Here is a 144,179-nt window from a genome sequence, read left to right as displayed (position 1 = left end):
TGTAGCCAGTACTCACGGCTGATGGGAGATGTAGTTTATTTTTCCACTGAAGGTAAAAGTGTGTTTCCCAGTGAAATACAAAGACAGCACTGTTTCGTAATTCTTGATCCAGAAAATAGCAGAATATATTTAAATTTAAAGGAAGGAATTTTTTCAATGAGTGACATGAATGTCGCAAGGAGTACTACACAAGTGTAGTATATACATATGGGCATTTCGCAATTGTAAAATAGTTGATGTTTTAACGAAGTCTAGTATTTTTATTATTACATGAATCTCGAAGTATATGTATGGTGACAATGGGACCCAAGCTCCTAATAGGGGGGATGGTAACATATGGAAGATTCTCATAAGATTATAGATCACCCCTTTAAAATACAACAGTACTCACGACGAGGGATGTGCTACATCTATTTGTTCAATTGGTTCCAGGGTATACAATCATTGAGACCCTTCTCATGGGTCTTTAAACGATAGACCCATCGTTGTTCACGTTCTAGAAGTTTTTGCTGCAAGTTGTTCCCCATAGTTGTGACCTTTTCTAGTACTGTCCACTTCAGCTCTGTGTCCTTATGTTTTTTCTCCTGGTAATGGGCAGTAAGCCTAGTTGCTGTGACTGATCTACGTATAGTGCTTCTATGTTCGCTGATGCGGACTTTGATCTTCCGACTCGTCATACCAATATACATCAATCCACAGGGGCATTTTATCATATAGATCACGGATTCGGAGTTACAATTTGTGTGTGACCTCTGTTCCCATGGAAAATTTAGACCCAAATCCAATGTTTTGGTGTGTTCTGTAAAGGGGCAGGCCACACATGACCCACACGGGTAATGTCCTACAACCAGTAATAAACCCCATAATGTCTGCTGATCAGTTGATTTAGGAGTAAAGGAGTTGGTATGTACCAGGGCATTTCTCAAATTAGAATTTTTTCTAAAAGAGAACATGGGTTTCTCAAAGGATAACCTGTTTGATGTCAATATTGACCATTTTTTATTTATTATTTTTTTCAGGTCATTGGATGAAGAGTTATATGTTGTCACACATATAAGTTGGTCTGGTTGCTCTCTTGTGTATGTTTCTAACAGTGCTTCCCTTGGTGTGTTGCGAGCTCTTTTGTTAGCCCTTTGTATGATCTTATTAGGGTACATCTTCTGTTGGAGTTTGTCACTAAGAATAGCTGCCTCTTTTTTGTATGTTTGGATGCTGGAACAGTTTCTACGAATCCTCAAGAATTGGCCTACTGGCAAATTCTCTCTTAAGGATCGTGGGTGGGCAGTATCAAATCTCAATAAACTGTTCCTGTCCGTGGGCTTTTTATACAGCGAGCTTTCAAGAGTGCCATCTTTAGCTGTGAAGGTGACATCCAGAAATGAGATGCTTTCTTTATTCACATTCATAGTGAAATGAAGGTGTGGGTTCAGTGAATTGATCCATGTTTTAAAATTCTCAAGACTAGTTAGATCACCTCTCCAGATCATCAGGACATCATCTATGTACCTGTACCATTTGCAGATATGCATACTGAAAGGATTTTGAGTCCATATGTGTAGGTCCTCAAAATGACTGACGTACAGGCAGGCCAGACTTGGGGCGAATGTACTCCCCATCGATGTCCCATGTATTTGTAGGTATAATTGATCTTCAAAGGTGAAAAAGTTTTCTGTCAGTGCCAGATGTATGAGGGTGATCACCCACTCAACAGGTGCTGCCCACAACCAATCTTCCTTTTTGAGGATCTCTTGGATTACTCTGATACTTTCCGCCTGAGGTATGTTTGTGTACAAAGCTTCTACGTCCATATGATTTAATCTTCTTGACCAAGGGGCGTAAGAACCAGTCGGTATATTTTGACAATGGTTCCAGAATAGAAAAGTTTTTAATCGTATTTTACGAAAGAATTCGCCTAACTCACATCGGAGGCGGAATTTGTCCAAATAGGTCGTAGGGACGAATCCCAAACCTTTATCCAAAATTGTTTGTTCGTCTGTGGTGAGGATGACATCTGTGAGGTTTACAATTAATCCCTCGTGTTGCTTGTGCTCGGTTGTTGTTCCCTGTGTGTGAGGGTACTTAAATCAAAAGGAATAACAACAGATGCCCTGACAAAAGAATGGATTACGAAGAAAGAACATGAATTTCTGAATCAGGAGAACCCCAGAATTCCTTTGTTCTATACCATCCCTAAAATACACAAAGGGAAGACCCCTCCCCCTGGGAGACCCATTGTCTCAGGGATTGGTTCTATTCTGGAACCATTGTCAAAATATACCGACTGGTTCTTACGCCCCTTGGTCAAGAAGATTAAATCATATGTTCAAGATACCAAACACCTTTTCAATCTTCTGACACAAGTTGAATACAATCCAGCAGATAATCTTTTGGTATGTTTGGACGTAGAAGCTTTGTACACAAACATACCTCAGGCGGAAAGTATCAGAATAATCCAAGAGATCCTCAAAAAGGAAGATTGGTTGTGGGCAGCACCTGTTGAGTGGGTGATCACCCTCATACATCTGGCACTGACAGAAAACTTTTTCACCTTTGAAGATCAATTATACCTACAAATACATGGGACATCGATGGGGAGTACATTCGCCCCAAGTCTGGCCTGCCTGTACGTCAGTCATTTTGAGGACCTACACATATGGACTCAAAATCCTTTCAGTATGCATATCTGCAAATGGTACAGGTACATAGATGATGTCCTGATGATCTGGAGAGGTGATCTAACTAGTCTTGAGAATTTTAAAACATGGATCAATTCACTGAACCCACACCTTCATTTCACTATGAATGTGAATAAAGAAAGCATCTCATTTCTGGATGTCACCTTCACAGCTAAAGATGGCACTCTTGAAAGCTCGCTGTATACAAAGCCCACGGACAGGAACAGTTTATTGAGATTTGATAGTGCCCACCCACGATCCTTAAGAGAGAATTTGCCAGTAGGCCAATTCTTGAGGATTCGTAGAAACTGTTCCAGCATCCAAACATACAAAAAAGAGGCAGCTATTCTTAGTGACAAACTCCAACAGAAGATGTACCCTAATAAGATCATACAAAGGGCTAACAAAAGAGCTCGCAACACACCAAGGGAAGCACTGTTAGAAACATACACAAGAGAGCAACCAGACCAACTTATATGTGTGACAACATATAACTCTTCATCCAATGACCTGAAAAAAATAATAAATAAAAAATGGTCAATATTGACATCAAACAGGTTATCCTTTGAGAAACCCATGTTCTCTTTTAGAAAAAATTCTAATTTGAGAAATGCCCTGGTACATACCAACTCCTTTACTCCTAAATCAACTGATCAGCAGACATTATGGGGTTTATTACCGGTTGTAGGACATTACCCGTGTGGGTCATGTGTGGCCTGCCCCTTTACAGAACACACCAAAACATTGGATTTGGGTCTAAATTTTCCATGGGAACAGAGGTCACACACAAATTGTAACTCCGAATCCGTGATCTATATGATAAAATGCCCCTGTGGATTGATGTATATTGGTATGACGAGTCGGAAGATCAAAGTCCGCATCAGCGAACATAGAAGCACTATACGTAGATCAGTCACAGCAACTAGGCTTACTGCCCATTACCAGGAGAAAAAACATAAGGACACAGAGCTGAAGTGGACAGTACTAGAAAAGGTCACAACTATGGGGAACAACTTGCAGCAAAAACTTCTAGAACGTGAACAACGATGGGTCTATCGTTTAAAGACCCATGAGAAGGGTCTCAATGATTGTATACCCTGGAACCAATTGAACAAATAGATGTAGCACATCCCTCGTCGTGAGTACTGTTGTATTTTAAAGGGGTGATCTATAATCTTATGAGAATCTTCCATATGTTACCATCCCCCCTATTAGGAGCTTGGGTCCCATTGTCACCATACATATACTTCGAGATTCATGTAATAATAAAAATACTAGACTTCGTTAAAACATCAACTATTTTACAATTGCGAAATGCCCATATGTATATACTACACTTGTGTAGTACTCCTTGCGACATTCATGTCACTCATTGAAAAAATTCCTTCCTTTAAATTTAAATATATTCTGCTATTTTCTGGATCAAGAATTACGAAACAGTGCTGTCTTTGTATTTCACTGGGAAACACACTTTTACCTTCAGTGGAAAAATAAACTACATCTCCCATCAGCCGTGAGTACTGGCTACAATGATCGCCGTTGAATCTGCACGGATAAAGCATACACACCTTGAAATCCCATATCCGTCAGTATTTGAGTACTAATTTAAAATACGAGCCCCCAACAATAAAATTTCATGAGTTTAATTGAATGAGGACGCTAATATGAATAAACGGATTAATAATCAACATCTGTTTATTTCGGCGTTCTTCGGTCTAACCACTTCCCCATTGGCTGACAGCTTGGGTCACAGGTCGCGTCTGACCAATCCCGTGCGTGGAACATCTCCGATCACATGCTTGCGCAGACCAATCTAATTGTCCGCTCCAAACAATACGGAAGTATAAACTTCCCGATCACCGTAACACGGCGCGAAATGCCGGGGATCGGGTCCAAATAGGTGGTGAAGCGGAGCAGGACTCTTGACGAAGTAAGTCTGTAACTCTAGGACGATTATCTTAGCATTGGGTCCCCCACCAGAGAAGGAATCATCGTCAATTACTTTTGATCCTGGATGCCCGATCTTGACGTTTTTCAAACCATTCCTTTTCATATTTCCCCTGGGGCTAACGTTAGGGTTTGACTACAGAGCTACTCCATTAGCCCTTCCATCCCCTGAGAAACGACTACCATTCGAAGCCCGGGTAAGCAAGTATGCAGGAGTGAGAGATACATGCACAATTACCCATAGGTTTTAAGAGTCACGCATGGTTTTTAATACTGTGTTGAATCACAGATTTGGTGTGAATGAGATGTGTGTGGGATGATTTTATGAGAGTCTCTTTTCATTGATAGCATCCACGTTTTGTCGACTGGTTCCAGATAGAATGCGAGCATAATCGCCACCGCACAATATATCTGACACGCCGATTAACTGTACACAGATACAATTCTTGAATGACACACATGTGGATATAGCTGCACACTATTATGCCTTTATGACCACCTGGCACATATAGGTGTGGCTCTGGATTCCAAACACAAGTTTGAAACACGTCACTATGGAAACACCATGATGCAAACCGATTTGTATAAGTTGGATATGTGTTTCTTTGTGTTTTTTCTTACAGATGGATTTACAACGCAAGACAGATTAATTAATCAGTCTTTCACACAAGGAGTAGCTACTCTACCCTTGTCCATAATTAAACAGAATAGGGAATTCCCCCTTCTGTATCCCAGGGTGGCCTTGTTTGCCCTGAAGAAAGTCCTGGACCTTTATGGCCACTGTGGACTGAAACATGTTGGCACTAGGGTCATATGACCATAATACTCCTATATATACCCCTACTCTTATTTTTAATCAACCCAGACAGACCCAATAATAAAGGGAAACTGGGGATCTGCCTGAGGTTTTTTTATCTTATAGCCTCCCTGGTCTGCAATTTCTTCAAAGCGCTCCCAACACTGTGGTTGAGCCCACCCCGACTTTTAGGCGTCGGGGTGACCCGATGATGAAGCATGACACCACTAGGGTGTGTGAGGGTACTTAAATCAAAAGGAATTGCTTCCTTGCTCACCTAGTGGTGAAGTTATAAGTTCCCCTGTTCGTCATATCATTCCATCTACATGTACTAATAATGACCACTGTATGGTCAGTTGAGGATACCAACTCCCCCTGTGAACTTTGGATTCTACACTCCTGCCAAGCACCTCTTGTCATCCCCCCCAAACACGTGCCCCACCACAAATAAAAATCTTCACAATCACCAGATGATGCCGTCATTTAGCATTATTCCACTACATGTGTGTGTTGTAAAGTCAAACCATGCCTGATTCCAGTAGTAACTCCAAACATCCATACCCTGGGGTCTGAGTCTGGCACAGGACACACATGGGTCACAATGTATCATCCAAGACAGACATGGAGCACCATACTCACCCGTGATGGGCCCAACCAGCAACAGTCATGCGCAGAGGTCAGGGATCATGTGGAGTGTCCTGGGGTGGGAGTCCCAGGTATGTGTAGACACGTGGCAGAACCATGTCCTGCCTGCTTGAGTCAGGTGGATGTGGAGAATGGTGGGCCGGCCAAGGTTGGATGCATGGAGATGGCACAATTGGGTGTTGGATAACAGTGCCACAAGGTTGTGTTGTGGTTGTGGGCTGCATCCTGAGTGTGTGCGTGGATTGAGAAGGTCATCCTGCAGCTGGCAGTGATCCACTCCCCCCATCTCTGTTGGACGTTGATGTGGCCTGGTCGCCGGATGTAGTAGCATAGCTGTGCAGATGCACCCTGGATGTGGACAAGTATCATGGGATTTCTAACGCACATGTCCGTAGAGTGCAGGGTAGGATTAGACACGGATGTCGTAGTTGACCTGGGGGATGGTCTCCCTCTTGCCTTGAGGTTGATGGAAATGGGGATCTTGTGCATAATGCAGAGTGTGCTGCCGCATGAGGCACAGATGCTGCTGATCAGCATAGCACATGTCAGCAAGCAATCCATGATGGACACCAGCTCGTTTGCGTGGACACTGGGTGCCCTTGCTGCAGGGCCTGCAGCAGCATGCGCCATGTCAAGAAAACAATGCCACAAGTAGCACACAAAGACAAGGATCTCAGGAAGGAACTATGCAAAAGGTGTATGTCAAGGAAGGAATGTCTGGTTCAACATGGCACACACACACAATGGATTCACATGCAGCACAGTGGCCGTCGTGGAGACTGACATGCCACAATACCTACACAGTCATGGACATCATGCACAATACAGAATCTCATCCCTGACGAACAGCTTGCATCTTGCTACTCTACACATAGACTCATATGCACCATCTCCAAGAACAATGCCAGACATGCCGCATGCACAGTGGCAACAGACCACCATTGACAGAGATGAGGCACCTTGGAGGCAGAGGGACACCTTTATTAGTCATGTGTGTCGGAATGCTAATGCAACTGTCAACACAAACACAGGTCATGTGGATGAACACGTGGGACCAACACTGGCACCCCCTTTGCACCACAGATGCTGGAAATCCATAGCACTGGCACACAAGTGACGGGTTACAGCTAAACACCCCCTGCCGCTCACGGAGAGGCTGCTATACACCATTGAGCCCCCAATGGGGAATTCACACACCATGTCAACCCAGTGCAACCCGTATGTTTCCGAGGGCAGTGTTACACACATTGATGGCTCCATCACAATCCACAATCCCATTACAGATGACTGTCACCAAGTCTGAGCATCAATTCAGGTGAATTCAGCTCCGTGTCATGTGCCCCATGGTGATTCAACATGTATGTAAAGTATCCAAACATGAACAGGAGCAGTGCACAAACATTCAAAACAAATACCACTCCCAAAAAGCCGTGCTGCATCCCTTACCCGAAGGAGATTTTCGAACTTGTCCGTGCATGTAACGCTGATTCAGCACATGTTGCTGTGTTCATGAGGAATAGCAGGAGCACAACAATGCCACCAGCAGACAGCATGCACAAGTACCTGTGGATGGGAGACACACCAGAAGTCCGCCAAAAGAAGCACATCCGCATGCATGTGCATGTACTCGACACGTATTAGGTTGTCAACATGCTAGGTGACAATGATGACTCTGGAAAAACATTCTTCTATTGCACCATCACTCGAGTGACACATCCAAACACACCTCTGACTCACTTGGCAGACATGCAGATGGACACACACATTGCAACACTTGCCACACACAGCCCAATGCGTGCACACTCAGACACTGGAACTCACCACTAAGCAAAGAAGTTGCGTATGAGCCGACTCCGCATGTCCTCTACCGCCTCCTCCTCCTCCACATCACTTGCCTCGTGACCAAGCCCTTCATCCTCCACGGGTGGATGGTCCTGCTCATCTGGATCCAGGATGAGTGGCACAGCTTTCTCCACTGCCATGTTGTGCAGCATGCAGCACACGAGGAATATCTTGCAGACCTTCACCGGTGCATATGGGAGTGCGCCACCGGTCTTGTGGAGGCAACGGAATCGGCTCTTCAGGAGGCCAAACGTCCTCTCTATCACTCGCCTGGTCCGCCCATGGGCGTTGTTGTAGCGGTGATCGGCAGCCGTGCTGGGGTTGCGGAGAGGCGTGATCAGCCATGGCATGTTGGGATAGCCAGCGTCCCCTACATGGAAACATCATGGACAAGAGTGGGTCAGGAGAAGCAGTAAGACAGGAAGATGACGTTAAATACAGGGCTGCCAGAGTATACCCACCAACAATACATGCTCGTTCGTTACGCAGCTGCAGCATCATTTCAGGCACCCTGCTACGCCTCATGATGTAGGCATAGTGTGCTGATCCTGGAAAACGAGCACAGACATGTGAAATCACCATGTTGGCAAGACACACCACAAGGGCATTAATGGAGTGATAATGCTTGCGGTTCCTATACGCTACCTCCTGTGCCTCTGGTGGTACCAAAATTTAGAAGAAATTGGTAAGGAGGAAACAATAGAGAATTATTTTAAACAAGGATACCTTTAATTATCCTGTCTTATGTGTATATATTCACATTTTCTTATTTAGCCATTTTATAATTGAGCATATAAAAGGAACATATATTTACAAATGACATCTCTAAAACAAAGACAAACTAAGGCTACTGTCCACCATGAATTATTTCCTATTGTGGAGCCACCTTTAAATAGTGTGGACTACCCAGAAGGTTCATACATTGCGTATAGGAACATCACTTTCCAAATAATTCAAAAGAAGCAATGTGAGACTATTACAGCCACAAATAATTCAATTAAATTGCAGTCCTTCTGTAAAATACTGTCGACGCGGTCGCGTTTCAGCTGGTATATTTCTTATGGCCTCTTCAGGACAAAAACAACAGCAGCATTCTTAGCTATTGTCCTATACTTCGGACATCCTGCATGAAATAAACTTGCTAGTAGGCGTTGGTGTGTGGAGGGGTTTATTTGGTTCTGCCCCTAGCCCAATTATAACTGGCCTGGAGGTGATATTACTAAGTTATCGTCGAGTCCACTATGGGGTAATACATCCACCGTCGTGTGCGCGCTAAAGGCTCTTCTCTTTTTCTCTTTACGGTCTACGTGACATCTCTCCAAATTCGCTGTTCTACTCCGAGTCTACTACGTGTACGCCATAGTAGTTCGGACCGTACACACGCGTGTAGGGTCCGAACTACTATGCTGTACACATACACGAGCACCCCCATAGTGATAGGGACCGTACACACGCGTGTAGGGTCCGAACTACTATGGCGTACACGTACGCGAGCACCCCCATAGTGATAGGGACCGTACACACGCGTGTGGGGTCCGAACTACTATGGCGTACACGTACGTGAGCACCCCATAGTGATAGGGACCGTACACACGCGTGTACGGTCCGTTGCAATGCATTTGGGGTGCCCTAGGGCTGTGGAACGCACCGTACCTGTGTTGTAACATACGATTGACATAGGGGACACATGAGGGACAAGTATACGGGCCTAAATGCATGCTGGTTGTCATGGAGACCGAGTTTCATGTTTGAATTTTGCATCATGTGGCCAGCAGAAGTCGGTTGGAGACAATATACTTTGTTGCAATGTGGTTGTTGGCATTACATCATGCTCAATTTTAAAACCATGCAAAGCCTGTCACTGGGGTAGTTTTAAAGTGATTGGACGGCACGTAGGATGCAAATGTGACTGAGCCAATCACTCTGTACTCCTGTAAATGAAACAGGCCAGCAAGGAAGATATAAGGCAGCCAGGTCCCTTGAGAGAGCACTTGCCTGCACAGCCTTTCATTCCACAACACTGCTGCTGCTTGTGATTCCTCTGGCGCCATATCCAGGTCTGTGGAGAGGGCCCAGCCATTCACCATGGAGGAGAATATGGCGTTGGTGGATGTGATCCTCCCACAGTACACCATGCTGTATGGTCGACCAGGGGAGCAGGTGAGTGCAGACTCAACTAGCTTTAACTGTGCCCCTTTTTGTGGCTGTGACTTCTGGCATTGTGTCCAGGTGTGACAGACATGCAGGGTTCTTCATAGTGGTTCCCAGGGGGGGAAGGGCTCATGTCTCCCACGCAGAGCATGCTGTAGTTCCTGTGTGCACAACGCACTTGCATAGTGCTTACTGTGACGATCACTGCATGGTGCATGCCGCTTTCGGACTGCCTAATCCTCCTGGAAATGTTGTTTCTACAGTCCTGATGTGAGTCTGTGCTCCCCCCAGGGTGACAGGTGCCAGTACCCACAGATGTGTGTCTGTTCAGTGTACCTGTGGTGAGAGTTTCCAAATGATGTGGTCGTCCCCTGGACATTTGGTGTGTGTGTGTGAGTCCCCTGTCATGTGGGTGTGTGCATATGTGGAGTGTTGCACCCCAGCTGCATGTGGGATGGATATACCCTGCCCATCTGATGTGAGCAGGGAGCTGTGGTGGATGTCTGCCGTGCTGAGACAGCCCCACATCTGTGACACCCCCAGTATAGTGGCACATGTGCAGAGTGAGGTTTGTAGCGGCAGTTGCCAATGCCAGGTGATTGTTCAGTGCCTGTGTGTGTCTGTGTACTCTGCTGAGGTAGCGTAAGTGGGCTGGGGCATGTGACTGCTTAGGGGTACTGTTCAGATTCCTGGTGTAGCTTGGGATGCACAGTGTGAGCCTGCATCATTGATTGTGTTGCACCCCTTATGCCACCTGTGTACTTTCAATGGCACCTACTGCATTTGCCCATTCCCAGGACGATGATGTCACTATGACAAAGGTGCAATGAGTTGGCTGCATACTATGGCCAGTTCAAACATGCATAATTTGTAATATGTGTGTCTCTGTATCATTGATAAGGGGATTGATGTATTGTCACTTTTGTATCCTCACAGGTAGGCGTCTGTGCCAAGGGGGAGATCTGGAAGCACGCCGTCAGTGCCGTGAGGAGGACGGAGGGTCGGAAGCGGCGCCTAGCCCAGGAGAGGAAACGCTGGCAGGATATCCGGTGCTGGACGCGGAGGATCGCACGGGTCCTGCTGGGGGACTCACCTGAGAGCCACAAAAACCGTGGGCGCCGGCGTCTGACCCACATCCAGAGGCGTGTGCTGGCGGTGGTCTTCCTCGACTTGGACAGGCGCTTACTGGAGAAGCAGCAGCAGGAAGGGGGTAGGTACATGTGTGTTTGTTGTGTGTGACCAGCTTTTGGAAGTGCGCAGTTGCATGGATACACTGCCAGGGTTTAAATGTGCAGTGCATATCCTGTTCCCCAAAGTAAAGCGGTGCTGTTCTTCCTCCCTTCCCCTCCTTGCCATGTGTTCCCTGGTCTGTGTGTAGTTACTCTTGCACAAGGTCATCTAGGCTGACAGTTAATCCAAGTGCCCAATGCTTGCAGCATCATGTGTGGGGGTGGTGTGTAACAGGTTTTTAGACGTTGCCTGTGCCCTGGCCAGTTCTGTCATTGTGGGGTCCATGTTAGTTGGCACTGATGCTGAGTCCCGACATGGGAGTGTGTGTTTCATGTGTACTGCCTTACTGCCTGCATGTCGAATGTTGTGCCCTCTGACATGATGTGCTTGAGTGTGAGATATGCATTGTGCAGGGATGTTGGCTTGTGTTCCAGTCATATCCATCCAGGGCCATGGAGTAGTGTGGCCACTACAGGCCCCTGGGGCACCTTTTCCTAGGTATCATGTGTGTCATCAGACAATGTGGACATTCTCTGTGTCTTCAGCATAGTTTGGGCCCTGTATCATAGTACCCTGGCCTCATTTGTATTCATGTATACTGTGCTACATGTGTCCACTGTACAGGGTGACCTAATTTAGCTGGTGCATACTCACAGAGGCCATGATGATGGTTGTTTGTCAGTGATATATGTGGACAGGCGCACCAGGGGTAGTTTGTGTACGATCAGGATTTATTGCAGGCCATGTGTTTTCATCCCAGACTAAGAGGTGTAAGTACTTCCTCTGTCTCAATCACATTGTCTCAGGTAGGGGGTGGGGGGGTTGGTGCGGGCAAGGCCTACATGTCCAAACCTGAAGTCTTCTTGCTCGGTCTGGCCAGTGTGTGATGTTTGTGTGGACAAACACTCAAGGTGCAGTGACCCAGTCATGTTGGCCATGGTTTTCAGTATTACCTTTGCAGCATGTCCCAAGAGTTGATAGACATGGTTCCTGCTCATACCTTTCTTGGCTACGCTGTGTGTCGCAGATGCTATGCTAGATTGTCCCCAGAGCCTGGCTCCTCTGTACAATTTGATATAAAGTTATTTGCTATTGTGTCATGCTCTCCATATTTTTACAGTGGCATGGTGGGTCAACAAACTGTGTGTTGCAGGGACTACATATGTACCTTGTATTGTAGATGTTACTCTTGTTGCATTTCAGGCTATGCACTGCGACCTATGTAGAGTTGACTCATGTGACATATGTATACAGGTGTCTGATTTCTCCTGTCTCTTCACCTTGCCCACAGCATCGTCGGGGGACTACGAGGGAGACACTGGCACGGACCGTAAGGAGGGAGCGAGCACCAGTGCCAGCAGTGCTGAGTTGGCTGGTAGATCGAGTGGCACGGAGGCCGACGGGAGTGAGGCAGAGGACCTGTCCAGTAACACCACCGACTATGACGCTGACGGGTCCGAGGCTGATCTCCCAGAGGGGGCGGAGGCTGCTCCCACAGCTGACAGCAGCACTCCATCTCTACCCGCCCCCTCGATTCCCATCACCAGCCTCCCACTTGCTCGTGTCCCTTCCCGCCGTGCTAGGTCACCACGTGTCTCCTTCTTGCCAGGCACCGCACCCCCTGCCCCTGTCTCCACTGCTGCCACCATTGCCGAGTCTGTGGACATCCTGCGGCAGTTGCAGGTTGGTCAGACTGCGATGCTTAATGTCCTCCATGGCCACAGCCGAGTGCTCAACCAGATGGAGGCATACATGGAGGGCATTTCAGCTGCGCAGTCTGAACAACGCAACTTGCTGTGGTCCATAGACTCGACACTGACTGCAGCAGTGGGTCTCCTGCAGCGCTACGTCCCCCCCTACCCCTGAACCATCCACACTTCCCACTCCCATGCCTGTCCAAAGCACACCCAGACGTCCCCATGCACGCACCCCACCAGACACAGGCACCACACCACCAGGGAAGGCAAAGCGCACACCTCCTGGCACGCACACACAGGGTGAAGTAGGCACACCCACTGGGTCGGGGGGGAAACGGAAGACACGCAGCCAGAGTGGGAGTCCACATTCCTCACGACCACCACCCTCCAAATCCACTCCCCTCAGCTCTCCTGGCCAGGATTCCACCAAAGACTCCTTCATGGCCGCTCTGTCCCTGAGCCCCAAAGTGACACCACCCCGCAAGCGGTCAAAGGAGTCCCCGGTCAGGGTGGTTGTGTCCCCCCCCTGTCCACACCCTCCCCCAGTAGCGCTGCGACCCATCCCTCCAACCCCCCCCTCCTTGGGGCCTGTGGTTCCTTCGGGTGCAGGGGAGACGCTGGGCGACCTGGCAGTAGTGTGCAGCGCCGTGCTCGAATCCACCTTTGGCAATGCCCCACCCCCTGTGTTGGAGTCGTCCGTCCCTGCACCCACAACACCTACCCTTGCCCCTCCTGTCCCTGCGGTGCCTGGTCCTTCCCCCCCACATGATGCCCCCCCCCCCGTGGATGACAAGGTAGTCTGAATTGTGCAGGCAAGCTAGGGGACACGCATCCCAATGTGTCCCCCACCTGGATTGGAACTATGGACTGCCCTATGGGCCTTGTGCATATGGAACTTTTCATACAATACATTTTAGAACATTGCTGAATAAAGCTATTTTATTTTCCTTGGCACACGAATGCTTTTCTGCCATTGCTGTTGGTGGTGCTGCTCCATGATTTGGGGTGGTGATAATGTGTTAGGTGTCTGGGATATGTTGTAGTGTGCCGGTCGTGGGTTGGATCCTGTTATCTGTGTGCCATCACACGGTATTTGCTATCAAACTTTGCTCATGTAAGCTGTTACTGCATGGTGACATTGTCCCAAGGTGTGTACCTTCCTCTGTGGACCCTGACATCTTCCCTGCAGGGTGATGTGAAGACATTTGTGCAGTGCTGTGTCAACATTTGCTGGGTGTGTGACGGACCCCTTCAACTTTGGCCATGCATGCTGGGCAAGGTCTCCACCTGCATCATTTGTGGCTTCCTTGGGGGTCACTGTACTTGTGACTGGAGTATATTGACATGACTTCATGTGTACATGTTACCTTTTCCGCACTATGCATGTGTGTACTCCCAGCCTCGCACACGTCTTTCGTGTTCTGCTGGGTCTTTGAGCACCTGACTGACAATTGTGGGCATTGTATCTGTCGGTACTCCACCCCTTTCTTTCCATTGGCACAGCTGGGAGGACTCTGCACCCACCCCTCCTGTGTCTGGGCACTGCTGGGAGTGATAGGCACCCACCCCTCCTATGTCAGGGCACTGCTGGGAGTGATAGGCACCCACCCCTCCTATGTCTGGGCACTGCTGGGGGGACTCTGCACCCACCCCTCCTGTGTCTGGGCAATGCTGGGGGGACTCTCACCCACCCCCCCTGTGTCTGGGCACTGCTGGGAGTGATAGGCAGCCACCCCTCCTATGTCTGGGCACTGCTGGGGGGACTCTGCACCCACCCCTCCTATGTCTGGGCACTGCTGGGGGGACTCTCACCCACCCCTCCTGTGTCTGGGCACTGCTGGCAGGACTCTGCTCCCACCCCTCCTATGTCTGGGCACTGCTGGGGGGACTCTCACCCACCCCTCCTGTGTCTGGGCACTGCTGGGAGGACTCTCACCCACCCCTCCTGTGTCTGGGCACTGCTGGGAGTGATAGGCACCCACCCCTCCTATGTCTGGGCACTTCTGGGAGTGAAAGGCACCCACCCCTCCTATGTCTGGGCACTGCTGGGGGGACTCTGCACCCACCCCTCCTGTGTCTGGGCACTGCTGGGGGGACTCTCACCCACCCCTCCTGTGTCTGGGCACTGCTGGGAGTGATAGGCACCCACCCCTCCTATGTCTGGGCACTGCTGGGGGGACTCTCACCCACCCCTCCTGTGTCTGGGCACTGCTGGGAGGACTCTGCTCCCACCCCTCCTATGTCTGGGCACTGCTGGGGGACTCTCACCCACCCCTCCTGTGTCTGGGCACTGCTGGGAGGACTCTCACCCACCCCTCCTGTGTCTGGGCACTGCTGGGAGTGATAGGCACCCACCCCTCCTATGTCTGGGCACTGCTGGGTGGACTCTGCACCCACCCCTCCTATGTCTGGGCACTGCTGGGAGGACTCTCACCCACCCCTCCTATGTCTGGGCACTGCTGGGAGTGATAGGCACCCACCCCTCCTATGTCTGGGCACTGCTGGGGGGACTCTGCACCCACCCCACCTATGTCTGGGCACTGCTGGGGGGACTCTCACCCACCCCTCCTGTGTCTGGGCACTGCTGGGAGGACTCTCACCCACCCCTCCTGTGTCTGGGCACTGCTGGGAGGACTCTGCTCCCACCCCTTCTATGTCTGGGCACTGCTGGGGGGACTCTCACCCACCCCTCTTGTGTCTGGGCACTGCTGGGGGACTCTGCACCCACCCCTCCTATGTCTGGGCACTGCTGGGGGGACTCTCACCCACCCCTCCTGTGTCTGGGCACTGCTGGGAGGACTCTCACCCACCCCTCCTGTGTCTGGGCACTGCTGGGAGTGATAGGCACCCACCCCTCCTATGTCTGGGCACTGCTGGGGGGACTCTGCACCCACCCCTCCTGTGTCTGGGCACTGCTGGGAGGACTCTGCACCCACCCCTCCTATGTCTGGCCATTTACGCTCCATGCATACACGGGTGGGGGTACGCTCCATACATACACGGGTGGGGGTACGCTCCGGACATACACTGGTGGGGTGGCAGTACGCTCCATTCATACACGTGTGGGGGTACGCTTCGTGCATACCCGTACCCACGCTCTGCGGGCCTGGGTACGGACCGTACCCATGCCTTTGGAACATGGGTACGGTGCGGACCCCCAATGTTGGCGTGCCGTAGGGGTCCGCGCCGTACCCAGCACTTCAGAGCGTGGGTACGGGCCGTACCACGCACACATCTACGTCACCCCAACAATGGCGGTACGACCGGAAAATATAATCCATGCGGGGTGACGTTGGTGCGGATCGTACTTCCTGGTTCATGAAACGCAGCCTGAGGGCGTCCCGACGTCACGTCGGAGCATTCCCGGATCACATTTGTATGTATATTTTCGGCGGTTGTTGTTTTGTACGATTCGTACGGAAATGGTGTTTCCATGCGAATCGTACTTGCATTTTTGTAATGTTTTTTCACCGGGTACGAGTCGGACAGAGAAAATGCTCCGTCCGACGGTTCGTACCCGGTTTCTCCAGGACCCGAATCGGCCCCTAAGTTTTTTACCAATTAATTATTAATAATTAAGAACTAATTAATAACTAATTAATAAAAACATGTAACACAATCAACAATGTAAAATATTAATTACACAAATATTAATTAATAAAATTATTACTTAATTAATTTACAATAATTTACTTCCCACCATATTCCCCTATAAAACCACAACCCACTACGGAACTAAAACGCAATATTTATGTTTTTTTAAATTAATAACGTCTAAAAAATATTATTTAATATATTAAAATTAAATTACTTCCCACCCTATTCCCGTATAGACCCACAACCCAACATAGATTACAAAAATAAGCTATACTTTTAACACATATTCCAACATACAAAACACACACAAAAAATCGATCTTGTTAACAACGATATTTTGACTGACGATATCAATAACATCGATATTAATTAAATCAATATTTCTTACCTGCATTTCGATATTTTGTTCGATGATATTCTTGATGGTGGATATTCTGTCATATCTATATCTAAAAATCAATATAAGGGTATATCGATATTTAAACATCGATATTATGTTTGCATATCCCGTAGAAGAACAATAGGAGTCTGTCAGCGAGGCTCAGAAGGACGCCGGGAAAAATTTGCCTATCCTCTTGTTTCCTTGTCACCAACCCCATTGCATTGCATTCCCCCCCCCGATCACCATTTATCTTTTTGGTCGCCCAATCTTTGAGGAGGAACAGCCTTTTGCAGCACCACGTTCAGAGAGGGATGGGGTTGGCTGGTCCAATTGGTCAAAAGGGGGTAAAATGATTTTTATAATGATTGTCCTGATTTCCCTCATAGCAATACTTGTCTTTTCTAGAAGAGAAATATCCTGTCCACTCTTTGATTGGTACACCTGCTCCCCCTGAACATATGTTTGTCACACTGGCTCCTCACAAAGGTGAACACAGAAAGACATATGTAGATAAAGTGTTCCTCCAAATGATGCATCAGGCCCATTTGTAACATCCAGGTGCCGATTCCGATCCTGTAAAACACGGGTACGAATGGTCGTACGGAGCGTATTCTCCGTACGACTCGTACCCAGGAAATGCACCTTACAAACCAGCAAGTACGATTCGTACAGAAATCCCATTTCCGTACGAATCATACAAAACTACGTGCGACGAAAAAATACCCACAATTCCGATCTGGGACATCGCGTACTTGACGTCCGGACGGAGTCAGGCAGCGTTCTACGGACCAGCAAGTACGATTCGTGCCTACGTCACTCTGCACGGATCATTTTTTACGGCAGCCAAAAACTCCCGGGAAATTGAGGACGACGCGAAGAAGGAGCAGCGGTACGCGACGGACAGCCATGGACCCCATCCTACGTGTCATCCCGGCCCTCCTAGCGTACGACCTGGTGCACCAAAACCGCGGCGCACGCCGCAGAAGGTCAGCACAACACCCTGGGGCAAAGGGGGCGCGAGGGGCAGGAAACATAACCTCTAGCTAATTTAAAATATACCATATACTGGCCATACATCACCTCCAGGGTCTGGTCACTTCGGTGGGCGTGTCCCCCAATCCCCGCGTACGCATACACGTCACCACTACAATGGTGGTACGGCCCGTAACCACGCCCTCAGAGCGTAGGTGTACGGCCCGTACCACCATTGGAGTGATGATGTAGGGGTACGCGCCGTACCCACGCCCTCAGAGCGTGGGTACGGGCTGTACCACCATTGGAGTGGTGATGTAGGGGTACGCGCCGTACCCACGCCCTCAGAGCGTGGGTACGGCCCGTACCACGCATACCCCTACATCACCACTCCAATGGTGGTACGGCTCGTACCCACGCTCTGAGGGCGTGGGTACGGCGCGTATCCCTACATCACCACTCCAATGGTGGTACGGCCCGTAACCACGCCCTCAGAGCGTGGGTACGGCCCGTACCACCATTGGAGTGGTGATGTAGGGGTACGCGTGGTACGGGCCGTACCCACGCCCTGAGGGCGTGGTTAAGGGCCGTACCACCATTGGAGTGGTGATGTAGGGGTATGCGCCCCTCTTTGTATGTACTATAAGTGGGCTTCGAGTCACAATTTGATCTTCTGGTGCTTTGTACTGATATTTATTTTAGGTGCTCCACTTTCCACTGCAAACTGTGTATTAAATATTGTATCTTTTTTGAAGAAAGAGATTTCGCTAATGAACGGCTATTTTTTTAAGAAGAAAGAGATATGACCTGACAATTGGTTTATATAACAGAATTGCATGACTTCAAACCCTCTAGTTCATAGACCCAGAAAATCGGGTGGTGATTCGTAGGGAGGTGGTGCCTCACAGAATTACACAAGAAATGTGTTTGTCCCTATGAAATTAAGGAAATGCGGTGCTCAAGGGGTACGGAGGCACCACCCCACTCCCTAAAATGTGGTCAGAGACAATATAACTTTATACAGTTTATCCTGTAGCACACGCTGACACATATTAACAATAAAACTTACGAAATTTACAGTTGTCTTCTTCTTTGTTTATTATTTTTTTATGTCTTTTTCTTGTTCGATTGTTGTAATCACAAGCCAACACGTGTTTCGTCATTTACAGGGAAAGATCCCGCGACTTTCTCAGGGCTACACTCTTCTTCCAAATCTCCTTATAAGCGGTTTTAATTCTGTCACGCTTTTTTAGTACCATAAATAAATATCACTCTTTGACATAGACTCCGTATAATGTAAAATAAAACATTTTATTACGTGAATCAATCAGTTTGCTCCATATACAAGGTAAGCCTTTCAGGTATATGACCCTTCCCGGTACTGTATCTCACTAAAAGAGCGGAATGGAATTAAAACCTCTTATAAGGAGCTGTTAATTTCTAAAGTTTTATTGTTAATATGTGTCAGCGTGTGCTTGAGGATAAACTGTATATTATTATGTTGCCTCTAGTTCATACCCTCTAATTCCCCATGGGGTAAGTCAAGACCTTTCGCCCTGCTAAACATAGAAAGATGTGTATAACAGGAATAATTTGGTTATCTAACTGGAATACAATACTTTCTGAAGTCCTTGGACACCAGTGCTGAAAAGCAGTACCCACATTGTAACATTGACTGCTCCAAGACCCTAGGGCAGTGACTCACAGCTAATCAGACAGATTCTCTTCACATAGTTTCTATCATATCGCCTGGTATGATCTCATTACTTACAATTTTACCAGAGTTGTTATCATAGGGTTGAAATTGTATCCTACAGTACACATGGCAATTCAGCTCAGCAAATACATTTTCTGATGTTTGTTGCATTTTGTGGCAGAGTGAAAAAGTCTCTCTGCATTGTTTTGTACACTAATATGCAGTTTACAAATGCATGTGTTATTCTATGGCAAACACTGACCAGTGTAAAATCACATTTACACTGACCGATCCTTTGAAGAAAAACATTGGCGCCAACTAATAATGACATTTTAAACTGGTTAGTCCCTGCAAATGATGGTGGAAAACGGTGTAGTCACCATTGGAAAAATGTGTAGTCACCGGGGCAAAATACACAAACAAGCCCACTTGTCTCAATTCATGGGCTTTCGTTTACAAATCACTGTTATCAAGTGCAGTAGTACAATTGTTTCAATTGCAGCAAATGAAGACTACGGGGTATATTATCAAGAAACGGCGTTAAATTTATCGCCGCTTTAGCGGCAGAAAACTGCCACTAAAGCGGCGATAATGGGCTTGATAATATGCCCTTGAGAGTTCCCATAGAAGCCCATGTTCTGGTGTCAACATGGGCTTCTATTGGAATTCTCAAGGGCATATTATCAAGCCCATTATCGCCGCTTTAGCTGCAGTTTTCTGCCACTAAAGCGGCGATAATTTTAACGCTGTGCTTGATAATATGCCCCTACAACTCCAATAAGACCGTCATCTCTTAAGTGAAGTACTATGGGACATATTGTTTTTAGAGCAGTTTTTCACCTCAGCTTGTTATAAAGTAATCCTGAGGTCACTGTCCTACTGGAGTCCTTCAACACTGCCCTAACTGCACCGTTGGATGCAACAGTTCCCTATAGAACTTCTATCCCACTAAGCGCCGACCTTCGGCCTCCTGGTTTTCTTCCGAGCTAAAACTAGAAAAATCAAAGTGCAGGAAGCTAGAGAGGCACTGGCGTAGAAGCAAAGAGCCTCAAGATAAGGATCTGTACAAACAAGCCCTGTCCTGCTACCATCATAATATCAAAACTGCCAGGAGTAGCTTTATTATCAATCAAATTGAGCTGTCTGGCAACTCCCCGGAAGCTCTTTTTGACATAGTCCATGAACTTACCACCCCTTAGGCATGTACTCAGTTTCTCTCTGAAACCCAGATACTCTGTCATTCACAGGCCAATATTTTTCAGGAGAACATCTCACACATCTACGCAAAATTTAACATCCTCCCCTCTCCTGGGGCAGAGACTACTACTTCCGATGCAGATCAGCTAAAGGATATTCACCACACCTTAGATAGCTTTGGGCCCTTTACAATGGAGGAAATCCGTAGCTCCTTGGCGTTCACTAAGTCAGAGTCACCGTTGGACATCTGCCCTCCCAAACCAATGTCCTTGCTGGCCAGCTATTGTGCCCCGGCGATCCTAGAGATTTTTAACTGCTCGGTCAAAACAAGCACCATCCCGCCTCACTGGAAGGCGGCATGTGTACGGCCTATTTCAAAGAAACCTACCCTGGACCAAATATCTCTGGCTAATTACCGCCCTATATCATTGCTACCTTTCCTGGGCAAACAGCTCAAAAGTCTAATCAATAAACAACTATTTACCTATCTCGAATCCAACCAAATTCTGGGTTCCTCTCAATCTGGCTTTCGCCCGGGTCATAGCACAGAAACGGCACTCCTGGCCGTGACAGACTCCCTGTGCCTAGTGTGGTAAATATTTCTCCTTTACCGGGACTGAATTTGATACAGGAACATAGTAAAATAGCTCAATAAAATGAGAGGCAGAATCCGTGGTATTAGAGGTTCGGAATGGGCTTTATTCCATTAATTCGATTATAATCGGTTGCTCCCAATGTTCCGTCACCACGAAGGTTCAGGAAGTGAAGCACACACTTTATTGACAAGAAATGACTTTTATAGTACATACATGACAATGAAGTAAATGCAGTAGGCGTAACAATTGATAAGGAAAATGACGAGTTGTTCTGCGTAACCAGAAATGGGTGTAATAAGGCGAAAAAAGGAACATAATTGGTTGTGATGTCATGTATAGGTGGATCTATAAGATAATACTTGGCATGGATGCGCGCGCAGCAGTCTGACGTGTAATTGACGTGTAACTAGGGGGTGAAGGGGACTTGACATTTAGCTCTACATGTGGAGACAAGAAGTCTGGGGGGTCAAGTCAACCTAATCCCAAATCATATCTAACATCCTATGTTTGAAGAACTATGTTATCCATAAAAGAAGGACTCTCGGACAGAATCTATTCTATACTGACTGTGCGTGCATGTACGAGCGTCTAAGTGTCTACACTAAATGCGAGGGGGTAGGAATATTCCATGGTAACAAGGCTATGAATTACTTGCATGAGGACAGAGAAGCCGGCCTTTTGCTCGGTAACTGGAAGAATGTTTACTTAAGCTACTAGGCAGGAATGCATCGGCTGAGGGGGAAGCAGATAATTCGAAGGTGAAATATAGTTCTTGGCAGAGAATAGGCTGATGTCAGGCTTCGTGAGCCGCGCAGAGAATGAGACAAAGTTCATGGTCACAGATGCAGGCTCAGACTGGAGCTTTCAGAGGCAGAAGGCAAGAAGAGTTTGATGACAGAATCAGGGCCTACTTGCCTGGACTGAAAAATGGCATAAGTGAACCATATAAAGCCGGTGGCTTTTCATACTTAGGAATGGAATTTCCGGCCTATTCATGGCGGATCTGACAGAGGACATGTTGACGGTGGACGCACATGTGTTTGCGTCTTTATAACTGGAACTGGAGGGAACACACAGGTACTTGTGACATGCACATAGAACTGTTGGGGTCCAAGATAGGGGACATAACTGACCAGAAAAATCCATATTTCCACATTCCCTCCTTGTCCCCTACTTGCCCGTTAAGAGATATCAATCTTCATTAATCCATTGATCTGTTCATATAGCATCATTTGTTCTTCTTTCTTCTTCCGTGACGAATGAAATCTTGGTGGTGGAATACACGATGTGGCACACAGACCACAGATCGCTGGTCCACATTGTAGACATAGACAGCAACTGAATAATAGGAGAAGGCCAATACCTAGGAAGGATAGAACTCTCCATCCCCAGGCTGATATCACATTCCAAAACCAACTGGACCAAGTCCAAGTGCCTGGGTTCTGGTGTATCTGGCTTACAATCTTGTGAAGGCGAGTTATAGCTTTATATACAGATGGCGAATTTTCTGGTATGAATACGCAGCAGCTTGATCCGATGACCCTACAAGCTCCGCCTCTATCAGCCAGGATGACGTCAAGGACAAGACGATTTTGAAGCACAACAATCCGCATAGCAGACTGCTCTTCTGTTAAATTGCCTAAGGCGGAAATAGTTTCATTCACTACTGCTTCAAGGGTTCTAGTTAATCTACGTATCAGCTTACTATTGGTAACTGTACCTATATAGGGAAAGATGCCTTTATTGAAATCTACATACTTGTCCCATGCCGTCTCAGTATAATCGACAATTGGGAGATCTCTCCGCTCTCTATTGTGTACTAAATGAATATTTCTATAATAATCAGGAGGAGCTAGGAAAACAGGTGGCAAAAGGAATGCTATGTAGCAGGTACCATGCCAATCTAGAGGTAGACGCATATATGCAGTCTGACCACATATAAAGTAGGAGTGGCGATAAGCTCTGAATGAAGATTTGCTTTGATCACTGAATTCTACTGTAGTAGTGCATTGACTATGGCCCATATGTATGGAACCAACCTTTCTTACACACAATTCACCTTTTGCTGGGAATACTGACATGGTGGGTAAGACTAGCTCAACTTCGGATACGACATTTAGAATCATGAGATTAGGTGTAAAATTACCTAATCCATACACTTCATTTTCTAGATCAGTTCCTGTTCATTTGGGGCGACCCTCCTTGTCAGGGTAGCAGACTTTGAGTAAAACTAGGTTCAGGTTTCCCCATATCCAATGATCTTGGTAAACTGCTGTGTCTGAGTCTATGGAATTGATTAAACTGAACCATGCTCCACAGGAGCCATTGTGTGTAAATGGGTGTGGAAAGAATGGCAGGACTCCTTCATAATTCTGATAGGGAGGGAGTCGGCCACACACCCAACAATTAGTAGCATTACTAGTCTGATGGGAATGATGTAACATACTAATGAAAGTGTTATTGCGCAGCGCAAGTCTATAGGACAATTCATGCGGGGGTAAGTCACTAAAAGAATGTTCTGCAATAACATTGTGAACATTTCTGGCAATAGGGTAATATATGTGCAACAACATACTGGTAATAATTATTAAAAGACTTAAGGAAAACAAAATTAATAATGTCCCTATACAATGGCTACGCAGTGATTTACAATACGCCTGTCGTTTCATCATTTTTCGCGACTGTTCATGATTCAGGTCTAGAGGATACATGTCAGAGACAGATTCAACCGCTTCACCTAGGAGAGGACTTAAACAATCAAACCGTCTGACGTCCTAGGCCTTAACTTAACTTTGTAAAGTTCGCTTTCAGTTTTTTCCACCAAAGGAAGTTTTGAATCAGTCTGTGAGGGAGTGCAGGGCACAATGTCTATATCCGAGGATTGTCCATGAAATTTTTTGATATGGCTTGAATGAATCCAGCCCTTGCGGCCCTCGATCTTCACGGCTGTTCTTGTGGTCAGCAGAACCAACTTGGGTGTCTTCCACCTGGGCTCCAGCTGAGTCTTTCGGTCGAAATTCCTCACAAAGACGAGATCCCCCGGAACTACGTCATGGGGTTTCACCTCAGTGTTGTCAGGAAAGGCTGCAGCTACCTGTGAACGACAAGATTGTAGTGCAGACATCAAGGAAGCCAAGTAATCTGTCAGCATATTACAGTCAATATCAGTTATTTTGCGTGGTATAGGCGTCCCCCACATATTTGGTGGTCTACCGAAGATCACCTCATACGGGGATAGCCCTGTTCGTGAATGTGCTACCATTCTCATGTAAAAGAGTGCAACGGGTAACGCTACTACCCAGTCGATACCTTTTTCTCTGCATATTTTGGACATTCTGATTTTCAGTATCTGGTTATGTCTTTCTACGAGACCTGCTGCTTCGGGGTGTCGGACACAGTGGAATTTCCACTGATAACCTAACAGAAGTGAAACGTGTTTCATTAATTCGGATGAGAACGGCTGGCCGTTATCTGAGTGAACAACACGTGGTAAACCGTATCGTGGGAAGAATTCTCGAACCAACTGTTTGGCAGTAGTCGGGGCAGTGTAATCTGAAACCGGGTACGCCTCTGTCCAACGGGACAGAGCGCAGACAACTACGAGAACATATTTGAATCCTCGACATCGTTCCATCTGGATATAATCCATCTGTAGGACTTCAAAAGGGTGATCAGGAGGATGAAATCCACCCTGTTCTACGGGAACACTTTTTCCTGGGTTGAACTGGCAACAGATCATACAGGTACGGACCTTTTGTTTGGCTGCTGCTCGTAAATGTTTATTAAACCAAATGTGTTGAATGCTGTCTAGCATAGCTTTTTCTCCTAGATGTGCCGGACTATGTATAGTGTTAATTATAACTTGGACCATTGAATCAGGAAGGAACCATACAGACTTTTCCTTCATCATCCATCCTTGGTCCGTTTGGATCCCTCCTAATTCAGTCCATTTCTTTATTTCGTCTGGTGTAGCATGTGTCTGTATGTCAATTACGTCAAGAGTAGGATCTTTAACTGTCATACAATGTGTCGGCATCGGGACTATTGTCTTTGTCATGTCGGGAGTTTGAGTTTGAGCAGTCTGTTTAGCCGTTCTGTCGGCTAGATCATTGCCTTGGGAAATGATATCAGTAACTTTCGTATGAGCTTTACATTTCATAATTGATATTGCAGTAGGTAGATGTATTGCATCTAATAAGGCATGAATGAGGGGTCCGTGCTGAATGTGGGCACCGTGGGAAGTTAAATAACCTCTCTCTCGCCACAGCACGCCGAAGTCATGTACAACTCCGAATGCATAACGTGAATCAGTGTATATGTTGACTTTTTTATTCGTGGCTTGAATACAGGCTTGTGTCAGAGCGATGAGCTCTGCGGCTTGAGCTGACAAAGTATTTATACGATTAGTTTCAATGACTTCAGTATCTGTTGTGACTGCATAAGCGGCCACTAATTCTCCTGTACTTGTTCTCATACATGAACCATCTACATAAAATGTCAAGTCTGGATCTGACAATGGAACATCGGTCAAGTCTTGTCTGGGTTTTGTCGTTACAGTAATAACTTCAATACAGTCATGGGCTAGTGGGTCTGTTCCGGTTACTGGCAAAAGTGTGGCAGGATTCAATGTGTTACAGCGTCTTATTTCTATATGTGGCTGAAACAATGTAAGTTCATACCCTGTAAGTCGTGCTATGGTCAAGTGTTGTGTTTGTGTTCTATTTATAAGAACCTCTACTGCGTGTGGTACTTGAACTGTCAATGGATGTCCTAACACTATGGCATCGCTTTGTCTGATTGCTAAAGCTGTCGCTGCCACTGATTTCAGACACGCAGGCAGAGCCTGAGCTACGTGATCTAATGTACTAGAAAAATAAGCACATGGTTTGTGTGCTCCTGCTTGTTCCTGTGTGAGTACTGACAAAGCAGTACCTTCGCGTTCTGTAACAAAGAGTGTAAACTGTTTTCTGTAACATGGTGTTGCTAAAACAGGTGCTTGACATAAAGTTTTCTTTAGGCTTTCAAAAGCTTGTGTATGTTCTTGAGTCCAAGGGAGAACAGTCGGTGTGGCTGCCTCCTGGGTTGTCAACTGAATGAGTGGTTTTGCTAGAAATGCATATTGCGGGATCCACTGTCTACAGTATGAAGTGAGGCCTATGAAAGCCCGCACCTCCTTTTGTGTCTTGGGTATTGGCATGTTAGCTATTAACTGAATGCGGTCTGGTGTAAGCTGCCTTCCCTCCTTGGACAGCGAGTGTCCAAGATAAATAACTCGCTGGACACAGAATTGCAGCTTAGAAGGGGACACCTTGTGCCCTTTTTCGGCTAGAAATTGTAAAACTGTCAGTGATGCTTTTTCACATTCAGGTTCGCTTCGGGCGGTGATCAGCAGATCATCGACGTATTGAAGCAGAGCAGTGTTAACTGGCATGTGGATACTGTCAAGTTCTCGTTTCAGTGCTTGGCTATAGATGCTGGGGCTTTCTGTAAATCCTTGAGGTGCGCGTGAGAATTTAAAGCTACGTCCATTTAAACTAAATCCGAACAAATATTGGCTTTCCGGATCTATTGGGACGCTGAAAAAGGCATTCTTGAGATCGATTACAGTGAAGAATGTCGCTTCGGAATCAATAGCTGTCAGTAATGACGAGATATCTGGGACCACAGGGAATTGTGGCACAATGCATTTGTTTAACTCGCGCAGATCAATAACCAATCGATATACTGGCGGGGCCTTCGGATCTGTTCGTTTAAGAATCGGTATTATCGGTGAATTACATATATTGGAGTCTGTTTCCACAACTACTCCTTGGGCAATGAGCTCGTCAATGATTTGTAGTAAAGCCACTACAGCATCTGGTGGTAACTTGTATTGTCGCATTCGTGGTAGCACCACTCCTGCCTTTAATGTGACTCGATATGGTGTAATATTCATGCATCCAACATCAGTAGGGCCTTGTGCCCATAGACGTGTAGGTAAAATCTGTAATCGGGGATCCATGTCTCTAGACACATAGTGACCTTTAAAATCACGTAAAAACAATCTTACTCCTTCCGGAGAACAACATATTATAGCTCCTAGAGCTTTTAACGTTTTTATTCCTAATAGATTTTCTGGACATGATTTAGTAAGCAATAAATCTGTAGTTCGGGTCAAAGGTCCTATCGTAAGTGGCAGAGGTTGTGACACTTCATTAACAATAGGTTTTCCTGAAAAACCAAGGGAAATATTCTGTGAGCCTGAGAGGGGTGCCCCTGGAACTTCACTACGTTTTATGGTCGTTCGACTTGCCCCTGTATCGAGTAGAAATTTTCTATCTTGGCCTAATAATTCACTATGTACATAAGGTCCTTCTTGGTCTACTGGGATTTCAATAAGGGGTAAGTCAACTTCCCTCTCTAGGCTTGTTCATGCGTAACGCTGATACTCGGGATATTCATACTGTGCGGTCTGATACATTTGTCGTGTTGTTGTTTGTGTGGCAGCAACAGGCAATGGGGGTGCAGCTGGCACAAACTGTATTGGCTGTTGTGCGGCTGGCATGGCCTGGGCATGCTGCATAGCTCCTTGTTCATTCTGATCTTGTCTGAGTGGCCGTGATCTTTCTTGTGTTTTACCTATGGCGATATTATGTTTTAAAACTGGACAATCGTGTACGTAATGGCCTGGCTTTTTACAATAATTGCATGTCCCTTTTACAGGTCCTGCTGAATCGGAATGTGTCATACCCCTTTTATGCCCTTCAGCTGGAACTGTCTGGGAAACTAACATTTTCATTTTCGTGTCTTTCATGCGTCTGTGTTCATGTTCTTGTTCCTCTCTAATTCTATTGTGATGGTACTGTAACATTTGTAACATTTGTGATGGAGTGTTACCTTGCCAGGTACTCTCGAATTTTAATACTCTATTCTTTACTGGGGGCAGAGCATTTTCTACTAATTTTGTTACAAACAGATGTGGGTATGATTCGCTACTTGCTTTTATGCCACTATTTATACCAAAACATTTTTCAAATCGGGCATAGTAATCACTAGTGTCTTCATCTTGCTTCTGCTTACAGGCTGAAATTGTACCCCAATCTTCCTTTTTCGTAGTTAATAAACGCGGCAGTACCTGTACTAGTAATCCTGGTAATGCCTTAGTTTTGTCCCCAAGCCCTGCTCCTGCAGTTCGGGCCTTTTCTTCAGCTTCTAACACTGACCATTCTATCTTTTGGTCTCCTACCTCCCACTCTTTTTCCTTGAGTTTTTCATAAATGCCAGCAGGCATCAATACCTTTAATATTGTCATAATGTCGGGGTAGGTATACTCTCCCATGAGTAACATGTCTTTAATTTCTCGGTGAAAACCCGCTGGGTCTTTGTCATGACTGGGTACCACTTTCTTCATTTGTAACAATTCTATTTTCGATATGGGCGTATATACAAATACGCGTTTAAACTGATTGTCCTCACCCTTTATTGGGTGCACTTCTCGTAAGGGATTCTGTCTATCTATGTGATACGTAGTTCTTTCCTTGACGGACAATGGAACATGTTCTGAACATACAAAAAGAATATACTGCTTTCTTGATTCTAGAATTTCTTTAATTAATTCAGTACCTGGACCTCTCCATTTATTCATAAGTAATTCAGTCAGTATGTCAGGCAAGGGACCAGGGTCCGAATGCTGACTCCGATATAGTATAATGAGTTGTTGAATCATATAAATCCCAGCTAACCTTTGTTCATCTGGGGTAAGATTCAAAAATGTGCGTACTACTGTATCATCACTATATTTTCCGGGACTGTCCACCCAATGGACAGCTGCCCTGGCTAAATCTTGTTCATCCATAGAATCGAGGAAATGATAACCCCTTCGTTCTCGGAGTAGTTTGTCGGCGGTTTGGAACGAATGCTCGTTAGACCTTATATTAATTATAGGTATTTGAAAATTCCTGTTATTATCTGGACATATCGGATGTATTGAGTCAGTATGATATCTAGTCTGATTCCTATTACAAGATCTTCCTCTACCTACATAGGCTATGGTGTCTGACTGTCCTGTGGGCAGTCCTGACCCTTCTTCCTCGTTTTGTTCGAACTCGTCTACCTCTAATCGCTCTTCGTGTAGGCGTTCTATTTCTTTACGGATCTTTCGGCACATGGCTATTATACAATTTTGTTTATCATGTCTCCCTTCTGATATGTTCTGGCTCCATCTTGTAAGAATTTTCATTGCTTCCGGGTCTACCCCCGGTCGGTCTTGATTTCTGATCACACAGTTTATGAGGAAACGTAACAGTTCCCCCTGTATCTCTACTTTCTGGTATTCCATAGCTCTGTAAATACATTCTGGATCTCGCCCTGTTTGGACAAAATGATATATATTATCTAGATGCGCAGTCATTCCTGGTAACTTCGCTAAATACACTGCGGCTCGTCTGATACGCAATGATGCTAGGGTCATTTCGTCCTCCTTTCCAGGCACCGGGTCATATCTACAATCTATAAGAAGTTCCTTAAGCGCACGGGCACTAAGGAGTTTGGGTGTACGTGAATGCGCTGACTCTTGAAAAGTAAGTTTATTTATTCTGGGTGGCGTAGAAAAGATATTGGTAGCTCCTCCCGCGGCCCCATCTGGGGCGTCGGGTGTAAAAGGATTCGTCGAACGTGACACAGCAACTACAGGTGTGGACACAGCCATAGAAGTAGCTGTAGGAGCGGATACAGAAACAGATGTGCTTGCCGGAACTTGTGACTCGATTTGTTGCTGTAGGGATACGGGCACTGGATCTTGGCGTTGAACCTCCCTGGTATGCGGTCTATGTGGGGCGGAATTAGCATACTCGGGAGCTGCGTCATCTAAATATGAGGAAAGAAAAACATCTTCTGCGGTTCTAGGATGCCCCTTAGGATGTACCTTTATTGGGAACAATGGGGTTGGCAAGTCTTTTGGTGTTTCTGGAGTAGCCTTAGGTAATCCTTCGGCCAGAAGGGGATACATACCATTCATAAGGGCATTTCTTTGTCTGTCTACTTGTTCTGATTTCACTCGGATACCTTCCTCAATTAATAGATTCTCTCGAACTTTATTGGAATTCTCTTTACTCTTCTCTTCCTGTCTACGTGCTTTTTCTGTTCGTCTATGTGATTCTTTACGCCATAATTCAACGGCGTCTTTCTGTGACTGTCTGACTTTCCTTTTCCATAACTCTTCCTCGACTTTCATGATGCACTCTGCATCCCAGGTCCCCGCTGTGGGCCACCTCTGACTTTCTGGTAATCCCTTGGTATAGTCTACCCATAAATCAAGAAATAATATAGCGTCTAAGCCATGTTTGTGATACATAAAGTGCCCTGGAGTGTCCCTAGGAGGAATAGGGACGGCTTCTTCGAGAACCCCTTTTCTGGTAGTGATCTGTCTTAATTTCGAAAAGAGCGGCATATTGAGAACTGACCTTATACTTGATTTTGACCTGATACTTGAATTTGAACAGACTTAATACAATAAACACGATAATGGACAGTCATTCATACCACGATATACAGAACATACTTAAACACTTTAAACATTAAACATTAAACCTTTAACTGAAACAACAATGATGATCGTCTGCATAACTAATCACCAAGCTTAATTCTCGACAATAACTAGACAATAACTAGACACTTCGGAATACTTCGGAATACTTGATATACTGCTAAACAGTACAGATACACTGCTAAAACAGTGCAGACCGGATTTGTGTACCCAAACCCGTCTTGACCGGCACAACCTATGTGCACGTCAGAAATGCCTCCCCAGCAATGGTACTCACCGGGTAGCTTCGGAAACGGAAGGCCTCAGTAACTTGAACTTGAACCGGACTGGACTCGACTCGACTCGACTCGTCGGACACTGGGCTTAACTTCGGACTGGTGGGTCTCTGTATACCTCGGATCTTGCTCTCTCAGCTAGGCTCTGGTCGGGATACTTCGCACTTCTCACCGCCTCGTCTGGGTGTTGATCGCAGTCTCAGTCGCCCCCGCTTGACCGGAGGGAGATACAGGAAATCCTGCTGGTACGCGTTATTGTCCGTCCAGCTGTGGCAGGAGACCGGGCCTGCAACGCACCGCCGGCGCGTGAGATGAGAAAGTGTCCCTATTCGGGCGCCATCATGTGGTAAATATTTCTCCTTTACCGGGACTGAATTTGATACAGGAACATAGTAAAATAGCTCAATAAAATGAGAGGCAGAATCCGTGGTATTAGAGGTACGGAATGGGCTTTATTCCATTAATTCGATTATAATCGGTTGCTCCCAATGTTCCGTCACCACGAAGGTTCAGGAAGTGAAGCACACACTTTATTGACAAGAAATGACTTTTATAGTACATACATGACAATGAAGTAAATGCAGTAGGCGTAACAATTGATAAGGAAAATGACGAGTTGTTCTGCGTAACCAGAAATGGGTGTAATAAGGCGAAAAAAGGAACATAATTGGTTGTGATGTCATGTATAGGTGGATCTATAAGATAATACTTGGCATGGATGCGCGCGCAGCAGTCTGACGTGTAATTGACGTGTAACTAGGGGGTGAAGGGGACTTGACATTTAGCTCTACATGTGGAGACAAGAAGTCTGGGGGGTCAAGTCAACCTAATCCCAAATCATATCTAACATCCTATGTTTAAAGAACTATGTTATCCATAAAAGAAGGACTCTCGGACAGAATCTATTCTATACTGACTGTGCGTGCATGTACGAGCGTCTAAGTGTCTACACTAAATGCGAGGGGGTAGGAATATTCCATGGTAACAAGGCTATGAATTACTTGCATGAGGACAGAGAAGCCGGCCTTTTGCTCGGTAACTGGAAGAATGTTTACTTAAGCTACTAGGCAGGAATGCATCGGCTGAGGGGGAAGCAGATAATTCGAAGGTGAAATATAGTTCTTGGCAGAGAATAGGCTGATGTCAGGCTTCGTGAGCCGCGCAGAGAATGAGACAAAGTTCATGGTCACAGATGCAGGCTCAGACTGGAGCTTTCAGAGGCAGAAGGCAAGAAGAGTTTGATGACAGAATCAGGGCCTACTTGCCTGGACTGAAAAATGGCATAAGTGAACCATATAAAGCCGGTGGCTTTTCATACTTAGGAATGGAATATCCGGCCTATTCATGGCGGATCTGACAGAGGACATGTTGACGGTGGACGCACATGTGTTTGCGTCTTTATAACTGGAACTGGAGGGAACACACAGGTACTTGTGACATGCACATAGAACTGTTGGGGTCCAAGATAGGGGACATAACTGACCAGAAAAATCCATATTTCCACACTAGGCTTGGATGCAGACAACTCAATCCTGCTTGTGCTATTAGAGCCTGTGATAAAATCTCTCACACGAGGATGCTGAAAAGGCTGCAAGAGATCGGTATACAAGGCCCTGCACTCAAATGGCTCCACCATTTTTCTGACAGATAGACATCAAATAGTCCTCCTGGGCCCTTACTCCTCCTGCAAGACAATCCTAGACAAGGGTGTTGCTCAGGGCTCGTGCTTGAGCCCCACCTTGTTTAATATTTACATGGCTCCCCTGGCCAGGATTGTAGAGCGCTTTGGTTTTGAAATAATCTCATACGCAGATGACACACAGTTGATGTTTACTTTCGGCCATGATCTGACAGCGACTAAAAAGCGTTTGGCTCTCTGCATGTTAGCCGTCTCCGATTAGACGAATAAGAACTATCTCCAATGGAACGCAGATAAGACGGACATCATGCTGTTTGGAAAAGGCCCCTCTATTTGGACCGACGATTGGTGGCCTCACCAACTGGGTTCCACTCCCGTGCCCAAACAAGCTGTAAAGAATCTTGGCCTGAAAATAGATCAATCCTTAACGATTAAAGAGCACATCTTGGCTACCACTGGAATATCCTACCACAACATGCGCCTTCTGCGCAGAATATTCCCCTACCTTCCAACCTCTGCCCGAAGAACTCTTGTCCAAGCGTTAGTAATAAGGAGGCTAGATTATGGCAACCCTCTTTTGGCAGATGCTAATAAGACTTTGGTTGCCAAACTCCAGGTTGTTCAAAATACTGCAGCCAGGCTCGTTCTCAAGTGCCCTTCTGGTACTCTTTCGGCCCCTCTGCTGAAGGAATTACACTGGCTGCCAGTGAAGAAACGCTCCTGTTTTAAGATCTGCTACCTTACATATGATTGCCAAAAAGGGAAAGGCCCATTATATCTCCCAATAAAAATGAAAGCATACAAAGCCAGCCATTATCTAAGATCTGGCGATAAAGCCTTACTGTGCATCCGTCGCATGCACCTGACCCGCAACGGGGAAAACGCCTTCTCTTACCTCGCTCCCTTTCACTGGAACAAGCTTCCGCTCCACGTTCGCGCTTGTGCAAACTACGGCAAATTCAGAAAGCTACTCAAAGCTCATCTATTCTGAACCCTTTCCCCTCCCTCTGTACTAGTCTCCATCATGACAGCGGCGAGATGCCCCCGGGTGATTTGTGCGCTATATTAAATATTAACAACATAACATAACATTGCACAATTTTCATCAGAGTAGAAACATTTTGCACCGTGCTTTGCAGTGACCGGACAGTCCAAGAATATTTACACTGCCTGAGATTTATATTTTAAGCAAGTTAGCCTCTGCAAATATTGCTGGTCATTGCATGGCTGGCGGCAAATTACTTTCCAGAGGAACATGCTCTTGTGAACTTTTTGTGTTTTTTTTGGTGTAGCTAAACATTATTTTTCAAACTGTGATCTAAACAATTCTTCCCTCGGTTTGCACTAGAGCATGGAATTACTTTGGCCGTAACTTATCACATAGTTACATTCTCCAGAGTGTCGTCTGACTCTGAGTTGTGACTTAGGGCCAGATGTAGTAAACACTGGTTGTGAAATACTTGTCACAATTTGAAAAAAGTATTTTTGTGACCGGTGTTATTTTGTGAACCAACTTATGTACTAATAGGTCGGTTAAAAAAATACTGATTCGTAGTGGGTCGTAATTCGACCTATCTCATGAATATTAATGAGGTATTTTGGAAATTGTGACCTACCACTATTCGCTGCCATCAAATTGCATGTTGGCTCGCTGGGGTCAGAAGACCACCATTTCTGTAATTGCTATTTAAATAAAGATTTTTCTTTATTGCAGCCTGTTTTCCCTAAAGGAAAATGGGATGTGTTTAATAAAAATGAAAAGTTTAACAAAATGTTTTTAAGGCTAGTCAGTGGCCCTTAGGACCACTGGACAACTGCCTACCCTCTTAAAATGTTTTTTGTCAACATAAACAAAGGGGACAGGGTCCCATGGGGACCCCTACACGTTTGGGAAATGGATTCGCACTACTTTTTTGTATTATGTATTGAGACTCCACTTCGGTTGCACAACATTAATACATCCTATTCAGAATCACTTTTTGTAAGGGAATCCCTAAACACGCCAGTGGTGTAACAATAGCCCCCGCACCTCCCGCGGTGCAGGGGGCCCGAGCCCCAGGGGACCCCTTTGGCACTGTGCAAGGGTGGGCCTTAGAGCTCCTGAGTGGGCCTCGAGCATGTGGCGGCCCTCCATGCACTTTGCAAGGGGGTCCCCTCTGGTTTCGTCACAGCACTGAAACACGCCCATTCCAAATACTGATTCGGCATGTAGTCCAACACCTAATTTGCAATTGTTTAACATGAGACCCAATAGAATTTGTGTTTGGTGCATATCAAAATGCCATTTTGCATCAGGCCCTTTGCAATCACAAAAAGCCTTAGTACATCTAGCCCTTGGCTCTTTTGAAATGGCAAGATCAGCACAGTTAACAAGCATTTGTTGGGTCACACATTACTGTCCTCTCTAACTGTGATTGTGTATGTTTTGTTATTGAGCAAGTCAATCATCCCCGCCCACCCCACCAGCCAAGTCTACTTCCCAGAGACAGGCTGTCAGAAGCCCAGTCATGATAGAGCTGAATCAGGGATTTACTGCACTGTCTGCAGCCTGGACCGCAGCACCTTCCACACTTCAGAAAACCCAGGCAGATGTGTCTGCCTGCATCCATCTTAGGAGAGGAAATGTTGTCTGCATCAGAGGAATGTAGACTTCACTTCCACACAGTGAGGGGTTTTTCAGCAATGCCCACTCCTCTGCATTTACAATACTCACTACTCAACTAGTAACTTGTTACTTCGAGTGCCTTAAACAATTCTGCAGAACAAAGATGAAAAATAAAGAGTGGACATTGTGCACAGGCCCATGTTAGAACTGTCCCTGTGCTTGAGCTTGCAGGGTGAGTGTTTGGTGTGAGAAAGGAGTGCTGGGGAAAGTCTGATGCACAACAGGCATGGGGTGAGTGTCATCATCCCGTGGCGTGCACCAATCACGAGGTAGTGGGACATGTCGTGCATGCAAAGCCACGGTCTGTGGTACCCAGAGTGTACGGGCTGTGTACCTGGGGTGGGGGAGCATTCAGGGGTGGTGTGAAACATTGTGAGATGTGTGTGCGGTGTGAGTGAAGAATGCAGGTGCTGCTTATGAGCCATGTGGAGAAAGGGCCTAGAGCAAACAGCAAAGAGAAAGTCGGGAATGTAGGAGGCGCAAAGTAGGGGTGTGTGGGTCTGAAACATTTTGAAGGTAAACTAACTGTCCAGGGCCCAATTTTTCAAGGGACCCCTCTGAAATTAGTTTGTTCTCTATCTGGATTCTTGTTTGTTATCTCACCCTTTGACATAGAATTCAGTTCTGTTTGGTTTCATGGTTCTTGAATTGCCAGAAGATGGGTAATGAAATTCAAATTTGTCATGAACAGGTGCCTCAAAGAATGTATTGCCCTGGGCCCCTAAAATCCTTAAAATGACACTAGGGTGGGTGACACTCTGCGTCTTGGACTCACAAGATGCATAAGTTAAATGTGTGTGCCTCAGACTATAATTACATTTGTAAAATTCAAATGTACATTGTAGTATTGAATAGTTTCCCAAGTTCATGTCCCTTTTCTGCTCCACTCAACCTAGTCTTCTCAGTAACCCGGCCTCTTCTAGCCTCACCCACCATATCTTCTATATACTGGAGGTCACGCTCAAGATGTTTCCGCTAAAATAAAAAATAATTCTGTAAAGACCTGCAATCAGTTCCCCACCTTATCAAGCACCAGAAATAATGCAAACAAAGACAAATAATATTAATAAATAGGCATATGAGGTGTACTTATCAATTTCCGGAAGTAAGTGAGGCATGCCGGATCTGGTCAGAAGCTTCTGAGGTGTCCCTCAGGTAAACAAGGCATGTGGGGTAAATGTCTGAGATTCTTGAAGTGTACTGGCAGGCCTCAGGTGCACATGAGGCACGCAGTGAGAAGGTGTGAGGGTTTTCTGTGTGTGGGCGGACTGCCTATGACGTGTGGGGCACGCATGATGAAGATCTGGGTCAGACAGTGCCCCAGGCGAGCAAGGTAATTGAAGGATTAGCATGTGGGGTGATTGTTTGGGGCACATGAGGCACACAAGGATGAGCATTGGGGTACATGATGAGTGAGTGAGATATGGAGAGCGAGTGTCTGGGGTATGCGCGGCACATGAACTGAATGTGGGTAGTCAAACATTTGTGGAGGGATGGGAGTGTGGAAGCATGTGGTATGAATGGCCGGTGCCTAAATATGCATGGTACCAGTGTAATTGTCTCAGGTGCATGTGGGGTGCATGTCTAGTACGCAAAAAGGGCACAGACTGACTGCAGGTGCGCTCAGACCATATGAGTTGAATAGTGAGTGAGGTTTAGGAGAAGGGTTTCATGGATCCATAAAGGGATAGACTCAGGCTTATGGAGGAATGTGTCATGAATGTCTGAAGTATGCAAAACGTGGGGCATATTTAGCAGGGCATTGCACCACCGGAGCATCACTTTTTGCTCCAGTGGCGCAATTCCCTTGTCCATGTTTACCGGGTGGTGCTAAGCCACTTTGTGTGGCTTAGCAACGCTTTTGTAAATATGGTACCCTTTGATGCAGGTCTCTGCCTGAAAGGGGCGTGCAATGGGTGTTGTTGTGGACGTACCCAAGCAACACCCATTTCTTTTTGATGCTGCTTCAGATTTACAATAAATGGTAAATCTGAGGCAGCGCTAAAAAGTAATGCCATTGAAAGGGTGGGGTTAGAATGGCGCAACGAGGAAAAATACTTTTATTTCTCCTCGTTTTTTGCTCTTTCTATGTGTGCTGCATGCTACAGCACACATCGAAGAGGCAAATCACCATTAAAGATGGTGTCCCTTCCTGCACATAAACAATCATCCCTGCAACGCTGGCACCCTTGCACCATGGTGCACGGGTGCCTGTGCTGCCGCTAGGCAGCTTTTCCAGTGCCGGTGCAAGGGAAAACACAGGTGTGTGCTGAGTTTTTGTAAATATGTTGTATCCCTGCTTTTTTAAAATGATGCCGCGCAGCACAGCTGAATTGCTTGCAGTGCCATGCTGCGTCATTTCTTTGTACATATGCCCCCATGTGTCTCTTAGGCTTGCAAAGCTTGTTGGGTAGTGGTTGAGGTACGCGAGGAGCAAGAGGTTAGCTGGGCACGAGTCACAGTGTGAATGAAGGCAGTGTGATCGTTGAGGGTCCAATGCATGAGAGACACACAAAAAATACAAAACACAGTAAAATACAAGACACAGTAAAATACACGACACAGTAAAATAAGCCCAGACAAGAAGCTAGTGAAGATACAGCTTTTGTTAGGAAAGTAAACAAAGATATTCTGCTAATATGTATGACACATGGTGATACAAATATTTCACATTATGGAGACATTGTTTTTCCTAGTGGTTTCCTGTGAGGTAAGTCACTGCCTGGAGATGTTGTGTTGCCAAATAATGCAGCTGCCGTCCTATTACACTAAATTATTATTGATTGTATGATTACCTTAAATTTGCAGTAAATAACAATGAGAAGATCAATTCTAAACACAATGAGAAGGAGTGTCTTACATCATCCATTTGTGAAAATTCTGGGGAGTAAAATATTGGAATTGATTAATATTGTCCCTGTAGAGTAGACAAATTGATCACCAGGATGTCCTCTCTAGATCTCTTGGAAACTTGGAAAGGCACCACAGATGGACTTCTTCCCTGCAGATGGACTCCGTCACTTCACAATGCATCTGTGGTGGGCGCTGGAAAGGGTAAGGGGAAGCATGACAACGTTTCCCCTATCAATCCGATAATTTCATCCTGCAATTACCAGGGATCTGAAAATTGAAAGCATTTTCCTGTCTTCTAACCAGCAGCGTAGCATGTATTTTTTTTTTGATAAACAATTTTATTGGTTTTTAAACAGAAAATACCAGCAATAGTCAAATAGAATGTCTCACAGTATTCGTCTGACATTATCGTTTTACATATACGGAGGAGATGAATTTGCAGTACATGGTCCCCCAGATCCCACACAGTGCTCAAAGTTTCAGTAGGAAATACGTTTACTCAATCTACCCCAGCCATTTGCCCCAAACCGTATGATATTTAGCTGGGCACCCTCTGGCTTCGAACAACGGTTTCTCTTGTGCAGCGCACCAGTCCACACCCCTGCACCATTAAGTTGTGCCAGGGGATTTTGGATTAATCCAGTTGGATGCAATGTCTCGCTTGGCCACCATTATGGCAGTAGTAAGAAATTGCTTGTCCACCCTGGAGCCATCTAGCCTGTCCGTAATTCCCAGGAGTATGTTTAAGGGGTTATGCCAAGGGTCTTCAAACTGTGAGGCGTGACCCCCAGGGGGGGCGTGGAGCGATGCAAAGGGGGTCGCCCATTCCCAAGCACACTTCTGCCGAGGCCCAAGGGATTCAGCCCCCCTCTTCCTCCATCCTGTGTCTCAGCCCGGGCTGCTGCAGTGCAACTCGAGCTGCTGGAGGCTCAGCTGGGCAGTGTCTGGAGTCTTATCTCCGGCACGACCGTTGGAGTTTTTCACAGGTCTTTAAAGACCATTTGCATATTTGCATGCCTTTGTGAACCGGTTACAAAGGCTTAGTGTCCCCCCCCCTTTCCAGTACCCCCTGGGTCCTCTCTCTGCCTATTCCTTACATTTGTATTTTAGATTTACTGCTGTAGTGTGAGAATGCATTTAATAAAAAGGAATATAAAGTAGGGTTGCCAAAAGAAAAACGGCCACGTGTTATTTAAAGAGCCTACCAAGACCTTCTCTTGACACCAAATAGACTTATAAATAAAAAAGTATGTATTCATTCGTTATGTTACTTTTCTGTCTTTGTTCTCTTTAATTATCAGTCATGGATCATTGCCAGTCATGGATCATTGCGACAGCCCTAGAACACAATTAAAAGTGCTTTCTATTTATATTTGCTGTTCAAAGTATGCACAGATACGTGCTTAAAATACTGTTTTAGGTGATTGCTTATTTTTGCACCAACTGGGCCATCAAAATAATCTGCTGGCTACCCTAACCATAGGACTGGAAATTTGTTGCAGGATCAGCACATTATTTATTTCCTCCACTCTCAATCCCAGATTGATGCCATAATAGCAATAGTTTAACTTAGATCTTAAACCCTACGCTGCCTCCAATAACATGCTGAGTTACTTCAAGTGCCTGGGAATGCACCCTGCATTCAGACAACTCACTCATCATTCTCGCCCTTCTCTTTCACGCTCACCCTGCACTCACAGCGTTCACAATGCACTCACACTGATTACCATGCACTCACACCATTCACCTGCTCACCCTGCACTCACAGTGATCACTTTGCACTCACAATGCACTTGCGCTGTTCACCCTATACCTCACCCTACAGTCACACAAGCACACTACTCACCCTGCACTCATGTGACACTTCACTCACCTGTCCCCCTCACTGCTCAATATGCAACTCACTCAAACAAGCCCATCAGTAATCATACATTAATTCGTCCCATTCTGAACTTGCATCCACACTCAAATTCGTACGGCCACCTCACTCACCCTGCAGTCACTCCTCTCACCCTACTCTCACACTGTTGCATCTCTCACCATGCACTCACATGGGCACTCTTGTCACCCACACAGTGCAGAAGGTTAATGTGCCTGCTACAAAGAATATGTACCATGCCGATCAAAGAAATGAGTGTGACTAAAGTATGAGTAGCGCTATAAAAAATGAAATGTTTGTCAGAAAGCTGCTATAGAGAGATGAAGTGCATTGTTGGTGAGTGGTAGTGAGGGAATTCACGGAGAAGAAGGAAACGGGGTGGGGCACCAAAAAAGACTGTTGCACAGTGTGTAACCAGTGTTAGGGCCAGCCGTGGCTAGGATGGTTAGCCCCCACCCCCCGAAGTTCTGGTCTAGTGGCTCCCCTGCTTCTCCCTATTATTATTATTTACATTTGTAGTGCGCTACTGTTACCAAAAGATGTCCCGGCTAATAACCATCTGCTGCCGGAAGGACAATGAGAAACACACAGAAGGAGAAAGAGAACCAGCCAAATGGGGTGACCTACAGAGCATAGAGCCAGGTTTTTATATCTTCCTGAAGGATAATAGATTCTTGGTGGAGCGAAGCAAAGGAGGGTGCAAGTTCCATAACTGCGCGGCCTGCACCAAAACAGCGCGACAGACAACTCATGCCTTCTTGAATTAGGGAACAAAAAGCAGATTGGCACAGGCCGAGAGGAGAATACGGGCCCGACCCGTATGCTTGGTGAGGAGCGATGAGAGAGGACAGCAAGGGAGTGAGCGAGTTAGATTGAAGAGGTCAGGGATGAGGAGAAATGTGAAGTGCCGAAGAGAAGTGTGGACACGCAAAAAGTGAGTGTGAGCCAAAGGTGAGTGCTTCTGTTAGAACAAAGGGTAGATGTGAAAGATGAATGGGGGGACTGGAGAGGTGTAAGATACAAATAGACAAAAATTTGAATGGAGAGACGAGGTGAATGAGAAGTGCTGAGGGGCACAGGAGGTGACGGGACCAGAGAGGCCATGAGATAAATGCGAGAGACTGTTCGAGATGAGGGCAGTGAAAAGACAGAATGGCAAGAGGCGATTAAAGGTGAAGTGAGAGGTTGAATGGGGAGAATTCAGAAGTTGTAAAAAGGGGTGAAAGAAAATGGCCTGCAAAGTGAGAGAGGGATCCGGGTTTGGGAGAGGAGAGAGGGATGGAAGGGAGGGGATGAGAGGAAAGCTGCATGGATAAACTGCCTAACTCTGCACAAAACCGCCACGGTTTTAAGGGACCCCTGCTTCTCCCGGCCCGGGCCAGGTGAGCTTCTAATGTGGCAGCGCGTATTCCTGCGGAGTGGAAGCCCCTTCACAAAGGTTGACTAGAAATCTTTCTGATGTTAATTGCTGTATTTTGGTTATAAACAGGTACTGATGGGGTGGAATCTTTCCTCTGTGTTACTGTGTGCAAAAAATTAATTTCATAATAATGAAGCAATGCTATCCCAAAATACGCTGCATCACATAACCTCATTTACATTTTCTTCCCACACAATTTAGTCAAGCCTGTCGCGTAATTTGGTCCTCACCTGCCTCATAATTCCAGTAGCCCTGCCTACAGGTTTAGACATTTTTGTCAGGAGGGGGTCCTTACACCTCAAAATGTTGACAAGGGGGTCTCTGCAGCCAAAAGTTTGAAGACCTCTGGGTTATGCGGACCTCCCAGCCCAGGACCTCTGTGAGTTATTTTTCTATGGAGTCCCAGTAGCGTGTAATGACAGGGCAGGTCCATATCATGTGAAAGAAGTCTGCTGAGTCTTGGGCACATCTCGCACAAGATGCGTTTGACTTCATACCTGCGCTAAAGAGGCGTTTGGGTGTTAGGTAGGAGGCATGTAACTAGAACAGTTGGGTCAGACGGAGCCTGGAGGAGGTGGTAAATGTCTGTGGTGCCATCAGAGCATCTCTCCAGTCTTCCTCCTCAAGAGGTCCCACCCATTGCCTCCATAGGTTTCGTAGCCGGTCCAGTGTATTCGGAGTGCTGTTGGTGAGGGAGCGGTAGATGTGAGAGACCCCCCCCTTTCCCAGGTTACCTGTCATAATCTGCGCCTCAGGGAGACTATACTCTGGGAGGGATGTGTCCTGAGGTACGTGTATGAAGAAAGCGTGACGCAGCTGCAGATATCTATAAAACTGCGAGGAGTGCAGGGAATAACGTATTTGCAGATCTTGGAAAGTACACATATGGTCACTCATCCATACGTTTCCATGCTGAGAGACACAAATAAGGTCCCATGGTTGGAATCCCTCCAGGTCGCTAAACTCCCGAAGCCAGGTCCACTGCCAAAGTGGTGTGTATTGGGTCAGTTTGCTCATCCATTGTGCATGGCGCAGGGAGGCACGCCAGGCTAGGAGGACCGCCTGTGTCACCGTTGGCATCGTACATCATCGCCTGGATCTTGGGTAAGCCCAGCTCACTCAGCTCCAGTCTAAATGCTGGGTCCAACCAGCCACCATTGGACCAGTCATGCAGCGTGAGCAAGCGGGTTGCCAAATAGTATAGATATAGGTTGGTCATGCCCATGCCACCATCAAAGGGCGGGATCCGGCACTGGGATAGGGCTAAGCGAAGTCTCCACCCACCCCAGAGGAATTTGGTAGTCAAGCTCTTTGAAGAAAGTTTGCGATAATTGAAGAGGGGTGTTTTGGATCATGTAGCGTAGCGTGTATTTTACCTTCAAGTCCTTGCTCTATGGCAGGCTGCCTGACAGCTATAGATGCCCGTCTCTCTGGTGAATGCTGGCCCCCTGCTGTTGCACTGCATTTTTAGGTTTTGCGTGTACAGCTCAGTACTTGAGAAATATATTGTTTTTAATATACACTTAAAAGGGAGAGACTTCCTCTCTTTCCTGGCTTCTCATTGGCTCCTGTGTGTGCCACTTACCTTTCCTCCATTTCTATTGGCTGTAGCATATTTGCCTGAATTTACCTATGCTTGTTCCTCATCTGCTTCTCTTATCAGTTTCCCGCCGCAAAAATACTGTTAACATCCGCTTTGGTGGAACTATATTTTCATGACGTTTTGCCTTGTATTCTTGCAACTATTTATATAACAACCAGGAGAGAATTACAGGATGTAGTGCGGTGCTGCCGAGACTCGAACCGGGACCCCCAGTTCTTGAGTCAGCAGCTCTGGCCACTGCACCACATCCTCTCCAATCCTCTGTTATCTGTCATGGAGCTCTTTCCTTCTCGTGCATGATTGATGAAAACAGCTCTTTATTCGTTACATAGACGAAACCGATGCATTACCAATGCTTATTGAGGTTATCCCAACTGAAGCAGCAGTAGGAGAGCCGCGCGCAAGCACAAGAAGGCCTGTCCTGGAGAAGTTCTGGAGCACTAGCCAAAAGTTCACGGATGAGACCGTATCCAGTTGGAAGGCCTGTGTTCTGTTTGACATAGATGATTCTAATCATAGGAGTGTCTTGGCCAAGAAATTAAACTGTTTTCTTCAACACAATGGAATGCAATGATCTATAGTATTGAAAGCCATGGAGAGGTCCAGGAGAAAATTGACCATTGAGTCTTCCATGTGAGTGGTCATTCTAAAAACATTTTTAGCCAGAGAGAAGCCAGGTCTAAATCCTGAGAGGGTTAGTAAAAGACCTTTATTGGTGTCTACCACAGATCGAAGCTGCTTTGCGACTGCAGTTTCCAAGAGCTTGGCCAGGTAAAGCTGTAAAGAAAATAGGTCTGAAAGTGGCAGTGTCGGTGGGGTTTAAATTAAACATTTGTTAAGATATGGATAATAATGGCCTTTGTTAATGTGTCAGGCACAAATCCAGTTTTAAATGAGGAATGAGATGGGGGTCCAAATACATATGCGCACTTATGGAGGAAGTGTACATAGCACTCCTCCTCCCCATGCCCCGCCCCTCCTTACGCAAGCAGGCTCAGAGCTGGCAAACAAAAAATAAAACAAAGACATAATTTATATTTCATTTGCTGGCTCTGAGCCAGGCAGTGGGGCGATGCTCCTCCAGCATTGGGAAGCTAGAGGGTTTACTGCTTAAATTAAGTTGAAACAGTCCGTCTCTGATAGAGGGGAAAATTCTGATAGGGGAGGAAAATTAAAAGTACTTACCTTGTCTTATTCTGGGGGGACAGATCAGGCTGCGAGAACTTTTCATGGGACTTCCACATTTTTATCTATCAAATAGTAGGATGAGGAGTCTATTAAGTCTTGAGTGGGTTTGACCCTCTCTCTAAATACTGGGGGATTGAGAAAAGGCTCAAGATTCTATAAAACCTTTGTGGATTTCTTTGTGCCTGCATCATTTTTTGAGAATAAATGTTTTACAGACAACATGATCACACATTTGTCTTTTATAGATGGCTCTGCCATCAGGATCACCATTTTTCCCCCAGCCTCTTTCAAGGTTCTTTAAAGGGTTTTCCCCATTTTGAAGTTGCCTGTGAACCATGGGTTTTAAAAAAATAAATAGTTTTAAGCCTTATTACCTCGATAGGTATGCGTTGGTCCATGACTCAGAGAAGGCCTTGTTCAGACACTTTATTAATATGTTGCCACAATTGGCCGTGTTGTCAAGAGGGGGAAAGGCGAGGTTTTTCCTGGAGCACTCTGCCCAGGCCATCACTAGAAACGGTGCTCCAATTTTGTTTAGCTGATGCTTGAGTATGTTAATGGGAAATCATTTTCTTGTGATTAAAGGAAGTGATTGAATGGTGAGTAGAAAGCAACTGACTTTTGATACTCAACACACTGCAGATGGAATCCGTTTTTCCATCAATGAAAACAATGTACTCCGTCTCCCTTGTGGGCGATAAGACAGATTCATAACCAGATAACGGTTCTGCCTTTCTGAATGACCCTTGTGTCTAAGCACTGACTCGTTTTCGGGCTGCTTGCAAGAAAGTGCAATTTGATATATGCTTTTAATATTATTTGCCACTCAAAGTGTAGTGTGTCAAAAAGACATGTTACTTATCAAAATATCGTCTGGCATAAATATATTGTGCCAAATATCATTCACAAAACATCTACACATTAAAGTTAATTATAGAGAATATACTCCCACACGGATATTTTTCTATTAGGTTTTATTGATAATTGTTAAATGGAGAAAACAGATAAACAGCACCGCCAGGCATTCTACATTCAATGCAGTCGGTGATGTAAATTATAGAGGTATCAGGTGAATGCAGCAAAGGTTATTGTGGTACAGCTTGTACAGGCCATCAGTTCATTTTATGGTTAAGGGAGTGGCACCTTTCTAGACTTTTCCCTCCTCTACCCCTCCTTACATCATCTCATACCTCTTTTACTATTAGCAAGCACTATATAAATGCAAACCCTTCCCTCTTCTATCCCTCTACTATCCTTTTTCAATCCAAATAACAAACTCACATGTCCACCGTTCAAATTAATTTATTTTTCACCCTATACTAATTCACCACTAATTATTTTTGGGTTCCGGAGTAGCGTGCTACTCACTGAAAATATGCTTCAACGCATCGTCAGGAGTAGTAAGAGCTATATAAATGCAATTACAATACATTACATAATATGTAACATGGTGCTTCACTCTGAGTTACAGGGACTGTTGCAGGGCTCGCAGGCCCCTCACTTCCCTGAGGGGCTCCTTGTGTATGTTTGCACTTTGTCCAACATTAGGAGGTAGGATTGCTAGGTGTCCCATATGTCTTTGGGTCTGAATACGTGTTTAAGTTTTTCACTGTATGTTAGATCTGTCAGTCTTAGGGTGGGCTTCCCCCCAACTTTTTCCTTACTACTTCTGTTTTTTCTGAATTTGTTTTGTTGCTAACCAGTGCTAAAGTGCTTGTGCTCTCTCCTTAAACGTGGTAAAAGTGACTTATACCCAATTGGCATAGTTAATTTACTTGTAAGCCCCTAGTATAGTGGTAATACAAATACCTAGGGACTGTAATTTAAATGCTACATGTGGGACTGCAACATTGATTTTGCAACCCACTTAAGTAGCACTGTGAGCCTGTCTTAGGCAAGACATTGCAGCCTGCATCTGCAGTTTTTATCATCCATATCCATCTGGCAAATTAAACCTTTTCCCAGGTCTAACTCTTCCTTTTTAATATTTTAGAAATTGAGTTTCTGGTTGGTAGAGGCATCCTCCCTGTCGAAGCAGGAGCCGCCGCAATCCTAGTCAAGGTAAGTCAGATACACACCCTAAATCAACCTGTGCTCACTCTCTTGTAGCATGGCACAGAGCAGTCAGGCTTAACTTAAGAGGCAATGCATAAAGTATTTGTGCAACTCTTCAAACAATAAAACTGAGATAACACCACAAAAAGACTCCACACCAGTTTCGAAAAATAGCCTATATTTTTAGGAACAACACAAGACCAAAATGACTAAAATCCAATAACTGTAACCAGAGTTATGAATTTTTTAAGAATAAACTGAATTGTATTGCTTAAAAGCATAAAGCGCCAACTTGGGCTATCTGGTGGTGCTAGACGGAGTCAAATTTGAAAGTTCAGGCCAACCGCGATGGATCCCGGGTCAGACACAGGTACCAGCCTTGGCCCGCTGAAAAAGTACCTTACATGCATTGACATCGAAGACAATGCGGGGAGCAGTGGAGGTGAAGCATTGTCATCGATTCTTATGATGGAAGCGATGTGTCCTTTCCTAGCTGCAAAAAGGCGAGGATGTGTTGGGAATGGAGGCGATGCACTGAGCAGCTGGCAAAGCAATGTACTCCATCCTTGCAGCCATGGCGATGCGTCGTCGTTGACGGGGATGCACTGGTTCTGAGCCACACAAAGTCAGAGACGCATCGAGCAGTCGACAAAGTACTCGATCCATGCAGCTGCAGCGATGCATCGGCATCGAATGAAATGCGTGGGTTCCAACTGTTGCAACAGTGCTGATGTGTTGTTTCTTGCTGGAGCAGAACTTTATACTCACTTAATTTAATTTACAGGCCCTGTGTACATGTAGTGCACTCTACTAGGGACTCATAGGTAAATTAAATATGCCAATTGTGGATAAGCGAATCAAACCACGTTTAGGGGAGAGAGCACATGCAATTTAGCACTTGTTGGCAGTGACAAAGTGCTGAGTCCTAAGACCAACAAACAAAAGTTCAGCAAAATTGAAGACAAGCAGGCAAAACATTTGGTGAAGATTACCCTAAAGCTGATGCGTCGAACACCCCCAGTGTAGGGACTTCACAATAGCCTATTGTGCTCCCAGACAGACTGGGACCATGACAGGGAGGTAGAAATTATAGACACCTCTGTAGGTGGAAAACTCCAGAAGCTTCTCGGACTTTAACGTTCGTACAGGTATAATTTTTGGACCCTCAGAGTGAACTCTTCAGATCACTTCTGGACCTGTGGAAGACTCAGAAGAAGTACTGCCCTGTTATGTGCTGCAAGAAGGACTGTCCAGCTGCTCTGCTATCCTGCTGCCCTGCCTGCAAGAGGGACTGCCCTGCTGCCCTCCTACCTGAGAAAGAAGAATTGGACCTGCACCCTGAACTCAGGACCACCAAAGTGAATCCATCGCTAGTTGGCTGGCCTCCTGATCTGAGCTACAGGGACACAACACGGTTAACACCCTTGATCCCTGCACCTCAACTCTACCTGCTGTGAGCCCTAACCAACTAAGTGGTGCCCACCCAGTCCTGGACACTTGGAAGTGGAGATAAATTTTCTCTGCCAGCCAGCTGTGTTCCCAATCAGAACCGATGCAGCACAATGGAACTCAACACAGCCCTTGCTGCTCCTCACTGGAACTGACGCAGCACGATGCAACTTGACACAGACCTTGCCTTGCAACTACTCATCTGAACGGGCTCAGCGTGATGCAACTCAATGCGAATCACGACTCGCAGCACTTGCAACTCTTCATATGAACAGACGCACTCGACGAAACTCGACATGGACCTCACAGTTCTCGTAGCATCTCATCGTAACCAATGCAGATTGACAGCACTCAATGCAGGCTCCCTAATCGGTCATCAAACTGAAGCTGCGTGATGCATTGTGACTCAGGACCCTGCATCGCTCTGCAGAACCACCACTGTGCAGCGCAACACCCAGCATCAAGGACATGAGGTACAATTTTCAGCTGGTCCAATGTGGTCCCTGCATCCAGCCCGTGCTCCATCGCTGTTGGTATGAACTTGTGATTTTGTTCCGGTATTTTTACCGAAACCTTTAAAATTGCACATCTTTGGCTCTACTAATCAGATTTTGCCATTTTGGTGTCAAATAATTTATTAGATTTTAGTTTATATTTCTAAATTGGTGTGAGATTTTTCTTGTGTTGTGTTTTTACTTTGTTAATGTTTAAGTGCTACACTGCGTTGCTGGGTCTAGTGGCTCAGTGGACTAATGCATCCACTGCAGGGACCTGTGTTTGACCTCATGGTCACTGGTTCAAATCCTGGTGGGTCCACTCAGCCTTTCATCCATCTAGGTCAATAAAATGAGTGTCACTGAGAATGGTAACAACAAACATCTGTTATTCAGCGCCAAGATGCCTTTGGGTGAACATGTTCTGTTAAATGCTACACACATTGGCTCTAAGTTAAGTCTGACTGCTTTTGGGCCAGGCTACCAGAGGGTTAAACACAGGTTCATTTAGTGACCTTTTGTGGTTCCCCCAGACAAGGATTGTAGCTGTTGCTTGAGTAGGGTTTCACCTTCAACCAAAAACCCAATTTCAATCTCTGTATGTTTCCACTTGTTCATTGTGGGTGCCTTTCAGCCAGTCACTCATTGTGATAGAGGAATGCCAGCACCAGTGTATTACCACTCATTGTGCTGTTAATTTTTCTAACTCCCATAGAGGGGGTCTTTGACATTTCCCAACTGGGCTATTTTGGGCAATGCTGGTAAAGGCTATGCTGCTATGTTTAAAATTACTGTAAGTCTTTTCTGCTAGTAGGTGGCTACCTGTGACCACATCCAGTTGAGGTGTAAGAATTATGTGGTTATTGCATGGCATCTTGCACATATGGAGTTCTCCTCAAGTCATATCAGTGTAAGCTCTCAGGGGTGTGGTTTATCCTGTGTATACATTTGAAATGTATTAATCCGAGTCTGCAGTTAGGGGAGCCTGTGCCAGTATGAGTACAACAATAATCCCATTCAGCATCTGTAATTTGGCAGTGAGTTCGAACACCAATTATTTCTGGCACACGGGCCGAAGATCTGTACCTCCTTATGCGTGAAGACATATACCCGGGACACTATACACTGGCGCAAGGTGAATTTTAAAAGAAGAGTCAGGGTTTCAAAGTGATGGAGTGCATGGTGAAATGGGTAAATGGTGAAAGGGAATTACCAGTTTCTGAGTTTATATTATAGAAATATGTAAAGTGGTGTGCAGTTTGGTGTTTCTTTTAATGCTGTGATCTGAAGATAGCGGTCCCAAAGGGAGATGCCACCCAGACTGACAGGGAGGAGGGTCCACAGCTGTGTAGCCACCTTTTCCCCTAATATTACTGGCCTATGGGGGTCATACAGGAGTGTAAGGTCAGGGGGAGACATTTTGTTCAGCGATATCCTGCTGTGGAGCCTATCCCAGGCGCGTATCGTGCAAGCTACAGTGTTGATCTTCCCTCAAAGGGATGGAAAGGGACATGCTGAATCTGTTTTGACTGCTAAGTGAGGCTGATATGGTGTCATGTGATGCCAGTACTGTGAATAATGGGCTTGTGCACATAGATACAAAAATTTGAACTTTGGTGCCATGAAACCTCACCAGTTGTAGGGGAGACTTCATGAGGACATCCTACTATAATCTTGGCTTTTTGTCTTTTCACTAAAGTTTGGCCATCAATATCCTCAGGAGACCACAGAAGTGATTGCATAGGGGGATAGAAATATTGATGAGCATGTGCAAGAGTTTAGAGTGGACCATTTTTTTCAAGAGCACAATCCACCCTACAAATGTGAATCGAAGGCCAATCCAGAGGTTTATCTGCTCCTCAATTGTTACCATGGTGGAGCCATAGTTCTTGTCTATTACCAAATCTATGTCTATACTCATTCGGATGCCATTGTACTTTGTATGGGAATTGCACCACACCAATAGGGAATCAAATTTGCACTTTGGAGTATTTGGTATCAGTGGGAGAATCTCTTACCCCATTTAATGGTCGTTCCAGAACAAAAGTGGTATTTGAGGTATCCCTGTATAATTGTGGAAGTGGTCCTATTAGGGGATGCTGACATTGTGTTTGGACGCTGGGCTTGATCGGGGGCACTTTCAGCAACACCCTGGTGGGACCGAAGTCCCAGGGAGTACCGCCTGACGCTGCCCGCACTCCTGTTAACCCGCACCACACCCTGGGGGACCACAAGTCCCAGGGTGCAACTGATTCCTTCTCGTGCCGCTGCTAACGAGGGGGAGGAGCTACCATCGTGCTCAAAGCGCTGCTTCTCTTCCCACGGCGCGGGACGCTGACATTGTGTTTGGATGCTGGGCTTGATCGGGGGCACTTTCAGCAAAACCCTGGTGGGACCGAAGTCCCAGGAAGTACCGCCTGACGCTGCCCGCACTCTTGATGACCCGCACCACACCCTGGGGGACCACAAGTTCCATGGTGCAACGGATTCCTTCTCCCGCGCCCGCTAAGGAGGGAGAGGAGCTACCATTGCACTCAAAGCACTTCTTCTCCCCCCGCGGCACGGGACTCTGACATTGTGTTTGGACGCTGGGCTTGATCAGGGGCACTTTCAGCAACACCCTGGTGGGACCGAAGTCCCAGGGAGTACCGCCTGACGCTGCCCGCACTCCTGTTAACACGCACCACACCCTGGGGGACCACAAGTCCCAGGGTGCAACGGAATCCTTCTCCCTCTGCCGCTAACGAGGGGGAGGGGCTACCATCTCGCACAAAGAGCTGCTTCTCTCCCCGCGGCGCGGGACGCTGACATTGTGTTTGGACAGTGGGCTTGATCGTGGGCACTTTCCGCAACACCCTGGTGGGACCGAAGTCCCAGGGAGTACCGCCTGACGCTGCCCGCACTCCTGTTAACCCGCACCACACCCTGGGGGACCACAAGTCCCAGGGTGCAACGTATTCCTTCTTCCGCCGCCACTAATGAGGGGGAGGAGCTAACATCACGCTCAGAGCGCTGCTTCTCTACACCGAGGCGCGGGACGTGCCCGGGCCCGGGACGGGCCTGTCCTTGCCCGTCAGAGGCCGGAGGAGGCAGGGCAGGGCCACTCCCCTTGGCCTTTGAATCTTCGCTCCAGAGACTCTGGTAAGACTGCTTTTGGGACTCTTAATCCAGTTGTTGTTACCCGGCACACTGAACTCATCTGGCAGTCACGTTGGCCCATTCTTTGCATCCTCTAGTTGGACCTAGTGGTGGATCTAGGGCACCTATAATCCAGTGCCCCACATGTACAACCAGCGGGACAGCTCCACATTAAGTTGCTAACAATTTTGATTTGTTTTGCTTGCATATTTTGATACCAATCATTTTTAGTTTGCAACTCTAGTGTCTCTGTACTGGCATTTAGCCCGTGTAGTAAGAATCTCTTGTCTTAAATCACAATCTTGGTTCTGTGCCTCAGGTGGCCTAACGCCTTATAGACTTGTACTAGGGGTGATTTTTTCTTTTTTTTAATCGAATATGGGAAGGCGCATATGTGCAGCAAAAAAAGGACCCCAGGCCCTCATTTCGGCTCCTTTGCCCCAAATCTCAATATACAGGATGCTTCAGAGGGCTATCAGGGTGGTCTCAACTGAAATAGAACTAACAGAGAGGCACCTGTCTTTAACTCCAGACTTATTCAGACCAGGGCCTGAATCACTATTTTTCCAAACAAACACCCCTGGTTCCCCACAGAGACAAACAGAATCCTTGTCTAGAACACTAGAGTCATCTTCACCATCACCCCAACAACTCCCAGAGAAGCCAACAACACGCAAAGGTGCCACCACCACCTCCTCTCTGAAGACTACTAAACGCAAGACTGGAAATGGGGCAGGAACTAAGAGAAGGAAAAACCTAGCTCTAATAAATAGCGTAGCTGAAACAGCTAGCAGAGCAAGAATGACCGTGCCCCCGACCAACCCCCTAACAGGCTCTAATTGTCCTCTGTGGGCGAGGAACTTGATAGTGGAGCTGGAGAACCAGATGAGAGCTATTGTAAAGGAAGAGCTTGCTCTCATATTCAGCAGAGGCCGAGGAACCAGGACTAGCACTATTGATGACTCCGGCTATAAATCTACCCCCTGCCTCACTTCCTTATGTCATCATACTAACAGGGGTCCCTGAGATCAACAATGGGCAGAAATAATTGCAGCTAGAACTAGGAATAAGTGTCTTTATTGGTTAACTAGGCACAAGCAGTTCCCCTATGACAGGGCTGGGGAAATTTTAATGGTGCGAAGAGTGGGAGGGGTGGGCAACAATCCAAAAACAACTCAAGGAGATTGTATAGTCATCAATTTTAGTAACCCACTGACTGTACAAAATATAGCAGGCCAGTTTGTTAGCACTAATGTACCGCGCACCGAGGTCCGAGCTCATACACTGGCATTTTTTTACCCAGGCAATCACATCCTGCCTTGGACACCAGCACTCAGGGTCCCAACAAACAGATTCCAACCTTATCAAACTGCAGTCCAACCTCTTAGACCTCTTTTTAACATTCCAGTGGCAAATAGATATGGGCTTCTCGAGGAGGTGGATTGACTTGGGTTGCAAGGGGGTCTCAACCCCAACATTGGGACTGGGGGGCCCAAAAGGGCAGCAGGGGCGAATACTAGTGGGCCACCAACACAGTATACCCCCAGTAGTGAAGAAGATGAAACAGGGGCTCAACAACCCTTACCTCCCAGGGGAGCCCGTGAACATCATGGGATAGGACCAGTCATGCACAATAATTCATCTTTAACTCTTATGGATCATGTAATCCCCAGTCCAGTCCCCACAACGGAGCAAGCTAAAGATATCCCTATGGCGCGGCCAGTTGTCATCCGTAGACCTAATAACAACTGCCATGACGCACATGGCGGCAAGCTTCCCGCCGGCTATAAGTTAAGTATTTTATCCTGGAACATCACTGTAATAAAAAATAAACTCCTTAGCCTAGATTGGGGACAGTTTGTGGGCACCCATGATGTGTGTATGTTTCAGGAGACATGGGCAAGAGAGGATATAGAGAGGGGAGGCTTTGCAACCTTCAATGTGAAGGCTGCCTCAGGGGGGAGGGGCAAACCCTCAGGGGGCTTATGCACCTGGGTTGCTACCTACCTGGACTGTACTGCAGTTCAGCTGAATACTGCATCCAACGATCTGCAGTGTATTCTACTCACATTCCCCTCCAGCCTAAAGCTTGCTCTTACCAACATCTATTCCCATCCTGTAAACATCACCCAGAAATCCCCGACCATAGACCTTCTCCACAACTTCATTGACATAGTACCCCCGAATGCTAGATTGATTATTGGTGGGGACTTTAACTGCCAATTCGAACCCCTTACTGTCCCCACGGATGCCCCTCCTAGCGAAGAGGACAGTCTCTGGCTAATTCCTGACCCTCAAATTCCACCGGTAAAGGCCTGGACTTCTCTGGTACTCCAGATAAATGCAGTAACCCTAACCCACTCCTTGAGGGCCTGTAATGGCGGCACCAAGTCTGACCAGCTAGGGAAGCCAACCTTCAGCAGAGCAGGACAAACCTCCCTGTTGGATTATATTTTAGTGGAGACAAGCATGTGGCAGTGGGTGGTCAATCTCGCTGTCATGCCAAGAATTTACAGTGATCATAACGCCCTGACTTTGGAAATCGAGCCACCAGAAATTCATAATCCCACGTCTTTTGGCACCCCTGCATGTACCAACCTAATACTCGCTAATAATAGAAGGAACATCAGGTGGGGAAAATTTAAGCAGTCGCCAGACAAGGAGGCCGCATTATATTCTCTAATCATCTCGCCCTTAATGGAAATGGGGTTGGCTGCTGCAACACTCAATACTCCACTTACCATCAGTAGACTAGAGACACTGCATGAAGAACTGTCAACAAGTCTGACCAACATCTTTAACCCTATGATACATTCTAAACCCAACAAGGGTGTTAAGTAAACCTGGTTTAACAACTCTTGCCACAAGGCAAAGGGCGCCCTCATAGAGGCTATCAAGCTAAAGGATAGATTCATAATTAAATCAAGCAGGGCCCAGTATAGAGATTGCATTAAGTTGGCTAAGAAGAGCTGGGAGTTTGAAAGGTGGGAAAATATTAAGGCAGCACTTTATAAAAGGGACATGAAGAAGTTCTGGTCTTTAGTGAGCGCAGACGGCAGTGTAGAGAACTCAGCGATAGAGCCAAACATCGCTGCAGCCGCTTGGAAACGGCATTTCCAAGCTCAACTGAGAAACCCATAGACCCCAAAGATGCAACGGTTTTAGCAATCCCAGGGAATCCTAACGAGGACCCCGGGATTGTAAAAGAAGTCTCAAACGCAATTAGGAAGCTCCCCCTAGGAAAGGCCCCCGGTTTAGACAAGATCCCTGGGGACCTATTCAGGGAGGAACCCAATATTTGGGGACCCTATCTTTGGGCAATATTTAACGCTATCTTGCTAGGCATGAAGATCCCGGACATGTGGCTAGGGGCCAAAATCTTCCCTGTGTTTAAGAAAGGCTCACCTCTTTTGCCCTCTAACTATAGGCCGATCAGCCTGATAGATGTCTCTCAGAAATTGTTCGCTAGGATCCTCCATGAGCGTCTCCACTCTTGGATGGAAGAGCGTGAATTTCTGAGTGCGTATCAGGCTGGGTTTAGGAAGAACACCTCCACCATTGACCAGCTCTTCAGGCTCCAACTTCTATACTGGAAAACGGTGTCAATAGAGGGTGGCAGCCTCTATTTGATATTCGTTGACCTTAAATTGGCCTTCGATCTGCTCCCCCGAGCAAAATTGTGGGAGGTTCTCGAGCAGCTGGCAAGGAAGCTGTATATCCAGTTCAGAATAGGGATCCTCCTGGTTAACGCTTTTACGAATAAATGTTTGAAAGATCCTTCTGTTGGGTGTCCCGCCTGCAACAGCCCTGATGAGACCGGCATTCATGTTCTTTTTTTTTGCCCTGGCTATAAATCTGCCAGACGGCATTGGCTCATACCATTATGGAGAAACATGGGCTGTACACAGTGTTTGGAGGTGTATAGAATTCTAAGATCTGATACACACCGCCCCCATAGTTTTTGCTGTGTCCCGATTCCTTAATTCTATGTGGCACAGGCGTAGGGCTTTTTTTTAACATATCTCAGAAATTGTAAAAAAAAATCCCTGCATTTTGTTGCTTTTACTTCTAAAATTGTAAAAAAAAATTATCTGATTTTAATCATTCTTGTTTTTAATTGGTGCAAAGATAATGGACAAAATCAAATGCTCCTTTGACTATATTTTGTAATTTGCCATCAATGAATTCTCAAGATTTGTCTTAACAATGCCGTATTTGTACGCACATTTTTACTTTTTATTGCCTTTTATGACCAAAATAAAGCTTGTTGAAATGGAATGGATCCTTAATGTATAGCGTCACATCATTAGGGAGAGGAAATGATGTATAGCAAAGTGCTCTATTTGAATGATGCTGCCAGAGCATGCAGGTTAGAGGCTCCATAGCAATGGCAAAGAAGATATGGGCTAGTGGAACCCTGTCTGGTGGCTCTAGTGATTGCAAAGGTCAATGGTAACATGCTGTTCACACTGATTCCTGCCAGTTGTAAAGTTATTTAACCCATCATATAAATGGAAGGTACATGCCCATCCACTCGAGTATTACAAACAGAAATCCCACTCCAGCGAGTCAAAGTCTTTGGTGGCATCTGGGAGAGATGCTTTTGCCATTATCCATGGGTCTAGTTGATGTGAAACACAAACATAGGAAGTATATATGCCAGGGATAACATCTGATTGACTGGGAAGGACCAGACATGGGAGTAAAGGAATCTGTTGGTTATCTAGGACGTTGGCCACAATCATATTGTTGGTGTTTATGGGCGATAATTGACGGCATGCATCTCATTCATTGGGGCCCCACTTCAATAATGTGATTAGTACTGATACCTGAAGGGAAGCTGGCAGGATACCAGTGGATCTTTATTCTTCGTACATTACAAGTTGGTGAGGGACCATAGGAAAAGATATTTATGTCATATGATATACTGGAGAACAATTTGATGACATGCAGCTCTGTCTGGGGAAGCCTTTAAGTAATTGAACAGTATCTTCTACAGAGAGTGCCTACTAATGGCAACAAACAGCCCCAGATATTTTTCAGATGTACGTACTTCTTATTTGTAACCTGGCTGCACAGGTGGTAATATAACTTCTGCATTGCACAAACTCTAAACTATATTATATAATACAATGCCGAATAATAGATCCACGTAAATTGCAGCTATTCTGTCTTAAAGGAAGATGGTCTGATGTTCTCAGCAATACATTTATTTACCTTTGTTTACATTGGGATTAGCTCTGTTCTTTGAATTATGCAGACACTGTGACACTGCAATGGCTGTCCTCAAAATGACAGAGAACCAGAAACAATGCCCTGTTTTTTAAATCAATAAGAATTATCTCTGCATCTGGAGCCTTTCTAACTTCTTAGAGTTCATACCAGTGGAGTAAATACCAATCCATACTCAGTAAAATGGTTGCGAACCATGTGCATGATTAAGAAGCCTAGGGCCAGATGTACGAACCAGTAATTTGCGACTTGGAAATTGCGTCGCATTTTCAACCCGCAATTTGCAACTCACAAATTGAGATGTATAACAGTGTCTCAGACACTGTTTGCGATTCATAATGGGGTTGCAAATTGCATGCCTCATGAATATTAATGAGGCAGGCGCAATTTGCGACCCCATTAGAAATGGCTATCACTCCAAGGGATGGTGGCCTGCTGGGGTCAGCAGACCACCATGTCTGGGACTGCTTTAAATAAACCAGTCTTTTCTTTTTAATTGCAGCCCATTTTCCTTACAGGAAAATGGGATGCATTTAAAAAAGAAAAATTTAACATTTCAGTTTCAATATTTTTTGTGGGACCCCTGCCTCCTCTTAAAAATATTTTCTCACATTCTCACGAAGGAGAAGGGGTCTCCTGGGGACCCCTTCCCATTTGCGATTGGTTTACCACCTCCTTGGAGTAGGTGGTAAACTGCAAGTGTTTTGCGGCCGCAAATGCGGTTGCAAAACAATTGTGCATGCCACGGTGACTGGCTATTAGGAAGGGACGCCCCTTCCTAATAGCGGGAGTTGCAAATGCTATTTTGCGAGTCAGTGACTCGCAGAAAAGCATTTGTACATGCCATTACCCATTTTTGCAGTCGCAAACGGGAGGATCTCCCGTTTGCAGCCGCAAAAAAGGGTCGTACATCTGGCCCTAAATCCTTTATGAGCAGAGCCAAATTGTGTCATTCATCACCAAAGCCACATCAGTAAATATTTCAAAAGGTTTAATGTCCATAAACCATAACCAAGACTCATATAACAGTTGTATGGTAATTGGATCCTGCTGTTTAATGGTCATCAAATCAATCAAGATACAGGACTTGTGTCCATAAAAATATTCAAAAGGCTGGTTGAAAAATCAAACACACAAGATGATGGACGGAATGTTGCACATTGGCAAAACATTCACCCCCAGTCACAGATCTGGGTTTAATCCATCGTCATTTTGCACACCACGCCCAGTTCAGACATGGCCACATGCAAATCAGTCTTGACCCTGTGCCTCATGGGAACAGTCCAGCCCGAACTGCCAAGCCATGTCTTCCCTGGACCGGAATCAAGCATCCTAGGACCGGTTTCGGGGTTTCACCCCTCTTCAGCCTGGATAGCTTGACTCCAGTGGCGTAGTGAGCACGGGACCCACGTCTGGGCATACCCTTCCCGCACAGGGCGAACAGCAAAACACACAAGATGATGGACGGAATGTTGCACATTTGCAAAACATTCACCCCAGTCACAGATCTGGGTTTAATCCATCGTTATTTTGCTCACCACGCCACCCCAGTTCGGACATGGCCATATGCAAATCAGTCTTGACCCTGTGCCTCATGGGAACAGTCCAGCCCGAATTGCCAAGCCATGCCTTCCCTGGATAGGAATCAAGCATCCTAGGACCGGTTTCGGGGTTTCTCCCCTCTTCAGCCAGGATAGCTTGACTCCAGTGGCGTAGTGAGCACGGGACCCACGTCTGGGCATACCCTTCCCACATAGGGCGAACAGCAAAACACACAAGATGGTTGAAAAATGAGGCATGATCCTTACCAAAATTTGTGCCAGCAATGCACAGAAATCAAGCAGTTCATTGGCTCACACGAAACATAATGCAAACACAATCAATTTTGGAGGTGATTGGGGGCGAGTGGGCCAATATGAGCTACTTTAGAAATGTGTATTTCTTACAATGGATATAGCCAGCAACACTGGAATATCGTGATTGTGTGGCAGGGGCATATCAGCATAATTATGATTCTACAGCACCTGCAACATATTCCACTAGCTCTGGCAGAATTAATTTTCAGATTTCACCCAAAAATTGTCTCTAGCTCAAACGGATCAAAAGATACCAAATATCAAGCAACATGCTGTGTTGTGCAATGATAGATGGCTTACAAATGTTAACTGGTCATGTTTCAGCTGTTGAAAGCTGCATCCAGGTTGTTAAACTACTAATGAATTGAGGCAGTAGCCCAGACAATACTGATGTCCCCAATGGTTGAGTACCTTTATCATCTGCATGAATTAATCCTTAATAAATATTTAAATATAATTAAACAGAATTGAATTAATGATTTTTTGTTTGTAATGAAAATGTTTGCTTCTTTTTTTTGTGCAAATTTGTTACCGCATGACATTCTTCTCAATATATCAAATATTTCAAGAGGGTAAACATTTCATCTCTCTTAATAAGGTTTGAGATCTTGAATCACAAAGGGATTCTTAGTGAAACACAGATCACTGTAACATTTGATTCTGCAAGTCTGTTTTTAATGAAAATAAGTTCTTCCAGAGGACCATACTACGTAGATAATTAAAAACTAAAACCGAAGACCAGTCCTAAAACATAACTGGGAAACGCAGAATAATTGAGACACGCCTTTTATTAATGAAGTGTGCACATGCAGGCTTGTTTTTCACTGAGAGAAACATTGTACTACTGTGAAAACTATTTTACTCATGTTCTTAGTAAGACAAATGCAAATACAATAGTGTTTCTGTGCTTCGATGCAAAACAAATTATTATTTGTTGATGAGCAACAACTTTATCAGCATATGATGAACAGTTATAATTTTATTTCTTAAGAAATCTTGGGCCAGATGTACTAATTTTAACTGTCACAAATGCACTAATGCCATTTTAAGAGCCACAAACGCATTTCAACTCCTAAAATGGGATTCTGAATGGACACTTAGGGGCTGATTATGATGTTGGAGCCTTTCCAGGCCGCATTTCGGTTTAATTTCCGACTGCCGCATTACAATGCTGGCGGTCGAAAATTAAACCGGCCAGTCATTCCGGCTGGCTTCCGACGGGCTCATGGAGTCCGTCTGCCAGCCGGAGTCCGGCCTGTAATCCAAATGTCGGTCTTTCTGCCTTTGTGATTATTATACTTGGTCTCCGGCAGACTTTCCATGTCGGGCTTTCCGACATGGAAAGTGTGTCGGGAGCGAGTATGGGGGCCACACGGTACAGGGAATGAACACAGACTCTAATTCTTCTATGGGAGCTTGTGTTACGGACAGTTTACGACCGTAACATGAGCTCCCATAGAGGAATGGGACTATGCGGCCGAACAGTGTTCACTAGCATCATGGTGAGGTAGTCAGGACCGCCGATCGGAGGTCGGTCAGTCCAGTTTCTGAGACAGTCGATATCGTAATAGGCCCCTAAGTTGGTATCTGGAAGAGGCGTGCTAAGACTTATCTTTTAAGTACCGAATCAGTATCTAATGTATCAATGTTTTGCAACCGAAATCAGGTTGAACAACATTGACATTTTATTGTCACCTCAAAGGAGGTGGAAATATATTTGCAAAAGTAAAAGGATCCCCTAGTAATCCCTTCCCCTTTGTGAATGTAATTAAAAAGTTTGTTGAAGGGTAGGTAGTGGTCCCGGCGACCACTGCCAACTCTTGAATAAACTATAAAAAAAATATTTTCCCTATTTAAATTTGGATGCACTTTGCTTCATTTACATTTAATCACAGACATTCTGTGGCCGTCTTATACAAAGTGCCCCTGGGGCGTGGCCCCATGCAAATGAGCGAATTTCTTTGCCTCTGCGCCCATGCTGTATCATAGGCCCAGGTGCAGAGACAAAGAAGCTGTCAAGAGGCACACTGATGGAAGCCCCTTGAAGGGGAAAAGGGAATCCCATGGACCCCCAGATTTCCCCCTGCACGTGGGTGCAGTCACTCAATACACCCTCCTGCAAGGGGATCTCTCTCCCGTCTTAAAAGTGCAGGCAGGTTTCCGCCTGCACAGTGAAACACGGAGCGGCTGCTTCAAAACCGCCCTGTATTTCACTTGAATGTGCTGCCCTGGGGTCAGGGCAAGTTCACAGCGGCCCTGGTGGCAACGCATTCAATTTTTTAGGGCCCACTTTCCCTGTTTGAACCCGGTGCACCTGTTCTAAGGTGCGCCGTAGCTCAAACTGAGAAAGTGCGCCCAATGTGTAATAGGGCCCCAGGTCTGCAAGCAGACCATCATCCCTGTAATAGTCTACAACCAAAGTCGATCTAATGAGCGATCTTCTCCAGTAATATTCATGAGGGAGGTTGCATTGGAGCCTACTATGATTTGGAATTTTAAGAACAAATCTATAAGTACACAGGTCGAATCTCAACATAATATTCACTGGTTTCAATTGCTACTTGTAGTTCTACACCAGACCCTACATTTTCAGTAATGCTACAAGATCAATACCAAATTATTTAGAAATTGAATAATGACAATTTAAATCTAAATGCATACGAAGTTTAATATCCAAATACACCAAACGTTTTTGAAAAGTTCTGATTAAACTGGCATTATGCTATAACTGTCATGGTGATAGAGACAAGATATATGTACATGCGGCCCCTTATTATTTTGTAAATAATTGAAATCCCGTTTGAATCAATGTGTGATAATACAGCCAGGGAATATGCCCCATAACACCGCATAATTTGCCTTTCTTCTTTCTATAATGTATTCCTCCACTGCTCCATTATTCCAGTTGCTCTAGATAAATCTAATGAAACGCTCCCCAGAGAGAGACGTGGGTTCAATTTGCAAGCAGTATTTTCAGCAGCAAAGAAATATGGCTCATACATGCACTATACCACCTTGACCTTCACTAACCTTGTTTCTTCTGTCTAGTAGTATGCTGTTCTTAACAATGGAATGAGGAAATTGTGTTCCAAAGAAGCATGTCAGTTTTCTATGCATTTTCCCTGGATAAAGTATGTTGCTAAGCTACTGCTTTTTTCATGTACTTGCATTTGATTTCCTCGCATGACCGTACACATGCACATATTCAAGGAATGATTCTCCAGCATTTTGCAATTGTAAAATAAACTGGATTTAGGGTTATAATCTCAGGATGTGATGAATATTCAAATTGTGAATCCCACTCATGAGTGTTCCAGTGTTTCAAGTAATTTGTTCCCAGTGGGAAAATGGGTCTTCTATGTAAGGCTAGAAACATCGTAAAAAACAACTAAGGGGTCGATCACGATGTCATTCGGAAACAATTCTGACCAAATCATTTTCGCAATGGTTTACGACCAAATCGGATTCTGTGAGTTCGTCCGAACAATTACGATGGTTCCCAACACCGTTCGGTCGGACTCTCATTGACTACAATGGAGCTCGTGTTACAGCCGAATACACTGGCTCACTTTGAAGAAAGGGGTGGTTGCAGAAAATCGTGCACCCTGTGGCTGGCACCCTAAGATGCCTGCCACACTGTGCATGTTTGGAAAGGGGGACCCATGTATAACCCAACGGGCCTGATTCGGAGGCCCCCGGGTGAAGGGGGGCCTACTATGGGCCTCCAAAGTCAGATTCCGACAGCCGATTCATGTCTGAACAACCGATTCAGAGAGGCTGTCTGATTCCGACATCCTTATCGCTCGGTTGGCAACGAGATTCGTAGACCTGTACAACTCGGCTCCGAATGACTCGGTTACTCCGAATGCTGTTCGGACCGGAGTCGGACAGTCCGAACGGTTTCTGAATCCCTAAGTAGGAAGTGTTCAAATTGATTCTCCAATCACTCCCGTATTTATGGACGGTGTAGATTAAAGGATTTCTGCAAATTGAAAATTACTTCCCTTTTGGTGTAAAAAAGGGGAAAAAATTTAACGGAAGCCTAAACCAAAACCAGTATCTGCTTTAAGATTAAGAATATTTGGAGCAAGCAAATGTCATGAAGAATAAGTGATTCTTTATGGATTTTCTGAATTTGACGGTGTTATTTTCCAGTCTCATTTGTGGTGGGTGGAAGCCTCACCATATTTCTAGTACAGTGCATAATTTGAGACAGGGGGCCACCGGCACTCATTTTTGGAGATCGGGAACTATTTTTCCCTATCAGACATTTCCAAAAACAACAGAGGGGAAAACAGGTCAATGAGGATAGGAGGAGGAAGTCAAAAATTGAAAAACCATCACAAAGAGAGAAAGCAAGAGCCCACAAGATTGAAATAAAGGGTCAGGGAGTGTCTGACAGCTGAATAAAGAAGCCTGTGATGGATTCAACACAACCCAGCCTTGGTATTCAGCGAACTGACCTTTCATAGCGCTGGCTGTGGAATTCTGAGTAGAACTTTGGACACCTGCACTCTTTCTTTTACAAATAAAGTACTGCTCTTGAATCTGATCAGTTGAACAGTCAGGATACATTTGCTGTAGATTAGGAATCTCAGGCTTACTTTCAGCTGCAGTTTGGGGACTGGTAGCCATAGCTACGCACCCAATGTATGAAAAGCCATTATAATAATGCTTATGTTCTCTGTATGCCAATAAACATCGAATAAATGTTTTAAAAATGGTATACATTTATAGAGTTTGCTTAAAACCTCTTTAGTCATTGTGTGATACAGTAAAAAAAAGTCAGACAATTTGTTTCTGTTGGAAATTGGGTAACTGGTTGAGGGGGTGAAACCCTACTCCAGCAGAAACCACAATCTCCGTCAGGGACAGACACAAGGAAACACCAAATGATCCTGTGCTCAGCCCTCTGGTAGCTTGGCACAAAGCAGTCAGGCTTATTTTAGAGGCAATGAGTAAGGTATTTATGCAGCACTTCAAAAGAAAAATCCACACCAATTTAGAAAAGTAGAGTAAAATGTAATAGATTATTTGACACCAAAATGACAAAAATCCAATTAGTGGAACAGGAGAAATGCAATTTAAAGTTTTAGGCAAAAATAGTTCCCAGAAGCACAAAGCACCAACTGCTGTTATCTGGTCGCACCGGACCAGCACAAAGTCACAAGCTCAGGCCGACTGCAATTGATTGCGGGCCTTATACAGGGACTGGGTTAGTTCTGCTGAACAAAAGTACCTTAAATTCTGTTTTGCAGAGTGAAATACACAGCGGATGGTTCAAAGCTGATCCGTGTTTTCTGTGCAGGTGGCACTCTTCCTGCACTTTGAAGAGGAGTTAGATATCCCTTGCAGGCCTGCAAGGGTGTGTCTTGGGGGTCCATGGAACCCCTTTTGCCCCTCAAGGCACTGGCCCTTGTGTTTTCCCATTCCCTGTTGATTACTAGCTAATTAGCTAACATAGCTAATGGAAAATTACATTCTATGTGGTGCAAATAAAAGGTTTCCTTAAGCCTAAACTACAAGCAACAGAGTTTCAGTAGGTCAACAGCCTTCCAGTTTATAGCAGGGAGTACGAATTCACTAAATGGAATTCATAATTTCATTGGGTGTTATTACCGTTTGTACGATGGATTACTCCACCGCACATGTGACAGAGGTCCTGTCTATCTTATTTCAAGAGCCAAAAGATATAATCCAAGTGTAATAAGGGAGGGAGAAGGGATATCCCACATATTGTGAAGGAGTAACTCAATGACCAAACACTAAAACAAGACAGTGGTCCCTGGCAAGAACTGCACATGAATCTTGCTCTGGCCCATGCTGGTGTGTTGGGTTGTAAATACACTGCTGTGAGAATCCTGCACCAGTCGATGTTCCAGACTTTTCTTCTTTCCACACCTTGTATGTCACTGCACATGTCGGTTGTCAAACCATGCTAATCATTCCATAAGGGAAGGGGCCCACATAATGAGCACAGGATACAGATGACAGCGTAGAACGTTGAGTGTTGGGCACATAGAACCACCGCACCACACTACATCAGATGGCTAATAACAAAACTCTCACCCTGACCGCAGACCTCAATATAATATCCCTCAACATCAAGGGCCTAAACCACCCCATTAAATGCAGGAAGATAGTGCACTACCAAGCAAAGACCAAAAGCGATATAATACTGCTACAGGAAAACAAATTAGCCGAGGAAGATGCCAAACTCCTCAGAGCCAACTGGATAGCGCAGCTTGCATGCTCACCAGCAGACAAAAAGAAGCGGGGGTCCTGACCCTAGTACTTAAGAGATCGAAGATCTCGATAGACTCCCACTCCCACGACAAGGACAGCAGGCTACTAATAACAAACCTGTCAAGAGGGGAGGAGTGGTTCCACGTGGCTAACATATATGGCCCTAATACAGACGACCCTACATTCTGGGCTGAAGTGTCAGACACACTAGACAAACTCCCACAGGACGAACTCACGATTGTAGCAGGGGACTTCAACATCCCTCTAGATCACATAATAGACAGACAGTCCTCTTGCCAATACCACCCCACCAGCTCCCACTCCGCACTTCAAAACATCTGCACTAAATTCAACCTCAAAGATGCATGGAGACTACAACACCCCGACACTAGAGACTACACCTTTTACTCCAACCCACATAACTCGTACACCAGGATAGATTACATTTTAATATCAGGGGGACACACACTTGATAGAAGACTCCGAGATTGCACCAAGACTAGTCTCTGACCACTCAGCCATTAGCCTAAAACTAAGCGGCTGTCACAACGAAGCGATCCCAAGAAGATGGCGCTTTAACAGTGAAAATATTTCAGACCCAGGAAATAAAAAATAAATTGAGGAAGCCATAGCGGACTACCTAACCCATAATGATGCCCCAGAGACTAATGTCGGCACACTGTGGGAGGCCTTAAAAGCAACGATCAGGGGTAAACTAATTGGAATTAAGGCAAGAATAAACAAAAAAGCGAACCTGAGAATAAACCAACTCGAGGAGGAGATAAAAAAAAGTTAGAACTCGACCACGTAAAAGCCACAAATGACAACACAATCCTAACCCCTCTAACACAGCACAGGTATGAGTACAATAAAATCTTGAGCAAAAGGACAGGACAGGACTGTGGTACAACAAATGCAAAGCACTTAGCCTTTGCGAAACCAACAGAGCGGGGATGGCATCATACTTGAAACACAAATGCAACCAAGTGGCGATCTCATCAATTACAGACTCAAACAATAAAACGCACACAAGACACAAAGAAATCCTCAGTATACTCCAGGAGTTCTACTCAGAACTTTACAAGACAGAGCAGACATTTAACCGAGAAGAACGCACAAGATACCTAGACAGACTAGGACTCCCAAAGCTAGACTCCGCAGACACAGCAAGGCTAGGTCGGGAAATCAATTGCTCGGAAATTGAAATGGCAATCAAGTCACTGAAGAAAAATAAGGCCCCCGGGCCAGACGGATACACTACCAATTTCTATAAGACCTTCCTAACCCAACTAACCCCAACCATGAAAAGGGTCTACAACCAGGCTGCATCTTCAGGGGTAGTACCACAATCCATGACAGAGGGGACTATAATAATCATCCCAAAGGAGGGCAAGGACCACCAACTGCCCAAAAACTATAGACCCATATCCCTCATCAATGTGGACTGTAAAATCTACGCCAAAATCCTGGCGGTCAGACTAAACACGGTCCTACCCAAACTAATAAGTAATGCCCAAGTCGGTTTCATATGAAACAGTATGTCTAGCGACAATACACGACTTTTCTGCCACATACTAGAACAAATCTCCACGAAACCAGAGCCGGCAGTAGCTATTGCACTGGACGCAGAGAAGGCCTTCGATAAGGTCTCCTGGGCTTTCCTAGAGCAATGCATGTAGACCTTTAACTTAGGGGAGGATTATATTTGGATAATCATGGCCCTGTAGCAAACCCCTTCAGCCCACATTACGGTAAACGGCACACTCTCAGACCCCTTCAAACTCCAGCAAGGAACCAGACAAGGATGCCCACTCTCGCCGGCACTCTTCCTTCTGGCCCTCGAGCCCCTCATCCAAGACAAAAAGCTAAACAACACCATAAAAGGGGTTGATATCAAAGGGTCTGTAGTAAAACTTGCCGCCTACACGAATGACATCCTGATAACAGAGCAACCAAAGCCCTCGCTAAAGGCTCTAATGTCCACAATAGCGGAATACTCCAAACTATCAGGGTATAAACTAAATAATGAAAAATCAGAATGTAAGCCATTAAACATCTACTGCACGAGAGACACGCTAAGGGAGTCGGGGTTGACATGGCAGACAGGATACATCAAATACTTAGGAATATACTTTGGTACCGACCTGATAAACACCCTACGCCACAATGAAGAATCCCTACTAGAAAAAGTTAAGAACCTACTAGAGGCCTGGTCCCCGAAATTCATAACATGGTGGGGGTGAATCGAAACATTAAAAATGATGATCACGCCACTGATAAACTATCTGATAAGCATGCTCCCAATCCTCCTCACAGACGATTTCCACCGGAAAATCGATAAAATGTTCACCAAATTCCTATGGCGCGGAAAGAAGGCTATGATTAGTATTACGAAACTGAGGCTAACAAAATCCCAGGGAGGGGTGAACCTAGCAGACTTCAAGGTTCTCCAACTAGCCTTACTAGCTAGACAAGGAATGCAATGGGTTGCCCCGGCGCCCGAATACACACCAGTATGGTTACAGGTAGAGAAAGCCATTCTGAACAACCTGAGCCCACTAGCCCTACTAACACCAAACATATACTCATACACATCTAAACCGATCTTTAAAAACACTAAAGTAGTACTCTTAAAAGTCAACAAGAAAATGGAGGTTAGCATCAAAGGGACCAAGTCATAATCGCTGTGGGCAAATAGCAGGATCAAATATAAGGGGAAGAGTCTCAACTATGAGACATGGATAGAAAACGGTATATCCTATCCACACCAACTCGAGAAAGGGACATCCCCCATTACATTCTCCGACCTGAAAGCAATTCACCAATTGGAAGACATAGACCTATACAGATTCCTAAAGATGAAAGCAGCCCTGTCAAAGACAAGCCTAGCCAGCACCCAACCCTCGATCTTCCGCTATGTAGCAAACATCAACAAACTAGGTAATCAAGTCTCTCAAATATACAAGCTACTACGCCAGAAAACCACAAAACCTAACGCCAAAACAACTGAATACTGGGATAAACAGATCCACCCCCGGTAAACGACCATGAGTGGAAAACTCTGTGGGCCTCGGCCACGCGAAACAAGATCACCCCAATCTTAGCACAAACAAAATTCTGGCTACTCCATAAAACGTTCTGGACCCCAGACCGCTAACACACACTAGGCCTCAGGGAAGACTCCCTCTGCTGGAACTGCAACATAGAGAATGGAGACTTAGCGCACATTATCTTCCACTGCCCAACACTCAAGGTGTTCTGGGGAAGGGTATTTGATTTTATAGACAATGTGTTTAAATGCAATCTAACAAGAGACTTTGCCTCCCTCACCACGGCGTTCATGCGAACTGACCTCTCCTCTGAGAGAGAGAGGGAACTAATGGACCTACTGCTGACAGCTGCGGTCAAACTGATAAGACACTGGCAAAACTAGCTACAAAGGATGGATCAACTGGGTCACTCACTTCAGAGGAGCGGACCGCTTAGCGCTGCAGCACTCCCCCTGGAAAGCGTCATCAAGGTGACTATGGGAAGCTCTGGACAGGACCCTAGACCCCTACGAGCCTCCATAGAAAACCAACCCTAACGCCTACTGTAACGATCCATGGCCCAAGGCACAGCACAAGTATGAACCAGATGGACTCGAAGACTAGCTTAATAATCTCGAGTTGAGATCAAACTAATTGCAGTTGATATATCGGACGCTAATGTTAAACCAAGAATGTATGCCTCTCTATTTGCCAGTCCTATCCTCTTTCTCTCTCTAATTTCTAACTATTCTATCCTTTCTTCCTTACACCTATCTCTCTATCAAAAATTCTAGCCAGCAAGGGGGTTACCGCATAAATAGCTCTGTACTAATTATCTATGCCAGCTGTGGTTAACCCTGCAGCAGTAATTGTGAATGTATACAATTTCAAAAAAATAATAAAATTAAAGATTTTTAAAAAAAGAAACATCTCACCTCCTTTGACTGTGCTCCTCACATCATTGACTCTGTGAAATCCTTGGGAGCCACCACAGACAAACACCTGAACATGCAGGCGCAAATCACTAATGCCACCAAGGGAGCTAATTACCAGATGAGTATACTAAGGAAACTCAAACCCTTCCTCTTACAATCTGACTTAAAAATGGCGGTACAAGCCCTAGTGCTACCAAGATTAGACTATGGAAGTACCACTCTATGTGGTCTCCCCAAACACAAGCTGGTCCCGCTGAGGGCATCGCTTAATGCTGCGACCAGACTGGTATCAGGAACTAAAAGAAATAGCCGCATTTCTCCGACCCTTAAAGCTCTGAACTGGCTGCCCTACGAGGCAAGAATACACCTAAAAATCGTTTGCATGACCCATAAAGCCCTGTATAACAATACCCCCAGTTACTTAGCGCTGAGGCTCGAGCGATCGGGAGGATGCAGACAGTTGCGAAGTGCGAGTTCACTACTACTCAAACGACATCCCTTCCTTACAAAAAAGATTTGGTTGCAGAGCATTCTCAGGGATTCCACCAAAGATATGGAACTCCCTACCTCCAGTGGCACGCGGGATCTCCTCCTTTACCTCCTTCAAAAAAGAAGTAAAAAAGTTGCTAATGAACAGATTCGCATCCTAAGACTTTAATTCTATGCTGACCTCCAGTCACCTATGTGATACACATATTACTGCCTACCTCTTCTGTATTGAAGGTGAATACCAAATGTATGTTTATTACCTCAACCACCTAATGCTTTATAACTGTGTATTGTGAAGCGTTCTTTCTCCACTGGGATCACTCTTTGTTGACTATAGACTACTAGTCACCTATGTTATCCATATACTCCTATACACCTCTCTTTTTATGGAATGACGAATACCAAATGTTGGTAGCGTGACAACGTTCCTTGGACCTTTTCCCTACATTACCGAGCCGGGACATCTCTCATATAGCGTGAGGACGCGCTGTGAACACCCTACGGTACCACTGCCTTAGCACAGCTCAAGCTTGTCTTTTGTTTCACTGATGCGAGGCTTGGAATCGAGGTTACACGTTTGCCTCTCATCTCTCCCAGCGTCTCTTTTGTTTTTTGTGCACTTCTTAATAAAACGTGGTGCATGTTGCAATACAATAACGCACTGTGATACTCGAAGTTGGATGGATGATTGTGCCATTTTTTGTCCTTTTCACACAACTTCATTTAAGTGCATTATTGCATGGAAACTCCTGCAATATACAACAACAATTAATCGCTGCTACTGCAACTTTGTATTTGCCCTGAAGGCAGACGTATGCCTCTAACTTTTTGCTTTGCTGCCTCACACGCTCTACAAAGTGACAAGCCTTATTATTTCTTCCCTCAATTTTCAGCAGAGACCTCTCATCATACGGGACACACCCCTGTCTATCTGTGAGTATGAGATGGTACACAACCTGTATTCGCTGACATTTGCCTTTGAAATACATCTATCTCACTGTTGCTAGAGGAGAATTTACTTAACCTTTGCCAATTCTCTTTCTCTTCTTTTTTTATTTTCTTGTTGATACAGTGTTGGGACAAGAACTCCCGGTTCTCGCTCCTTCCATCTGCTGGCCCTTCTGAAGATCTTCCCTGGTGGCCCTGTTGTCGTCTCTTCTCTCCCTGAGGGTATTAGTAATTTTTCTGTTAGCCCTTTATTGGCTGGAGGTGACTGTACCTTAGGGGAGAGTGGGGGCCCCTTCTTCGCTCCCGAGTATACTGGTTCTTCTGCCACTGGGAAGTGAGTCCCGGCAGTAGGAATCACATGGTTCAGTCTTGATTTATTTTAAACCTTTGGATATTAGCAAACTATATATACCTACCGGATTTGCTCAATTTTGATTGTGAAAGATACTTTTTTTAAATTAAATGATTGTGGATTAAGCCCGTGAGGAAGTCAGTGGTAAATGTTGCCACATCGATGAAACACGTTTTGGCTACTTTGGCTACTTCTATGATTGTTTATAGTTGTCAAGACTTTTTGGAACTAAACAAAGAAGGAAAAAAAAACTGCATACTGTGGACAATTACAGGACTGGACGTTGATTGAATTTATAGGTGCTCGGAAAATTGTTTATTTGTTTTCAGAGAATCCTTCTCCTGTTAAAAGAAGGGAGTGGTGGATGCCTTTTTTCTTTGTTCACTGGATAGATGTGGTAAATTTTGTACCCTGGAGCTATTTTTTTGGGGCTCATAACCTACCTTTGCACCAAGGTCCTAATAAAAAGGCGGATCGTAATGTGGTTGGCAGTGCAGGAGCAGGGACGGCCTCCATTGTCCGCCTCTGCCTCTCCAGCGCGGTAGCAGGAACGGTCCTGAGGCAGTCCCCCCCCCACCCTGCTCTTGATCTGGTGGTCGAACTGGCAGGTATGCCGGCGGTCAGACCGCCAGAAAGCGACAGTGGTTCACAGACCACCAGGGTCATAATCAGGACATTAGTAATTAAGGTTTCGATTGATCAATTAATCAATATACATTAATAATCACCAACAAATTCTTAAATAGCATTTAAAAAATAAAAGACAATAATTTACAATTGAATTACCTTCCCACCCTTTTCCCTTACAAAGCCAACAAACCCCGGTTAAGTTCTGAATTAGTAATTAAATGTAAAATGTGTTTAATTTCACAATAAAAATTGCAAACTATACTTAAGAAAATTAAAAACAATTACATTAATGATATTAACACATGAGATTAAATAATAACTAAAATATATTATATTAATTTAATACTTACTTTAATAAATTTAGCTATTTTACAGTAGACAATATTATATACAATACTATCTTTAAAACAATATTATATATTTAAAAACGATGGGCATCTTTATGATGCCACACAGTCGGACCACCAATCGCTATCATGGTGGTCAGGAAACTGCCCGACGGCAGTTGGCGGTCCAATCACCACATTACAATGCGACTGCCGTGATGGCGGTCAGAAACTTCTTCATATCACAGCAATTTGTGCTGCGGCCTTTGAAAAGCCACCGTGGTATGGAGCACCTCCTGCATGGAGGTAAGTGAAGGCATCACATGTGCCCCAGGACCACTTTGCTGTAGCCCACAAGGGATGGGGGCCCTGTTTGGGGCCCCCAACATCCATTTCCAACAGCCGTATCTTGTTGGTATATCCAACATGAAAGGGCTGTCGCAAAGGGGTATCATCATGCCGACGGCAGTGCCTACCTCGCCACCGCCTCTTGTCAAGCCTATGATTCCGACCGCTGCCCCGCTGGGATATGAGATCCTAGCGGAGGCAGCAGACTTTGCTCTGACAGCATTTGGCCCGACCGCCAGTATTTTAATCCAGCAGTCGGACTGAAGGGCTGTCTGTCAGTGGGACCGCCACTTTGGACCTGTCGGTGGTGGTTCCACAGTCATTGAAATGAGCCCCTATATTCTTATCTGCTAAATCTTGTTACTCAACATTTTTGTAATGACGATATTTCAGAGATAATATTCACACAATATTTTTGATTTTATACTTTTGTCATTCACCGCTGACCTGCTTCAAAAATGTAAAAAAATGATGGATCTCTATAGACATTTTCTGGCTCTTCACAATGAATATATCCAATATGGTGCTCTTCAGACAGCAGCCTAAATATTCACTATGTGGGTTCAAAGAGTAAATAGAGTTCTCTGCAGCAAGCAAATAAGAATCATAATGAACCCTGCGACCGTGGATGCCGCAGAACTGGTTTCTTTTGTCTGTTATTATTCTGACTCTTAGTACCAATGGAATAAGGAAAATGTGTTCCAAAGAAATCTATAAAAAGAACACATTAAATTGCTTCCTGCTTTCACCAGAAAAGTACAAATAAACCCTCTGCTATCTTTCATTGCATGTGCTTTCCTGAGCGCTAATGAAAGGTATGATCATACGCATGCACATATTTTTTTTTATGTATTGCTAAATACCAAAATAAGCACCATAATTAACGCATATTGCTATTGGCCTATTTATGGTACTCCGCTATAGAGCCTACTTTCCCCCTAGAATGTTAGGTCTGGTCATTCGGCTCACTCAGCCATCCTACCTGCTTTTAAAGGCTTGATTAAAAAAAAACTTTTTAAGTTTGTAAATTAGGACTGTAAAAATTGGATTTATTTTTGGAATTCCCAAATACTGATTCACAGATTCAGCATTTGAGAATTATTTTCAATTCTAAATCCCATTTTTGGGTGCAAGATTTACAATGTATTTTAGAAATCAACACAGAAAGTCAATGCAGTGAACACACAGCTTTCCTCGTATTCTCCATGTCCTCGTAATAATAATAGAACCACATCTATTGGCTTTGGCAATAAATTTGCTTTAAAACAAATCCTGTCGTATAACATTTTGGGGGATGTTTTACAAAACTTTTTTATGAGTATGGAAAGGAGCCCTACAGGAGTGCTCTTTAAGGTGCTTTTACATGTCCTGGTGAATCGGCCTTGAAATGCCTAACTCCCAATCTGTAAAAATGAAAGGGCACAGTGGTTCCTATTTCTATTATCCATATATGAATAGACCCTGAATACTCCAATCAGATATTTTGTGGTCAAATTACAAAGACAAGCAAGATTATGTAGAAGGATACAGTACAAGTAAAAAAGGGGTGGAGTGGTCTACACAGGAATAGGTCTATGCCTCCACCCCAAAGGGGGAATACTGTCTTTTTGCCTCCCTCTGGAGACTGATGGGTTGGTTTACTTCCAATCTGCCCACCCTGAGATGGTAGGAAGCACACTAGTAACCCAGGATTTTATACTGGGGCATATAAAGGGGGCAACCTTCCAGGTTTTCGTTTTCCTGAATATTCCAAGAAACAAATATTCTTAAACATTAAATCGTTTGACAATGTGGCAGGCTTTCTTTCACTGGTCCATTTGCCTCACCCGCACATAACCAGTGAACTTAGAATGACTGATCCAACAATCTCTTGATTTAGTTCTTTCAGGGAGAGATTTCCCTGCTATATATTAGGGCATGCTCACACCTTGCAACTTATTGGATTTGTTTTCTGAATCACTTCCCAGTTCATGCTGAATTCCTGAAAAACATATCTTCATATTGCCCTTCACTTTACTCACTCTGTAAGTGCCTTCCACTTTCACCAGTGTGGCAGAGCCTCATAACAGCATAGGCTCGAAGACGCCAGCATCTGTGACAAAACCCTAGAATGGATCGGCTCCTTCATCACCAGACGAACACAGCGAGTCAGATATCCACCGTTCAACTCAAAACCCACAGAGATCAGCTGCAGAGTGGCTCAGGTTTCCTCCCTGAGCCCCACCCTCTTCAGCATCACCATGGCCCAACTTGTAGCCATCGTCAGAAGTCACAGACTCAAAATTGTCTCCTACGCTGATGACACCCAGCTGATTCTCTCCCTCACAGACGAACTCACAGCTGCCAAGAGCAACCTTCACTATGGGATGAAGGCAGTCACCACCTGGCTGAAGGACAGATGCCTCAAGCTCAACTCAGACAAGACCAAAGTCCTCATCTTGGGCTCCACTCCCTCCACCTGGGATGACTCCTGGTGGTCTGCTGTGCTTGGAACCCCCTCCACACCCACGGACCATGAACGAAACCTCAGCATAATCCTGGACTCCTCGCTCTCAATGAATCACTAAATCAACGCTGTCTTGTCCTGTTGCTTCCACACGCTCTGACTGCTATGCCACATGTTCAAGTAGATCACCACCGAAGCCAGAAAATTGTGAAACCATGCGCTCGTCAGCAGAAGACTCAACTGCGGCAACGCACTCTATGCCGGCACCACCTAAAGAAACTGGACAACACCAGAACACCTCCACCAGACTCATCTTGAACATCCCACACCACACCCACATCACCTGCCACCTGAGAGACCTTCACTGGCTACCTATCAACAAAAGCATTACCTTCAAGCTCCTCACGCATGCCTACAAAGCCCTCCACAATGCTGGATCTGAATACCTCAACCACCGCCTCTCCTTCTACAGTCCCACCAGACATCGCCGCTCCGCCCAATTGTCCCTAGCCACCATTCCACATATCTGTAAGACCATAGCTGGAGGAACATCCTTCTCCTGCCTCGCTGCGATGACCTGGAACTCCTTGCCTCTGCACCTCAGGCAATCACCATTGCTGCCGCAATTTGGGAAGGACTTCAAGACCTGGTTCTATGACTGAACCACAGACCTGCCCTCTCCCCCCCCACCCAGTGCATTGAGACCCTAGTGGGTGAATTGTCGCGCTTTACAAGAAACTTGATTGAGGGTCATTTAGATGACAAAAAGGCTTATATGAGGTTAATGTGACTGCAGCTGTAAGATGAACTTTCCATTTTTAGTTGGTTAGTATGTTCTTTGTCTCTTCTTTTGGTCAGGTGGATAGAGTAGGAGTGACTGATGCTTGGAAAATTTCAGCAATAACAACCTTGCATACTTGAAAGTCAGGCTTAGACTCAGCATATTACACTGATGATAAGATCAACCTATTTGGAAGTACAATTTACATTTAGATAAGTATGTCTCTGTGTAAGATTATCTAAAACTGAATAGTGTAGAAGGAATAGACAGTATAAGGATCTCAGAATGAACCAAACTGGGAGAATCTAAATCCCCATTCTTGTTTGATGTGGCGACTTTTGTTGGGTGTGTTGCTTGACTACTTGTTTTTCTTTGTTCTCACTGGATGTCTTTCGCAGTGCACTTTCGGAACTCTCGCCTTCAAGGTTGGGATGTGCTGTGTATTGGTACAAAGAATGATTGATTTAAAGTTCATCATGACTGGCTGTCATGGGGGGGCTACATCTCCATGCAATGAATTGGTTGCCTGATGCCAGTCTTGAAGTTAGTTCCATTTGGGATGTTTTATTTTGCATATTTGAACGAGAGGAGCATTCTGGTGCTTATGATGTACAATTATAGTAAATGTAAGCACTGTGATCGTTGGTAGAAAATCTGAAGACCAATTATACTTCTGTGTGAATAGGAGGGTAAGAGATATTGCTTGTGAATGGACACAGGCAGGTCTGGTCTACTGTCTTTATCTAATTGTGTATTGATCCAAGTGTTGAGATGATGTATTGACCAATGAAGGGGTGAAGAAGGAGTTGACATGAATAAGGATCCAGTTATTTAAGTCTTGGAGGTTGTGGAATGATGAAAACATGGATCACACAGTACTCTCTGGTTGTAAATACAAAGGTGCCCATCAGTAGATTCATCCTCAGCAACCAATAGGAGAGAAGCACACAGTGGGATGGATTGCTGTATACTCTGATATTAAAGGGATCCTTGGTAGCTTCCCCCCACAGCTGATGGGGAATGAGTATGTTTTACACATGAATACATGTTGATGTGGAAAATCAAATACTGCATCATTGAAGTATTAGTGGGTGTTATAAATAAGCAATGGAAGTGTTGGTATCACTATGGATGGTGCCGAATAGTTGAATAGAATGTAGAGCTGTAGGTAGAGATTGAGGCATATGGGTAGAGCGTTGTATAACATCCTTATGGATAAAAATGGCGTGGAAAAAAAGGCAAGATGGCGTTAGTGTGAGCGGACGCGTAAGCTGGTCATTCGCCGATGCCGGGGCCCGCAACTCTATCTCAGGGGGAAATGCGGAAGAATCTTTAAAGTAAACGGTGCAACCGGATCGAAAAAGGACGCTTGGACGGATTGGGGGGAAAAAAAACTGATGTACGGAGCCACTTTGTGAAAACTCCGTGAGTACCATTTGGAAAACGCGCTGGCTCCTCACCTTTGATGGACGTCGGGAGATGTTGATTGTGCTGGTGGCGGCCGCAGTGAAACATTGCGGTCTCTCCCGTAGCCGGTGGTCGGCTCTACTGATTGGATATCTGTCTCAGACTGCAGGCTGGTGCCGATACGGTGGCTCGAGAGGCTCAAGGGGGACAAAACTTTGTTGGACAATGCCTCCCAAAGGTGTCCGTGGAAGACATCGGCAGCAGGAAGATGAGGTACGTGAGGGGATCGGGGGAGCCGGAGAAAAGACCCCAGGTAACCCCGATAGAACAGTAAAAGAGGACACAAATATTAATAGAGCCAAAATGGATGATTTATCTAAAAAAAACTATTCCGGGACTGTTCTTAACTGGTAAGGAGGCTAGTAAGAAGGGTAAAAATGCGGCCGCCAGATCGCTGAAGGGGGGAGATGGAGAAAATGAGCTGTGTGGGGGGGAGAAATCAGTAATTAATGCTGCATTAACCTTGGAGGAAAATAGAACTCCGATGTCTGAGTCTGCAGTATTTCTGCCATAAAGTCTTCCCAATCCTGTTGGACCCTCGGACAGACAGATATGTAAGGACTCACAACAATTGGTAGGGGTAGCTACATCGTTAAGCGCAACTATAGCCATACCAAGTGTGTCAGTGGTGGGCCGGACCGAGGAGGTGGAAAGTGGCACGAATATGAATATGGATACCCCTAATACTTCTAAATTAAGCGCAGTGGATTTGGGCGCTGTAAACTATGTTTACAAAAATGGCGGTACTCATGATGGGGAACAAGCTTTAGTACATGACGCTGAATCTGGAGACTTTTTCTCATTATCAGATCACTCCACCTCATCGTGTGAGGACTTAGCTGTAATATTTTCTACACAGGTGAATGGGGTTGGTGGCAGTGACAATAGTAGTGCGTATCTGGAAGAATCGGGCGAGTTTTTGGAAGGTAGTCCCCACACAGTACGCAAAAGGCTGGAGCACAAGACCTGTAGTACGGAGTTTGGGAATGATCAACTTGGTCTACAAGTGGATATAGAGCAACCAGCCGAAGATATTTCTCTGACGCTGATCTATCAATCGATAATGTCACATCGTGAAGAAACCAGAGTTGAGAGCCAGAGAGTACAGAATCTTTTCCGAAAGTTGCAGAATTCAGTGCGCAGAGTCGCAAAGACGTGCTCGGAGTTTTCCACCAGATTCAGCGAGGCAGAAACACGTATTTCAAATCTGGAGGATGAACTTGCGACACAGAAAGCTTTGACTGAATCCCTCCGCAGTATGAAAGACGACACTCAGTGGAAGTTAGCGGACTTAGAGAATCGCGCACAAAGATTAAATATGAGAGTATTGCAGATTCCTGAAGGGCGGGAAGGGCAGGACTCCCGTAAATTTATTGTTGATTTGTTTACAGATGCCTTTCCTGAGCTCACCAGATGGGACTGGAATAGAGAGATTGAGCAGGCGCACCGATTTCCATTTAATATTCGTTTGAATCAAGGCCAAGCAAATAATAAGTCCAGAGCGTTTTTGATCTCCTTTAATAGCTTTTTAGCTAGGGAGGATGTATTTCAGCTAGCCCGGCCAGATAGAAAAAGGTCAGGGAAGGATTATGAGTTTTTTGTTCGGCCAGATTTTTGTCACTTTACTGTAGAAAATCGGTGGCAGCTCCGCCAGCTCATACCAATGTTCCAAGCTAAAGGGGCTCAAGCTTTTTTATTAAACCCGGCCAAACTTAAAGTAATATTTCAGGATCACACTCGATTTCTCTCCTCAGTGAGCTCTGCAAAAGAGTATTTAAAAAATATATAGGATCTTTTGGTTATAGGATTTCAGTTAATGGAATGTTATCTATTTTGTATCACTGTTGGGTGGCCGGGAAAGTTTGGGTGAAAGATGAGGACATTTTGCTCCTTTTGCAAAGACGTGCTTACTTTTGTGTGGTGTGTTTTTTGGTGTCTTTCACTTTTGTTGGAGGGGAGATGCGAGCAACGGCATGGAATGACTGAGAGCTTCTTCCTCTCAAGGACCACGAGTCCTAAAGCCTTGTCGATGGGAGGGGTGGTGGGGGTAGAGGGGGGCATGGGTAGGTTGAGGGCAGGGGTGGTGGGGGGCAAACAGGGGAACATTTTCACAGTATCAGATTGGGAAAAACTGTTGGCAACAGAGGAAATGTTGTATTGGTCAAATCGTTAGCATGGTGAGGCTTTTGTTATCTATTTTTGTTTTTCCTTTTATGGCTAGCAGGGGATTGAAAATTTGCTCTCTAAATGTGTGCGGCCTTAATAACTACAATAAAAGAAAGAGGGTTTCTGCGGAACTGCGGTTGATTCAACCAGATTTATTGTGTATTCAAGAAACTCACGTCCCCTGGGGGAAACGCTCGGTATTGATGGATTTAGGGTTTGTACTTCTTGCAGCATCACAACAGACATCAACGATACGGGGGGTGGCAATAATGGCTCAACCTGCTGTTCAAAGTTCAGGTCATGTCTTAGTTGATAAACTAGGGAGATGGGCAATCGTGGAATGTATTTTTGGTAGATCTAAGTTTACAGTCTGCACTGTTTATGTGTCTAATTTTGACGAACCTCTTCTTTTAGAAGATTTAAATAGAGAACTTGCATCATGGCCGACACCTTTAGTACTCTGCGGAGATTTTAATATTAATTTGGTTAACAAAGAATTACAATAGGGAAGGCAAGGATATACTGGACGAAATTTTTTTTTTTTAAAAATGGATAAAAATCAGAGTATTTAGAATATAAGGATTGAAGTGCATGCCTAACTGTCTTTAATGTCTGTGTTGGTGTAGAAGGAGTGCTGCACATGTAATTATTTATACAGTGGACATCAGTAGTGAAACAGGAGTGTTACAGGCCAATTTTGAGATGTGATAGGAGGGCTATGTCCTAGTTACAGTACTGAATTAATAGCTTGAGAATGTTAAAATGCATTGTAGGCCTTGATGCATGCCTGCATGGTCCATGTTTGTGTATTGTTAGATGGTAATGGGTGCTTCACCTGAAGTATTGGTGCTAGGCCTGAGTTTTAGGCCTCAGCTAACCTCAGTTTTGCTGTTTCATTTTCTGCCAGGTAAAGGAGAATGTTTGTAAAGGAAAAATGGTCACATATGTTTGTTCATAATGCTTTTGCCGATAGGAATTTTCCCCCTTATTTGCTGATGTGCGTGGTAGCTGCAGGAGGCTTCTGCAGACTGACCATGTGCAGTACCGTGCCAGTGAAATTCAAAAACTAACAAGAGTTGATTCTTCTGCTTTTCAAATATTTGTAATAGAAGCATTATTTTCAGTTGTGTTATGCAAATGCAGTTTCTGAGCCCATTAGCCTCCACCTGCTCCATGGAACATCTTAAGGGAAGAAAAGTAGGGACGGCCCTGGCAACTGGGGCAGGGCATAGAGAAGGACCAGTTGCTGGTAGAAATACTGTCAAATGGGAAGTTACTTTGAAGTTTCTTACTTGAGGGTATGTGTGAGGCTTTGCATGACTTGGCAAATGATATACATTCTAATAATATAAATGACACGGCATGTATGAATTCTTTAAATAAATATGCTACACCCAGTGTTTTCCTCAACCAGGAGGTAATCTCCTTAGCCAAAGAGATAATGCAGGATCCATACTAGAATAAAGATCTAAAATTACCTCCTAACCTAGATGGGTTGATTTAATAAAACCTAGATAGGGGTAAGATTAAAAACAGACGTGGATGTGCATAGGGGAGTGTTAAGTGTCCCACACATCATACAATTAAAACTCAGCTCTGCATGTTGCATCCCAGCGAGTTGGCAGGTTTTGTCAGGACCAAAGAGAATTTGAAGGATCCTCTTTTTTTCTTTTGCAGCCAGTCAGGACACTGTCCCCTGGTTTATGCTTCATGTGGTTTGGTTCACTCTTCTAGAGAAAATTAAGAAAGCATTGTTCTCTTCTGAAAAGAAAAAATAAACAAACAGCATGCAATACATGTGAGACTTTTTGAATGCAATAAAATATGTGTACATTGATTTCACATTGTTAACTCAATGGGCTCCATTCAGCGCCATTACTAACTCTCCTTATTATTGGTGTGTTTATTAACACACTCATTCCAGTGTAGTGCTGTGCACTCTTCCACTTCGTAGTTATATGTTCGCCCTTTACATATTTCACACATAGAGCCTCATTATACTGTCGGCTATCAACGCAACCGACAGGCTGTCAGTTGCGATTCGAAAGACATCTGCTGCCGCAGTCCGGCCTCCGCATTAAGATGCACGGCAGTTGGAGGCAGGGTGGAGGGACCAACCAATGGTTCTGACAGGCTCAAGCAGCCCATCCAACTGTCAGTCAGAGTGCAATTCCCTACAATAAGGGCAGTGCCTGCTCAGGCACTGCCGTAGGGATTACGATGTTCCTTTCAGACAGCTTTTCAATGGCGGTCTAACCGCTATTGAAAGGCTGTTAGAAATGGGCTTTGGAGGCCCCTAGCAGGGCCCCCGTCCTTCTGCAGCCTCTGCTATAAGGCCATCCAAACCCCTTGTGCCAGGCACCACATGGTGCCTGACACACGGTGCATGGATGTTTGAAAACATAAATTTTACCAATGTGGCTTGCACTACGGACCCTGCTGCAATGGAAAAAAAAATGTTTCCAATGCGCCTCATAGGCGGACGCATCTGAATTTGTCGGATGGAACCACCAACTACTAGTCAGTCGGATTTCATTCCTACATGATGCCGGTCAGACGTGCGTCTTCCAGCATTGTTATAAGCCCCTTAGTTTTGAAACACACCAAGTTCAGACACCAAATCAAATGTTATGCAGTATTGGGTGTGTATGAGGTGAGGGGATGGTATCACCTGCCCGTTTCTGATTCATTGCGTTGAGCGATCTCTCAGCAAATTCATTCTTGGTAGCATGTATGTATATACACTGGCTTCTGTACCCTTATTTTACCTATACATTTGGTGAAGGTAGCACATTACCGTGTGGGTGCCTCTTGTGTGTGCCTCCTGATCGCTGAGTTAAAATAAGTGTCATGTATGGAAACCTCATAATGCAGAGCGGGTGACTGCATTAGACCGTACTTGTACCTGTATTAGGTGGCTGACAATTTTTCTTGCATGTACTATATTGGTCAATATATGGCATATATTTCTTTTCCTTGGCATATGGGAGCCTATTGCACAGGGAAAGTGAACATACGCGTGCCATATTTAAAGTTCTCAACAGATTTTTATGTATACATGATCGTCAGTCAGAAGTTTCAATAAGCGGCATATGTACTTTTTCTCAGAGTTACATGGGTCCCTTAGGGTGTGTGGAGGAGGCAGCATGGCGGCCCACCCTAAGGGGGAAAAAGGAGAAAGGGACAAGTTGGTATTCTGTTAGATCAGGCAGAGTAACGGAGGTGCGGTTATAGGTCTCTATGCAAGATTGTACCCTTTTATTTGAAATAAGCACGCAGGCGCTTAGTTTCACCCATCTGACTTACTTTTGTGCAGCGTGTCCGTACTAAGACTCTCCATGAACCGCCAGATCAAAAACGTTGCTTCCACCAGCTTCTACTGCCTACGTGTCCTCCGTAAGACCTTCAAATTGATCCCCCCCCGATTGCAGAAGGACCGTCACCCAAGCGCTCATCACCAGCAGACTGGACTACGGCAACGCTGGGCTCTCGCTGGGACGGCCGCCATCTTGATGGTGGTTGGTGGTCCAGCTGGGGAAAGTTACTCACTTCCGGGTGGGGGAGCATAAAAGCCACATGGAAGTGCGAGTGCGCAGCGGACGTTTGGTTGGTGAATGCTGTTTACTTACCAAATGTATTTTTAAACTGTCGACCTGTATCTAGCAAATCGCTGCTCATTTCCTGCTCACCTTACTCATTTTATCTCTGCTCTCTTATGTTTTAATTTTTGCCTAGCATTGTTTTAGCCTGTGATTATTTAATAAATTGTCGTACCTGTTTTGTTGCACCCTCCGGCCCGCCGCGGTTATTCCGATTGAGCGGAGAGGGTGTTAAAAAATCCAGTTTGCTCAGGGCTCTCGCTGGGACGGCCGCCATCTTGGTGGTGGTTGGCGGTCCAGCTGGGGAAAGTTACTCACTTCCGGGTGGGGTGGAGCATAAAAGCCACATGGAAGTGCAAGCGCACAGCAGACACGTGCAGCGGGCGCGCCGCTGGCGTGCCTAATGCGTGCCGCTGGCAATCCCGTCTGTGCCCGTCCGCGGCCGGCTGGGGCCAGGGGCCCCAAAGTCTGTCCATTTTGTTCAATATTCATCTGCTGACTTAAATTCCTTTCAGGGAGATTGGGCCTTTGACCCTTTCACCCAGAATGTGTTAGATAATTTGGGGATCTTAAGCCTGGAGAGCGCTGACTGTAAACATCTTATTATACCTCCTTCTCAGGAGACCCTTAGTAAGCTCAGCGTATCCTTAACACCTCCACCCAGTCCTATATTTCTGGGACTGGAGAAATTGTCAATCTGTTATCTAAATACCCGATCAATGGTGAAACACCAACTCGAGATCTTGACACCGACAAACCAGATATTCTCCTCCTATCCGAAACTTGGTTGACGGACGAGTCTAGTCCTTACATTTTAGCCGCGCTCCCAGATAATTATTATATCCTCCAGTCCAACAGGTCAGATAACAGAGCTGGAGGAGGGGTGGCAGCTGTAATCTCACTTGAATGCAAATTTACCTCCCTTGTTACAGAGAAAATTCCACTAGCTGATTACCTCTTGCTTAAATTTGAATCCTACCACTCTTCTTTTGTTTGTGCCGTATTCTACAGGCCTCCTGTCCCCATGCCTACTTTCTCGCAGCTACTGAGTGAGGCCATTGCTGATCTGGCCATAAATCATGCCAGAGTTTTGATTGTTGGCGATTTCAACTATTGGCCTAACAACGTACGGGAAAGTCCTCATTCGGCCGAATTTACTGACCTGCTGATAGGCATGAATTACATCCAGCATATTAAAGTAGCCACTCACATTAAGGGACACACCTTAGATCAGGTCTGGACCTCTAATCTAGAGATATCCAACATCTGCATTTCCCCTTGTTCATGGTCAGACCATCTTTTTATCACCTTTACCATCCCGAGTATCCTTATTCCCAAATCCTCGCCTTCAGCTACTTTTATGGCCAGGAATTGGATTTGGATAGACACTATTGAATTTAGCACTTTATTAGCTGCATCTAAACACGGTGGTCTGATTGTCTCCCCTCACATCCAGACAGAAAACATTAACACTTGGTTGGAATCTGCCAGAGACAGTTTTGCTCCTTTGAAGACAATTAAAAACAAAAGGCCCCATGACGCACAGCGTTGGTTTTCTGACAATTTGAAGGCCATTAAATTGGCCTTGCGACAAACCGAACGGAAGTGGAACTTCACAAACATGCAAGTACGATTCGCACGGAAACACCATTTCCGTACGAGTCGTACAAAACACCGACCGACGAAAAATATACAGACAAACGTGATCCGGGAAAGCGCCGACGTGACGTCGGGACGCGTTCATGCAGCGTTTCACGAACCAGGAAGTACGAATCGAACCGACAGCAGTCCGGACGTCAATATTTTTACGGCACCCAAAAAGTGCCGGAAAAGCGAAGTACGCCGCGAAACGACCAGATTAGGGTGCCCGGTACGCGCCGTACCCCCCCCCCGAGCCCCCGTATGTACGCGCCGACCCCCCCAGCCCCCATATGTACGCGCTGCCCCCCCCAGCCCCCGTATGTATGCGCCGACCCCCCCCAGCCCCCGTATGTACGCGCCGACCCCCCCGTGTATGTACACCCGTGTACGTACGAGTCGTACCCCCACCCGTGTATGTACACCCGTGTACGTACGAGTCGTACCCCCGTGTATGTACACCCGTGTACGTACGAGTCATACCCCCCCCGTGTATGTACACCCGTGTACGTACGAGTCGTACCCCCACCCGTGTATGTACGGTGCATACCCCCAGTGCTACATACGGGGGCTGGGGAGGGTCAGCGCGTACATACGGGGGTTGGGGGGGTCGGCGCGTACATACGGGGGCTGGGGGGGGTGTTCGGCGCGTATGAATGCACGTCTCCATGGTTGCAATGGGAGTTCGGTGCGGACGGTGTTTTTTCCATACGGTTGTAACATCGGACGCACGGGATGGATCGTACTTGCGCGGTCGGACTTCACTTTTCACATTTGTACGGTAAATCGTCCGGGGACGTGTCGGACACATTTTCCGACCCGAGGACGTGTGGGGAATTATTCCCAATGTGATTCGTATGGACTTTTTCCCATGCGAATCGTACTTGGCAGTTTGTACGGCACTTGTACGATTCGTATGGTAAAAAGACCGGATACGAGTCGTACGGGGAAATTCTTTCCAGGATCCTAATCGGCACCCAAATGTTTGTATACTACTTCAACCTGATAACGTTTAATATCTGTATATTGTAAAGCACTCCAATACCCTCGTGGGTCAAGTTCGCGCTATATAAAACTTTATAAATAAAATAAATAATGCACTGGTTCTGGTGCTATCCCATGCTGCACTAAGGAAATGTGATCAGCTGATCTCACGGCCTTAAAAGAAGCTCGCCCCCGTACTCAGGTGCTTGGCTTACTTCCTCTTTGTGGACCACGCCCCCTGCACCAGACTGTTCCTTGCGGACTCCCGGTTGGGATTCCTGATCCCTGGCCGTTCCTTCCTTGAGAACGGTGATCTCTACTACCGGATTGGCCTCTGGACTCTTTTTTTGATCCTTTCGTTTGCCGCCTTGTGTGGAGCTTCTATCCTCTCACGCTTCCTTTGTGGCGTTTCTGGTCCTGCCTGACCGACCTACTGACACACCGCCCTCTCCCTCCCGCATCTCGGGATAAAACGCGGCGAGGCGGAGGTAGCGTGACAACGTTCCTTGGACCTTTTCCCTACATTACCGAGCCGGGAAATCTCTCATATAGCGCGAGGACGCGCTGCGAACACCCTACGGTACCACTGCCTTGGCGCAGCTCAAGCTTGTCTTTTGTTTCACTGATGCGAGGCTTGGAATCGAGGTTACACATTTGCCTCTCATCTCTGCCAGCGTCTCTTTTGCTTTTTGTGCACTCCTTAATAAAACGTGGTGCATGTTGCAATACAATAACGCACTGTGAAACTCGAAATTGGATGGATGATTGTGCCATTTTTTGTCCTTTTGAATCATGCAATTTTATTGAAGCGCATTATTGCATGGAAACTCCTGCAATGGGGTGTTTTCAAACGATTCTAGGCTAACAACGGACTTGCCTATTCCGTTGGTCTGGTCTGATCATCTAGCTGTCCCTCTGGAGCTTCAGGCCTCTCCTGTAGATACTAAGCTGAGTGGTCCAAGCAAGAAAGAACCTAAGCGAAACTATAGGAGGATTTCTAACGACACCCTTGCCCCTTTAATTTCTAATATTGCAATTGCTACAGCGAAGGATGTCAGCACGGCGGCGCTTGAATTGACTACTTCCGTCACCGTGGCACTGGATGTGTTGGCCCCTGTCTCTCTTCGTTACTCTGCCAGGAAGAGACCCTCGGCTCCCTGGTTCTCAGAGTCTTTGAGACTCTTAAGGCAGGAAGCAGGAAAGGCTGTGGAGGGCGAGTTGGGCAATCAAGAGAGGGAAAAGCACAAACTTCTTCTCAAGGGGTATAAAGCGGAGGTACTTAAAGAAAAGCAGGAGTACTTCTCTAAGTTGACTACCGCCCTTACCTCTCCTAGAGAACTTTTTAGAATTGTAGACTCTCTGTGTACCCTGCAAATGCCCGACCCTATTGTTAGCTCCCAGGATCTTTGTGATAACATCGCCCAATTTTTTCACTCTAAAATAGCCGACATTTATTCGGCCCTCGAATTGCAAAGGGCATCAATGCCTCCCCCCCCACATCGGTCACATCCCCTATAGGATGTGGAACCTTGGCCTCCTCTGCGAGCCTGTCCAATTTTCCTTTGCTCTCCCTACAACAACTGGACTTACTTCTAAGTAAGACTAGGTCGGGGTCCCCTCTGGACCCATGCCCTCTTAAAGTTCTTAAAGACTGTAGGGAAACCTTACTGCCCCCACTCCTGGTCATTATGAACTGGGCGATGCAGGAGGGCATGTTTCCTTCCTCGTGGAAGAGTGCTGTGGTTAAGCCTCTTTTAAAGAAGCCAACTTTAGACCCTGAAATCCTTAAGAATTTCCGCCCCATTTCGTTGCTTCCGGCACCAGCAAAGATGCTGGAAACTCATTTAAATGAGCATCTGGCGGCTTTCTTGGACACTTCGGGTCTCTTGGATCAGTCCCAGCATGGTTTCCGGAGGTTCCACAGTACGGAGTCGGCTCTCACGGTAGTGCTAAATAACATCCGCACTGAGGTCGACCAGGGACATGCCACTCTCCTGGTTTTGTTAGACCTGACTGCCGCCTTTGATACCCTATCTCCCTCAGTTCTAATATCTTGTCTTAGGGAGATAGGGGTGGAAGGCTCGGCACTGAGCCTTCTGGCTTCTTTCCTAGACCAGAGGGAACAGAGGGTCAAACTGGGCGAGCATCTATCTCCACCCTCACCTGTGCAATGTGGGGTTCCACAGGGGTCGGCTCTAAGTCCGACCCTCTTTAATATCTATGTGGACCCACTTGCCAGGCTAATAAGATCTTATGGGATGGAGGTGGTATCATACGCTGATGACACCCAGATTATGGTGTCCCTCTCCCACCCAGGCAGTACCTCCGCTCTCAGCTTCAGGAACTGCATGGAGGCAGTCTCTCATGATTTACAATTCACTGAAGCTGAACGTGGAAAAACCCGAGGTACTGGTCTTTGGTGGAAATAGGGACATTTGGTCTGCTGAATGGTGGCCCCCCTCCTTGGGAGCGTGTCCTATACCTACGGACTCGGCTCGTAACTTGGGAGTTTTGATCGACCCCGCTCTTTCCATGGCTCAGCAGGTAAACAGGAAGGTTGCTACCTGTTGGGGCATCATTAAGATTCTCAGGAAAATCAAGCATTACTTAGCTCCGCAGGCTCGCAAACAGATTGTTGTTGCATTGGTCGCTTCACGGCTTGATTATTGCAACGCTCTCTATGCTGGCATAAATAAGGGCCTTGTGCAACGCCTGCAAACTGCCCAGAATGCGGCAGCTAAATTTGTGCTCGATGTCCCCAGGCTTTTTTCAGCTACAGCTGCTAGGAAGAGTCTGCACTGGCTCCCGATCCAAGCCAGGATTGCTTTTAAGACCCTGTGCCTGACCTATGGGGCGCTATCCGGCCATGGGGCTGGGGGGGTGAAGGACTTGCTGGTACCTTATGCCCCTTGCAGAAACCTTAGCTCTGTGAGAAAGAGCCTGTTGTCAGTGCCCCGTTTCGAAGAGTTAAATGGGGTGGAAGAGCTTTTTCGACTTTAGCCCCTAAACTGTGGAACACCCTTCCCACTGAAATCAAAACTCAACATTCTGTCCTGACGTTCAGGAAGGCATTAAAGACATGGCTCTTTGCCAAGGCATATCCGTAAATTTGGTTCCTGGTCTGTTTGATGTTTTTTTGGTTAGGCACCTTGATGCCTTTGGGCTTAGTCGCGCATTATAAGATTTCTTTCATTCAATATACAACAACAATTAATCGCTGCTACTGCAACTTTGTATTTGCCCTGAAGGCAGACGTATGCCTCTAACTTTTTGCTTTGCTGCCTCACACGCTCTACAACGTGACAAGCCTTATTATTTCTTCCTTCAATTTTCAGCAGAGACCTCTCATCATACGGGACACACCCCTGTCTATCTGTGAGATGAGATGGTACGCAACCTGTATTCGCTGACCTTTGCCTTTGAAATACATCTATCTCACTGTTGCTAGAGGAGAATTTACTTAACCTTTGCCAATTCTCTTATTCTTCTTTTTTATTTTCTTGTTGATACAGTGTTGGGACAAGAACTCCCGGTTTTCGCTCCTTCCATCCGGCCCTTCTGAAGGTCTTCCCTGGTGGCCCTGTTGTCGTCTCTTCTCTCCCTGAGGGTATTAGTCATTTTTCTGTTAGCCCTTTATTGGCTGGAGGTGATTGTACCTTAGGGGAGAGTGGGGGCCCCTTCTTCGCTCCCGAGGATACTGGTTCTTCTGCCACTGGGAAGTGAGTCCCGACAGTAGGAATCACATGGTTCATTCTTGATTCATTTTAAACCTTTGGATATTAGCGAACGATATATACCTACCTGATTTACTAAATTTTGATTGCGAAAGATACTTTAAAAAAAATTAAATGATTGTGGATTAAGGCCGTGAGGAAGTCAGTGGTAAATGTTGCCACATCGACGAAACACGTTTTGGCTACTTTGGCTACTTCTATGGTTATTTATAGTTTTTGGAACTAAAAAAAGAAGGAAAAGAAAACTGCATACTGCGGACAATTACAGGACTGGACGTTTATTGAATTTATAGGTGCTCAGAAAATTGTTTATTTGTTTTCAGGGAATCCTTCTCCTGTTAAAAGAAGGGAGTGGTGGATGCCTTTTTTCTTTGTTCGCTGGATAAATGTTGTAAATTTTGTACCCTGGAGCTATTTTGTGGGGCTCCTAACCTACCTTTGCACCAAGGTCCTAATGCAAAGGCAGGTCATAATGTGGTTGGCAGTGCAGGAGCAGGGACAGCCTCCATTGTCCGCCTCTGCCTCTACAGCCCGATAGCAAGAACGGTCCTGAGGCAGTCCCCCCACCCTGCTCCTGACCTGGTGGTCGAACTGGCAGGTATGCCGGCGGTCAGACCGCCAGAAAGCAACAGTGGTTCACAGACCACCAGGGTCATAATCAGGACATTAATAATTAAGGCAACGATTAATCAATTAATATACATTAATAATCACCAACAAATTCTTTAATAGTGTTTAAAAAATAAAAGACAATAATTTACAATTGAATTACCTTCCCACCCTTTTCCCTTACAAACTCAACAAACCACGGCTAAGTTCTAAATTAGTAATTAAATGTAAAATGTGTTTAATTTCACAATAAGAATTGCAAACTATACTTAAGAAAAACAATTAAATTAATGATATTAACACCTGAGATTAATTAATAACTAAAATATATATTAATTTAATACTTACTTTAATAATTTTCGCTATTTTAAAGTAGACAATATTATATACAATACTATCTTTAAAACAATATTATATATTTAAAAACGATGGGCATCTTTATGATGCCACACGGTCGAACCACCAATCGCTATCATGGTGGTCATGAAACTGCCCGATGGCAGTTAGCGGTCCAACCACCACATTACAATGCGACTGCCGTGATGGCGGTCAGAAACTTCTTCATATCACAGCCATTTGTGCTGCGGCCTTTGAAAAACCAACGTGGTATGGAGCACCTCCTGCGGAACCATGTGGTGCATGACACTTGGTGCATGGAGGTGAGTGAAGGCATCACATGTGCCCCCAGGACCACTTTGCTGTAGCCCACAAGGGATGGGGGCCCTGTTTGGGGCCCCCAACATCCATTTCCAACAGCCGTATCTTGTTGGTATATCCAACATGAAAGGGCTGTCGCAAAGGAGTATCATCATGCCGATGGCGGTGCCTACCACGCCACCGCCTCTTGTCAAGCCTATGATTCCGACCGCTGCCCGCTGGGATATGAGATCCTAGCGGAGGCAGCAGACTTCGCTCTGACAGCATTTGGCCCGACCGCCAGTATTTTAATCCAGCAGTCGGACTGAAGGGCTGTCTGTCAGTGGGACCACCACCTTGGGCCTGTCGGTGGTGGTTCCACCGACATTGAAATGAGCCCCGATATTCTTATCTGCTAAATCTTGTTACTCAACATTTTTGTAATGACGATATTTCAGAGATAATATTCACACAATATTTTTGATTTTATACTTTTGTCATTCACCGCTGACCTCTTACTTCTGCTTCAAAAATGTAAAAAAATGATGGATCTCTATAGAAATTTTCTGGCTCTTCACAATGAATATATCCAATAAAGTGCTCTTCAGACAGGAGCCTAAATATTCACTATGTGGGTTCAAAGAGTAAATAGAGTTCTCTGCAGCAAGCAAATAAGAATCATAATGAACCCTGCGACCGTGGATACCGAAGAACTGGTTTCTTTTGTCTGTTATTATTCTGACTCTTAGTACCAATAGAATAAGGAAAATGTGTTCCAAAGAAATCTATAAAAAGACCACATTAAATTGCTTCCTGCTTTCACCAGAAAAGTACAAATAAACCCTCTGCTATCTTTAATTGCATGTGCTTTCCTGAGCGCTAATGAAAGGTATGATCATACGCATGCACATAATTTTTTTTTATGTATTGCTAAATACCAAAATAAGCACCATAATTAATGCATATTGCTATTGGCCTATTTATGGTACTCCGCTATAGAGCCTACTTTGCCCCTAGAATGTTAGGTCTGGTCATTCGGCTCACTCAGCCATCCTACCTGCTTTTACAGGCTTGATTAAAAAAAAAATATTTAAAGTTGTAAATTAGGACTGTAAAAATTGATTTATTTTTGGAATTCCCAAATACTGATTCACAGATTCAGCATTTGAGAAATACTTTCAATCCTAAATCCCATTTTTGGGTGTAAGATTAACAAAGTATTTTAGAAATCAACATAGGATTTCAATGCAGTGAACACACAGCTTTCCTTGTATTCTCCATGTCCTCGTATTCACAAATGAACCACATCTATTGGATTTGGCAATAGATTTGCCTTAAAACAAATCCTGAAGTATAACATTTTGGGGGATGTTTTACTAAACCTTTTTATGAGTATGGGAAGAATCCATACAGAAGTACTCTTTTAGGTACTCTTACATGTCCTGGTGAATCGGCCTTGAAATGCCCAACTCCCAATCGGTAAAAAGGTAGAAAGGGCACAGTGGTTCCGATTTCTATTATCCATATATGAATAGACCCTGAATATTCCAATCAGATATTTTGGGGTCAAATTACAAAGACAAGCAAGATTATGTAAAAGGATGCTGTACAAGTTAAAAAGGGGTGGAGTGGTCTACCCAGGAATAGGTCCATGCCTCTACCCTAAAGGGGGAATACTATCTTTTTTTTGCCTCCCTCGGGAGACTGATGGGTTGGTTTACTTTCAATCTGTCCACTCCGAGAGGGTAGGAAGCCCACTAGTTACCCAGAATTTTACACTGGGGCATATAAGGGGAGCAACATTTCATGTTCTCTTTCCTGATTATTACAAGAAAAAAATATTCTTAGACATTAAATCGCTTGACAATGTGGCAGGCTTTCTTTCACTGGTCCATTTGCCTCACCCCCACATAAGCAGTGAACTTCGAATGACTAATCCAACAATCTCTTGATTTAGTTCTTTCAGGGAGAGATTTTCCTGCTATGTTTTAGGGCATGCTCACACCTTGCAAATTATTGGAAAAAATAATTTTTCTGAAACACTTCCCATTCCAAGCTGAATTCTTGAAAATCAAATCTTCACATTGCACTTCACTTTACTCACTCTGTAAGTGCCTTCCACTTTCACCAGTGTGGCAGAGCCGCATAACAGCATAGGCTCAATGACGCCAGCATCCGCAACAAAGCCCTAGAATGGATCTGCTCCTTCCTCACCAGACGAACTCAGATTCCATCGTTCAACTCAAAACCCTCCCTGGGCCTCACCCTCTTCAGCCTCAACATGGCCCCGCTTGTAGCCATTGTCAGAAGTCACAGGCTCAACATTGTCACCTACGCTGAGGGCACCCAGCTGATTCTCTCCCTCCCAGACGAACCCACAGCTGCCAAGAGCCACTTCCACATTGGGATGAAGGCAGTCACCACCTGGCTGAAGGACAGATGCCTCAAGCTCAACTCAGACAAGACCAAAGTCCTCATCTTGGGCTCCACCCCCTCCACCTGGGATGACTCCTGGTGGTCAGCAGTGCTCAGATCCCCCCACACCAACATACCACGAACGAAACCTCAGCATCATCCTGGACTCCTCGCTCTCAATGAACCACCAAATCAACGCTGTCTTGTCCTCTTGCTTCCACACGCTCCGACTGCTACGCAAGATGATTAAGTAGATCACCACCGAGGCCAGGAAAATGGTCATCCAGGCGCTCGTCAGCAGTAGACTCAACTACGGCAACGCACTCTATGCTGGCACCACCTAGAAACTCCTAAAGAAACTGGAGAACATCCAGAATGCCTCCACCAGACTCATCCTGAACAACCCACGCCACAACCACATCACTGGCCTGAGAGACCTTCACTGGCGACCTATCAACAAATGCATTACCTTCAAGCTCCTCACGCATGCCTACAAAGCCCTCCACAATGCTGGATCTGCATGCCACAACCACCACCTCCCCTTCTACAGTCCCACCAGACATTTCAGTGCCGCCCAACTGGCCCTAGCCACCATTCCACAGATCTGTAAGACCATAGCTGGAGGAACATCCTTCTCCTACCTCGCTGCGTAGATCTGGAACTCCTTGCCTCTGAACCTCAAGCTATCAACATTGCTGCCGCAATTTAGGAAGGACTTCAAGACCTGGTTCTTCTACTGAACCACAGACCTGCTCTCCCCTCCCCCCCCCCGCCCAGTGCCTTGAGAACATAACAGGTGAGTAGTCGCTTTTTACAAAAAACATGATTGAGGATCATTAAGATGGCAAAATGGCTTATATGAGTTTAATGTGGCTGCAGCTGTAAGATCAACTTTCTATTTTTAGTTGCTTAGTATGTTCTTTGGTCAGGTGGGTAGAGTAGGAGTGACTCATGCTTGGAAAATGTCAGCCATAAAAACCTTGCATACTTGAAAGTCAGGCTTAGACTCAGCATATTACACTGAGGATAAGAGCAACATATTTGGAAGTACAATTTTCATTTGGATAAGTATGTCTCTGTGTAACATTATCTAAAATTGAATAGTGTAGAAGGAATAGAGAGTATAAGGAATCTCAGTATAAACCAAACAGTAAGAATCTAAATCCCCATTGTTGTTTGATGTGGTGACTTTTGTTGAGTGTGTTGCTTGGCTACTTGTTTTTCTTTGTTCTCTCTGGATGTCTTTCGCAGCGCAGTTTTGGAACTCTCGCCTTCAAGGTTGGGATGTGCTGTGTATTGGTACAAAGAATGATTGATTTAAAGTTCATAATGACTGGCTGTCAAGGGGACTACATCTCCAAGCAGTGAATAGGTTGCCCGATTCCAGTCTTGAAGTAAGTTCCATTTGGGATGTTTTATTTTGCATATTTGAGAGAGAGGAGCATTCTGCAGCGTGTGATGTACAATTATAGTAAATGTAAGCACTGTGATAGTTGGTAGAAAATCTGAAGACCAATTATACCTTTGTGTGAATAGGAGGGTAAGAGATATTGCTTGTGGATGGACACAGGCAGGTCTGGTCCACAGTCTTTATCTAATTTTATATTGATCCAAGTGTTGAGATGATGTATTGACCAATGAAAATGTGTAGAGGGGGTTGACAGGAATAAGGATCCAGTTATTTAAGTATTGAAGGTTGTGGAATGATGAAAGCATGGATCACACAGTACTCTCTGGTTGTAAATACGAAGGTGCCCATCAGAAGATTCATACTCAGCAACTAATAGGAGAGAAGCACACAGTGGGACGCATTGCTGTATACTCTGATGTTAAAGGGATCCTTGGAAGTTTCCCCCCACAACTGATGGGGAATGAGTATGTTTTACATATGAATACATGTTGATGTGGAAAATCAAATACTGCATCATTGAAGTATTAGTGGGTGGTATAAATAAGTAATGTGGTGGGTTGGTAGCCCTATGGATGGTGCCGAATAGTTGAATAGAATGTAGATCTTCAGGTTGAGATTGAGGCATATAGGTAGAGTGTTGCATAACATCATTATGGAAAAATCAAGGAATTTACAATACTGGATTGAAGTGCATGCCTAACTGCCTTAAATGTCGGTGTTGATGTAGCAGGGGTGCTGCGCATGTCAGGATTTATAGAGTGGACATCAGTAATGGAATAGGAGTGTTACAGGCCAATTTTGAGATGCCCTGGGAGGGCTATGTCTTAGTTTCAGTACTGAATTAGAAGAGGGTGGTGTCATGTATGGACACACTTTCTACATACTTGATAATGTTAACATGCATTGTAGTCCTTGATGCATCTTAGCATGTTCCAAGTTTGTGCTCTTAGATGGAAATGGGTGCCTCACCTGAAGTATTGGTGCTTAGGCTAGCTAACAACAGTTTGCTGTTTCATTTTCTGCCAGGTAAAGGAGTATGTTTGTATAGGAAAAATGGTCACTTATGTTTTTTCATAATGCTTTTGCCGATAGGCATTTTCCCCCTTATTCGCTGATGTGCGTGGTAGCTGCATGAGGCTTCTGCAGACTGACCATGTGCAGTACCGTGCCAGTGAAATTCAACAACTAACAAGAGTTAATTCTTCTGCCTTTCAAGTATTTGTAATAGAAGCATTATTTTCAGTCTTGTGTTGCAAATGCAGTTTCTGGGCCCATTAGCCTGCACCTGCTCCATAGGACATCTTAAGGGAAGAAAAGTAGGGACGGCCCTGGCAACTGGGGCAGGGCATAGAGAAGGACCAGTTGCTGGTAGAAATACTGTCAAATGGGAAGTTACTTTGAAGTTTCTTACTTGAGGGTATGTGTGAGGCTTTGCATGACTTGGCAAATGATATACATTCTAATAATATAAATGACACGGCAAGTATGAATTCTTTAAATAAATATGCTACAGATGTGTAATAAATATGTTTGGGGTGTTTATCAGTGATGTATATTCACTGAGATACTCCTCATTATACTGATGATATTTCTTACATGATTTGCAGAAGAACAGTATATAATACATTCTGATTATTATAAAATACTGACATTTCTTTATATACTCATTTTTATGGGTTCGAACATGGCCCCCTAATCTTCCAATTGAAACAGGTACTCTACTCTGATAGGTGTGTTGAATTAAATGTTACCATAACTTTTTTTTCTTAGAGATTTATAGAGCACAAACTAGACATGAAGATATTGGGTATCAGAGCGCTTTACATAGCACCAGTTTCGTTACATTAGGGCACATTCATTTTTGTTAGGCACGGGGAGATTAAGTGATTTGCCCAGAATCACAGGATGTTGAGCGCTGTTACCGAGACTCGAACCCGGTTCCCCAGTTTCGACGTCGACAGTTCTAGCCGTAAGGCTACATCCTCTCCTCATCCTCTATATAACTCTTGTGAGTATTACTTAACCCCTTGCATGCCCGCCCCTTTCCCCGCCCAGTGCCGCGCCTTGCATTAGCGGGCGGAGTTCATGACGAGCTGGACTCGTCATGGGCACAGCGCCACCGCAGCCCATGACGAGTCCAGCTCGTCATGGGCACTGAAGGGGTTAAAGGGAGGTGAGAAATTTATTTTTGTTTACCTTTTGTCTGCAAAGGTTGGAGGCATAAGGATATCTACCTGGATGTGACCCAAAACTATTGGTGTTCTCACAACAATGCCCGTAGGTCATCGCTGAGGCTCATGGGCCGAGGAATCTGTGGGTCACCGTGCTGTAGTAGCCTGATGTTCAGTGGGTCAGTAACGAGCAGCTTTGTGAGAGAACTACACAAAGCTGACAGTCTTCTCAATTCACCTCCATCATAAACCTGTACACGCTCCTCATGGCCATTCATCTTGCCCCTCCACAAAACCTTATTCTCCATAATTCATATTTCTTCTCCTTTAAGCATAAGCGTACATTGATCTGCTGATCCTGAAGATGTTTCCTTTGTCTGCGTTTCTGGGTTGACAATAGCTGAAACAATGGCCTTGGCTGACTAGCAGCTGTCCTGTCTTGGTTCCAGCCTTCTACCTTTACTTTTATCTCACTCTCTCTGGTTTGTGCTTCAAACTTTGGTATGCATACTGTGCATCCAACTAATGACCTCTTATGGTTCTGGGGCACCCTCATGCTTTCATTGGAGCTCCAGTGCTGGTGTATGGTATTACTCCTCTGCCAATGTTCTTTCTTCCTTTGCTCCAGTCTACAGGTACCTCGGACATACAGATGTTAACAACACAATTCTCATCCATAAAAGGCACTAACATCAGTACCACTAATACATAGAGCACAGCAGCCACAACATAAGACACACTTGCAACACAGCTCAGACATGCCATCATATAAAGCACCAATTTCAGTTGCACCATGAGGGCCCGACATTCTCCTTTCAGATATCCCCCAATTTCTTGCTCTCAAGTGCCCTGGTCTACCGCCCCCCAAAGCCTCTGCCTCAGCCCTTGACACCCTTGTCTCTATACTTACCCCTTTCTATCTACAAAACTCCAACTTTGCAGTCCTTCAGGATTTTAATGTCCACATGGATGATCCTAACTGCAGATCAGCCGCACAATTTAGTGAGGCTATGTGTGACCTTAACCTGCCAAAACCCTCAAAGAGGAGTGTGATCATGTATTCTGGGAGGATCCTCAAGAGGAATTTGTGGAACCCTCCACAGCTACATTCTGTCAGTGGTATATTATTGCCACCGACATACTAGTGACTGATAGCATAATCATCAGGTGTTTTCCTCAACCAGGAGGTAATCTCCTTAGCCAAAGAGATAATGTAGGGTCCATACTAGAATAAAGGTCTAATATTACATCCTAACTGAGATGGGCTGATTTAATAAAACCTAGATAGGGGTAAGATTAAAAACAGACGTGGATGTGCATAGGGAAGTGTTAAGTGTCCCCCACGTCATATAATTAAAAATCAGGTCTACATGTTGCATCCCAGCGGGTAGGCAGCTTTTGTCAGGACCAAGGACCAAGGAGAATTTGAAGGATCCTCTGTTTTTTCTTTCGCAGCCAGTCTGGATACTGTACCCTGGATTATGCTTCATGTGGTTTGGTTCACTCTTTAGAGAAAATTAAGAAAACATTGTTCTCTTCTGAGAAAAATAAATAAACAAACAGCATGCGATACAGGTGAGACTTTTTCAATGCAATAAAATATGTGTACATTGCTTTCACATTATGAACCCAATGGGCATCATTCAGCGCCATTACTAACTCTCCTTATTATTGGTGTGTTTATTAACACATTCATTCCACTAAGTGACCTCACATACATGTAATGGTTTGCACTCTTCTACTTCGTAGCTATATGTTTGCCATCATATTTCACGCTTAGGAACCGACAGGCTGTCAGTTGCGATTCGACTGACATCTGCTGCCGCAGTCTGACCACCACATTAAGGTGCACGGCAGTTGGAGGCAGGGTGGAGGGACAAACCGATGGTTCTGACGGGCTCATGGAGCCCGTCCGACTGTCAGTCAGAATGTAATTCTCTACAATAAGGGCAGTGCCTGCTCGGGCATTGCCATAGGGATTACGATGTTCCTTTCAGACAGCTTTTCAATGGCGGTCTAACCGCCATTGAAAAACTGTTGGAAATGGACTCTGGGAGCCGCTAGCAGAGACCCCTTCCTACTGCGGCCTCTGCTATGAGGCCTGGGAGGGCACCTCCGGTGCCCCCGCAAACATCCATACCCCGTGTGCCAGGCACCACATGGTGCCTGACACACGGTGCATGGATGTTTGAAAACATCAATTTTACCAATGTGGCTTGCACTACGGACCCTGCTGCAATGGAAAAATAAATGTTTCCAATCCGCCTCATGGGCAAACGCATCTGAATTTGTTGGATGGAACCACCGACTACTAGTCAGTTGGATTTCATTCCTACATGATGCCGGTCGGATGTGCGTCCTTCCAGCATTGTAATAAGCCCCTTAGTTTTGAAACACACCAAGTTCAGACACCAAATTGAATGTTATGCAGTATTGTGTGTGTATGAGGTGAGGGGATGGTATCACCTGCCCGTTTCTGATTCATTGCATTGAGTGATCTCTCAGCAAATTCATTCTTGGTAGCATGTATGTATATACACAGGCTTCTGTACCCTTATCTTACCTATACGTTTGGTGAAGGTAGCACACTACCGTGTGGGTGCCTCTTGTGTGTGCCTTCTGAGTTAAAAGAAGTGTCACGTATGGAAACCTCATAGTGCGGAGCGGGTGACCTCATTAGACCGTACATGTACCTGTATTAGGTGGTGGACAAATTTTCTTGCGTGTTCGATATTGGTCAATATATGGCATATATTGCTTTTCTCAGGCATATGGGAGCCTATTGCACAGGGGAAGTGAACATAAGCGTGCCATATTTAAAGTGCTCAGCAGATTTTTATGTATACATGATCATCAGTCAGAAGTTTCAATAAGCGACAAATGTACTTTTTCTCAGAGTAAAATGGGTCCCTTAGGGTGCGGGGAGGAGGCAGCACGGCTGCCCATCCTAAGGGGGAAAAGGGTGAAAGGGGCAAGTTGGTATTCTGTTAGAACAGGCAGAGTAACGGGGGTGCGGTTATAGGTCTCTATGCAAGATTGTACTCCGTTAATTGAAATAAGCACACAGGTGCTTAGTTTCACCCATCTCACTTACTTGTGTGCAGCGTGTCCGTACTAAGACTATCCCTCCCATCCTGAATGTTACTCGGAGAGACTTCCGGGATATTTTTAAATGATGAAGGGCGTACTTCTATCCAGGTGTATCCCATTTGGTGGAGCGTCGGTTGCTATATATGGACGACAGACTTCAGGACTCGGTGTTTAGTCTCTCTTTCAATTTGCTGAGCATCTTTGTTTACAACTAATAAACTGCTAATGCAGCAACGTGCACATATTTAAATCATTTACGTGATGATAAATTGTAGGTGGCAGTCTAGGGGACTTGGCTTCAAATCCGACCCCATAATCTCCTATAGGCCAAGTTGATATGCAAGGCACTCCTCACGTACTTGTATAGCACCTCGAGTATGTGGACTGGGTAGCATAATATGCTCTCGAGCATAGATTTTTGAAATCATCTTGCCTCATCAATGTGTCACGTGTGAAGACAGGAATGGATGTTTAGGTATCAAGACCCAAGCTCAGGATGCTGTCCTGGATCTGGACTGTTTTTACACTCATTCCCATGCAACATGGTATTTACTATGGGGGAGCCTTCCTAAATTAAGATGTTGTCAAGAGTTTCAAATACCACCCATGTAACATCATTTGCACAATGTCTAACAGATAGGAAATTATTGTGTTTTTACCTTTCTGCATGCAATCAATCAATCAGGATTCTTATAAAGTGCGACTACTCACCCATGAGGGCCTCAAGGCGCTGACAGAGGGGTGGATCTGTGGTTCAGTCGATGAGCCAGGTTTTGAGGTCCATCCTGAATTGCAACAGCGTTAGTGATTGCCTGAGGAGCAGAGGCAAGGAGTTCCAGGTCTTTGCAGTGAGGTAGGAGAAGGATCTTCCTCCAGGCGTGGGCTTGCGGATCTGTGGGATGGTGGCCAGGGCCAGTTGAGCGGAATGGAGATGTCTGGTGGAAGTGTAGAAGGAGAGGCGGTGGTTCAGGTATGCTGGTCCGGCATTGGGAGATCTTTGTAGGCATGAGTGAGGAGCTTGAAGGTAATTCTTTTGTTGATAGGTAGCTAGTGAAGGTTTCTCAGGTGGCCGGTGATATGGCTGTGGCACGGGATGTTCAGGATGAGTCTGGCGGAGGCGTTCTGGATGTTATGCAGTTTCTTTTGGAGTTTCTGGGTGGTGCCGGTGTAGTGTGCATTACCGTAGTCGAGTTTGCTGAAAACGAATGCATGTGTGACCGTTTTCCTGGACTCTGTGGGGATCGACTTGAAGATCTTATAAAGTAGGCGGAGCATGTGGAAGCAGGAAAACAAAATGGCATTGATTTGGTGGTTCACTGAGAGAAAGGAGTCCAGGAGGATGCAGAGGTTTCATGTGTGGTCCGTGGGTGGGGGGGTTCCAAGTGCTGCGGACCACCAGGCATTGTCCCAGGCAGAGGGAGTGGAGCCCAGGATGAGAACTTTGGTCTTGTCTGAGTTAGGCTTAAGGGGAACAAAGCAAGCACAAGGAGATGATGGACAGAGCGTGAAACTTTTCAGAGTCACAGATCTGGGTTGAATCCATCATCATTCTTTAGCTCACTTCGCCATCCCAGTACAGACCCAGCCATATGCAAATCAGTCTTGATCCTGTTCCTCATGGCAACAGTCCATCCTGAACTGCGAAGCAAGCATTTCCATGGACTGGAAACAAGCATCCTGCCCTCATCAGCCAGGCTAGCTTGAATGCAGTGGCAAAGTGAGCAAGGGACCCATGCCTGGGCGTACCCTGCCAACTTAGTATGAACAAAGAAAACACAAGTAGATGATGGACGGAGCGCTGAAAGTTTTCAGACACTATGGGCATACCCTGCCAACGTAGGGTGAACAAGGAAATGATGAAGCTTGAAGCAGCTGCCCTTTATCCAGGTGGAGACTGCCTTCATCCCGTTCAGGAAGTTGCTCTTGGTGCCTGTGGGTTCACCTGTGAGGAAGAGAATCAGCGGGGTGTCGTCAGGCATAGGAGACGATGTTGAGTCTGTGGCTCCAAGTGGTGCCAGGTAGATGTTGAAGAGGGTGGGGCACAGGAAGGATCCTAGAAGCACTCCGCTGCTGATCTCTGTGGGTTCTGAGTTGAACGGCGGAAGTCTGACTCTGTGTTCGGCCGGTGAGGAAGGAGTGAATCCATTCTAGGGCTTTGTCATGGATGCCGACGTCGTGGAGTCTAGCGCAGAGTGTGTGGTGTAACAGACGGCTAAGAGGTCGAGGAGAATGAGGGCATTGGTTTTGCCTCAGTCGAGGAGGGTGCAGATGTCGTCTGTAGCGGCATGGAGAGCTGTCTCGGTGCTGTGGTTGTGTTGATTTTCTACTCAATTATAACATCTGTTTACTATATGGTCCGGATAATTTCTGATTCCAATTTTGTTAATTAAGGCTTTTGCTTGTGTTTTAAAATAATTTCTGTTACTACAGTTGCATCTTAGACATAGATATTGACTGTAGGGTAAGTTCTCTTTCAGTGAGTGAGGATGGAAGCTTTCAAATAGTAGTAAGTTATTCTTATCTGTCGGCTTGTGATAGGTTTGTGTACCAAGATGTGTACCATCTGCAAAGATAGTGATGTCTAAGAAGGGTAATATGGTCCTATTCGCAGTGCTGGTCAACTTGAGATGTCTGTCCAATGTGTTAATCCAAGTTAGGAACTCCTGAACGTCGTCCTCTGTACCTCTCCATATGATTAGAATATCTTCTATGAAACGTTTCCATAATGTGATTTGTTCATAGAATGGGTTATTGTCATGCAAAATGGGATCCCCTACAAAGATGCTCACCTATAATCCAGCCAGACTTGGGGCGAAAGTACTGCCCATAGATGTTCCATGAACTTGAAAATACATAGTTTCTTCATACCTGAAGTATTTTTCCATTAGTGCCAATCTGCAGCACATTAAAACAAAGTCCCACTGGGTTCAGAAATTCCAGTCCGTTGTAAACAGAATCTGTTCAATGGTACTGAGAGTTGTCTCTCGTGGTAGGCTTGTATAGAGGCTCTCTATGTCAAGGCTGATAACTAAGTTCTCTTTTGGAACACATGTCAGTTCTTCCAACAGTCTCAAGACATCTTGCGTATCCCTTTAAATATGTGAGTGTTTTTTTGGAACAATGGTCTCAAGAAGAAGTCTGCAAATTATGATAAGGGCTCCAAGACAAAACCTAAGCCTGACACAATTGGGTGGCCAGGTGAGGTAAACCTCTCTTTGTGCATTTTCAGGAGGGAATAAAAGTAGGGTACTTTGGGTTCTTTTGCACAAAGGAACTCTGTCACTTTTTTGGAGATCCAGTTTTTTGTTTCTGCCTCTTTCACCATGTTAGTGATTACTCTTTTCAATCATGCTGTTGCATTTTCCGTAATGACTTGGTAATACCTGGTATCATTCAGCAGGTCTCTGTTACTACCATAGCTGCTGGTGAGTAGAAGGCAGATTTGAGTCTCAAGTTGGTATCCTCTTCTTCAACTCTATTTTCTTTGTTATTGAAAAATGCTTTTAGCTTTAGCTAGCCGAAGAATTCGTCTATCTCCTCTTGTAAGGAGAACTTGTTAAAGGACAGGGTTGGTACGAATCCTTTGAGACTTGGTTGTCGTTGAGGGATATGTCTGTAAGTTTGACAATCAGCGACTGCTGTTGCATGTCCCCAGGGTCTGTTCCTTGGTTTTGCTCCTTGTTACTACTCCTGTGCTGTCTTCTTCCCACCTGACCTCTTTTCTGTTGGCTCTTTTGTGTAGAATGCACTCTGTGCTCTGGAAAATTCCACTCTTGTCCACTTAAATCCAAAGGAATACAGGTAGTCGGAGGTAAAACAGATCAGTTTATTCATGCTTAAGTGGGTGCAACACCAACAAGGAAAAACCCTGTTCCATGAAGGTAATGAACAACTGAAAGAATTCTCCTTTCATATTTGTACTATACTTCAAACAAGTCTGCGTACAGACTCCACTCTTCTCTCCTAATCCATTGGAAATTTCCTTCTAGTTATATATACAAAAAGAATAGCTAACCACACTACATTTTCAAGGTAAGTAATGTAAGAGAAATTCACAAACCATCACTAATTGTAAATTGAATGTGAAAAAAGACAGTGTGGCTTTCCATCTCAGAGAAGCGCAAATGATTAACAAATTGTAATTATTCTAGCAACCTTTCAGTACCCTCCAACCATATTAGACAAAACAGCCCTATACAAACATTAATGAAACAACCTTCAAACACTATAGCCACCTGCATCTCTAACTCATAGAGCACACTAGTCAGAGCATAATACACACATGCAACACAGCTCAGACATGCTATATAAACAACAATGCTACTACCTCTAACAGCCCGGCATTGGGGATGTTACCTAGCTATGGGTGTGGATCCTTAATACTGATGGCAGAATAGTAATGGTACTTAGTAATGGAGTCATAATAAAGTGGGTACCAGATATCAAAGGTTTGAATATTGATGGTAAGATTATCCATTTTTAAGCAACATCAATATTTTAAATAGCTGTTTATTTGATATTGTGTTTTCAAATATACAATTTCATGAGCACCTATACATCCAATAAATGTCCAGCCCTGTATTTGTCCACAGTATGCAGTTTTCTTTTCCTTCTTTATTTAGTTCCAGAAAAGTCTTGACAGTTGTAAATAATCATAGAAGTAGCCAAAGTAGCCAACACATCACGATGCGACTGCCGTGATGGAGGTCAGACACTGCTTCATATCACAGCAATTTGTGCTGCAGCCTTTGAAAAGAGCCGCAGCACAAACCGCCGCGGTATGGAGCACCTCCTGCGTAACCATGTGATGCACAACACATGGTGTATGGAGGTGAGTGGAGGGATCACATGTGACCCCAGGCCCACTTTGCTGTGGCCCACAAGGGATGGAGGCCCTGTTTGGGGCCCCCAAATCCATTTCCGACAGCCTTATCATGTTGGTATATCTGGCATGATAGGGCTGTAGGAAAGGGGTATCGTCATCCCGACGGCGGTGCCTACCTCTGCACCGCCTCTTGCCATGGCTGCAGTTTGGGAAGGACTTCAAGACCTGGTTCTATGACTGAACCAGAGACCTGCCCCCCCCCCTCCCCCCCAGCCAGTGCATTGAGACCCCAGTGGGTGAATTGTCGCGCTTTCCAAGAAACTTGATTGAGGGTCATTAAGATGAAAAAAAGGCTTATATGAGTTTAATGTGGCTGCAGCTGTAAGATGAACTTTCCATTTTTAGTTGGTTAGTATGTTCTTTGTCTCTTCTTTTGGTCAGGTGGGTAGAGTAGGAGTGACTGATGCTTGGAAAATTTCAGCCATAACAACGTTGCATACTTGAAAGTCAGGCCTAGACTCAGCATATTACACTGATGATAAGAGCAAACTACTTGCAAGTACAATTTACATTTAGATAAGTATGTCTCTGTGTAAGATTATCTAAAACTGAATAGTGTAGAAGAGATAGAGAGTATAAGTATCTCAGTATGAACCAAACTGGAAGAATCTGAATCCCCATTGCTGTTTGATGTGATGACTTTTGTTGGGTGTGTTGCTTGGCTTCTTGTTATTCTTTGTTCTCACTGGATGTCTTTCGCAGCGCACTTGTGGAACTCTCGCCTTCAAGGTTGGGATGTGCTGTGTATTGGTACAAAGCATGATTTAAAATGCATTATGACTGGCTGTCAATGGGGCTGCATCTGCAAACAGTGAATAGGTTTCCCAATTTCAGTCTTGAAGTAAGTTCCAATTGGGATGTTTTATTTTGCATATTTGAGAGAGAGGAGCATTCTGCAGCTTGTGATGTACAATTATAGTAAATGTAAGCACTGTGATAGTTGGTAGAAAATCTGAAGACCAATTATACTTCTGTGTGAATAGGAGGGTAAGAGATATTGCTTGTGGATGGACACAGGCAGGTCTGGTCTGCTGTCTTTATCTAATTGTGTATTGATCCAAGTGTTGAGATGATGTATTGATCAATGAAAGGGTGTAGAGGGGGTTGACAGGAATAAGGATCCAGTTATTTAAGTCTTGGAGGTTGTGGAATGATGAAAGCGTGGATCACACAGTACTCTCTGGTTGTAAATACGAAGGTGCCCATCAGTAGATTCATCCTCAGCAACCAATAGGAGAGAAGCACACAGTAGGACGCATTGTTGTATACTCTGATGTTAAAGGGATCCTTGGTAGCTTCCCCCCACAGCTGATGGGGAATGACCGCCATTGAAAGGCTGCTAGAAATAGACTTTGGGAGCCCCTAGCAGGGCCCCCGTCCTTCTGCAGCCTCTGCTATGAGGCCTGGGGGGGCACCTCCAGTGCCCCCCCAAACATCCATACCCCGCGTGCCAGGAACCACATGGTGCCTCACTCACGGTGCATGGATGTTTGGAATCATACATTTTACCAATGCAGCTTGCACCACGCCCCTTTTGCGACCACAGCCCAAGCTGCAATGGAAAAATAAATGTTTCCAATCCGCGTCATGGGCGGACGCATCTGAATTTGTTGGATGGAACCACTGACTACTAGTCAGTCGGATTTCATTCCTACATGATGACGGTCGGACGTGCGTCTGTCCAGCATTGTAATAAGCCCCTTAGTTTTGAAACACACCAAGTTCAGACACCAAATTGAATGTTATGCAGTATTGTGTGTGTATGAGGTGAGGGGATGGTATCACCTGCCTGTTTCTGATTCATTGCATTGAGTGATCTCTCAGCAAATTTATTCTTGGTAGCATGCATGTATATACACAGGCTTCTGTACCCTTATCTTACCTATACATTTGGTGAAGGTAGCACATTACCGTGTGGGTGCCTCCTGATGGTTGAGTTAAAATAATGGAAACTTCACAGTGCGGAGCAGGTGACCGCATTAGACCGTACATGTATCTGTATTAGGTGGCTTACAAATTTTCTTGCATGTACGACATTGGTCAATATATGGCATATATTTCTTTTTTTTAGGCATATGGGTGCCTATTGCACAGGGGAAGTGAACATACGCGTGCCATATTTAAAGTGCTCAACAGATTTTTATGTATACATGATCATCAGTCAGAAGTTTCAATAAGCAACATATGTACTTTTTCCTCAGAGTCACATGGGTCCCTTAGGGTGTGGGGAGGGGGCAGCATGGCTGCCCACCCTAAGGGGGAAAAAGGCGAAAGGGGCAAGTTGGTATTCAGTTAGAACAGGCAGAGTAACGGAGGTGCGGTTATAGGTCTCTATGCAAGATTGTACTCTGTTATTTGAAATAAGCATGCAGGTGCTTAGTTTCACCCATCTCACTTACTTTTCTGCAGCGTGTCCGTACTAAGACTATCCCTCCCATCCTGAACGTTACTCGGAGGGACTTCCGGGATATTTTTAAATGGTGAAGAGCGTACTTCTATCCAGGTGTATCCCGTATGGTGGAACGTCGGTTGCTAGATATGGATGACAGACTTCGGGACACCGTCTTTCTTTCAATTTGTCGAGAGTCTTTGTTTATAACTAGTAAAATGCTAATGCAGCAACGTTCACATATTTAAATAAATTACGTGATGACAAATTGTAGGTGGCAGTCTAGGGTACTTGGCTTCAAGTACCTCCCCATAATCTCCTATAGGCCAAGTTGATATGCAAGGCACTCCTCACGTACTTGTAGAGCACCACGAGTATGTGGACTGTGTAGCATAATATGCTCTTCATCATAGATTTTTTAAATCCTCTTGCCTCATCAATGTGTCACGTGTTAAGACAGGAATAGATCTTTAGGGTATCAAGACCCAAGTTCAGGATGCTGTCCTGGATCCAGACTGTTTTTACACTCATTCCCATGCTACGAGGTATTTAGTATGGGGGGCCTACCTAAATTAAGATATTTTTCGCCAAACACTAGTTCAAATGGTGCGAGGACTTAGAACATTGCTCCGTTACGTGGACTTATCAAGGTCCCACATGCATGGATGGAATAGAGCCTCTTATAAGAATTAATGCAGGACTCATGACACAGCAAGGCTTTCATTGCATTTAGCAGCTTCTACTTGAGGTCATTTGTTACTCGTATCATCGGATATACAGATAGTTACTCCTTATCTGTCTGAATCTACGAACACTTTTTGTGAATTACATGAAAGTGAACTTAACGCCGAGAATTCTGAATCAAGCCTTGAGAAAATCCAGGAGGACGAAACGAGCATTGGCTGCTGTTTATGTCTCCAATGGAGTGAATGAAAAGAGCAAAGTGACCTGATTCATCAACTGTTGTGAACTTCTTCAAAGGAAACCCTTATGATTGGCTGTGCTTCAGGTTACTGTCCAAGGATAAGAGTAACAATCCAGTGGGGTGCTTTGGTGTATTTGTTGGACATTTGATCTAGACTGTTATTGCAGTTCTAGTGGACTTATATGCAAGTGGGTGGGTATTGTGACACCATGAGAGCACCCTCACGAAATGTGGTATAGTATAAATTGGTATTACAAGTAGAAGACCGTTTAACATTAGATGTGCGGATCGAGAAGCATACCCACAGTTATTGTTTGTATTACTAAATTAAGATATTGTTCCACATCTCATTAATTTCAGTTGATAATCATCTGGTGACCTGGTTCCTTTTTTTTTTTTGTTGAGAATATTTATATTTTTGCAAAGAATTCAAACACAAGATATACAGACAAAATAGATAACCTATTGCATACTCTTTTGTGTGCATTTTGTTTTTCTAGGGGATGATAGTAATACAAGAAAACGAGAGAAAAAAATAACAATAAGAAAAAACTAACTAAGCAATAGACCGTGAGAAACAAAGCAGAAAAAATAGTTAACACATTAATCCTGAATCATACCATGCCTCTAATCTTAGCCATAGCTTTTTCTCGCTCAAAAATTTCAATAAAAATACTCCACCACTACATTACATGGCTTTGGAGAGATCCATGCCCGGGCTATAGTCAATCTAGCAGAGACTATGACTATAGTTATTAAATCCTTATTCGCTCTACTGGCATTATCTCTGTAGCCCAGCATTACCTCAGTTATAGTAAGAGCACGTCCAATCCAAGTCGATTTCGTAATGCATTCAAGACCTCTTGTCAAAAGGGCGCTAACATATGGCACACAGCAAACATATGAACAATACTTACTCCATATTCCCCACATTTAGGACAGCACATCCTATTGCTTAAATGCTGAGTAGTTATTTGCCCCATCTAGCAACCTTATCATGTGTGTAATACAGCATACATATAGTTTTAAATTGTTGGAGCCTTAAATTAATAGACCATACTGCGTCTTTTACTGTAGTAAGTGCAGCCTCTAGGGATGTAACAGATATTTCCTCCGCAAGCGTTACGCTCCATTTCTCAGCTAAGAGGTCAATAGGATCCAGTCTTTCCTGACTAAATAGCTGATACGTAGCACAGATCACTTTTCCCTGAAAAGGTTCATGAAAAAAGGTCAGTAGTTGGTGGGGTTCCACCGCCTTAAGTCCTTGAGATCTTAAAAAATAATGCCTGAGTTGAAAATACCTATAATAGTGCTGACGTGGTATAGAAAAAGAATCTTTCAGATATTGGAAAGTACGAAAGCCCTCCCTATCATACAAATCTTCCAGTTTATTTACACCAAGACTGGCCCAATGTTTGGCTATACTATCCTGGATTATGTCTGGAAGAACTGGATTGTCCCACAGCGGAAGCTTCGTAAAATAAGTTGGCAGAGAATACGTGGTAGATATTTCTCACCAAACCATAGCTATGCCCCTCAAAGTCTTGAAACGTACCCTCTTAAAGTAATTAGGGTCATGGGGTCGATAAAGAAATCTACTACTATCCTGGTTTAGAAAAACCCTATGGCTAAATTCCTGGTCCTTATTGGAAAGAAGACTATGGAGTCTGCACGTAAATGAGGCCCAATAATATAATTTAACATCAGGAAGTGCAAGACCGCCTTGTTTGAATGGATATTTTAAAAATGTAATAACCTGATGTGCACGCCTATACCCCCAGATAAAACTACCTACTATACCGTCTAATTTCTTAAAGAACAAATTCAGCAGTTTCAAAGGAATAGACCTAAATAGATAAAGAAACCTGGGAAGAATTGTCATTTTGACAATATTACATCGTCCGATAATACTAATAGGAAGCTTGTGCCAATTCTCAAGTTTCCTAGCAGTGTCTATCAATAGTGCTTCATAATTTAAAAATATTTTGGATCTGAGGAGTGACATGAACGTCATGATATATAGTTTCTGGACAATATCCCATTATGGGGGTTTCTGGTGTATATTTCAGCAAAATCTGTGTCTTATCGATATTCAATTTGTAACCAGAGAAGGTACCAAATCTATGAGCCTTTGATTAATTAGTTCTACAGATCGGGTTGGATCTATCGTAAAGATTGCAATATCATCTGCATAGGCTATAAGTTTTAGCTCGTTAGGTCTACAAGATAATGTATTCGAATAAAAGGTTCAAGGTATAGGGCAAACAACAGGGGGGATAAAGGACACCCCTGTCGCGCACCCCTATTTATCCGAAAAGCCCTAGACTGTAACCTCTGATAACTTAGTTTAGCCAGGGGTGAGCGATAAAGCACCTTTACCCATGTTAAAAAGCGATCAGAGATTCAAATTGTTGAGAGAGTAGGCCGTAGATAGGCCCAGGCCACCCGATTGAATGCTTTTTCTGCTTCCAGAAGTATAATTCCTTGTTTAGCATTAATTTGCTCAGCCAGATCGAATGTCATAATGGCAGTATTGATGTGAGTGGTCATATCTCTTCCCTTAATAAAACCATGCTGTGCACTGAGACCAATTTTACCATAAATGGAGACAGGCGATTAGCCAGAATCTTCACAAACCATTTGGCATCAGCATTAATAAGTGAGATCGGACAGTACGATCCACAAACTGCTGATGACTTGTTCTTCTTTAAGAAAAAAAACATATTTGTATTATACCAGGAAGAGGAAGGAGGAACCACGCCTGTTTCTCCTATTTCCTTAATAACTCTTACAAACAGTGGGGTCATGATATTTTTTAAAACTTTATAGAATTCAATCGAAATCTGGTTTTCACCCGTAGCCTTACCCATGGGAAGAGATGCAAAAGCTGACCAAATATCCTCTACCAATATCTCTTGTTCCAATTGGGCAGCCTCCTGAGCTCTTAACAGTGATATTCGAGCTTTATCTAAGTATCGAGAAACCTCCCCCAGTTCTACCAGATTTGAAGGAGCATATAAATCTTCGTAAAAAAGAGCAAATTGCTCCAAGATCGCCCTAGCTCCAGTGTGTATCATATTATCCGTTCTTTAATCTCAGCAATCTTGCTTTTAGACTTTTTATCAGCAATTTTATAGGCTAGTACTCTCCCCACTTGTTCACTATCACCCTTATGCATCAAGGCAAAATCCAGTCGGTAAAATACCGATTCGGTAATAGCTCCCGGTATTGTGTGAAAAATACCCAATCCCAATGCATCAACCCAAAACCCGAGCAAATAACGAATCGCTAAATAAATAACCGAACATACCGAATCGCTAATACCCAAAATGCTAATTTACCGAATCGCTAAATACCGAAATCGCAATTACCGAAATCACTATTAGCTCCCGGAAATTGCCAATAGCAAATAACGAATCGCACCCCAATGCAACAAAACTCGCTAATAACGAAAATCCCAAAAATCGCTATTTTGCCAGAGCTAAATAAGGGGAATCAAAACCTGGAGGTAAAGTCACAAAAAAAAAAAAAAAAAAACTTCCTACATGTGCAAATGATTGAGGCAATCACTAAACCCTTAAATGTGGCCCAGGAGACCCTGTTGGCTCCCACAAAATGGCTGCCCTCTACGTGTTTGCAAGGAGGATGCGGATCAATGCACCAGGACAGCGCAGGAGAAGGGTCCAGGAGCGAGTGTTCAGACTGCGCATAACCCTGCTCGGCCAGAATGAGGACGAGGTGTACCAGAAGTATCGCCTCAATCGCGCTATGATCATGCGCCTGATTGCAGACCTGGAACCATTACTGCAGCACCAGACACACAGGACAAATGCTATCCCTGCGCACGTTCAGGTCCTATGCAGCCTGCACCTACTGGCCTCAGGGAGTTTCCAGGGGGTAATTGCGGTTGCCGGAGGTGTTTCGCAAAGCGCACTGTCACGCTTCTTCAAAAAATTCCTAGATGCCATGCTGACAATGCTCCACACACACATCAGCTTCCCCACAACCCCACAGCAGTTGGACCGCACCAAACAGGCATTCTACCAGGTGGCACAATTTCCACATGTGATTGGATGCATCGACTGCACGCATATCCCCATATGTCCTCCGTCAGCAAATGAGTACCTTTTCAGGAACCGCAAGTCATACCACTCGATCAACGTGCAGGTTGTGTGCGATGCCAACAACATCATAACGGACCTAGTGGCACAATTCCCAGGGAGCACACACGACTCATACATCTTCCGCAACAGTGGAATGCACAGGCGACTACTCAATGGAGAATTTGGAGAGGGACTCCTGTTAGGTACGTAGAACTACGCTTCCCCACACCAACACCACACATGTATGTACATCACCAATGCTAAGTCTATGCTTCTATCTTCTAGGTGACAGTGCTTACGCCCTGCGGGAATACATACTCACCCCATACCTAAATCCAGCAACCCCGCAGGAACATCGCTACAACGCTGCACACATCAGCACGAGGAATGTGATAGAGCGGACTTTTGGGATTCTCAAGAGCCGCTTCCGTATCCTCCACAAGACTGGCGGCGCCATGCTATACCAACCAGACACATGCTGTCGAATAATTGCTGTATGTGCAATGCTGCACAACATTGCCACCAGAAGGGGGATACCCATGGAGGTGGACAGGGATGACGACCCCCAGGCTGACCAACCACCCGCCCAACGACGACCGGCACACATCCCAAACACAGCAGAGGGCCATAGGAGGCGGACAGACATAATGCAAAATCATTTTTGATCCTGGGTAAAATGAGACATTACAAGTTGGTGTTGGGTGCAACTGTTTAATGCACAGTAGCACTGAGGATTGTGCAACAGAACTAGCATTGTGAATCATGCTCCGATTGCATAAATGTAAATAAAAGGTTCCTTAAAGTCAGGCCTGTGCAAACACAATAATTGGATGGCCATGGTTGCTCCACCATGGACCTGCAGCATGTCCAAATTTCTAGTGGCGCTTGCCACGTACACCAAGCCTCCGCTCAGGTGCATCCAAAGCCTCACCACGGCCTGTCCCCGTGGAGGCACGCGAACTTCGGCGCCTGGTGCTGGCCTCTGCCAGTGACACGCTGCTGACACTGGAGGCAGCCTCACTGGTGTCATCCCCTCCCAATGCTGCAGCACTGCATGTGCTGCTCTGAAGTTGTTCCACAGCAGTGGTGATGTGTCCCAGTGACTTGGCCACATCACCGCAGAAGTGCCCAAGGTCCACCTGCAGGGAGACTGTGCGGCGTGCCAACACAGCGGTGCAGTTGCTGTGCCGTTGTATGGCCTTGGTAGCGGCGGCAGAACGCAACATTAGCTGCCGGTTACTCCTCCTCTGGGACTCATGGCCCTCCCTGATGGCACGGGTGAGCTCACGTACCTCCTCCCTGAGCTGAGCATTGCCATCAGCAACCGCAGTGGTCTGGTCCCTGACCGCCGTGCCCATGTCCCTGACCGCGGAGCCCATGTCGGTGACTGCTGCAGTCATGGCGCGCATCTCCCTCGCTAGGCGCACGATATTGCAGCTGATGCTAGCCACATGTCTTCCCTGCAGGTTCTGTGTACGCAGCATCCTCTCCTCGATTGCAGAGGTTGTTGGGACATCCTGGTCTGCTGAGGAGACGGAACTGCGACGGGCCCTGTGACGCCGTGCGTGTCTTGAGCCTCCAGGTGGTGCAGCAGGTGGTGTGGATGTGCGCTGCGTGGGTGCCAATTGTGGGGGGGGGGGTTGCCATCTCCTGCAAGGGCGCAACTTGGTGCCTGTGCCTCTGCGGTATTGTGGCTGTACTAGCTGCAGGCTGTCTTGCTGGTGCCGTTGCTTGTGGCGCAGGTGCTGGTGCCTTGGCTTGTGGCACTGGTGCTGGTGCCGTTGATTGTGGCGCTGGTGGAGGTGGTGCTGGTGGGGTGGCAGGTGTTGGCGGTGCGTGCGCATCCTGCGCAGTCTCCTGGTCTGACTCCACGGGTGTCTCAGAAATGATCAGCTGGTCGCTGTCGTCAGAGTCCCCAGGTGATGCATCTGTGTGTGAAACAGTGCATGATTAGTGGGATGATTACACCTACATAGTGTTGTACCCATTAATGTCCCTCTGTGGTCCAACAAATGAACAGTCTACAGCCATGTACAAAATATGTGGTGTGTGCTCAGAGGATTTACGCCTGTACCTGCACTCTGGGCTGACTAGACTACAACTCCCAAGATGCAGTAGTGTCATGTGTGGAGCTGTCTGTGCCAGAGCTGCAGACACAGTGAGATTGGGCTGGGGGCATGGGTATGGATTTACGCTATGCTGGGTGTGGCACAGGCATGCATCTTACCTTGGGCACTTGTGGCTGCGCCGGACGTGTCCATCTGGATAACCCCCACGACGGCTTCCCGCTCTATCGTCCCTTCCACAAGGTCCTCCAGGGCTGTGTTGGATGGTGCAGTGATTGTTCCGCCTCCAGTCCTTCTTGCCTCCCGGAGCCTCTCAGCAATCCTCTCTTTTGCGCGCTTCCGCAGGTCATACCACCGTTTTTTAAGGTCGTTGATGCTGCGGCTAGTGACGCCAACCGCATTGACCCTCTCACGGATGCGCTGCCAGATGCGCCGCTTCTCGGTCTCAGGCACCTTGAGGGACAGCTTGCCAAAGAGGCGGTCGTGTTTGCTGGACACTCCCTCGATGAGGTACTCCAGCTCCCTGTCCGAAAACTTCTTCTTGCGCTTGCGTGCAGATTCTGCGCTGGATGGCACTTCCTGCGACATGATGGTTGTGTGATGTGAATGGCTGAATCTGTGTGGCCTCACTCTGCACAGCCTGTCCTTCTTTCCAGCTCCTGTCTGCTCCTCTGTCGAGGCTATGTGGGTGGGGCAGCAGTATTTCCTGGTTGGTGATGTCATCAGCCTGTTCCCGGAGCGACGCGGCAATTTGCGATTTCGCTATTACCGATTCGGTAATAGCTAATTCGGTATTACCGAACTCGCTATTAGCCAAATCGTTATTACCGAACTCGCTATTTGCTAGTGAGGCCGTTTGTGTGCCCCGCTAATAAGGAATCGGTAAATTTAGCGATTTTTAAGGAATCGCTAAATTTCACCGAATCTGTTGATGCATGCCAATTACCGATTCCTTAATGGCGATTCCTTATTTTTCGCTATTAAGGAATCGGTATTAGTTTGGTTGATGCATATGCCCCTATATTCGTACTGTCCGGAGCGAAATTTATTGAAAGCAACTGCCGCTCTTTCCTTAATAATCCCTAATGCCTTCTCCTTTGCTTCTACTAATTTAAAATAAATTGATAATTGGTCCTCAACCTATTGTACCAGCAATTATCTGTTGGATTATTAATAAAATTGGATTATGATCTGAAGTGATCTTAGGACAGATCTCCATCTTTGCTGTATACAGGACTGCGTTACTAACCCAAGCCATATCCAGCCTCGAGTATTGCCTATGTAGACAAGAGTAAAAAGTAAAGCCCGAGGAATCTGGATATAAAACTCGCCATACATCTTGTATATCATGCAGCCTTGCAAGTTCCAATATTGAATTCAGTACTTTCAACATCCTTACAAAAGAGCGTCGGGAAGTTTTATCTAAAGTTTGATTCATAATGCAATTGAAGTCTCCCATGACTAATAAAGTTCCCTGGAATTCAAGTAGATTGAGCATAAGCGTGTTAAAGACCGCAGGGCGGTCTATATTAGGCCCATAGATCACCGCTAGAATATATTTGATTCCATAAATCACTAATTGGGCAATAGCCCATCTTCCCCTCACATCAGCCATAACCCAATCAATGTTATACTCCAGAAATTTGCTAGCTAGTATAGCCACCCCCCTTATTGAAACAGTTTGAGATGAGCAGGTGACCGTGTTATACCCTAATTGGTTGAGTAATATCCGATCCTTGAACGATGTATGAGTTTCCGTTACCAAAACAAAATGAGGGCGATACATCTTTAACTCCTCACGGACAAGTTGGCGTTTACGAGTGGCATTCAGCCCAAATACATTCCAATAAAAATTTGATCACTGCCATTTTATTACAACAAATACCTCGTTTAGTACAAATTTTCTTAAACCCCGTCCAAGAACCAATCCCCCGAAAAAAAGAATGTCCTGTTTGCTTTTACCCCACCACCAATAAACCTCTCCCCCAACCCCTCCTTCTCACCCACCCTATGTCTTGAGAAAGGAATCCCCCCCCCTTGTTACTGTCTGCAAGACAGCATTTTAGGAAGTTCAGATGCAGAGTGCCCCAATAGAAAACCAAAGATTTTTTCAAAGGCATGTAGCCGTGTAGAATGACATGAAGTATGTACAGCAAAAATTACCATCTTCAATTGACTATGCCAAAGAGGGGAAAGAAAAATACGCAAAGTACACAAAAACGTTCAGCTTATTTCCCAGGCTCCTGTCGCCAAGACTTCAAACCTTCCTGAGCCTCCTGCTCTGAAAGTGCCAGCTTAGTGTGGCCATCCTTTATCATTTTTAGACGCCCAGGCTCCTGAAGATAGACCTGTGCTCCAGCCGCCTTCAGGGGATCAATGAGTTGCTGAAGTTTCCAACGGCGATCCATAGTGTCCTTACAAAAGTCTGATCTGACAAACATTGAAAAAGACTCTATACGTACTGGAGCGGTAGGCCTGGCTTTGATGGAAATTGCTTGCCCTAGTAAAAAATTACCTAGACAAATTAGAATGGGTCTATGACAACGGCCAGGGGGTTTGTTAGTAATCAATGGTAATCTATGAGCCAGTTGGATTTGGCTATCCCAGTCCCAATCAGCCAGATCTGGAAAAGATTTCTGAAATAGATTAACCATGTAACCTCGGCAGTCCGTTCCTTCTGGCACCCCAAACACTCGCAGATTATTACGTCGTTGTCGATTTTCCAAATCTTCGACCTTCATCTGCATAAATCTTATTTGGGTTTCATGTGTGTCCGTACGTTTCAATGTTTGGCTCATATGATCTTCTGTATCAGCTACCCTCTGCTGAAGCTCAGTGATATCAGAAGTAATAGAAGCTATCTGATTTTTCACCTCTGACAAAGTGATCCTGATAGCAGAGCTATCAGCTCTAGCCTGAGCCTAGTACTCTTGAGCTTCTGCTCTCTGTGTTTGTAGTACCTTGAGAATTTCTTGCAGCGAGGTTTGTTCAGCTGGCTGGCTAGAGCCATCTGACGGGTCCATCATACCCTCTTTATTTGCTTGATTTGCTGTAGTAACCGGTGAAGGTATTGAAAAAGGGAGCGTCGACGATCGTCTCTGGCTGGTAATATCCCAAGTATCCTTACTACTAGCACCAGCACAGTCGTTGCCTTGCCCCCTCTTTACTACTGAGGGAGCGAGAAGAGCCTGGATAATTTGAGAAAGAAGCTCGGGGCTTGAGCCGGAGTGACGCAAGATCATTCTCTTCACCTCGCCCTTCTTTGTAACCCACTTTCGGAGTGGACTAGTTGTCACAGATTTGGCAGATTTAAGACAAGTATCACATTGCTTATCAAGAGTCTTCTTTTTGTTTTGTCTCTGAACTCCTGATTTGACTATCCCCTTATTCTGTTAGTTCGTCGGAGTTCCCTCTTCACCGTACTCCATAATGGATTCATCACAGCTAACTGTAATCCATTCATTACTAGTAGGAATTGCGTCTTGCGAACTTTTCTCAATCCCAGAGTTGGTTTCCAGGATATCCGCACCTCCAACATCTAAAGAGATGGCACTTTGTCCCATGTTTTGGAGAGCAGCTATCTTATTATCCTTGCTAGTTTTAGCAGCCCCGGTATCCCCACCCTCAAACATTTCCTCCTGGTTTTCAAGATCTTAACAATAGCCATCAGTGAAAAGAGATGTTGTTGCAGGCTAATTATGTAGAGGCTACAGAAGCTGAAGAGATTGTGGCGATTGATCAACATGAGAAACCTCAGAAATTGAGGTGGAGAAATGTGGGGTAGGCACAGTCAGATTCTCCCTTGAGGCTATTGTTACTATTTCTTCCGTAGATTTAGATACACTTGTATCCATCTGTGTCTTTTCCCCTGCAAGTGGTGACACTGCCTCAATTTAGTGCACTCACCATGTCCGATTCTGGAGGATAGGTAGGTGTACCCCCTGGGATGTTTACAGAAGAAGCCTCACCAGATTGAAATACTGGAACGACCTACCCGTGAGGCAGAGTGTGTTAGGTCTGTTTTTTCTCCTTTCCTCCCTCGTTGACCTTCTCAGCACCCCCTGTGCTCGCAAATACTGCTGCCGCGCGAGCACCCTTTGAGGGGTTTGCTTTTGGTGGCCCCAATATCCGAAGCATGGACTAAAGGAGATCAGCAAGCGAATTGTAGTACAGCTGGGAGAGAGGTCATCAGGAACGCCCGGGATAGTCAGCGGCAAGCAGCAAAACCTGGAGTGGAAGCCGGTCAGCCAACAGAATCACATGGGCTATCCACAATATCCTCAGGTATAGAAAAAAGTGTACAAACGGGTCTCACGTCTTGTTTTACCCAACTATATCCAGCCTGTGAAAAGTCCAAAAGCCCGGCAGACCGCTGATACACTGATCCGCTAATCCGCTGGTCCACCGCATCAGTCGGCTTCTCCCTTGGATCACGGGAAAAGGTCAGCACGGTGAGCGCAGAACGGAACAAAGCTAGAAGGCTGGTAGCTGGTAGCTGGTAGCAGGTAACGAGAAGCGTTTCTTTTCTTGGGCTTAGCCGGTTAGACACTCCCAATTTGTTTCCTTGCGTTCTCCTTTAGTTAGATTGTCTCCACGACTGTCATCCCCACCATCTGCATGCCTTTAGCCGATACATTTCACAGGACAACTCCGCAACGACTTCCCAGCGGCGGCGTCAGTCCGCCACCTTCCTTTTCGCGCTTTCCACAATCCCAGTCAAGTGCAGAAAGAGTAGTGGTAACCTGCTTCCATTATCGCTGACTCCGTTGTGATATGTACCCAAACAATAAATCCATTGTTGTTCTTTTTGTAGCAGGTTTCTCTCAGCATTTGTTTCAGCATTTGTGTCAATGATGCCAAGAGTTTCAAATACCACCCATGTGACATCATTTGCACAATGTCCAACAGATAGGAAATGATTGGGTTTTTATCTTTCTGCATGTCAATCAATCAGTCAATCAGGATTCTTATAAAGTGCGACTACTCACCCGTGAGGGTCTCAAGGCGCTGTGAGGGGGTGGATCTGTGGTTCAGTCGAAAAGCCAGGTCTTGAGGTCCTTCCTGAATTGCGGCAGTGATAGTGATTGCCTGAGGAGCAGAGGCAAGGAGTTCCAGGTCTTTGCAGTGAGGTAGGAGAAGGATCTTCCTCCAGGCGTGGTCGTGCGGATCTTTGGGATGGTGGCCAGGGCCAGTTGGGCGGAATGGATATGTCTGGTGGGAGTGTAGGAGGAGAGGCGGTGGTTCAGGTAGGCTGGTCCGGCATTGTGGAGGGCTTTGTAGGCATGCATGAGAAGCTTGAAGGTAATTCTTTTGTTGATAGGTAGCTAGTGAAGCTTTCTCAGGTGGCCGGTGATGTGGCTGTGGTGCGGGATGTTCAGGATGAGTCTGGCGGAGGCGTTCTGGATGATATGCAGTTTCTTTTGGAGTTTCTAGGTGGTGCTAGTATAGAGTGCGTTGCCGTAGTCGAGTTTGCTGCTGACGAATGCATGGGTGACCGTTTTCCTGGACTCGGTGGGGATCAACTTGAAGATCTTATGAAGCAGTCGTTGCATGTGGAAGCAGGAGGACAAAATGGCATTGATTTGGTGGTTCACTGAGAGCAAGGAGTCCAGGAGGATGCAGTGGTTTCGTGTGTGGTCCGTGGGTGGGGTGGTTCCGAGTGCTGTGGACTACCAGGCATTGTCCCAGGCGCAGGGAGTGGAGCCCAGGATGAGGACTTTGGTCTTGTCTGAGTTAGGCTTCAGGTGAACAAAGCAAGCACAAGGCGATGATGGACAGAGCGCTGAAACTTTTCAGAATCACAGATCTGGGTTGAATCCATCATCATTCTTTAGCTCACTTCGCCATCCCAGTACAGACCCAGCCATATGCAAATCAGTTTTGATCCTGTTCCTCATGGCAACAGTCCACCCTGAACTGCGAAGCAAGGATTTCCATGGACTGGAAACAAGCATCCTGCCCTCATCAGCCAGGCTAGCTTGAATCTAGTGGCAAAGTGAGCAAGTGACCCACACATGGGCATATCCTGACAACTTAGGATGAACAAAGAAAACACAAGCAAGCAGATGATGGACGGAGCACTGAAAGTTTTCAGACACTCTGGGCATACCCTGCCAACTTAGGGTGAACAAGGAAATGATGAAGCATGAAGCAGCTGCCCTTTATCCAGGTGGCGACTGCCTTCATCCCGTTCTGGAAGTTGCTCTTGTTGCCTGTGGGTTCACCTGTGAGGGAGAGAATCTGCGGGGTGCCGTCAGGCATAGGAGACGATGTTGAGTCTGTGGCTCCAAATGGTGCCATGTAGATGTTGAAGAGGGTTGGGCTGAGGAAGGATCCTAGAAGCACTCCGCTGCTGATCTCTGTGGGTTCTGAGTTGAACGGCGGAAGTCTGACTCTTTGTGTTCGGCAGGTGAGGAAGGAGTGGATCCATTCTAGGGCTTTGTCATGGATGCCGGCGTCTTAGAGTCTAGCGCAAAGTGTGTGGTGTCACAGGCAGCTAAGAGGTCCTGGGGTAAGAGGGCAGTGGTTTTGCCTGGGTCGAGGAGGGTGCAGAGGTCATCTGTGGCGGTATGGAGAGCAGTCTCGGTGCTGTGGTTGTGTTGATTTTCTATTCGTTTATAACATCTGTTAACTATATGGTCCAGATAATTGCTGTTTTCAATTTTGTTAATTAAGGCTTTTGCTTGTTTTTTAAAATAATTTCTGTTACTACAGTTGCATCTTAGACTTAGATATTGACTGTAGGGTAAGTTCTCTTTCAGTGAGTGAGGACGGAAGCTTTCAAATAGTAGTAACTTATTCTTATCTGTCGGCTTGTGATAGGTTTGTGCACCAAGATGTGTACCATCTGCAAAGATAGTGATGTCTAAGAAGGGTAATATGGTCCTATTCGCAGTGCTGGTCAACTTGAGATGTCTGTCCAATGTGTTAATTCAAGTTAGGAACTCCTGAATGGTGTCCTCTGTACCTCTCCATATGATTAGAATGTCTTCTATGAAACGTTTCCATAATGTGATTTGGTCATAGAATGGGTTATTGTCACGCAAAAAGTGATCCCCTTCAAAGATGCTCACATATAATCCAGCCAGACCTGGGGTGAAAGTACTGCCCATAGATGTTCCATTAACTTGAAGATACATAGTTTCTTCATACCTGAAGTATTTTACCATTAGTGCCAATCTGCAGCACTTTAAAACAAAGTGCCTCTGGGTTCAGAAATTCCAGTCAGTTGTACACAGAATCTGTTCAATGGTACTGAGAGTTGTCTCTCGTGGTAGGCTTGTATAGAGGCTCTCTATGTCAAGGCTGATAAGTAAGTTCTCTTTTGGATCATATGTCAGTTCTTCCAACAGTCTCAAAACATCTTGTGTAGGCTTTAAATATGTGAGTGTTTTTTTGGAACAATGGTCTCAAGAAGAAGTCTGCAAATTATGATAAGGGCTCCAAGACGAAACCTAAGCCTGACACAATTGGGTGGCCAGTTGAGGGAAACCTCTTTGTGCATTTTCAGGAGGGAATAAAAGTAGGGTACTTTGGGTTCTTTTGCACAAATGAACTCTGTCTCTTTTTTTGGAGATCCAGTTTTTTGTTTCTGCCTCTTTCACCATGTTGGTGATTACTCTTTTCAATCATGCGGTTGCATTTTCTGTAATGACTTGGTAATGCCTGATATCATTCAGCAGGTCTCTGTTACTAGCATAGCTGCTGGTGAGTAGAAAGCAGATTTGAGTCTCAAGTTGGTATCCTCTTCTTCAACTGTATTTTCTTTGTTATTGAAAAAATGCTTTTAGCTTTAGCTAGCAGAAGAATTCGTCTATCTCCTCTTGTAGGGAGAACTTGTTAAAGGACAGGGTGGGTACGAATCCTTTGAGACTTGGTTGTCGTTGAGGGATATGTCTGTAAGTTTGACAATCAGCAACTGCTGTTGCATGTCCCCAGGGTCTGTTCCTTGTTTTTGTTCCTTGTTACTACTCCTGTGCTGTCTTCTTCCCACCTGACCTCTTTTCTGTTGGCTCTTTTGTGAAGAACGCACCTCTGTGCTCTGGAAAATGCCACTCTTGTCCACTTAAATCCAAAGGAGTACAGGTAGTCGGAGGTAAAACAGATCAGTTTATTCATGCTTAAGCGCGTGCAACACCAACAAGGAAAAACCCTGTTCCATGAAGGTAATGAACAACTGAGAGAATCCTCCTTTCATATTTATACTATACTTCAAACAAGTCAGCGTACAGACTCCACTCTTCTCTCCTAATCCATTGGAAATTTCCTTCCAGTTATATATAAAAAAAGAATAGCTAACCACACTACGTTTTCAAGGTAAGTAATGTAAGAGAAAATCACAAACCATGACTAATTGCAAATTGAAAGGGGAAAGACAGTGTGGCTTTCCATCTCAGAGAAGCACAAATGATTAACAAAGTGTAATTATTCTAGCAACCTTTCAGTACCCTCCAAGGGCATGAAAGAAAAGAATGCACAATGTCAGCAGTTCAACTTTGTACAAAGTCAGGTGGATTTAAAAAAAAGTCTGCACTCATGTTTACTGAAGCACATTGTGATGACACCCAAGCATGTCAACCATATTAGAGAAACAGCCCAATACAAACATTAATGAAACAACCTTCAAACACTAAAGCCACCTGCATCTCTAATTCATAGAGCACACTAGTCAGAGCATAATACACACATGCAACACAACTCAGACATGCTATATAAACAGCAATGCTACTACCTCTAACAGCCCGGCATTGGGGATGTTAGCAACCTATTGGTGTGGATCCCTAATACTGATGGCACAATAGTAATGGTACTTAGTAATGGAGTCATAATAAAGTGGGTACCATATATCAAAGGTTTGAATATTGATGGTAATTATCATTTTTTAAACCACATCAATGTTTGAAATAGCTGTTAATTTGATATTGTGTTTTTAAATATACAATTTCCTGAGCACCTATAAATCCAATAAATGTCCAGCCCTGTATTTGTCCACAGTATGCAGTTTTCTTTTCCTTCTTTATTTAGTTCCCAAAAAGTCTTGACAGTTGTAAATAATCATAGAAGTAGCCAAAGTAGCCAACACATTACGATGCGACTGCTGTGATGGCGGTCAGAAACTGCTTCATATCACAGCAATTTGTGCTGCGGCCTTTGAAAAGGGCTGCAGCACAAGCCGCCATGGTATGGAGCACCTCCTCTGGAACCATGTGGTGCACGACACATGGTGCATGGAGGTGAGTGGAGGCATCACAAGACCACTATGCTGTGGCCCACAAGGGATAGAGACCCTGTTTGGGGCCCCCAAATCTATTTCCGACAGTCTTATCATGTTGGTATATCTGACATGAAAGGGCTGTCGGAAAGGGGTATCGTCATCCCGACGGCGGTGCCTACCTCGGCACCGCCTCTTGTCAAGACAACAATTCTGACCATTGCCCCGCTGGGATATGAGATCCTGGCGGAGGCAGCAGTCTTCGCTCTGAAAGCATTTGGCCCGACCGCCAGTATTTTAATCCGGTGGTCGGACTGAAGGGCTGTCTGTCAGTGGGACCGCCATAGAGGGCCTGTCGGTGGTGGTTCCATCGACAATGAAATCAGCCCCGATATTCTTATCTGCTATATTTTGTGTCTCAATATGTTTGCAATGAGGATATTTCAGAGAAAATATTCACACAATATTTTGTATTTGATATTTTTGTCATTCACTGCTGATTTCTTACATCAGCATAGAAAATTTGAAAAACTATGGATCACTATAGAAATTATCTGCCTCTTCTCAATTAATATATCCAATAAGGTGCTCTTCAGACAGCAGCCTAAATATTCACTATGTGGGTTCAAAGAGTAAATAGAGTTTTCTGCAGATAAGAATCATAATGAACTCTGCGACTGTGGATTCTGCAGCACTGGTTTCTTCCGTCTGTTATTATGCTGGCTCTTAGTACCAATGGAATGAGGAAAATGTCTTCCAAAAAAATCTATATTTAGTTACTCAACATTTTTGTAAACACAATGTTTCAGAGATAATATTCACACAATATTTTTGATTTTAGACTTTTGTCATTCACCGCTGACCTCTTACTTTAGATTAAAAAATGATGGATCTCTATATAAATCGTCTGGCTCTTCGCAGAGAATATATCCAATATGGTGCTCTCCAGATAGTAGCCTAAATATTCACTATGTGGGTTCAAAGAGTAAATAGAGTTTTCTGCAGCAAACAAATATGAATCATAATGAGCTCTCCCACCTTGGATTCCGCAGAACTGGTTTCTTTTGTCTGTTATTCTGCTGGCTCTTAGTACAAATGGAATGAGGAAAATGTGTTCCAAAGAGATCTATAAAAACAGCACATTAAATTGCTTCCTGTTTTCACTAGAAAAGTACAAATAAACCCTCTGCTACCTTTTATTGCATGTGCTTTCCTGAGCGCTAATGAAAGGTATATCATACGCATGCAAATAATATATTTTTTTAATGTATTGCCAAATACCAAAATAAGCACCATAATTAATGCATATTACTATTGGCCTATTTATGGTACTCAACTATGGAGCCTACTTTGCCCCTAGAATGTTAGGTCAGCCATCCTACATGCCTTTAAAGGCTTGATTAAAAAATCATTTTTAAGTTGTAAATTAGGACTGTAAAAATTGATTCATTTTTGGAATTCCCAAATCCTAATTCACAGATTCAGCATTTGAGAATTATTTTCAATTTTAAATCCCATTTTTGCGTGCAAGATTTACAAAGTATTTTAGAAATTAACACAGAAAGTCAATGTAGTGAACACACAGCTTTCCTTGTATTCTCCATGTCCTCGTATTCATAATAGAACCACATCTATTGGCTTTGGCAATAAATTTGCTTTAAAACAAATCCTGTAGTATAACATTTTGGGGGATGTTTTAAAAAACCTTTTTATGAGTATGGGAAGGAGCCCTACAGGGGTACTCTTTAAGGTGCTCTTCCTTCTCCTGGTGAATCGGCCTTGAAATGCCTAACTCCCAATCAGTAAAAAGGTAGAAAGGGCACAGTGGTTCCTATTTCTATTATCCATATATGAATAGACCCTGAATATTCCAATCAGATATTTTGGGGTCAAATTACAAAGACAATCAAGATTATGTAGAAGGATGCAGTACAAGTAAAAAAGGTGTGGAGTGGTCTACCCAGGAATAGGTCTATGCCTCCACCCCAAAGGGGGAATACTGTCTTTTTGCCTCCCTCTGGAGACTGATGGGTTGGTTTACTTCCAATCTGCCCACCCTGAGAGGGTAGGAAGCCCACTAGTCACTCAGGATTTTACAATTATTGGAATTTTTGTTTCTGAAACACTTCCCAGCTCAAGCTGAATTCCTGAAAAACAAATCTTCATATTGCCCTTGACTTTACTCACTCTGTAAGTGCCGTCCCCTTTCACCAGTGTGACAGAGCCTCATAACAGCATAGGCTCGATGACGCCAGCATCCACGACAAAACCCTAGAAGGGATCTGCTCCTTCCTCACCAGACGAACACAGTGAGTCAGATTTCCACCGTTCAACTCAAAACCCACAGAGATCAGCTGCAGAGTGGCTCAGGTTTCCTCCCTGAGCCCCACCCTCTTCAGCATCAACATGGCTCAACTTGTAGCCATCGTCAGAAGTCACAGACTCAACATTGTCTTCTACGCTGATGACACCCAACTGATCCTCTCCCTCACAGACAAACTCACAGCTGCCAAGAGCAACTTTCACAATGGGATGAAGGCAGTCACCACCTGGCTGAAGGACAGATGCCTCAAACTCAACTCAGACCAGACCAAAGTCCTCATCTTGGGCTCCACCCCCTCCACCTGGGATGACTCCTGGTGGTCTGCTGTGCTCGGAACCCCCCCACACCTACGGACCACGAACAAAACCTCAGCATCATCCTGGACTCTTCGCTCTCAATGAACCACCAAATCAACGCTATCTTGTCCTCTTGCTTCGACACGCTCTGACTGCTATGCCAGATGTTCAAGTAGATCACAACCGAGGCCAGAAAAACGGTCAACCATGCGCTCGTCAGCAGAAGACTCGACCACAGCAATGCACTCTATGCAAGCAACATCTAGAAACTCCTAAAGAAACTAGAGAACATCAGAACGCCTGGACCATACTCACCCTGAACATCCCACGCCACACCCACATCACCTGCCACCTGAGAGACCTTCACTACCTGAGAGACCTTCACTGGCTACCTATCAACAAAAGCATTACCTTCAAGCTCCTCACGCATGCCTACCAAGCCCTCCACAATGCTGGATCTGCATACCTCAACCACCGCCTCTCCTTCTACTGTCCCACCAGACATCTCAGCTCCGCCCAAGTGGCCCTAGCCACCATTCCACGGATCTGTAAGACCATAGCTGAAGGAACATCCTTCTCCTGCCTCGCTGCGTAGACCTGGAAATCCTTCCCTCTGTACCTCAGGCAATCACCATTGCTGCCGTAAGATTATCCATTTTTAAGCAATATCATTGTTTTAAATAGCTGTTAATTTGATATTGTGTTTTCAAATATACAATTTCCTGAGCACCTATAAATCCAATAAACGTCCAGCCCTTTAGTTGTCCACAGTATGCAGTTTTCTTTTCCTTCTTTATTTAGTTCCAAAAAAGTCTTGACAGTTGTAAATAATCATAGAAGTAGCCAAAGTAGCCAACACATTACGATGCGACTGCCGTGATGGAGGTCAGAAACTGCTTCATATCACAGCAATTTGTGCTGCAGCCTTTGAAAAGAGCCGCAGCACAAACCGCCGTGGTATGGAGCACCTCCTGCGTAACCATGTGGTGCACAACACATGGTGTATGGAGGTGAGAGGAGGTATCACATGTGCCCCCAGGACCACTTTGCTGTGGGCCACAAGGGATGGAGGCCCTGTTTGGGGCCCTCAAATCCATTTCCGACAGCCTTATCATGTTGGTATATCTGACATGATAGGGCTGTAGGAAAGGGGTATTGTCATCCCGACGGCGCTGCCTACCTCTGCACCGCCTCTTGACAAAACTACGATTTCGACCATTGCCCCACTGCGATATGAGATCCTAGACGTGGGAGCAGTCTTCGCTCTGACAGCATTTGTCCCCTCCGCCACTATTTTAATCTGGTGGTCGGATCGGAGGGCTGTCTGTCAGTGGGACCGCCATAGAGGGCCTGTCAGTGGTGGTTCCATCGACATTGAAATCAGCCCCAATATTCTTATCTGCTATATTTTGTGTCTCAATATGTTTGTAATGAGGATATTTCAGAGATAATATTCACACAATATTTTTTATTTGATATTTTTGTCATTCACTGCTGACCTCTTACATTAGCATAGAAAATTTTAAAAATTATGGATCACTATAATAATTATCTGCCTCTTCTCAATGAATATATCCAATAAGGTGCTCTTCAGACAGCAGCTTAAATATTCACTATGTGGGTTCAAAGAGTAAATACAGTTTTCTGAAGTTAAGAATCATAATGAACTCTGCGACTGTGGATTCTGCAGCACTGGTTTCTTCTGTCTGTTATTATGCTGGCTCTTAGTACCAATAGAATGATCAAAATGTGATCGAAATAAATCTATATTTTGTTACTCACCATTTTTATAATCACGATATTTCAGAGATAATATTCACACAATATTTTTGATGTTAGACTTTTGTCATTCACCGCTGACCTCTTACTTTAGCTTAAAAATGGTGGATCTCTATAGAAATTGTCTGGCTCCTCACAATGAATATATCGAATATCGTGCTCTCCAGATAGTAGCCTAAATATTCACTATGTGGGTTCAAAGAGTAAATAGAGTTTTCTGCAGCAAGCAAATAAGAATCATAATGAACTCTGCCACCTTGGATTCCGCAGAACTGGTTTCTTTTGTCTGTTATTATGGTGGCTCTTAGTACAAATGGAATGAGGAAAATGTGTTCCAAAGAGATCTACAAAAACAACACCTTAAATTGTTTCCTGCTTTCCCTAGAAAAGTACAAATAAACCCTCTGCTACCTTTTATTGCATGTACGTTCCTGAGCGCTAATGAAAGGTATGATCATACGCATGAAAATAATATTTCTCTTTATATATTGCTAAATACCAAAATAAGCACCATAATTAATGCATATTACTATTGGCCTATTTATGGTACTCACCTATAGAGCCTCCTTTGCCCCTAGAATGTTAGGTCAGCCGTCCTACCTGCCTTTAAAGGCTTGATTAAAAAAAACATTTTAAGTTGTAAATTAGGAATGTAAAAATTGATTCATTTTTGGAATTCCCACATCCTAATAAACAGATACAGCATTTGAGAATTATTTTCAATTCTAAATCCCATTTTTGCGTGCAAGATTTACAAAGTATTTTAGAAATCAACACAGAAAGTCAATGCAGTGAACACACAGCTTTCCTTGTATTCTCCATGTCCTCGTATTCATAATAGAACCACATCTATTGGCTTTGGCAATAAATTTGCTTTAAAACAAGTCCTGTAGTATAACATTTTGGGGGATGTTTTACTAAACCTTTTTATGAGTATGGAAAGGAGCCCTACAAGAGTGCTCTTTAAGGTGCTTTTACATGTCCTGGTGAATCGGCCTTGAAATGCCTAACTCCCAATCTGTAAAAATGAAAGGGCACAGTGGTTCCTATTTCTAATATCCATATATGAATAGACCCTGAATACTCCAATCAGATATTTTGTGGTCAAATTACAAAGACAAGCAAGATTATGTAGAAGGATACAGTACAAGTAAAAAAGGGGTGGAGTGGTCTACCCAGGAATAGGTCTATGCCTCCACCCCAAAGGGGGAATACTGTCCTTTTCCCTCCCTCTGGAGACTGATGGGTTGGTTTACTTCCAATCTGCCCGCCTTGAGAGGGTAGGAAGCCCACTAGTCACTCAGGATTTTACACTGGGGCATATAAAGTGTGCAACCTTCCAGGTTCTCATTTTCCTGAATATTCCAAGAAACAAATATTCTTAAACATTAAATCGCTTGACAATGTTGCAGGCTTTCTTTCACTGGTCCGTTTGCCTCACCCCCATATAAGCTGTGAACTTAGAATGACTGATCCAAAAATCTCTTGATTTAGTTCTTTCAGGGATAGATTTCCCTGCTATGTATTAGGGCATGCTCACACCTTGCAAATTATTGGAATTGTTGTTTCTGATACACTTCCCAGCTCAAGCTGAATTCCTGAAAAACAAATCTTCATATTGCCCTTCACTTTACTCACTCTGTAAGTGCCTTCCCCTTTCACCAGTGTGACAGAGCCTCATAACAGCATAGGCTCAATGACGCCAGCATCCGCAACAAAACCCTAGAATGTCTGACTGCCATTGAAAGGCTGTTGGAAATGGACTTTGGGAGCCCCTAGCAGGGCCCTCGTCCTTCTGCAGCCTCTGGAGGGCACCTTCAGTGCCCCCCCAAACATCCATACCCCGCGTGCCAGGAACCACATGGTGCCTGACTCACGGTGAATGGATGTTTGGAACCATACATTTTACCAATGCAGCTTGCACTACGCCCCTTTTGTGACCACAGCCCAAGCTGCAATGGAAAAACAAATGTTTCCAATCCGCCTCATGGGCGGACGCATCTGAATTTGTTGGATGGAACCTCTGACTACTAGTCAGTCGGATTTCATTCCTACATGATGCCAGTCAGACGTGCGTCTGTCCAGCATTGTAATAAGCCCCTTAGTTTTGAAACACACCAAGTTCAGACACCAAATTGAATGTTATGCAGTATTGTGTGTGTATGAGGTGAGGGGATGGTATCACCTGCCCGTTTCTGATTCATTGCATTGACTGATCTCTCAGCAAATTCATTCTTGGTAGCATGTATGTATATACACAGGCTTCTGTACCCTTATCTTACCTATACGTTTGGTGAGGGTAGCACATTACAGTGTAGGTGCCTCCTGATGGCTGAGTTAAAATAAGTGTCGCGTATGGAAACTTCATAGTGCGGAGCGGTTGACCTCATTAGACCGTACATTACCTGTACTAGGTAGCTTACAAATTTTCTTGCATGTACGATATTGGTCAATATATGGCATATATTTCTGTTTTTTAGGCATATGGGGGCCTATTGCACAGGAGGAGTGAACATACGCGTGCCATATTTAAAGTGCTCAACAGATTTTTATGTATACATGATCGTCACTCAGAAGTTTCAATAAGCAACATATGTACTTTTTCTCAGAGTCACATGGGTCCCTTAGGGTGTGGGGAGGGGGCAGCATGGCTGCCCACCCTAAGGGGGAAAAAGGCGAAAGGGGCAAGTTGGTATTCAGTTAGAACAGGCAGAGTAACGGAGGTGCGGTTATAGGTCTCTATGCAAGATTGTACTCTGTTATTTGAAATAAGCATGCAGGTGCTTAGTTTCACCCATCTCACTTACTTTTCTGCAGCGTGTCCGTACTAAGACTATCCCTCCCATCCTGAACGTTACTCGGAGGGACTTCCGGGATATTTTTAAATGGTGAAGAGCGTACTTCTATCCAGGTGTATCCCGTTTGGTGGAACGTCGGTTGCTAGAGATGGATGACAGACTTCGGGACTCCGTCTTTCTTTCAATTTGCCGAGAGTCTTTGTTTACAACTAGTAAAATGCTAACGCAGCAACGTGCACATATTTAAATAAATTACATGATGATAAATTGTAGGTGGCAGTCTAAGGTACTTGGCTTCAAGTACCTCCCCATAATCTCCTATGGGCCAAGTTGATATGTAAGGCACTCCTCACGTACTTGTATAGCACCGCGAGTATGTGGACTGTGTAGCATAATATGCTCCATCATAGATTTTTTTAATCCTCTTGCCTCATCAATGTGTCACATGTTAAGACAGGAATAGATCTTTAGGGTTTCAAGACCCAAGCTCAGGATGCTGTCCTGGATCCAGACTGTTTTTAGACACATTCCCATGCTACGAGGTATTTACTATGGGGGGGCCTACCTAAATTTAGATATTGTTCGCCAAACACTCGTTCAAATGGTGCGAGGACTTAGAACATTGCTACATTACGTGGACTTATCAAGGTCCCACAAGCATGGATGGAATAGAGCCTCTTATAAGGATTAATGCAGGACTCATGACACGGCAAGGCTTTCAATGCATTTAGCAGCTGCTACTTGGGGTCATTTGTGACTTGTATTATCGGATATACAGCTATTTACTCCTTATCTGTCTGAATCTAAGAACACTTTTTGTGAATTATATGAAAGTGAACTTAACGCCGAGAATTCTGAATCAATCCTTGAGAAAGTCCAGGAGGACGAAACGAGCATTGGCTGCTGTTTATGTCTCCAATGGAGTGAATTAAAAGAGCAAAGTGACCTAATTCATCAAATGTTGTGAACTTCTTCAAAGGAAACCCTTATGATTGGCGGTGTTTCAGATTACTGTCCAAGGATAAGAGTAACAATCCAGTGGGGTGCTTTGGTGTATTTGTTGGACATTTGATCTAGACTGTTATTGCAGTTCTAGTGGACTTATATGCAAGTGGGTGGGTATTGTGACACCATGAGAGCACCCTCACGAAATGTGGTATAGTATAAATTGGTATTACAAGTAGAAGATCGTTCAACATTAGATGTGTGGATCGAGAAGCATACCCACAGTTATTGTTTGTATTACAAAATTAAGATATTGTTCCACATCTCATTAATTTCAGTTGATAATCATCTGGTGACCTGGTTCCTTTTTTTTTTGTTGAGAATATTTTTATTTTTGCAAAGGATTCAAACACAAGATATACAGACAAAATAGATAACCTATTGCATACTCTTTCGTGTGCATTTTGTTTTTCTAGGGGATGATATTAATACAAGAAAACGAGAGAAAAAAATAACAATCAGAAAAAAATAACTAAGCAATAGACAGTGAGAAACAAAGCAGAAAAAATTGTTAACACTTTAATCCTGAATCATACCATGCCAAATAGCATTCAATTTCCATAGTGTCTTAAGACGTCTAATCTTAGCCACAGCTTTTTCTCGCTCAAAAATTTCAATAAAAATACTCTACCACTCCATTACATGGCTTTGGAGAGATCCATGCCCGGGCTATAGCCAATCTAGCAGAGACTATGACTATAGTTATTAAATCCTTCTTCGCTCTATTGGCATTATCTCTGTAGCCCAGCATTATCTCAGTTATAGTAAGAGCCATGTCCAATCCAAGTCAATTTCTTAATGCATTCAAGACCTCTTGTCAAAAGGCCGCTAACATAGGGCACACAGCAAACATATGAACAATATTTACTCCAAATTCCCCACAATTAGGACAGCATGTCCTATTGCTTAAATGCTGAGGAGTTATTTGCCCCCATCTAGCAACCAAAGCAGGTGTGTAATACAGCATACATATAGTTTTAAATTGTCGGAGCCTTAAATTAATAGACCATACTGTGTCTTTTACTGTAGTAAGTGCAGCCTCTAGGGTTGTAACAGATATTTTCTCCGCAAACGTTACGCTCCATTTCTCAGCCAAGAGGTCAATAGGACCCAGTCCTTCCTGCCTAAATATCTGATACTCAGCACAGATCACTTTTCCCTGAAAATGTTTATGAAAAAAGGTCAGTAGTTGGTGGGGTTCCACCGCCTTAAGTCCTTGTGATCTTAAAAAATAATCCCTGAATTGAAAATACTTATAATAGTGCTGACGTGGTATAGAAAAAGAATCTTTCAGATCTTGGAAAGTACGTAAGCCCTCCCTATCATACAAATCTTCCAGTTTATTTACCCCAAGACTGGCCCAATGTTTGGCTATACTATCCTGGATTATGTCTGGAAGAACTGGATTGTCCCACAGCGGAAGCTTAGTAAAATAAATCGGCAGAGAATACCTGGTAGATATTTCTCGCCAAACCATAGCTATGCCCCTCAAAGTCTTGAAACATACCCTCTTAATTAGGGTCATGTGTTCGATAAAGAAATCTACTACTATCCTGGTGTAGAAAAAGCCTATGGTTAAAATCTTGGTCCTTATTGGAAAGAAGACTACGGACTCTGCTCGTAAATGAGGCCCAATAATATAATTTAAAGTCAGGAAGTGCAAGACCGCTTTGATTGAATGGATATTTTAAAAACGTAATAGCCCGACATGCACGCCTATACCCCCAGATAAAACTACCTACTATACCGTCTAATTTCTTAAAGAACAAATTCAGCAGTTTCAAAGGAATAGACCTAAATAGATAAAGAAACCTGGGAAGAATTGTCATTTTGACAATATTCCATTGTCCGCTAATACTAATAGGAAGCTTGTGCCAATTCTCAAGTTTCCTAGCAGTGTCGATCAATAGTGCTTCATAATTTAATTTAATAATATTTTGGATCTGAGGAGTAACATGAATGCCAAGATATATAGTTTCTGGGCAATGTCCCATTATGGAGGTTTCTGGTGTATAATTCAGCAAAATCTGTGTCTTATCGATATTCAATTGGTAACCAGAGAAGGTACCAAATCTATTAGCCTTTGATTAATTAGTTCTACAGTCCGTGTTGGATCTATCATAAAGATTGCAATATCATCTGCATAGGCTATAAGTTTTAGCTCGTTAGGTCTACAAGATAATGGTCAAATGCCCTCATTCATCGTAAGTATTCAAATAAAAGGTTCAAGGTATAGGGCAAACAACAGGGGGGATAAAGGACACCCCTGTCGCATACCCCTATTTATCCGAAAAGCCCTCAACTGTAACCCCTCATAAATTAGTTTAGCTAGGGGTGAGCGATAAAGCACCTTTACCCATGTCAGAAAGCGATCAGAGATTCCCATTGCTGAGAGAGTAGGCCATAGGCCCAGGCCACCCGATCGAATGCTTTGTTCTGTTTCCAGAAGTATCATTCCTAGTGTAGCATTAATTTGCTCAGCCAGATTGAATGCCATAATGGCAGTATTTATGTGAGTGGTCGTATCTCTTCCCTTAATAAAACCATGCTGTTGCCCTGAGACCAATTTTACCATAAATGGAGAGAGGCGATTAGCCACAATCTTCACAAACCATTTGGCATCAGCATTAATAAGTGAGATCGGACAGTACGATCCACAAACTGCTGATGACTTGTTCTTTTTTAAGAAAAAAAACATATTTGTATTATACCAGGAAGGAGGAACCACGCCTGTTTCTCCTATTTCCTTAATAACTATTACAAACAGTAGGGTCAAGATATTTTTTAAACTTTATAGAATTCAATCGGAATCTGGTTTTCACCCGTAGCTTTACCCATGGGAAGAGATGCCAAAGCTGACCAAATATCCTCTACCAATATCTCTCGTTCAAATTGGGCAGGCTCCTGAGCTGTTAACAGTGATATTCAAGCTTTATCTAAGTATCGAGAAACCTCCCCCAATTCTACCGGATTTGAAGGAGCATATAAATCTTCGTAAAAAAGAGCAAATTGCTCCAAGATCGCCCTAGCTCCAGTGTGTATCATATTATCTGCTCTTTAATCTCAGCAATCTTGCTTTTAGACATTTTATCAGCAATTTTATAGGCTAGTACTCTCCCCACATGTTCACTATATTCGTAGAGTTAGGAGCAAAATTTATTGAAAGCAACTGCCGCTCTTTCCTTAATAATCCCGAATGCGTTCTCCTTCGCTTCTACTAATTTAAAATAAATTGATAATTGGTCCTCATCCGTGCTTCCAACAGATAGTGCATGAGAGAGCTGTAAACCAGTTAAGGTCCTGAGAGCCGCCTTCACGACAGCCTCCTTAACTTTATTCTTAGATAGTATAAATTGCTGAGTAATACCTCTGATGAATGGCTTCATAGAATCCCAGATCATATAGGGAGAGGCAGTACCAATATTAAAACTCAGGATTTCAGCTAAGAGTTTTCCCATATGCAGAGCATACTCATCAGATAGTAAATAGCGTGGAAAAGAAAAAGGCCGACCTATCTTACAAGCAATTATCTGTTGGATTATTAATAAAATTGGATTATGATCTGAAGTGATTTTAGGCCAGATCTCCATCTTTGCTGTATACAGGACTGCGTTACTAACCCAAGCCATATCCAGCCTCGAGTATTGCCTATGTGGACAAGAGTAAAAAGTAAAGCCAGAGGAATCTGGATATAAAACTCACCAAGCATCTTGTACATCATGCAACCTTGCAAGTTCCAATATTGAATTCAGTACTTTCAACATCCTTACAAAAGAGCGCCGGGAAGTTTTATCTAAAGTTTGATTCATAATGCAATTGAAGTCTCCCATGACTATTAAAGTTCCCTGGAATTCAAGTAGATTGAGCATAAGCGTATTAAAGACCGAAGGGTGGTCTATATTAGGCCCATAGATCACCGCTAGAACATATTTGATTCCATAAATCACTAATTGGGCAATAGCCCATCTTCCCCTCACATCAGCCATAACCCAATCAATTTTATACTCCAGATGTTTGCTAGCTAGTATAGCCACCCCCCTTATTAAAACAGTTTGAGATGAGCAGACAACAGCATTATACCCTAATTGGTTGAGTAATATCTGATCCTTGAACGCTATATGAGTTTCCGTTACCAAAACAAAATGAGGGCGATACATCTTCAACTCCTCACGGACAAGTTGGCGTTTACGAGTGTCATTCAGTCCAGATACATACCAACATAAAAATTTGATCACTGCCATTTTATTACAACAAATACCTCATTTGGTACAAATTTTCTTAAACCACGTCCAAAAACCAATCCCCCGAAAAAAAGAATGTCCTGTTTAAATGGCTTGCTTTTACCCTACCACCTACAAAACTCTTCCCCAACCCCCCCCCCCCCTTTCTCACCCAGCCCATGTCTTGAGAAAGGAATCACCCCCCTTGTTACTGTCAGCAAGACAGCATTTTAGGAAGTTCTGATGCAGAGTGCCCCAATAGAAAACCAAAGATTTTTTCAAAGGCATGTATGTAGGCGTGTAGAATTACATGAAGTATGCACAGCAAAAATTACCATCTTCAATTGACTATGCCAAAGAGGGGAAAGAAAAATACATAAAGTACACAAAAACGTTCATCTTATTTCCCAAGCTCCTGTCGCCAAGACTGCAAAACTTCCTGAGCCTCGTGGCCATCCTTTATTATTTTTAGACGCCCAGGCTCCTGAAGATAGACCTGCACCCCAGCCGCCTTCAGGGGATCAATGAGTTGCCGAAGTTTCCAACGGTGATCCATAGTGTCCTTACAAAAGTCTGATCTGACAAACCTTGAAAAAGACTCCATATGTACTGGAGTGGTAGGCCTGGCTTTGATGGAGATCGCTTGCCGTAGTAAAAAACTTACCTAGACAAAATAGAATGGGTCTAGGACAATGGCCAGGAGGTTTGTTAGTAATCAATTGTAATCTATGAGCCAGTTGGATTTGGCTATCCCAATCCCAGTCAGCCAGATCTGGGAAAGATTTCTGAAATAGATTAACCATGTGCCCTCGGCAGTCCATTCTTTCGTTCCTTCTGACACCCCAAACACTCGCAGATTATTACGCTGTTGTCGATTTTCCAAATCTTCGACTTTCATCTGCATAAATCTTATTTGGGTTTTATGTGTGTCCGTACGTTTCAATGTTTGGCTCATATGATCTTCGGTATCAGCTATCCTCTGCTGAAGCTCAGTGATATCAGAAGTAATAGAAGCTATCTGATTTTTCACCTCTGACAAAGTGATCCTGATAGCAGAGCTATCAGCTCTAGCCTGAGCGTAGTACTCTTGAGCTTCTGCTCTCTGTGTTTGTAGTACCTTGAGAATTTCTTGCAGCGAGGTTTGTTCAGCTGGCTGGCTAGAGCCATCCGACAGGTCCGTCAGACCCTCCTTATTTGCTTGATTTGCTGTAGTAACCGGTGAAGGTATTGAAAAAGGGAGCATCGACGATCGTCTCTGGCTGCTAATATCCCAAGTATCCTTACTACTAGCACCAGTACAGTTGTTGCCTTGCCCCCTCTTTACTACTGAGTGAGCGGGAAGAGCCTGGATAGCTTGAGAAAGCAGCTCGGGGCTTGAGCCGGAGAGACGCAAGATCATTCTCTTCACCTCGCCCTTCTTCGTGACCCACTTTCGAAGTGGACTAGTTTGCAGAGATTTGGCAGATTTAAGAGAAGTATCACATTGCTTATCAAGAGTCTTCTTTTTGTTTTGTCTCTGAACTCTTAATTTGACGATCCCCTTATTCTGTTTGTTCATTGGAGTTCCCTCGTCACCGTACTCCATAATGGATTCATCACAGCTAACTGTAATCCATTCAATACTAGTAGGAATTGCGTCTTGCAAACTTTTCTGAATCCCAGAGTTGGTTTCCAGGATATCCGCACCTCCAACATCTAAAGAGATGGCACTTTGTCCCATGTTTTGGAGGGCAGCTATCTTATTATCCATTGCTAGTTTTATCAGCCCCGGTATCCCTGCCCTCAAACATTTCCTCCTGCTTTTCAAGATCTTCACAACAGCCATCAGTGAAAAGAGATGTTGTTGCAGGCTAATTATGTAGAGGCTGCAAAAGCTGAAGAGATTGTGGCGATTGATCAACATGAGAAACCTCTGAAATTTCGGTGGAGAAATGTGGGGCAAGCACAGTCAGATTCTCCCTTGAGGCTATTGTCACTATTTCTTCCATAGATTTTGATACACTTGTATCCATCTGTATCTTTTCCCCCTCAAGTGGTGACACTGCCTCAATTTAGTGCACTCACCATGTCCGATTCTGGAGGATAGGTACCTGTACCCCCAGGGTTGTTCACAGAAGAAGCCTTACCAGATTGAAATACTTTTAAAATGTAACGACCTACCCGTGAGGCAGTGTGTGTTTGGTCAGTTTTTTCTCCTTTCTCCTCTCCTCCCTCATTGACGTTCTCAGCACCCCCTGTGCTCGCCAATACTGCTGCCAAGCGAGCACCAGCACACCCTCCCATTGAGGGGTTTGCTTTTGGTGGCCCCAGTATCGGTAGCTTGCACTAAAGGAGATCAACAAGCGAATTGTAGTACAGCTGGGAGAGAGGTTGGCAGGAACGCCCGGGATAGTCAGCGGCAAGCAGCAAAACCTAGAGTAGAAGCCGGTCAGCCAACAGAATCATATGGGCTATCCACACTCTCCTCAGGTATAGAAACAAGTGTGCAAACGGGTCTCACGTCTTGTTTTACCCAACTGTATCCAGCCTGTGAAAAGTCCAAAAGCCCGGCAGCCCACTGATCCACTGATCCACTAATCCGCTGGTCCACGGCATCGGTCGACTTCTCCCTTGGATCGAGGGAAAAGGTCAGCGCGGTGAGCGCAGAGCGGAACAAAGCTGGAAGGCTGGTAGCTGGTAGCAGGTAACGAAAAGCGTCTCTTTTCTTGGGCTTAGCCGTTTACACACTCCCAATTCGTTTCCTAGGGTTCTCCTTAAGTTAGATTATATTTACGACTGTCAGCCCCACTGTCTGCATGCCTTTAGCCGATACATTTCACAGGGCAACTCCGCAACGACTTCCCAGCGGCGGCGTCAGTCCGCCATCTTCCTTTCGTGCTTTCCACAATCCCAGTCAAGTGCAGAAAGAGCAGTGGTGACCTGCTTCCATGGGGTATTATCGCTGACTCCATTGTGATATGTACCCAAACAATAAATCCATTGTTCTTTTTGTAGCAGGTTTCTCTCAGCATTTGTTTCAGCATTTGTGCCAATGATGCCAAGAGTCTCAAATACCACCCATGTGACATCATTTACACAATGTACAACAGATAGGAAATAATTGAGTTTTTACCTTTCTGCATGTCAATCAACTATGTAATCAGGAATCTTATATAGTGCGACTACTCACATGTGAGGGTCTCAAGGCGCTGAGGGGGGGGGGTGGATCTGTGGTTCAGTCAAAGAGCCAGGTCTTGAGGTCCTTCCTGAATTGCGGCAGCGATAGTGATTGCCTGAGGAGCAGAGGCAAGGAGTTCCAGGTCTTTGCAGTGAGATCTTCCTCCAGGCGTGGTCTTGCGGATCTGTGGGATGGTGGCCAGGGCCAGTTGGGCGGAATGGATATGTCTGGTGGGAGTGTAGAAGGAGAGGCGGTGGTTCAGGTATGCTGGTCCGGCATTGTGAAGGGCTTTGTAGGCATGTGTGAGGAGCTTGAAGGTAATTCTTTTGTTGATAGGTAGCTAGTGAAGCTTTCTCAGGTGGCCGGTGATGTGGTTGTGGTGGGGGATTTTCAGGATGAGTCTGGCGGAGGCGTTCTGGATGTTATGCAGTTTCTTTTGGAGTTTCTAGGTGGTGCTAGTGTAGAGTGCGTTGCCGTAGTCGAGTTTGCTGATGACGAATGCATGGGTGACCGTTTTCCTGGACTCGGTGGGGATCGACTTGAAGATCTTATGAAGCAGGCGGAGCATGTGGAAGCAGGAGGACCAAATGGCATTGATTTGGTGGTTCACTGAGAGCAAGGAGTCCAGGAGGATGCAGAGGTTTTGTGTGTGGTCCATGGGTGGGGGTGGTTCCGAGTGCTGCAGACCACCAGGCATTGTCCTAGTCACAGAGAGTGGAGCCTAGGATGAGGACTTTGGTCTTGTCTGAGTTAGGCTTGAGGTAAACAAAGCAAGCACAAGGAGATGATGGACAGAGCGCTGAAACTTTTCAGAGTCACAGATCTGGGTTGAATCCATCATCATTCTTTAGCTCACTTCGCCATCCCAGTACAGACCCAGCCATATGCAAATCAGTCTTTTTATTTTTGTAAACAATTTTTATTCATGTTAATTGTACACCTCTTGTCAATACAATCTTTGCTCTTGTAGACACAATTCTAACCACATAGTTCATCTTACAACACCTTTGATATTACCGTTCTGCAGTTAGATCTAACATTTCCACACACCTCATTTTACATCGTAGAGTCTCTACCATCCCCTGGTGCTACTATCCCCCATAGCATAATGATGCCAATGTTCTATTCGCTCATTTCCGAATCTGAGTCTGATAGAGGGGGTTCACATATATTACCCCTAAACGTGTTCCATTTTCCCCATACCCGCTGCCATTTCCGGGGGCAACCCCTGTTAATACAGACCGCCCTTTCCGCAATCATGGCACCGTCAAGGTCTCGACACCACCACATATGGGAGGGGATTGACTGCGCCCCCCATTGTTGTGCGATATTCCTCTTCGCCAATGCCAATCCCATGGCTACCCAGGTTTGTACGGCATGGTTAAGAACGGTAGCGTCCCACACATTCAGCAAACACATCCGTGGCTCAGGCGGGATATCGTGACCGGTAACCCGGGAGACCATTGCCATGACCTCCCTCCAATATGCAGTGATGTCAGGACAGTCCCATATGGTATGATAGAAGGAGCCCTGGAGGCCACACCCCCGCAAGCAGAGCGGAGTATCCGCCCTCCCTATTTTGTGAAGTGTGGATCTAGTGTAGTATATCCGGTGTAGTATTTTAAGTTGCACCAGTTTTATTTTGGATGGGGTCGCCACCTCCCGCGGGGACGCCAACGCCTCCTGCCATTCTTGTTCGTCCATTTCCCCCACCTCAGCCACCCATTTTCTTTAAAGGATCCCTGTGGGATCTTTTTGGTGGTTGACCAGTTTACGGTATGTCAGCAATATAGCTTTCTTGGCTAGGTGGTCCGTGAGCAATCGATCCTCAAGTGGGGAGGATTCGGGTAGGACGGTCCCTTTAGATATGGCCTTCCTCAGTGCATGTTGTATTTGCAGAAATCTAAACTGCTCCGTCCGTTCCATCTGATACTCCCTCTGCAACTGCTCGAACTGGATCAACCCCCCCCCCCCCCGCTTCCAGAGGTCTCTGACCCTGGAGACGCCAATGAGGTCCCACTCCACAAATCCTTTACTTAGGTGGATCATACCTATCTTGGGGGAGACCCACAATGGCGTCTGCTGCGTGATCACCCCCTCCCAGCCCAGCTTGCGCTGCGCCGTGTACCATATCTGTACAGTGTGTGCAGTGGGGCCTGTTAGCTTATTTTTCCAGTATTTATCGTACAAGGCGCGGAGGACTCCCTTCGACCCCAGCATCTGCATGTCCATCCGTAAAGCCTGGTCGTCTTGCGGGGTGTGTAGCCACTGATTAATTATAGTGAGCTTGGAGGCCCAATAGTATAGACGTATGTTGGGCAGGGCAATTCCACCATCATACCAACTCCGCACAAGCTTACAGAGAGCTATGCGGTGAGGCTTACCCTCCCACAGCAGACAGCCCACCTCTGCCTCGATTGACTGGAAGTAAGAGTCTTGGACCAGTATGGGCGTGTTTGCAAATCAGTCTTGACCCTGTTCCTCATGGCAACAGTCCATCCTGAACTGCGACGCCAGTATTTCCATGGACTGGAAACAAGCATCCTGCCCTCATCAGCCAGGCTAGCTTGAATCCAGTGGTAAAGTGAGCAAGGGACCCACGCCTGGGCATACCCTGCCAACTTAGGATGAACAAAGAAAACACAAGCAAGCAAGCAGATGATGGACGGAGCGCAGAAAGTTTTCAGACATTCTGGGCATACCCTGCCAACTTAGGGTGAACAAGGAAATGATGAAGCTTGAAACAGCTGCCCTTTATCCAGGTGGCGACTGCCTTCATCCCATTCTGGAAGTTGCTCTTGTTGCCTGTGGGTTCACCTGTGAGTGAGAGAATCAGCGGGGTGTCGTCAGGCATAGGAGACGATGTTGAGTCTGTGGCTCCAAGTGGTGCCAGGTAGATGTTGAAGAGGGTGGGGCACAGGAAGGATCCTAGAAGCACTCCGCTGCTGACCTCTGTGGGTTCTGAGTTGAACGGCGGAAGTCTGACTCTTTGTGTTCGCCCGGTGAGGAAGGAGTGGATCCATTCTAGGGCTTTGTCATGGATGCCAGTGTCATAGAGTCTAGCGCAGAGTGTGTGGTGTCACAGGTGGCTAAGAGGTCCTGGGGAATGAGGGCAGCAGTTTTGCCTCAGTCGAGGAGGGTGCAGATGTCGTCTGTAGCGGTATGGAAAGCTGTCTCGGTGCTGTGGTTGTGTTGATTTTCTATTCGTTTATAACATCTGTTAACTATATGGTCCAGATAATTTCTGATTCCAATGTTGTTAATTAAGGCTTTTGCTTGTGTTTTAAAATAATTTCTGTTACTACAGTTGCATCTTAGACATAGATATTGACTGTAGGGTAAGTTCTCTTTCAGTGAGTGAGAATGGAAGCTTTCAAATAGTAATAAGTTATTCTTCTCTGTCGGCTTGTGATAGGTTTGTGTACCAAAATGTGTACCATCTGCAAAGATAGTGATGTCTAAGAAGGGTAATGTGGTCCTATTCACAGTGCTGGTCAACTTGAGATGTCTGTCCAATATTTTAATCCAAGTTAGGAACTCCTGAACAGTGTCCACTGTACCTCCCCATATGATTAGAATGTCTTCTATGAAACGTTTCCATAATGTGATTTGTTCATAGAATGGGTTATTGTCATGCAAAATATGATTCCCTTCAAAGATGCTCACATATAATCCAGCCAGACTTGGGGCGAAAGTACTGCCTATAGATGTTCCATGAACTTGAAGATACATAGTTTCTTCATACCTGAAGTATTTTTCCATTAGTGCCAATCTGCAGCACTTTAAAACAAAGTGCCTCTGGGTTCAGAAATTCCAGTCAGTTGTACACAGAATCTGTTCAATGGTACTGAGAGTTGTCTCTCGTGGTAGGCTTGTATAGAGACTCTCTATGTCAAGGCTGATAAGTAAGTTCTCTTTTGGATCACATGTCAGTTCTTCCAACAGTCTCAAGACATCTTGCGTATCCTTTAAATATGGGAGTGTTTGTTTGGAACAATGGTCTCAAGAAGAAGTCTGCAAACTATGATAAGGGCTCCAAGACGAAACCTAAGCCTGACACAATTGGGTGGCCAGGTGAGGTAAACCTCTCTTTGTGCATTTTTTGGGGGAATAAAAGTAGGGTACTTTGGGTTCTTTTGCACAAAGGAACTCCGTCTCTTTTTTTTTGGAGATCCAGTTTTTTGTTTCTGCCTCTTTCACCATGTTGGTGATTACTCTTTTCAATCATGCGGTTGCATTTTCTGTAATGACTTGGTAATACCTGGTATCATTCAGCAGGTCTCTGTTACTACCATAGGTGCTGGTGAGTAGAAGGCAGATTTGAGTCTCAAGTTGGTATCCCCTTCTTCAACTGTATTTTCTTTGTTATTGAGAAATGCTTTTAGCTTTAGCTAGCCGAAGAATTCGGCAAACTCCTCTTGTATGCAGAACTTGTTAAAGGCCAGGGTGGGTACGAATCCTTTGAGACTCGGTTGTCGTTGAGGGATATGTCTGTAAGTTTGACAATCAGCGACTGCTGTTGCATGTCCCCAGGGTCTGTTCCTTAGTTTTGCTCCTTGTTACTGCTCCTTTGCTGTCTTCTTCCCACCTGACCTCTTTTCTGTTGGCTCTTTTGTGGAGAACGCTCCTCTGTGCTAAGGAAAATGCCACTCTTGTCCACTTAAATCCAAAGGAGTACAGGTAGTCGGAGGTAAAACAGATCAGTTTATTCATGCTTAAGCGCGTGCAACACCAACAAGGAAAAACCCTGTTCCATGAAGGTAATGAACAACTGAAAGAATTCTCCTTTCATATTTATACTATACTTCAAACAAGTCTGCGTACAGACTCCACTCTTCTCCCCTAATTCCATTGGAAATTTTCTTCCAGTTATATATAAAAAAAGAATAGCTAACCACACTACATTTTCAAGGTAAGTAATGTAAGAGAAAATCACAAACCATGACTAATTGCAAATTGAATGGGGAAAGACAGTGTGGCTTTCCATCTCAGAGAAACACAAATGATTAGCAAAGTGTAATTATTCTAGCAACCTTTCGGTACTTTTCCAAGGGCATGAAAGAAAAGAATGCACAATGTCAGCAGTACAACTTTGTACAAAGTCAAGTGGATTTAAAAAAAAGTCTGAAATCTTGTTTACTAAAGCACATTATGATGACACCCAAGTATGTCAACCATATTAGAAAAAACAGCCCTATACAAACATTAATGAAAAAACCTTCAAACACTAAAGCCACCTGCATCTCTAACTCATAGAGCACACTAGTCAGAGCATAATACACACATGCAACACAGCTCAGACATGTTATATAAACAACAATGCTATTACCTCTAACAGCCCGGCATTGGGGATGTTACCAACCTATGGGTGTGGATCCTTAATACTGATGGCAGAATAGTAATGGTACTTAGTAATGGAGTCATAATAAAGTGGGTACCATATATCAAAGGTTTGAATATTGATGGTAATTATCATTTTTTAAACAACATCAATGTTTTAAATAGCTGTTAATTTAATATTGTGTTTTTAAATATACAATTTCCTGAGCACCTATAAATCCAATATATGTCCAGCCCTGTAGTTGTCCACAGTATGCAGTTTTATTTTCCTTCTTTATTTAGTTCCAAAAAGTCTTGACAGTTGTAAATAATCGTATAAGTAGCCAAAGTAGCCAACACATTACGATGCGACTTCCATGATGGCAGTCCGAAACTGCTTCATATCACAGCAATTTGTGCTGCGGCCTTTGAAAAGGGCCGCAGCACAAGCCGCCATGGTATGGAGCACCTCCTGCGGATCCGTGTGGTGCACGACACATGGTGCATGAAGGTGAGTGGAGGCATCACATGTGCCCCTAGGACCACTTTGCTGTGGCCCAC

Source organism: Triturus cristatus, chromosome 11 (genome assembly GCF_964204655.1).
Source record: "Triturus cristatus chromosome 11, aTriCri1.1, whole genome shotgun sequence".
Classification (NCBI taxonomy): Eukaryota; Metazoa; Chordata; class Amphibia; order Caudata; family Salamandridae; genus Triturus; species Triturus cristatus.
Note: the sequence above shows the minus strand (reverse complement) of the source record.